This window comes from Oncorhynchus gorbuscha, linkage group LG08 (assembly GCF_021184085.1).
Source record: "Oncorhynchus gorbuscha isolate QuinsamMale2020 ecotype Even-year linkage group LG08, OgorEven_v1.0, whole genome shotgun sequence".
Lineage (NCBI taxonomy): Eukaryota > Metazoa > Chordata > Actinopteri > Salmoniformes > Salmonidae > Oncorhynchus > Oncorhynchus gorbuscha.
Window position 1 is genome coordinate 28,454,255 of NC_060180.1, and position 139,062 is coordinate 28,593,316.

The 139,062-nt window shown below is 43.2% G+C and overlaps 3 protein-coding genes across 12 annotated transcripts; 2 read left to right on the forward strand and 1 right to left on the reverse strand.

Annotated features, from left to right (window-relative positions):
• Positions 1-7,613: 7,613 nt before the first annotated feature.
• LOC124040634 (IQ motif and ankyrin repeat domain-containing protein 1-like) lies at positions 7,614-18,806 on the forward strand. The gene is made up of 15 exons (XM_046357720.1): positions 7,614-7,634; positions 7,780-7,837; positions 8,357-8,479; positions 13,772-13,911; positions 14,198-14,362; positions 14,452-14,643; positions 15,854-15,979; positions 16,275-16,414; positions 16,863-16,917; positions 17,010-17,105; positions 17,242-17,350; positions 17,491-17,587; positions 17,770-17,904; positions 18,182-18,310; positions 18,481-18,806. Exons 1-15 carry the CDS (start codon positions 7,614-7,616, stop codon positions 18,647-18,649), a joined length of 1,755 nt encoding a protein of 584 aa, XP_046213676.1. The 3' UTR covers positions 18,650-18,806.
• Positions 18,807-19,255: 449 nt separating this feature from the next.
• Positions 19,256-39,232, forward strand: mlh1 (mutL homolog 1, colon cancer, nonpolyposis type 2 (E. coli)). The gene is made up of 19 exons (XM_046359050.1): positions 19,256-19,678; positions 29,918-30,008; positions 30,163-30,261; positions 30,475-30,548; positions 30,662-30,734; positions 30,831-30,922; positions 31,030-31,072; positions 31,200-31,288; positions 31,665-31,777; positions 31,873-31,966; positions 32,046-32,199; positions 32,450-32,766; positions 33,099-33,229; positions 33,586-33,694; positions 35,192-35,255; positions 37,720-37,884; positions 38,033-38,125; positions 38,207-38,314; positions 38,655-39,232. The coding sequence occupies exons 1-19, from the start codon at positions 19,572-19,574 to the stop codon at positions 38,808-38,810; spliced, it is 2,172 nt and encodes a 723-aa protein (XP_046215006.1). The 5' UTR covers positions 19,256-19,571; the 3' UTR covers positions 38,811-39,232.
• A 1,029-nt stretch (positions 39,233-40,261) lies between these two features.
• Positions 40,262-100,773, reverse strand: lrrfip2 (leucine rich repeat (in FLII) interacting protein 2). 10 transcript variants are annotated; one of them, XM_046359052.1, is made up of 28 exons: positions 100,637-100,773; positions 98,449-98,606; positions 68,105-68,191; positions 67,740-67,802; positions 65,075-65,137; positions 64,941-64,982; positions 64,631-64,708; positions 63,859-63,942; positions 59,627-59,692; positions 59,197-59,286; positions 58,629-58,688; positions 58,194-58,250; positions 58,031-58,072; positions 57,218-57,289; positions 56,700-56,816; positions 56,181-56,222; positions 55,678-55,809; positions 54,749-54,820; positions 53,376-53,546; positions 48,289-48,381; positions 47,759-47,851; positions 43,047-43,148; positions 42,292-42,424; positions 42,094-42,143; positions 41,895-42,015; positions 41,562-41,641; positions 41,315-41,419; positions 40,262-41,227 (listed from the first exon to the last, which is right to left on the reverse strand). In XM_046359052.1, the coding sequence occupies exons 2-28, from the start codon at positions 98,530-98,532 to the stop codon at positions 41,117-41,119; spliced, it is 2,310 nt and encodes a 769-aa protein (XP_046215008.1). In that variant the 5' UTR covers positions 98,533-98,606; positions 100,637-100,773; the 3' UTR covers positions 40,262-41,116. The 10 variants fall into 10 exon arrangements, with proteins under 10 accessions (XP_046215008.1, XP_046215007.1, XP_046215009.1 ...); XM_046359051.1 differs by lacking the exon at positions 100,637-100,773 and adding an exon at positions 100,156-100,626; XM_046359053.1 differs by lacking the exons at positions 67,740-67,802; positions 100,637-100,773 and adding an exon at positions 100,156-100,626.
• Positions 100,774-139,062: the final 38,289 nt, after the last annotated feature.

Sequence of the window (139,062 nt, forward strand, 5' to 3'; positions counted from 1 at the left end):
CCACTTGACTACCTACCACCCCAATGGTTCCCCAAAATGTTTTCCTGTGAGGTTTTATTAACTTTCTGAGAACATAAAGTATATGTTATTTGAAAGTAAATATATAACATTCTGAGAACATGTTTCAAGAATACTTCGATTAACACAGCTAACTTAGGGTAACTGTTTTGAACTCCAAGCACAGATAGGATACATGGAAATGAATGTGCTTAGGCTTTAATCATGCAAACACATTTTAATATTGCAGATAGATTGTCGCTTTCGTCAATGTAAATGTCTGCATAATTTTGAATCTCCCATATATACACTACCGGCCAAAAGTTTTAGAACACCTACTCATTCAAGAATTTTTCTTTATTTTTAATATTTTCTACATTGTAGAATAATAGTGAAGACATCAAAACTATGAAATAACACATGGAATCATGTAGTAACCAAGAAAGTGTTAAACAAAACAGATTCTTCAAGTAGCTACCCTTTTCCTTGATGACAACTTTGCACACGGTTGACATTCTCTCAACCAGCTTCATGAGGTAGTCACCTGGAATGCATTTCAATTAACAGGTGTGCCATCTTAAAAGTTAATTTATGGAATTTCTTTCCTTCTTAATGCGTTTGAGCCAATCAGTTGTGTTGTAACAAGGTAGGGGGTATACAGAAGATAGCCCAATTTGGCAAAAGACCAAGTTCATGTTATGGTAAGAACAGCTTAAATAAGCAAAGAGAAACAACAGTCTATTATTACTTTAAGACATGAAGGTCAGTCAATCCAGAAAATGTCAAGAACTTTGAAAGTTTCTTAAATTGCAGTCACAAAAACCAGCAAGCGCTATGATGAAACTGGCTCTCATGAGGACCGCCACAGGAATTAAAGACCCAGAGTTACTTCTCCTGCAGAGGATAAGTTCATTAGAGTTAACTGCACCTCAGATTGCAGCGTAAATAAATGCTTCACAAATTTCAAGCAACAGACACATCTCAACATCAACTGTTCAGAGAAGACTGCGTGAATCAGGCCTTCATGGTCGAGTTGCTACAAGAGGAGTCAAACAAGGGTGTCTGCTGTCAGTATATTTATTTGTTATGGCCATCGAAGTGCTACTTGTAGCTATTAAAATCAGATCAAATAACAACATTAGAGGATTTTAAATGAAAGGCATAAAAACAAAGGTGTCCTTGTATGCTGATGACTCAAATGTTATATTAAGTCCGCAAGCTAGATCCCTGCAGTCTCATTGAAGATCTAGATAACTTTTCTGGCCACTCTGGACTAAAACATAATTAAAATATTACGTATTGGATCTTAAAAAAAACATTTTACATTACACTGCAGTTTACCTATGAAATGGTCTGACTTTGAAATAGACATACAGTGCATTCGGAAAGTATTCAGACCCCTTGTCTTTTTCCACATTTCGTTACATTACAGCCTTATTCTAAAATGGATGAAATATTTTTTTCCCCCACATCACACACAAATGACAAAGCAAAAACAGGTTTTTAGACATTTTTGCAAAATATTCAGTATTCAGACCCTTTCTTTGTTGAAGTACCTTTGGCACTAATTACATCCTTGAGTCTTCTTGGGAATGATGCTACCAGCTTGGCCTACCTGTATTTAGGGAGTTTTCCCATTCTTCTCTGCAGATCTTCTCAAGCTCTGTCAGGTTGGCTGAGGAGCGTCGCTGCAGTTATTTTCAGCTCTCTCCAGAGATGTTAGATCGGGTTCAAGTCTGGGCTCTGGCTGGGACACGCAAGGACATTCAGAGACTTGTCTTGAAGCCACCCCCTAATTGTCTTGGCTGTGTGCTTAGTGTCGTTGTCTTGTTGGAAGGTGAACCTTCACCCCAGTCTGAGGTCATGAGTGCTCTGGAGCAGGTTTTCATCAATAATCTTTCTGTACTTTGCTCCGTTCATCTTTCCCTTGGTCCTGAATAGTCTCCCAATCCCTGCTGCTGAGAAACATCCCCACAGCATTATGCTGCCACCACCATGCTCCACTGTGGGGATGGTGCCAGGTTCCACGCTTGGCATTCAATCCAAAGACCTCAGCCTTGATTTCATCAGAAAAAAATTACACAGATTAACTCCTTAGTCATATCTCAGTTTACTCACTTATTTATGGCACTGCCTACTCCAGATGGTTCATACTTTTTTGTTGTTGTTGCTTCGTCTGGGATGCTAAACCAGACAAGATGAAGCGTTCATATCTATATAATGAATATAAACTGGGTGGGCTGAGATGATTAAATATATAAGCACTAAAGCTCTCTCTAAAAGCTTCACTTATACAAAAGCTTTACTTGAATCCAAAATTGTTCCCAAGTAGATTACTAAGGAAAGCTCATCCCTGGTTTAAAAATGGCCTTTTTGCTTTGTGCAGATTGCCATTTCTCATTTTCAATGAATTGAAAATGAAACCCTGTTCAAAGTATCTCACTTTTCAAACAAGCAATGCAGAGATGGTTACAATTTCAAATTCATCCCCCAGAAAAGATAGAATAAATATTACAAAAAATATTATGATTGAACTCAAATGTGCTGGTTGATAAAATATTTGTATTTATGGAAAATTTGTTTGAGAAGGATATTCTGTTTTTAAATTATATTGTAAATTGGAGTGGTAGAATTATGTATTTCATGGAGCTACTGGAATTACATGGGAAGGTCTGGTCAGTCCAAGATTACAACCAATTGATTACAGCACTACCCCAAAAATGGAGAAGGCAGGTGGCAGTAGAAGGAGGTAGGGAACTGGTCTGTCTGCCTAATACAAAGGATCAAAACTGGGGGAGGAACAAGAATAGTATTAGGACCTGCGCCCGTTCCTGTAGGTTCATGCTCTACAACATCTGCAGAGTACGACCCTGCCTCACACAGGAAGCGGCGCAGGTCCTAATCCAGGCACTTGTCATCTCCCGTCTGGATTACTGCAACTCGCTGTTGGCTGGGCTCCCTGCCTGTGCCATTAAACCCCTACAACTCATCCAGAACGCCGCAGCCCGTCTGGTGTTCAACCTTCCCAAGTTCTCTCATGTCACCCCGCTCCTCCGCTCTCTCCACTGGCTTCCAGTTGAAGTTCGCATCCGCTACAAGACCATGGTGCTTGCCTACGGAGCTGTGAGGGGAACGGCACCTCAGTACCTCCAGGCTCTGATCAGGCCCTACACCCAAACAAGGGGACTGCGTTCATCCACCTCTGGCCTGCTCGCCTCCCTACCGCTGAGGAAGTACAGTTCCCGCTCAGCCCAGTCAAAACTGTTCGCTGCTCTGGCCCCCCAATGGTGGAACAAACTCCCTCACGACGCCAGGACAGCGGAGTCAATCACCACCTTCCGGAAACACCTGAAACCCCACCTCTTTAAGGAATACCTAGGATAGGATAAAGTAATCCTTCTCACCCCCCCCTTTAAGATTTAGATGCACTATTGTAAAGTGACTGTTCCACTGGATGTCATAAGGTGAATGCACCAATTTCTAAGTCGCTCTGGATAAGAGCGTCTGCTAAATGACTTAAATGTAAATGTAAATGTAGTATAAATAGGAAAATATACCAGTTTAATTTAAGAAACAGGATGTTGACAGCTGTGCCATACAGATTGCAAAATAGTTGGGAAGATATTTTTGATAATTTAAGTAAATGTAATCTTTACTTCAAGAAAGATGTTTATATGTTATGTATAAAATGCATATTTCTGCATGGTTTAATATTTAGATTTATTTAAAACAATGTGATTGTTGGAGTTCAGGTGTTTGACGGGATTGATGTGTGACTAGGTGCATTCTTGTCAAATAAATATGCTTATTCATTCATAATTATGGATACATTCTGCAATTAGTTAAATTGGGATTTGAATCCTCAACAGAACATGCCAACAAGTTAGTTTTGAATTGCTTTAATACAGCAGTGCCTTCTGATACCATGAATTAAAATAGATTTCACCTTGTTCATATAGTTGGCAGACATTCTATGGGATGAAATATAAACCTCCACTGGCTGACGGAGAAGAGGATTTGGTAAAATAAGGGTATGTTTCTAATATCATCTAGGTAGGTAAGTAGCTAGCAAGTTAGGTAGATTCTTGGCAAAATACTAGCCTTGTTTGTAAATATCTGACTGCTACTAGGATAGTATTCTATACAAGACAACAGTATACTGCAAATTGTAAATATCTGACTGCTACCAGGATAGTATTCTATACAAGACACCAGAACAAATGAATACATAAGACAACAGGTATTAGTTAAATAAAATATGGAACAGTAAATGAAAATGCAAAATATATAGTTTGTTTGGATCAAGGTAGCTAATGAATGGTTGACAATAGAGCCTCCCACAATGCAGGCGATGGCTGCAGGATGAAGTTGGTGAAGAGCCCTGACAGTATTTCTCAGTAAGACCAAAATAATGGTGTTCCAAAAAAGGTCCAGTCACCAGGACCACCAATACAAATTCCTTCTAGAAGTTGGTGAAGAGCCCTGACAGTATTTCTCAGTAAGACCAAAATAATGGTGTTCCAAAAAAGGTCCAGTCACCAGGACCACCAATACAAATTCCTTCTAGACACCGTTGCCCTAGAGCACACAAAAAACTATACATACCTTGGCCGAAGCATCAGCTCCACAGGTAACTTCCATAAAGCTGTGAACGATCTGCAAGACAAGGCAAGAAGGGCCTTCTATGCCATCAAAAGGAACATCAAATTCGACATACCAAATAGGATCTGGCTAAAAATACTTGAATCAGTTATAGAACCCTTTGCCCTTTATGGTTGTGAGGTCTGGGGTCTGCTCACCAACCAAGAATTCACAAAATGGGACAAACACCGAATTGAGACTGCATGCAGAATTCTGCAAAAATATCCTCTGTGTACAATGTAAAACACCAAATAATGCATGCAGAGCAGAATTAGGTTGATACTCGCTAATGATCAAAATCCAGAAAAGAGATGTTAAATTGTACAACCACCTAAAAGGAAGCGATTTCCAAACCTTCCATAACAAACCATCACCTACAGAGAGATGAACCTGGAGAAGAGTCCCCTAAGCAAGATGGTTCTGGGGCTGTTCACAAACACAAACAAACCCCACAGAGCCCCAGGACAGCAACAAAATTAGACCCAACCAAATTATGAGAAAACAAAAAGATAATTACTTGACACATTGGAAAGATTTAACAAAAAAACAGAGCAAACTAGAATGCTATCTGGCCCTAAACAGAGAGTACACAGTGGCAGAATACCTGACCACTGTGACTGACTGAAACTTAAGGAAAGCTTTGACTATGTACAGACTCAGTGAGCATAGCCTTGCTATTGAGAAAGGCCGCTGTAGGCAGACCTGGCTCTCAAGAGAAGACACGCTATTCGGAAACTGCCCACAAAATGTGGTGGAAACTGAGCAGCACTTCCTAACCTCATGCCAAATGTATGACCATATTAGAGACATATTTCCTTCAGATTACACAGATCCACAAAGAATTTGAAAACAAACCGATTTTGACAAACTCCCATATCTACTGGGTGAAATAACAGTGTGCCATCACATCAACACGATTTGTGACCTGTTACCACAAGAAAAGGGCAACCAGTGAAGAACCAACACCATTGTAAATACAACCCATATTTACGTTTATTTAATTTCCCTTTTGTATTTTGACCATTTGCCAATCGTTCAACACTATATATATATATATAATATGACATTTGTAATGTCTTTATTCTTTTGGAACTTCTGTGAGTGTTTACTGCTTACTGTTATTTTTTATTGTTTATTTCACTTTTATATATGACCTACTTCACTTGCTTTGGCAATGTTAACATATGTTTCCCATGCCAATAAAGCCCCTTGAATTGAATTGAAGAGCAACTGCAGAAACTTGCAGTTGACTGCAGTCAAAACTTCATGACCTTTGATCACATGATTTTTCTGAAGTTGATGCAGTCTACACGTTGGCGCCAGGGTTCAACCAAACACAAACAAACCCCACAGAGCCCCAGGACAGCAACAAAATTAGACAAAAATTATGAAAAGATTTAACAAAAAAACAGAGCAAACTAGAATGCTACTGTGACACAGTGACCTGACCACTGTGACTTAAGGAAAGCTTTGACTATGTACAGACTCAGTGAGCATAGCCTTGCTATTGAGAAAGGCCGCTGTAGGCAGACCTGGCTCTCAAGAGAAGACACGCTATTCGAAACTGAGAACGACTGACCCCTCTCAATGAAGCCATGGAAGTTCAAGGCCGATCGTGTTACGGCATTGTTAACAGAAAACAGAATCCCCCCATGATAGTGAATAGAAAAATCTCTTTGTAAAAAACAAAAAAAATTATTTGAGGACAATCATGATAGGAATAATTGCTTATAGTGCCCAATATGTATGTAATTCAACCGATTATTTTAAACTTGCACACAGAGGAAGTTATAAAGTTAAATTATATGACAGCCTGCAGTCCCCTGGTCACCCTTCAACTTTACTTACTCAACGAGAGGCTGCACAATAACCCCCCCCCCAGATTAGGAATATTGTTTGTGATACTACAATTCTTTTGGTCAAATATCTATGGTGATATAACATGGGGGGAAGCATGGAAAATTGCTAACAAATATTGTATCAGTAACAAGGTAAAGGAAGTTTCATTTAAAATGTTACATAGAATTTATCCAGTGAAACATGTTTTGGAAAGATTCAAGCTGAATATTCATTATAAATGTGATTTCTGTAAAATGGAGAAGGAAACCATTTTGCATTTGTTTTTTATAACCTATATTTATAGTATAATTTTTGGGATTGACATACAGAATTTTGTTACAAAAAAAATAAGACCGGTTGTACTATTTAATGGTTTTGATATAATGATTTATTTCAGAAATTCTGACATTGATAAAGATGTAGTATATTTAATTAAACTGCTAATAATATTAGGTATGTTTCATACTCACAAATGCAAATGGTCTAATTCAAACAAAAAATGCAATTAAAACTTGTTGTATTATTAATGAATATGATTTGTTTGTTTAGGATTCCTGGCTATGTAAATAGTTTGTATGTATGCTTATTTGCATGTGACTATTCCTCTTTTGTTTGTTGATATTTGTTAATAAGGTTTAAGTGCCTTTGAACGGGATGTGGTAGTAGGTGCCAGGCGCAACGGTTTGAGTGTGTCAAGAACTGCAATACTGCCGGGGTTTTCACGCTAAACAGTTTCCTGTGTGTTTGAATGGTCCACCACCCAAAGGACATTCATCAAACTTGACACAACTGTGGGAAGAATTGGGGTCAACATGGGCCAGCATCCCTGTGGAACGCTTTCGACATCTTGTAGAGTCCATGCCCGACGAATTGTGGCTGTTCTGAGGGCAAAAGGGGGGTGCAACTGAATATTAGGAAGGTGATCCTAATGTTTTGTACACTCAGTGTATACAGTAATTGGTAGGCGCAAGTCAGACAATGCAACACACTTTGAAAGGCGTTGACCAAGAATGGTTACGGAGTTGACAAAAGACATCCGCTGGAACGCGCCTATTGACTTGAACGTTGACAAATCCATTCTATTCATTCTATTTCTATTTTACCTTCGCGTGAGACCAAGCTGCGCAAGTGTTACCATGGTGACCAGTGAGAGTTCAGTAAGGGATTGTGAATCCAACAGCTAAATTGCGTAGGTTTGAAACCATAATCTATTTTTGGCTAATTGTACTAGAGTAATGGGCTTCTAGGCTGGTTCATCGAACTATTATTTGGAGAAAATATGAGTTCACGTAGTACTAAAAGCTCAGGAAAACTGGAGCCAAGGCACGGTCGAAGCGAGCAGTCCAATCATCAGAGGCAGGTATGCAAACCATGAAAAGCATTGGAATTCAACTTCAAGTCGAGGTGTCTAACGACGTTAGCCATTGGGGATCTGATTCCCGAATATGAAAGTATTTTAGGTCTAAGTAAAATGTTGTTGTCTGAAATGAAGATGCAAAACAATTGGAGGTTGAATCTGTTTAATAGGCTTTATATCAATTAAAGTTAACAAGTTACCAATATCTCCAGCCCATTTTAAACACAAAGTAACATTAAATTAGTGTAACGACCCTGGGTTTATGGAAATCGACACAGTCGATAGCTCGCCGGACCTCGGGCTAGAAGGTCGAGGGTTCGAGACCTGCTCCCTGCCTGTTTCATTACTTTATTTTGCTGTAAAAACATTTAAGTATGTACCTAAACTTGTGATGGTACATGTTTTGGTTCGTTGGTTTTGGTTACCATCACATTAAATGTGTCGTCCGTCTGTACATAGAGATGTGTTTCTCTTTCGCTTAATGTGTAGTCTAATTTCCCCTTTTTGTTTGTGCTCTGGAAGGTGCCTCCCCCCAGCGCAGACAGAGCACCGGTGTGACCCAGGGTGGTCAGTCCAAAGGCAAAGCTGCTGCTGCCAAGACAAGACGTAACACCTCTGCCAAGACAGTGCAACCACCAAAGAAAAGTACTGCTCTGCATTGCTCATTCTTATCATGCCAAATCAGACAATTTACCTTTAGCTTACTTCCATTGCAACAATGTAAAGAAATGCTGATTTGATTGTCCTCATATACCTAGGCCTTAGTCATCAGTTGAGATCTGTGTGCCTAATGCTTGTGTAGTAGAAGTGAAACTCGCCCGTAGTATGTTGGCTGAGGTACATTGGTGACAGGATACTTCCCTGAGATCTAAAAAGCTGCTGTCGCTCAGGGCATGATAGACTATATTGTGTTGCTTGATTTATGAGAAAGCCAGTTAAGCATGCTCATCTCAAGTTAGGACTCGACCAGAAGAGAATAGTAATTGCCTCCAGAGTGGTGCAGTGGTCTAAGGCACTGCATTGCAGTGCTAGCTGTGCCACTCGAGTCCGGACTCTGTTGCAGCCGTCCGCGACTGGGAGACCCATGGGACAGCGCACAATTGGCACAGCGTCATCCTAGTTAGGGGAGGGTTTGGCCCGGCAGGGATGTTCTTGTCCCATCTCGCACTAGTGACTCCTGTGGCTGACTGGGCGCTGACATGGTGTATGGTGTTTCCGTCAACACATTGGTGCGGATGGCTTCCGGGTTAAGTGGGCATTGTGTCAAGAAGCAGTGTGGCTTGGTTGTATTTCGGAGGATGCACGCCTCTCCCGAGTCCGTACGGGAGTTGCAGCGATGAGACAAGACTGTAACTACCAATTGGATACCATGAAAAAGGGGTGGGAAAAAAAGGAGAGAATAATAATTTTTCCCTAGGATCGGCTGTGTTCTTCTTACTGGGGACAGTGTGCAATCACACATTCATGAACCACCCTGGAGTTCAGAAGAATGAACACATTGCTTACATTACACAACTGTCTGTTACTCTTCATTACACCCAAGGGAGTCTGATGTGGTCAAAGGAAATTATGCAAGCTTGAAAACAATCCCTCATTGTTTCCTGCAGGCACCACCCAAGGCACACATAGGAGCAGTAGGAACTATAGAGAAGGGATCATCAACTACATTCAGCCGCAAGCAAATTTTTTCTTGAGCGGATGATTGGGGGCCGAAACATAATAAAAAATAAAACATTTAGACTGCAAATTTACAGCAAGAAGCCTAAACAGGTATAATATTTGACTAAAACTGTCACGCCCTGACTTTAGAGAGCCTTTTATTTCTCTATGTGGTTAGGTCGGGGTGTGATTTGGGTGGGCATTCTAGTTTTTCTATTTCTTTGTTGGCCGGGTATGGTTCCCAATCAGAGGCAGCTGTCTATCGTTGTCTCTGATTGGGGATCATACTTAGGCAGCCTTTTTCCACCTTTAGTTTGTGGGATCTTGTTTTTGTGTAGTTGCTTTCTGCACTGCATATAGCTTTACGTTCGTTTTCTATTTTGTTGTTTTTTCAGTGTCATTTAATAAAAGAAAGATGTACGCCTACCTCATTCCGTCAGTAAACGTGACAAAAACCTAGATTACATTTGGAAAATTTGACCTGTGCAGGGTGCCGTCTTTCGGATGGGACGTTAAAATCGGTGTCCTGACTTTCTGTGGTCATTCAAAATCCCAATGGGATTTATTGTAAGAGTAGGGGTGTACTCTCTGGTGTCATGGCAAAATTTCCAACCTGACCACATTCCATCATGGCCATCTAATCATCCCCCTCATTCCTAATTGGCGTATATCACTCCTCACCTCTACACCTGATAGTTGATGTGTGGTGAGAGTTCTGCCACAAAAATGGTCGCCGTGCATCACTGAGTTGGGTGCTACACATTGATGGTGGATGAGGTGAGTTTCCCCCTACTATGTAAAGCGCTTTTAGTACCTCAGTTTGTAGAAAAGTGCTATATAAATAAATTATTATTAATTCTTATGATTTGTATACGATCACATTTTTTATTTGTTATATATTTTTTTAACCTTTATTTATCTAGGCAAGTCAATTAAGAACAAATTCTTATTTACAATGACAGCCTATACCGGCCAAACCTGGACGACGCTGGGCCAATTGTGCACCGCCGTATGGGACTCCCAATCATGGCCGGTTTTGATACAACCTGGATTCAAACCAGGGTGTCTGTCGTGACGCCTCTAGCACTGAGATGCAATGCCTTAGACCACTGCGCCACTCGGGAGCCCAAAACGTCTCTCTGTTATCCGTGGGAATTTTGGGAACAGATTTTCAAAATTCAAATCCATTGGAGCTGATTTCCTGGTGTTTTTACGTTCTTTTATGTCCAACAATGAAAATGCCCCCCTCACCCCCACAAAAAATGATAAAATAACCTATTTTTTATTTTATACATTTTTTTTCTCATAAAACTTGTGGGGGGCAAATAAAACCACCGGCATGCCAAAATCACAGCGGGCCGCCATTTGGGGAACCCTGCTGTAGAGCATGTCAAATTAAGTTGTCTTCAGTACATAGATAATTGCCTCACTACATATCATAGAGCGGGATTCATAGCTTTGACAGCTGTTGCCGTACTCCTTTAGTTAACAAATGAGCAATTATGTTGAAAGCCTTTTCAGCTGTAGCTCTCAGATGGTATTCATGAGAAGGTATGAAATACTAGGCCTACATTCCTTTTATGTACAGTATATTATTATTTCCATTTAATACAAAATTTTTATTTAGATAAATGCAGCAAATCAACTTAAATAAACATTTATAAACCATATACAGTGCATTTGGAAAATATTCAGACCCCTTCATTTTTTCAACATTGTGTTACGTTACAGCCTTATTCTAAAATGGATTAAATAAATAAAAAATCCTCATCAATCTACACACAATACCTGATAATGAAAAATCGAAAACAGGATTTAGAAACAAATAACTTATTTACATAAGTATTCTGACCCTTTGCTATGAGACTCAAAATTGAGCTTAGGTGCATGTGTAATGTAGTTCGTCTGTTGTTTGTAGAGAGTCAGACCGAAATGCAGCGTGTAGGTTACTCATGACTTTTAATGAAGAATAATGCGGTACATGAAATAACTGAAAATACAAAAACAACAAACGAGTGAAACTAATACAGCCTATCTGGTGACTAACACTAAGACAGGTACAATCACCCACGAAATACAACGCGCACTCAGGCTGCCTAAATACGGTTCCCAATCCGAGACAACGAGAATCAGCTGACTCCAATTAGGAATCGCCTCAGGCAGCCAAGCCTAACTAGACACACCCCTAATAATACACACTCCCAATTAATACAAACCCCAATACGAAATACAACATAATAAACCCATGTCACACCCTGGCCTACCCAAACATATAACAAAAACACAAGATACAATGACCAAGGCGTGACAGCATGCCGTTTCCTTTGATGATTCTTGAGATGTTTCTAAACTTGATTGGAGTCCACTTGTGGTAAATTCAATTGATTTGAGATGATTTGGAAAGGCACACATCTGTCTATATGTAACAGTACAGACTTTACTTCCGTCCCCTCGCCCCGACATGTGCGCAAACCAGGGACACTCTGCACACGTCAACAGTCACCCTCGAAGCATCGTTACCCATCGCTCCACAAAAGCCACGGCCCTTTTGTTGAAACTAAGATAGAACTCTTTGGCCTGAGTGCCAAGCGTCACGTCACCTGGCCTATACCATTCCCACGGTGAAGCATGGTGGTGGCAGCATCATGCTCATGCTGTGGGGATGTTTTTCAGTGACAGGGACTGGGAGACTAGTCAGGATTGAGGGAATGATGAACTGCGCAAAGTACAGAGAAATCCTTGATAAAAACCTGCTCCAGAGCGCTCAGGACCTCAGACTGGGATGAAGGTTTGCCTTCCAATAGGACAACGACCCTAAGCACACAGCCAAGACAACACAGGAGTGGCTTCGGGACAAGTCTCTGAATATCCTTGAGTGGTCCAGCCAGAGCCTGGACTTGAACCCGATCGAACATCTCTGGAGAGGCCTGAAAATAGCTGTGCAGCGACGCTCACCATCCAACCTTCCAGAGCTTGAGAGGATCTGCAGAGAAGAATGAGAGAAACTCCCCAAATACAGCTGTGCCAAGCTTATAGTATCATAGCCAAGAAGACTCAAAGCTGTAATTGCTGCCAAAGATGCTTCAACAAAGTACTGAGTAAAGGGTCTGAATACTTATGCAAATGTAATATTTCAGTTTTTGTGTATTTTTTTATTTTTTTTACTTAAAAAATCTTAGTCATTATGGGGTATTGTGTGTAGATTGTTGAGGGATGTTGATCCATTTTTAGAATAAGGGTGTAACGTTACAAAATGTAGAAAAAGTGAAGGGCTCTCAATACTTTCCGAATGCGCTGTGTTTATTAAACATATAGGCCTATATTGGAAATTATAATAATAAAAACTAGAAATAGCTGTCGTCAAGTTCAACATACTGAGCAGCACAAAGAAACGGAATCCTCCAGGTTAAACAAATATTTGGGCTGTACAGATAGGATTAGGCGGTAAAGTCGACTGTACAATCTTATGTATACTGCATGGGTGTTGTTGTGTGAGTCTGTGGCTTTGCTTTGTTACTCTTGTCAGCTTGTTATTGTAAAAGAGAAATGTTCTCTAACTTATCTGGTTGAACAAAGGAAATGAACAAATAAACCTTGACGGACAAAGACAATTACAATGAATCTATACTGAGGCTAAACTATACTGAAACAATTAACTTTGATTCCAAAACGAAATGAAATAAAAACTATCATGAATTATGTTCAGTTTTTGTTATTTTCTCCAAACTTTGGGGGGAAATCGAATGGGGTCGAGTTGGGTTTTCAAGCTTTTGGGTTTATAAGCCACTGTATCTAGCGGGTAAATGCAGCCAGGAGAAGGCGATGTTTCAAATAGGCCTAGCTATCACTAGCTGATATGGAGAAAATTGTCTAGCTATCTAACTTGGTTCTTCTTACATGTACTACTACAGTTAAAAAGCATTGGATTGTTTCCTTCCAACATATTTTTTTGCACCAATCGCAACGCTATTCCTTTTAAATCCAAGTCATATTGAGCTTTACTTTATAATGGAAACCTGACCTAACCTTACCCATCATCTTATGTATTACTGCCCCCGAGTTGCAATAAGTGAAGTAAAAAACACAGACACAAATGGTTACAAGCCTACCACGCATGCTTTCTGCAGCTAACACTAAAACTGAAACTAAATAATATAAAAAGGAAATAGAAATATTTTTAGACAACTAAAACTAAATGAAAAATGTGCAAATCGAAACTAAACTGAAATAACAGGGACTTGTTTGTACTCACTGTATGCATGTTTATTGTTGTTGTAGATGTAGAGCTGACTCCAGAGGAGCTAGCTGCAGTGACCATCCAGCGGGCCACTCGAGGCCTGCTGGCCAGGCGAGAGCGGGTTCGGAGACAGAAGGAAAAACAGGACTATGAAGACCTTATGGATCGCTTGGAGAAAGAGGTTAGCTAATTATATGAAAATGACAGTGTATGAAAATGACATTATATGAAAATGACAGTGTTAGGTTTGGATTTATAAAGTATATCAACATATTGAAATTTGAAATCATGAAATAGAACTCTTGGCATTACAGGTTGACTCAGATCTCCTCCTTTGTTTGTTCTTATTTCAAATAGCATCCGTGAGTGTGCTTGAGTGTGTTGTAGTCTACAATCAATGTAATGTCATTGTTTCTGAAAATGAGAAGTGTGTGTACCCTGAAAGGTGTGTTTTGATTGGCCTGCAGGCTTTTGTGGCACTAGTACGAAGAGAACAGGAAGAGGCAGAGTGGAAAAGGAAGAAGGAGGAGGAGGAGAGAAAGGGGAAGAAGGAAGAGCAGCTTCTGCGAACTCGACTTCTGGAAGCAGCGTTCGATGGAGAGGCAGAGGAAGTGTTAGCAATTTTGAAGGAGGTGAGACTGATATGTGATATCTGTGAGATCTGTGTGGACAAGTAATGAAGACATGACAAAGATTAATAGATGCACTGGTCCTTGTCTAGGTGTCTGATAGGGACACAAAGCGTGGCCTTGGGTTGGATGAAGCAGGCAAACGCCAGCGGCTGCTAAACCAACTTTTCATGATTAACATCACAGATGCCAATGGTAACACAGCAGTGTCAGAAGCAGCAGGTGGGGGTCAGCCGGAAGTCATCACCTTATTGGTGGAAAGGGGTGCGGACATAAACACACGGGTGAGAGAATGCAGCACGAACAGAAATATTAGCTCTTGGTCAGATGAGAGTGAGTGTCTTCCCTCACCCACTCATTCCCACTGACACACACAAACATACAGTCGTGGCCAAAAGTTTTGAGAATGACACATATATAAATTTTCACAAAGTCTGCTGCCTCAGTTTGTATGATGGAAATGTGCATGTACTCCAGAATGTTATGAAGGGTGATCAGATGAATTGCAATTAATTGCAAAGTCCCTCTTTGCCATGCAAATTAACTGAATCCCCCCAAAAATGAATAAAGATGAATAAAGAATGGTACCAACACATCCTCCGAGAGCAACTTCTCCCAACCATCCAGGAACAGTTTGGTGACGAACAATGCATTTTCCAGCATGATGGAGCACCTTGCCATAAGGCAAAAGTGATAACTAAGTGGCTCGGGGAACTATATATTTTGGGTCCATGGCCAGGAAACTCCCCAGACCTTAATCCCATTGAGAACTTGTGGTCAATACTCAAGAGGTGGGTGGACAAACAAAAACACACACATTCTGATAAACTCCAAGCATTGATTAGGCAAGAATGGGCTGCCATCAGTTAGGATGTGGCCCAGAAGTTAATTCACATCATGCCTGGGTGGATTGCAGAGGTCTTGAAAAAGAAGGGTCAACACTGCAAATATTGACTCTTTGCATCAACTTCATGTAATTGTCAATAAAAGCCTTATGAAATGCTTGTAATTATACTTCAGTATTCCATAGTAATATCTGACAAAAATATCTAAAGACACTGAAGCAACAAACTTTGTGGAAATTAATATTTGTGTCATTCTCAAAACTTTTGGCCACGACTGTTCACATCTATTGATAGGCAGTTAGCCTAGTGGTTAGAGGGTTGGGCCAGTAACTGAAAAATTGCTAGATCAAATCTCTGAGCTGACAAGGTAAAAATCTGTCGTTCTGCCCCTGAACAAGGCAGTTAACCCACTGTTCCCTCCCCGTCATTGTAAATAAGAATTTGTTCATAACTGATTTGCCTGGTTAAATTAAAAAAACAAGCATGACTTGACTTAAACCCTTTCTTTGGAAGTGTTTGTCTTCCACAAACTTTCTCCAGCAGGCAAACAACTAAATATATATTTCTGAGTATTGGAGTTAAATGTCCATGCCTAAGGCCTAAGCAATTGCAGAAGTATGTCAGGAAGTGTTTTTTTGTTTGTTAATAGGGTGCATTTGGACGGACTCCAATCTACAGAGCTGCGTTTGGAGGCCATCTTGGGGCAGTGCAGACTCTTCTACAGCTTGGGGCAGACCCGAGGACCCATGCAGATGATGGTAGCACTCCAGAGCAGGTATGTGTGACTGTGTGTGCGCATAGACAATAATCAGGGTTCTTTATGTGTGTGTGTGTGTGTGTGTGTGTGTGTGTGTGTGTGTGTGTGTGTGTGTGTGTGTGTGTGTGTGTGTGTGTGTGTGTGTGTGTGTGTGTGTGTGTGTGTGTGTGTGTGTGTGTGTGTGTGTGTGTGTGTGTGTGTGTGTGTGTGTGTGTGTGTGTGTGTGAATGAGAGAGACAGATACAGAGGGCGGCTGTGTAATTGTGTTTTTACAAGCCATGTTTGGGCTTATGTGTTTGTGGACATGTTCCAGGTGGCTTCTGAAGAGGCTGTGGTTGCCACTTTACAGAACTGGGATCTGAGTGCCACTGACTCCATGCTGTCGAAGATGAAGGCAGAGGAACAGAGGAGGGCGGAGGAAGAGGGAAAGCAGAACGAGGCGGAGACTGACCGGTAAGAGTCACGCCCAAGTGTTCAACCCCTCCCACTCAAAACAGAAACCTTTTGTAGAGTATGACACTCTCAAAACCCAACCCTATGCTCCCAAACATAGTCTAATTAGGTCATGTCTCATGCATACAGCATAGACAACAGAGTAAGATACACAATTTAGCCAGAACAGTAAGAGAAACTGAATAGCTTGGCCAGAGATCAGATGTTGTGTGCACACATTATTTGTACTATTTGTAATATGTTTATATCTATCTACTTCCCCTCTCCTTCAACACAAAGGCACGTCAGTCCTGTTAAGTCACGTCATCAGGCCAGTCCTGCATAGTCACTTTTGCTGAGTTGAGGACAGATAGAGAGGATAGCTGACATGATTCCCCCACACATTGTTCACTGATAGGGGGAAACAGTGCAAACGTGCAAACCAAAAATGGCCTGTGTTTTCCCTCAGCCTGAAAGGGGAGGTGGATCAGCTCCAGAAAGAGCATGAGCGATGCCAAAGAGAGGTAAGACACATCCGGAATCAATAGTTCCAAGATGAACAGGGAAAATGTCCCTTTCATCACTCTGACGTCACTCGCCCTGTGTGTGTATATAGCTGCAGAAGGCCTTCGTTGAGCTGAATAAGAGGATCACAGAACATGATACATGTGTGAGGAAGGGAATGGTGGAGCAGGCTAAAGTCACCTTGCTGGTAGTCACTGTACTTTTTTAGCACACTGCTAAAGTTGTATTGTCTCAGTACTGAAGTAATGATGTATGCATTGTCTCAGTACTGGTGTGTGTGTGTGTGTGTGTGTGTGTGTGTGCGCGTGCGTGCGTGCATAAAGGTGGTTCATGAAGCTGAAGATGTTTTGGCGAAAGCTCAAATAGCAGCTCATGAGGCTGCAGGGAAACTATCCCTTGCCAAGCTGACACTGAGAGAGCAGTCTGGTGGTGGTATGTAATGTCACATGCACACACACATGCAGCCCCCCCACACACACACACATACACAGAGACAGAGACAAACAAACACACCTTTCCCTGGAGCAACACAAAATGTAATATTCTCACAGTGTGTGTTTATGTGAACTAAGATGCTGTCCTGGACCGTGGTGGGGTTCGTTGCCCGGTTCGCGACCTTGAGGAAGTTCTTATTAAAGATTTAGGCGGCAAGATCAAGCAGGATGGCAGGTCAAATAATTATAATAATGACTTACTCACTTTAGTATGACTTTTTGCCCTCAGGTTAGCTGCTCAAACAAAACGCAAACAGGTTGTTCATCTCTCTGTATTTAGCTAATCGCTCTGTTTACAATTTAACATTAGATTCAGTTAATTAAGTTTATCCACACTGGCTATGTATCTGATGTTAGGTGGCCCCTGCTTGTGGATACCTATGGTCAGGCTGCCACATTTCTACGCTACAGAGACACTAACTACCTGGACGCCTTGCATCCTGGAGACATGCAGCCTGACAAACTGAGACTCGCTCTACTGGGGCCCATCAGGTGTGAGAGAGAGATATTACAGAGGTGCCGGCAATGAGCAGCCTAAGCCTAAATTTGAGTTATGCACATCAACGACAGCAGCAGGTGTAAGAAGTGTTTTTAAGAGTTTGCTGTAAAACCTTAATGTATATCAAATCAGGGTCGGGCTGCTCATTTGAATTGCCAACAGTAAATATGTCACAAAAATATTGTTTTTGTATAAATAAAGGAGTGAATAAGGACACAGATAAATGTTTGCATGAATAGAAAGGCTGTTCTGATGTAATCCTGTCTGCAGGTTCGGAAAGCCCTTGGTTATTAACATGATGGAGGTGGACTTGTTTGAGAGTGTACAGAACCAGCTAGACCAGGTGAACCCAGGGCTGAGTGAACAGCTGATGAACAAGGAGCTCCTGCAAGAAGAGAGGTACAGTACCAAGCGCTTACTGCCAGCTCATAGATCATCTCAATATGAACCTTTCTCAGTTGTAGTTAGATTTTCTTTACATTTAAGTGGTGATGTAAGACATTTAAAAAAATGCAAGGCTGCGCCCTCTCATTGCGAGATTGATATCAAGGTATGTCGTCTCCCGGTAGGTACCTAAGCCTGGTGCGCTCCACTGATGGTCCTCAGTATGCCAGAACTGAGTTCATGCTGGACCGCATTGAGAAGTTCAGCCTGGTGACCAAACAGCGCCACCCTCCTGATGCACTGCTCACAGCATTCTATCCCATCCATGTCATGCTGCCGGAACCCAAAATATGACGTTGCTGTGGCTCAAAAGTGTAAATACTGTTGTTGTTGTTGTTTTACCACAAAACATGTTTTACTAATATAAAATATATGACACCAGAAAATAAGGATTTTATTTTTGGTATGATTATTATGTAAATGATTAGATGTTAATCTCCAGCAGATTGACAGCACTGTGGCAATTTTCATGGCAGCTAAATATAAAATATATTTTTTGATAATGCACACTAGTAGTAATCTAAACCAAAACAAAAAAGTAGCATTGTATCACAGGAAACACAGGCACTCGCGATTTGTTACAGCAATCCCTATCCCTATTGGCTGCTACAGTTGACTTGTTTTTAGGAACAGCCAATCATGGGGTTGTATAGAAGAGATTTGACACAGGGAGTTATTTTACACTGGCCCAGGTTGAACCTGGCAAAAATCCGGTCACATCATCGGGCGAAAGCAGTAAGTGACACCACTCCGTTATTTTGTCAACAAGGCAGTATTGGTGCATCGTCCAGAAACATACACATCTCTTTTCCATAAAATAAATGTGTGCTTTTTCCAACTAGTTTTTATTGTGAAGGCAGATGTCACTGTTGCATGGGAAAACAGAATCCTACGAATTACTTAATTATTGCTTAATAATTACTTCACTTTTGTTTTGAGGCGACCTCGGCCTCGGACAAAGCGGGTTACCTGGCTCACGTCCGGGAGGCAGCCCGGTTCCAAATCGAATGCAATCAACTTTCAGCCGGTGCAAAACACGGCTCAACGGGCGCACTGGCGAGATTAATCGAACCCCTCACTCTCCCCCGCGCTTTTAACATGTTGTGATGGTGGTAGGATGTTAAGATAGCTACCCTTATTAAGTAAGGGTGTCCCATTTAAGCAGCTATTTGTGTTACTTCTGATAATATTCACAATCTGAATCAAAGCTAACAGTATGTCCGGGGTGATTCGGAGACTCGATGAGACCGTTGTTAATCGGATTGCTGCTGGAGAAGTTATCCAACGTCCTGCAAATGCTATCAAAGAATTGCTTGAAAACTGGTAAGTTAACTAGCTAACTAGGATGAGTGCTAATTGTTAGCCGTATTGCTAACAAAAGTAGCTAGCTAGCGTTCAAGCTAAGAGTTTATAATTGTGTCTGATGGTGCTAACGTTATTTAACGAGTTAGCTGGCTAGCTCTATGGAGATAGAGTTCTATCAGTGTGTGTGTCAGTTGTGCAAATACAGAATGCAACTTTTAAAATGAGTCATTATCAAAAGCAAATTATGATTCTTTCCTCCTATCGTTCGTAGTTCCCTTTTCGCATTTACAATCAATCAGGGGGTGTGGTATATGACCAATATACCACGGCTAAAGGCGGTTCTTATCCACGGCGGAGTGCCTGGAGGTAGCCCTTAGCCGTGGTATATTTGCCATATACCACAAACCCCAGAGGTACAGTATTGCTATTATAAACAGGTTACCAATGTAATTAGAACAGTGAACAAGTATTTTGCCTCATACGTGGTATATTTAAGCAATAAGGGGGGTATATTGCCAATATACCACAGCTAAGAACTGTTCTTAAGTACAACGCAACGCGGAGTGGTATATTGGCCTTATACCACAAACCCTAGAGGTGCCTTATTGCTATTATAAACTGGTTACCAATGTAATTAGAGCAGTAAAAATGTATGTTTTGTCATACCTGTGATATAGGGTCTGATAAACACCGGCTGTCAGCCAATCAGCATTCAGGGCTTGAACCACCCAGTTTATGTCTCTTTTGCCACGTCATTGTTGAATACTTGTTTTGGATTGGTTTGAAGGTTATTTTAGAGCACACATTATTTCATTTACATTACATTTACATTTAAGTCATTTAGCAGACGCTCTTATCCAGAGCGACTTACAAATTGGTGCATTCACCTTATGACATCCAGTGGAACAGCCACTTTACAATAGTGCATCTACATATTTTAAGGGGGGGGGGGGGTGAGAAGGATTACTTTATCCTATCCTAGGTATTCCTTAAAGAGGTGGGGTTTCAGGTGTCTCCGGAAGGTGGTGATTGACTCCGCTGTCCTGGCGTCGTGAGGGAGTTTGTTCCACCATTGGGGAGCCAGAGCAGCGAACAGTTTTGACTGGGCTGAGCGGGAACTGTACTTCCTCAGTGGTAGGGAGGCGAGCAGGCCAGAGGTGGATGAACGCAGTGCCCTTATTTGGGTGTAGGGCCTGATCAGAGCCTGGAGGTACTGAGGTGCCGTTCCCCTCACAGCTCCGTAGGCAAGCACCATGGTCTTGTAGCGGATGCGAGCTTCAACTGGAAGCCAGTGGAGAGAGCGGAGGAGCGGGGTGACGTGAGAGAACTTGGGAAGGTTGAACACTAGACGGGCTGCGGCGTTCTGGATGAGTTGTAGGGGTTTAATGGCACAGGCAGGGAGCCCAGCCAACAGCGAGTTGCAGTAATCCAGACGGGAGATGACAAGTGCCTGGATTAGGACCTGCTCCGCTTCCTGTGTGAGGCAGGGTCGTACTCTGCGGATGTTGTAGAGCATGAACCTACAGGAACAGGCCACCGCCTTGATGTTAGTTGAGAACGACAGGGTGTTGGCGTGATCCTGGACAAGGTTCTTAGCTCTCTGGGAGGAGGACACAATGGAGTTGTCAACCGTGATGGCGAGATCATGGAACGGGCAGTCCTTCCCCGGGAGGAAGAGCAGCTCCGTCTTGCCGAAGTTCAGCTTGAGGTGGTGATCCGTCATCCACACTGATATGTCTGCCAGACATGCAGAGATGCGATTCGCCACCTGGTCATCAGAAGGGGGAAAGGAGAAGATTAATTGTGTGTCGTCTGCATAGCAATGATAGGAGAGACCATGTGAGGTTATGACAGAGCCAAGTGACTTGGTGTATAGCGAGAATAGGAGAGGGCCTAGAACAGAGCCCTGGGGGACACCAGTGGTGAGAGCGCATGGTGAGGAGACAGATTCTCGCCACGCCACCTGGTAGGAGCGACCTGTCAGGTAGGACGCAATCCAAGCGTGGGCCACGCCGGAGATGCCCAACTCGGAGAGGGTGGAGAGGAGGATCTGATGGTTCACAGTATCGAAGGCAGCCGATAGGTCTAGAAGGATGAGAGCAGAGGAGAGAGAGTTAGCTTTAGCGGTGCGGAGCGCCTCCGTGATACAGAGGAGCAGTCTCAGTTGAATGACTAGTCTTGAAACCTGACTGATTTGGATCAAGATGGTCATTCTGAGAGAGATAGCGGGAGAGCTGACCAAGGACGGCACGTTCAAGAGTTTTGGAGAGAAAAGAAAGAAGGGATACTGGTCTGTAGTTGTTGACATCGGAGGGATCGAGTGTAGGTTTTTTCAGAAGGGGTGCAACTCTCGCTCTCTTGAAGACGGAAGGGACGTAGCCAGCGGTCAGGGATAAGTTGATGAGCGAGGTGAGGTAAGGGAGAAGGTCTCCGGAAATGGTCTGGAGAAGAGAGGAGGGGATAGGGTCAAGCGGGCAGGTTGTTGGGCGGCCGGCCGTCACAAGACGCGAGATTTCATCTGGAGAGAGAGGGGAGAAAGAGGTCAGAGCACAGGGTAGGGCACTGTGAGCAGAACCAGCGGTGTCGTTTGACTTAGCAAACGAGGATCGGATGTCGTCGACCTTCTTTTCAAAATGGTTGACGAAGTCATCTGCAGAGAGGGAGGATGGGGGGGAGGGGGAGGAGGATTCAGGAGGGAGGAGAAGGTGGCAAAGAGCTTCCTAGGGTTAGAGGCAGATGCTTGGAATTTAGAGTGGTAGAAAGTGGCTTTAGCAGCAGAGACCGAGGAGGAAAATGTAGAGAGGAGGGAGTGAAAGGATGCCAGGTCCGCAGGGAGGCGAGTTTTCCTCCATTTCCGCTCGGCTGCCCGGAGCCCTGTTCTGTGAGCTCGCAATGAGTCGTCAAGCCACGGAGCGGGAGGGGAGGACCGAGCCGGCCTGGAAGATAGGGGACATAGAGAGTCAAAGGATGCAGAAAGGGAGGAGAGGAGGGTTGAGGAGGCAGAATCAGGAGATAGGTTGGAGAAGGTTTGAGCAGAGGGAAGAGATGATAGGATGGAAGAGGAGAGAGTAGCGGGGGAGAGAGAGCGAAGGTTGGGACGGCGCGATACCATCCGAGTAGGGGCAGTGTGGGAAGTGTTGGATGAGAGCGAGAGGGAAAAGGATACAAGGTAGTGGTCGGAGACTTGGAGGGGAGTTGCAATGAGGTTAGAGGAAAAACAGCATCTAGTAAAGATGAGGTCGAGCGTATTGCCTGCCTTGTGAGTAGGGGGGGAAGGTGAGAGGGTGAGGTCAAAAGAGGAGAGGAGTGGAAAGAAGGAGGCAGAGAGGAATGAGTCAAAGGTAGACGTGGGGAGGTTAAAGTCGCCCAGAACTGTGAGAGGTGAGCCGTCCTCAGGAAAGGAGCTTATCAAGGCATCAAGCTCATTGATGAACTCTCCGAGGGGACTTGGAGGGCGATAAATGATAAGGATGTTAAGCTTGAAAGGGCTGGTAACTGTGACAGCATGAAATTCAAAGGAGGCGATAGACAGATGGGTAAGGGGAGAAAGAGAGAATGACCACTTGGGAGAGATCAGGATCCCGGTGCCACCACCCCGCTGACCAGAAGCTCTCGGGGTGTGCGAGAACACGTGGGCGGACGAAGAGAGAGCAGTAGGAGTAGCAGTGTTATCTGTGGTGATCCATGTTTCTGTCAGTGCCAAGAAGTCGAGGGACTGGAGGGAGGCATAGGCTGAGATGAACTCTGCCTTGTTGGCTGCAGATCGGCAGTTCCAGAGGCTACCGGAGACCTGGAACTCCACGTGGGTCGTGCGTGCTGGGACCACCAGATTAGGGTGGCAGCGGCCACGCGGTGTGGAGCGTTTGTATGGTCTGTGCAGAGAGGAGAGAACAGGGATAGACAGACACATAGTTGACAGGCTACAGAAGAGGCTACGCTAATGCAAGGAGATTGGAATGACAAGTGGACTACACGTCTCAAATGTTCAGAAAGTTAAGCTTACATAGCAAGAATCTTATTGACTAAAATTATTAAAATGATACAGTACTGCTGAAGTAGGCTAGCTGGCAGTGGCTGCGTTGTTGACTTTGTAGGCTAGCTGGCAGTGGCTGCGTTGTTGACACTACACTAATCAAGTTGTTCCGTTGAGTGTAATAGTTTCTAGAGTGCTGCTATTCGGGGGCTAGCTGGCTAGCTAGCAGTGTTGATTACGTTACGTTGCGTTAAAAGAACGATAACAATTATCTTTGATACACAGACGGCTATGTAGCTAGCTATGTAGCTAGCTACGATCAAACAAATCAAACCGTTGTGCTGTAATGAAATGAAATGAAAAATGTGATACTACCTGTGGAGCGAAGCGGAATGCGACCGGGTTGTTGAGTGCGGAAGTTCTATTCAGTAGACGTTGGCTAGCTGTTGGCTAGCTAGCAGTGTCTCCTACGTTAAGGACGACAAATAGCTGGCTAGCTAACCTCAGTAAATTAAGATAATCACTCTAAGACTACACGCTCTAAACTACACAATTATCTTGGATACGAAGACAGCAAAGACAACTATGTAGCTAGCTAACACTACACTAATCAAGTCGTTCAGTTGAGTGTAATAGTTTCTACAGTGCTGCTATTCGGTAGACGGTGGACGTATGCTAGCTGGCTAGCTGCTGGGCAGATAGCAGTGTAGACTACGTTAGGACGACGAAATACAAGTTGCAATAGAAGTGCTGACTGTTTCACTATGTTGTCCTCTTTCTTTTCCTTTTTCTTCTGTCCTTCTTTTGTCCTTATTTTGTCTTCCTTTCTTCTGTTAACTAGATATTTTTTGTTGTTATTCTTTGTAAGCTAGCTAGCTTCTTCCAGGAGAGTCCATAGCAACTGCTTAGCATCAAGTAAACAATTCTGCTAGCAATTCAGCTAGCTAAGATAACTGTACAATTTTATGAAAAATAGTTAATTTTTCAAAAGCCTGTCTTTTTGGTTTGTTCCTTGTTTTGTCTTCTATTGAGTCTTGCAGTTTTCTCTTGATTTTTTTGATGTACTTCACTCTAAAAAACCATTTAAATCTCAATATATACAGGAGCTCATTTTTCAGCAGCTGCTCAATTTAGAACTCCGTGTTTTCATTTCCTTCTAATGCACTGTAGAATTCCTTTACTATATTTAGTTCTTACATGTTCTGTGTTTGAACTGCTTTTGACAGTAAAAGTCGAATTGAAAACATTATTGCCATTATTGAATTAGATTTTCATAATAGCAAGCTAGGACTGATGGTTTGTTTAGATAAACTAGCAAGTCTGTTTGTTTGGTAACCAAGGCAACTACTGTTGCGATCTAGTAAACTTGCTAGCTACTTCAGTGGATGTTGAGAAAATGTATAGCGGCAAATGTATTAAATTCTAGCCATGGCATAAATGGGATAATCAACTCGTGGCTATAGCTGTGGTATGTGTAAGAGATAATCAACGAGAGGCTATGCGTTAGTCAATGGAAGATTAGTTCAAGTCCGTGGAAGATTAGTTCTACTCCGCTAACGCATTGTGGAACACACCTTCCATGGTATTCCTTATTTTACATAGAACGCATAGCCTCTTGTTGATTATTCCTTACATACAGTGCATTCAATCTACACACAATATATATTTATATTTTAACTAGGCAAGTCAGTTAAGAACAAATTCTTATTTACAATGTAGGCCGTCATGGGACTTCCAATCACGGCTGGCTGTGATACAGCCTGGATTTAAACCAGGGTGTCTGTAGTGATGCCTCCAGCACTGAGATGCAGTTTCTTAGACTGCTGCGACATTGATCATTCTTGATTCTATAACTTGTTTGGAGTCCACCTGTGGTAAATTCAATTGATTGGACATGATTTGAAAAGTCACACACCTGTCTATGTAAAAACCAAGCCATGAGGTCGAAGGAATTGTCTGTAGAGCTCCAAGACAGGCAGAGGCAGAGATCTGGGTAAGGGTTCCAAAACATTTCTGCAGCATTGAAGGTCCCCAAGAACATAGTGGCCATCATTCTTAAATGGAAGAAGTTTGGAACCATCAAGACTCTTCCTAGAGGTGGCTGCCTGGCCGAACTGAGAAATCGGGGGAGAAGGGCTTTGGTCAAGGAGGTGACCAAGATCCCGATGTTCACTCTGACAGAGCTCCAGAGTTCCTTGCAGCACTCCACCAATCAGGCCTTTTATGGTGGCCAGACGGAAGCTGTTCCCCATCTAACTTGACAGAGCTTGGGAGGATCTGCAGAGAGGAATGAGAGAAACTCCCCAAATTCACATGTGCCAAGCTTGTAGCATCATACCCAAGAAGACTTGAGACTGTAATTGCTTCCAAAGGTGCTTCAACAAAGTACTGAGTAAAGTGTCTGAATACCTATATCTTTCAACAGACCACCATAGTCCCTGTGCCCAAGAAAGCGAAGGTAACCTACCGAAATTACTACTGCCCTGTATCACTCACGTCGGTAGCCATGAGTTGCTTTGAAAGGCTGGTCATGGCTCACACCAACACCATCATCCCGGAAATCCTAGACCCACTCCAATTCCCATATTGCCGCAACAGATCCACAGATGACGCAAGGGGCCCCTCGGGTGAGCACGATAAAGGAGATGATTGTGGACTACAGGAAAAGGAGGGACGAACACGCCCCCATTCACATCGACGGGGCTGTCGTGGTGTGGGTTGAGTTTCAAATTCATTGGTGTTTGCATGACCAATAAACTATCATGGTCCAAGCCCAACAACAAAGTGGAGAAGAGGGCCTGACAATGCCTTTTCCCCCTCAGGAGACAGAAAAGATGCTCAGTTCTACAGCAGCACCATTGAGAGCATCCTGACCGGTTGCATCACCGCCTGGTATGGAAACTGCTTGGCATCTGACCGTAAGGCGCTACAGAGGGTAGTGTGTACAGCCCAGTACCTATATAATAGGCGGTGCCAGATGGCCCAAACAAACTCCAGTCACCCAAGTCCTAGACTGCTCTCTCTGCTAACGCACAGCAAGGGGTACCGGTGCGTCAAGTCTAGGTCCCAAAGGCTCCTTAACAGCTTCTAACCCCAAGCTATAAGACTGCTGAACAATTAATCTAATGGCCCCCCCAGACTATTTACATTGACCCCCCCCCCCCAATTGTTTTTATACTGCTGCTACTCTCTGTTTATCTATGCATAATCACTTTACCTCTACCTACATGTACATATTACCTCTACTAACCTGTACCCCCGCACATTGACTCGGTACTGGTGCCCCCTACATAATTAAGAATTTGTTCTTGACTGACTTGTCTAGTTAAATACAGATTAAATAAAGAATAGACAGCTTCCTTTCCTTGATCCCTTTCCTCCCATCCTTTGCTCTGCTAGCTGTCTTTTCTCCTATCCTTTCCTAACGGTACACATTTTGCCATGAGGCTGAGCGAAACATTTAAAAAGTTTTAAAGATAATGTGTAGAATTGCTGGAAATTATCTAGGGGGGGAATAAGTTAAGAGCGCAAAGAAAAGGGCATCCCGAGTGGCGCAGCGGTCTAAGGTACTGCATCTCAGTGCTAGAGGTGTCACTAAAGACCCTGGTTCGATCCCTGGCTGTATCACAACTGGCCGTGATCGGGAGTCACATAGGGTGGTGCACAATTGACCCAGCATCGTCCGGGTTAGGCCGTCATTGTAAAATTAGAATTTGTTCATAGCTGACTTGCCTTGTTAAATAAAGGTTAAATTAAACACGTGTATACATAAACTCAGCAAAAAAAGAAACAACCCTTTTTCAGGACCCTGTCTCAAAGATAATTCGTAAAAATCCAAATTACCACCGATCTTCATTGTAAAGGGTTTTAACACTGTTTCCCATGCTTGTTCATGGTTCATTGAACCATGAACAATTAATGAACATGCACCTGTGGAATTTTTTTTAAGACACTAACAGCTTACAGACGGTAGGCAATTAAGGTCACAGTTATGAAAACTTAGGACACTAAAGAAGCCTTTTTCTACTGAAAAAAAAAACACCAAAAGAAAGATGCCCAGGGTCCCTGCTCATCTGCGTGAACGTGCCTTAGGCATGCTGCAAGGAGGCATGAGGACTGCAGATGTGGCCAGGGCAATAAATTGCAATGTCCGTAGTACTATGAGACGCCTAAGACAGCGCTACAGGGAGCGCTGTCAGCGCTACAGCGCTACATGACTGACAGCTGATTGTCCTCGCAGTGGCAGACTACGCGTAACAACACCTGCACAGGATCGGTACATCCGAACATCACACCTGTGGGACAGGTACTGGATGGCAACAACAACTGCCCGAGTTACACCAGGAACACAGGCTGGACTGAAGGCTTGTAGGCCTGTTGTAAGGCAGGTCCTCACCAGACAGCAACGGCAACAACGGCGCCTACGGCAACTAAGTCGCTCTGGATAAGAGCGTCTGCTAAATGACGTAAATGTAAACAGTCGTCCAACGATTGTGCTTTTTTTCGCAAATGCTCTTTTGTTAAATCATCCCCCAGCATTGCATCGATTATATGCAACGCAGGACACGCTAGATAAACTAGTAATATCATCAACCATGTGTAGTTATAACTAGTGATTTATGAATTATTGTTTTTTATAAGATATGTTTTATAATCTAGCTAGCAACTTACCTTTGCTTCTACTTCATTTGCGTATCAGGCAGGCTCCTCGTGGAGTGCAATAAGAGGCAGGTGGTTAGAGCGTTGGACTAGTTAACTGTAAGGTTGCAAGATTGGATCCCCCGAGCGGATAGGGTGAAAATATGTTGATCTGAACCTGAACAAGGCAGTTAACCCACTGTTCCTAGGCCGTCATTGAAAATAAGAATGTGTTCTTAACTGACTTGCCTATTTAAATAAAGGTATAAAATAAAATAAATCTGCGCCCAAAAATGCCATTTCCGATTGTTAAGAGAACTTGAAATCGGCCCTAATTAATCGGCCATTCTGATTAATCGGTCGACCTCTAGTCTCAAGAACTCACGGAACTACTAACCATTACATCTCTATCTATCTCTCTCTCGCACGCTCTCACACGCACACACATGCTTGATTGAAATTAGGCCAGGCCTCTTCAGTCTTGTTCAGACTTATCCTCCTCCTTGTCCTCAGTCTTCCTTGCTCCTCTCCGCTCCATAAAGTTTGGCCTTCTGGGCCAGACGCTGGCTTGAGCTGATCTCTACCAGCTGAAGAAGGTCAGGGCACAGTTGTTTGAACGTCCTGTGGACCTCGGGCCAGGATGTCTTCTTCACGCTGCTCTTTGGATCCTGGTAGGGCCTAGCTTTCAGGATGGTCCACTGGTCTGGGATCAGATCCACATCACAGACTGAAATTGCCTTGTTAGATCATCAACCTCTGAATCTCCAAAATCTGAAGATACACATACAATAAGGAAAATAATATTTAGTTAAATGCTTTTAACAAGTGTGGATTGTTAGTAAGATCAGGAGTGTTATTGTAAATGCTAAACTTCAGAGTTTTCTGCATCAGGCCAAGTTTGCAGTTCCACCAGTTTTGTGGATCCCAGAGCTAAAATCCCCAAATATCTTGCCCATGCTTTAGCACAGCCGGTCAATGAGTTTGGACATGGGATGATGTCACACGAACCAGGGTGCTGTCATCTCTGGGTGTCAGACTGACACCCTCATAGGTGTCTGTGTTGGCCAGACAAGTCTTCAGTTTGGGTCCAGGTCTGTATGTCAGAGAATACAACAGTGTAACAAAGTTTTAGACGTGAATGTATGAGTAACAACATTTTGTATGAATTATGAATAAAAAAATATTCATACCACCCACCAACACACACACACACACACACCTGCTCGTGTGTTTGTTCAACACTACCTGGGTGGTGGTCAGGCAGCTGTGGACCTCAGCCACTGTCACAGAGGTTCTCTACAGTGTCAAATACAGGCTGCTGAGGTGCGTGAGGAAGTCCTGCATGAAGCTGCTGGTCCCTACCACGTCTTTTTCTGTACTGTTGAAGCTGCGTGCCTGACTTTGCTGCACTGGACCCCCCCCCCCCCAGCATCTGGTGACTGAATCTGTAGCATAGCTAGCTTTGGCAATAACTCCAATGTCACATTGGAGTTATATCCATAGCTAACTGTAGCTGTGCAGCAGTTGCTATTCGCATGACAGCTGATTGTTTACATAGTTGCTGTACCAAGTCTTTGCAATTTGGTTTGTGAGAAGATATCAGTTTGGTTCACCATATGACATTTGCATTCACTGTAATGTTACAGTTTAGATGCCAAGTCCACCAACATACAGGTGACTGTGAAGGAGGGGGGTCTGAAACTTATCCAGATACAAGACAATGGCACTGGCATCAGGGTAAGGTGTGTGTGTGTGTGTGTGTGTGTGTGTGTGTGTGTGTGTGTGTGTGTGTGAGAGTGAGTCATGTAAGCAAAATAAACAACTTCCACCAAGTCCATATTTTGGTTCACTTCTCACTTTCCTTTCGACTGTTTTACTTTCTCTTTTGAAGAAAGAAGATATGGAGATAGTATGTGAACGGTTTACAACAAGCAAGCTCCAGACTTTTGAGGACCTCAACGCCATCTCGACCTATGGTTTCCGAGGAGAGGTGAAGCATTTCCGATTTGTTTGATCGTTTTGAGTAATTCAACCTTCCACATTTGTCAAGGTTACGTTGTAATGGGGATGTATTTTGGTGTAGGTTAATTCTTTATGTGGGCAAAGCTAGATGTTCAATTCTAGTGTTTCTGGACTATCCATGTGACGTGTGTGTGTGTGTGTGTGTGTGTGTGTGTGTGTGTGTGTTGTGTGTGTGTTTCAGGCACTTGCCAGTATAAGCCATGTTGCCCATGTGACCATAACAACCAAAACGGCTGACGCCAAGTGTGCTTACAGGTAGCCTGTTATTTAATTACACTTTGATTGACGAGGCCATCAGTCCTTTTGTCGAATTGCCCAGTAACGCGTTTGAATCCTCAGTCTGTAAGTGCTGCCCTCACCCTCCCCAGAGCCACCTACTGCGATGGGAAACTAAAGACCCAACCCAAACCCTGCGCTGGAAACCAGGGGACACAGATCACTGTGAGTTCATTAAATGGCCACTTACAACTGCAAAGGTATGTCGACTATAATGTGCGAAAAGAGACGACGACTTCAAGTATCTCTGAACATCCACAGGCGGAGGATCTGTTTTATAACGTGTCCACCAGGAGGAAAGCACTGAAGAGCCCCAGTGAGGAGTACTCCAGGATTGTGGAGGTGGTGAGCAGGTGTGTGTGTGGCCTCAAGCGTCACAAATATTTTGATTTATTTTGTGTGCTGGCAATGTGTTGTTGACTCATGCAAACTATCTTTTTTGATCTTTTTGTTTTGACAGGTATGCTATACACAACTCTGGGAAAAGCTTTGCTGTCAAAAAGGTGAGATTTTGATTTCCTTCACGTTTCCTACCCTTGATGTTTTCACCGGAGGTCATTGTCCCTGAAGGGATTAGACTTCGGTTGTTTGTCACAAATATTCTGTCTTTTTAAAATATTTTTTTCTCAGCAAGGTGAGACCATGGCTGACGTCAGGACCCTACCCAACGCCTCCATACTGGATAATATCCGTGTGGTGTTCGGCAATACAGTCAGCAGGTACGGGGGGGGGAAAAATACCCCTCCAAGATTACTCTCTCATGTTGGAATGTCAGTTCCTTGTTGAGTGAATAAAGGTTATGCCATCCATTTTGAATTGTATCTGCAGCCAGACAGAGTTCTATCTTGATCTGTTAGTGAATGCTTTGAGCTATAATCTGATACGTTCTGCATAGTTAAGTTAATTGGACTTCTGCTGGTTTTTCTTGTGCCCAGTGATCTTGACCTTCCCCAGTGGGCGAAGCTGGTTGAAATAACTTAATTACAACCAGAACGGGTTGAAATCTGGCTACATTGATGTCATCGATACCAGTTTTGCCATTGAGTCTGTGGTATGAAGAGTGAGCAGTGTGTTGCACGTTTTTTTTCTCCGTAGGGAGCTGATTGAAGTGGGCTGTGAGGATCAGAAGCTTGCCTATAAGCTGAAGGGCCACATCTCCAATGCCAACTACTCAGTGAAGAAGTGCATCCTCATCCTCTTCATCAATCGTATGTGCCACAGGAGCGCTATGTTAAAATAACTAGTTATTTGAATACGATATTCCTGTGAATTTTTTTACTAATAGTCTTGTTTTTCTCCTCAGATCGTCTGGTTGAATCGAGTGCCTTAAAAAAAGCCATTGAGACCGTTTATGCTGCATACCTTCCCAAGAACTCTCACCCATTTCTATATCTCAGGTAACTCCGGTTACTGTCACTTAACTGGATAGCAAATGATTTCTGGTTGTGTTTACTGTTCTTTGTTCTATTGCTTAAGCCTGGAGATTGCCCCTCATAACATCGACGTGAATGTCCACCCTACCAAACACGAGGTGCACTTCCTCCACGAAGACTGTATCATCGAGAGCGTTCAAAAACAGATAGAGAGCAAACTCCTGGGCTCCAACTCCTCACGCACGTACTTCACACAGGTGCTGTTAGCTCCGCAGTCCTCCATGCTGAATGTCTTCTCATTTGTATTGTTTTTAACAGGATATTATACTACTAGGTATTTAACACAACATACAGTATGTGCCAATAAGCTAAACTGGGTGTATGGAATTCTCTTTTCTTTAGTGGATTAGTTGGTGTGTAGAATCAGTAGTAGTAAAAAAGAGAAGCTGCATTCTTGGAATTGAGGTGAAAAATAAAAGGTTATCCGTTTGACCTAATTCTTTGTAGACATTGCTGCCTGGGCTGTCTGTCTCCACCAGCGAGGGGAAGTCTTCCTCCAACTCCACGGGGGACAGTGAGCGGGTCTACGCACATCAGATGGTCAGGACCGACAGTAGAGCCCAAAAGCTGGACTCCTTTCTCCAGCCGGCGTCCAAGCTGGCCCCTACTCCCACCGCCAACCCTAATGGGCAGAGCAGGGGGGAACCTGTGACCACCAATGACATGGAAGAGATGGACAACGCAGAGATCCTGGAGGAACAGGCGCCAGGTGCCACAGAGGATGGGGAGGGAACCAGCCGAAATACCCCAGCTGATCTCCCCAGGTGATCATGCCTTCTTAGTGGGCTTCAGGGATACATTCACTGAGTGCTTGTTTGAATAGTGGTTTATGGAGTGTGTCCGTGTATTTAGTGGTGCTTAGAATGTCTGTATATTTGGTGGTGCATGGAGTGTGTACTCACGCGTGTATTTGTTAGATGTGTGTGTGTGTGTGTGTGTGTGTGTGTGTGTGTGTGTGTGTGTGTGTGTGTGTGTGTGTGTGTGTGTGTGTGTGTGTGTGTGTGTGTGTGTGTTCGCACGTATTTAACTGAATATGGTGTGTGTTTAGTAAAAGCAGTTTTAATAGTAATGTGTGGGTGTTGTTGGGTCGGCCCAGGAAGCGTCCCCGTGCCGGTGAGGACGAGGAGCAGGAGAACCTGACTGCTGCAGCCACAACCAGGAGACGAGCCATCAAGCTGAGCAGTGTGAAGGAGCTGAGAGATGACATCACTGAGCACGCACACAAAGGTATACCCAACTCCATCCATCATCAAATACTGGACACGTACAGGAAGGAGTGTCTGCGGTGGTCTCAATTCTAACTACCATAGGTTAGAAGTAGTGTGTGTGAAAGGGGGAGAACTGAGGAAGGGGAAATGCGATTTGAACGAGCTAATCCACTATATACTGTAGATATTCCACTATACTCGTGATTGTGTCTTTGCTGACACCATCAGGTGAAGAAAGCTACTTCGCACACAGCTGTTGCAATACTGTACTTACTTCAGTACAGAAAAATTAGATTGTAGTAAACTAAGGATGGGCAAAAACACTTAGAAGATCTGGTTTGAGAGCCTGTCCAATGTATGTTTGGTCTTCCTCAGGTCTTCAAGAGATGCTTCAGAATCACTCGTTTGTGGGCTGTGTCAACCCCCAGTGGACTCTGATCCAGCACCATACCAAACTGTACCTTCTCAACACCACCAAACTCAGGTCAGAACCACATGCACTCCCCTACCTATTTATTTGGACAGTTAAGCTAAAATGTATAATTTAGCTTTTACCAGGGCAGCATTTTTGGATATGAAAGCACTTTATGCATCTTGTCCCCTCACTTGAAGGTGTCATAAAGTATTTGGAAGAATTCACACATACAGTGGCTTCAGAGAGTATTCACACCCCTTGACTTTCCACATTTTGTTGTGTAACAGCCTGCATTTGAAATGTTTTACATTGAGATTTTGTGTCAGTGGCCTCCACACAATACCCCATAATGTCAAAGTGGAATAAACAATAAAAGCTGAGATATCTTGAGTCAATAAGCATTCAGCCCATTTGTTATGGTAAGGATAAAGAAAGAAACGGAATGGAGCTCAGCACAGGCAAACTCCTAGAGGGAAACTTAGTTCAGTCTGCTTTCCACTAGACACTGGGAGATTAATTCACCTTTTAAGCAGGACAATAACCCGAAACATAAGGCCAAATCTACACTGGAGTTGTTTACTAAGAAGATAGTGAATGTTGCCAAGTTAGTCTTTGCCTTAAATCTGCTTGAAAATCTATGGCAAGACTTGAAGATGGTTATCTAACAATGATCAACAACCAAATTGACAGAGCTTGAAGAAATTTGAAAATAATAACGGGCAAATATTGTACAAATCTCTCTTAAGACTTACCCAGAAAGAGCAGCTGGGCGGCAGGGTAGCCTAGTGGTTAGAGCATTGGACTAGTAACCGGAAGGTTGCAAGGTCAAACCCCCGAGCTGACAAGGTACAAATCTGTCGTTCTGCCCCTGAACAGGCAGTTAACCCACTGCTAGGCCGTCATTGAAAATAAGAATTTGTTCTTAACTGACTTGCCTGGTAAAATAAAATAAATTAAAAAAAAAAAAAATCATTACCAAATGGGATTTTACAAAGTCAGTTAAATATTTGTGTGTTTCATTTTCAATACATTTGTAAATATAAAAAAAAACATATGTTCACTTTGTCATTATGGGATATTGTGTCTCGATGGGTGAGTAAATTAAAACTACCATCCATTTTGAATACATGCTGTAACAACACAATGTGTAATAAGTCGAGGGGTATGAATACTTTCTGAAGGCCTGTAATAAAGTAGTCAAAAGTATTTGGTCCCATATTCCTAGCACGCAATGACTACATCAAGCTTGTGTGACAGAGGCACAAAGGTCATACCCCCCAAGACATGCTAACCTCTCACCATTACCAATAACAGGGGAGGTTCACATTTTGGGGGGGGGGTATGATATTTATGCCTCAACTTTTTTACTCATCCATTATACTGCATCTGTAATCATAGTAGCATCCACATTAATGTAGAAGGGTTCAGAAAAACATTTGTTGTGCAGAGTTGCATGTAGAAGCTTTAAAAAATATACTTCGCTGCAAAATAAATATATAAATTAGAAGTATTCCTGTGCGGTTGCTCAAGGTGTTAAATATTTTGCTTTTTCTCTTCTTTTTTTAGCCAGGAGCTATTCTACCAAATTTTGATCTACGACTTCGGTAACTTTGGCATCTTGAGGTTATCTGTAAGTATGACACACATCAATGTGTAGCACGGTATACCGGTACCACGGTAATATCATGGTACCAACATTTTAGAATACCGTAGTACCGTCTCATATGATACTGCCAACATTTTTGACCATACCTATCTAAAGAACCAACTGGCACCTGTTTATAAAATGTTTTAGTCAGTTTTGTTTTATAAATTCAGTGAATTGTTTTTAAACAACAGTTACTCTATTATATGCGCCAGTCTATACCAGGCGGTGTCAGAGGAAGGCCCTAAAAATTGTCAAAGACTCCAGCCACCCTAGTTATAGACTGTTCTCCCTGATACCACACGGCAAGCGGTACCGGAGCGCCAAGTCTAGGTCCAAGAGGCTTCTAAACAGCTTCTACCCCCAAGCCATAAGACTCCTGAACATCTAGTCAAATGGCCACCCAGACTATTTGCATTGCCCCCCCCCCTCCTCACCACTGCCACTCTCTTGTCATCTATGCATAGTCACTTTAATTAACTCTGCCTACATGTACATACTACCTCAACTAACCGGTGCCCCCACACATTGACTCTGTACCGGTACCCCCTTGTATATATATATTTTTTTACTGCTGCAAGGTAAAATGTTGTATCCGTATTCGGCGCATGTGACTATTGAAATTTGATTGGATCTCACCCGCTTGTCGTCCTAAAAACCGGAAATGTTTAAAAAAATGTTTTATAACAAACAACGTTTTGCAGTCATGTTACCTAGCTTGCTAACAACCTGGTAACTTGACAGTAGGTCTAGGCCAATTTGATTGGCCCATGAAGAAAGGAGAAGCGTCTGCTTCTCATAAGATGTGCTTCAAAGGTAGGATTCATGTAGGCCTAATGTAAGCCTGAACTATATAAAATATATCTATTTCTGGTGCTCCTAAAATTCTATTTGGTGCCTAACATTTTTAAAGTTGGGAGCAGTTTGTACAATGCATTTGGAAAGTATTCAGACCCCTGGACTTTTTCCACATTTTTTTACGTTAAATAGCTTTTTACCCTAATCCATCTACACACAATACCGTGTAATAACAAAGCAAAAACGGGTTTTAAGAACATTTTGCAATTTAAAAAAAATAAAGAACTGAAATATCCAATTTACATAAGTAATTCAGACCATTTACTCAGTACTTTGTTGAAGCAGTGATTACAGCCTCGAGTCTTCTTGGGTATGACGCTACAAGCTTGGTACACCTATATTTGGGGAGTTTCTACAATTTTTCTCTGCAGATCCTCTCAAGCTCAGTCAGGTTGGATGGGGAGCGTCGCTGCACAGCTATTTCCGGTCTCTCCAGAGATGTTAGTCCAGGCTCTGGCTGGGCCACTCAAGGACATTGAGACTTGTCCCAAAGCCATTCCTGTGTTTTCCTGTTAGACTGGGGCGAAGGTTCCGAGGTCCTGAGTGCTCTGGAGCAGGTTATCAAGGATCTCTCTGTACTTTGCTCTGTTCATCTTTCCGTCGATCCTGGCTAGTCTCCCAGTCCCTGCCACTAAAAAACATCCCCACAGCATGATGCTGCCACCACCATGCTCCATTGTAGGGATGGTGCCAAGTTTCCTCCAAAAGTGATGCTTGGCATTCAGGCCAAAGATTTCATCAGACCAGAGAATCTTGTTTCTCATGGTCTGAGAGTCCTTTAGGCACCTATTGGGAAAACTCCAAGCGGGCTGTCATGCCTTTTCCTGAGGAGTGGCTTCCGTCTGGACACTACCATAAAGGCCTGATTGGTGGAGTGCTGCAGAGATGGTTGTCCTTCTGGAAGGTTCTCCCATCGCCATAGAGGAACTCTGGAGCTGTCAGAGTGACCATCGGGTTCTTGGTCACCTCCCTGACCAAGGCTCTTTCCCCCAATTGCTCAGTTTGGCCAGGCAAACTCTAGGAAGAGTCTTGGTGGTTCCAAACTTCTTCCATTTAAGAATGATGCAGGCCACTGTGTTCTTGGGGACCTTCAATGCTGCAGACATTTTTGGGTACCCTTGCCCAGATCTGCGCTTTGACATAATCCTATCTCTGAGCTCTACGGACAATTCCTTCGACCTGATGGCTTGTTTTTTTGCTCTGACATGCACTGTCAACTGTGTGACCTTAGACAGATGTGTGCCTTTTCAAATCATCTCCAATCAATTGAATTTACCACAGGTGGACTCCAATCAAGCTTTAGAAACATCTCAAGAATGATCAATGGCTCAATTTTGAGTCTCATATCAAAGGGTCTAAATAAAGGGTCTAAAGGGTCTAAATACTTATGTAAATAAGTTTATTTGTTTCTAAAATCCTGTTATCACATTACCAGAGGCTGTGATTCTGGGCCTGTTTTCACTAATTGTCTCAACAATTTAGCCTTTCAGATAAGATGGACAGGGAGGACCTAAACTTAGATTAGACGCATTGTGAATACGGGCCCAGATATTTGGCTCCGAGTTGGCTTGATGATGTTGTGTTGTTCCAGGAGCCTGCGCCACTCTATGACCTGGCCATGCTGGCTCTGGACTCCGAGGAGAGCGGCTGGTCGGAGGAGGACGGGCCCAAGGAGGGTCTGGCCCAATACATAGTCGACTTCTTGAAGAAGAAATCTGAGATGCTGGAGGACTACTTCTCCATGGAGATCGACCAGGTCTGTCTGCTGACCCTCTGTATCCTGTCTGTGCTGACAAAAACATTGAAATCATACCTGGTTGGACCATTAGCACTTGCTACCTAAATGTAATTGTCATGCATGAAATCAGGACAAAACTTAAGATCAGAATGTGTCTTGTTTGCAGGAAGGAAATCTCACCGGTTTGCCATTGCTGCTTGACAAGTACACCCCTCCTATGGAGGGTCTGCCCATGTTCATCCTACGTTTGGCTACTGAGGTGTGAACTATTCTTATCCATGACCATGTCTTATCAATAAGTTCTTATATACTAAACGGACTAATCGAAGGGGTTGTGTAGGTGAACTGGGACAATGAGAAGGACTGCTTCAGAGACTTCAGCAAGGAGTGCAGCCAGTTCTACTCTATCAGGAAACAGTATGTCCTGGAGCCGGGAGAGGAGGAGCAGGTATGTCATTCAGATGCGCCACCCTGGGTCGTTTTCATTAGGCATCAAACAGAAGGAAATGGAAGGACTACATGGAGTTGGCCTATTTTCATTTTCAGTTGCGTGCCTAATGAACACAGCCTTGTGTTTTTGTTGTTGTAGTGTGTCTCGCACTTGTCAATCTGATATAAGCAGATAGTTGATGACACCTAGGTCACATTTAGTAGAAACTAAGGATTCAGGAGCAAATCATTTTGAAATGGAAGATATACTGCCATGTCGTAGGAACACGCTCTTGTATTTTCAGTTTTGGTCCCATTTAGCACTTACTGAACAGACTATGGTTGTGAATGTGTTGCAGGATGCAGAGCTGAACTCGTGGCGTTGGAAGGTGGAGCATCTCCTGTTTAAATCCTTCCGGAGCCTCTTCAGTCCCCCTAAACACTTCAGTGAGGATGGCAGCGTACTCCAGATTGCTAATCTACCAGACCTCTACAAAGTATTTGAGCGATGCTAAGACATGAGAAACACTGTCCATGGGCTGCATGTCTGTTTCGAGAAACCATTTGATATACAGTCTACATACCTTAGCCAAATACATTTAAATTTAAAGTTTTTCACAGTTCCTGACATTTAATCCTAGTAAGAATCCCTGTTTTAGGTCAGTTAGGATTACCACTTTATTTTAAGAATGTGAAATTTCAGAATAAGTGTAGAGTGATTTACTTTTTCATCACATTCCCAGTGGGTCAGAAGTTTACATAAACAATTAAGGTAATTCTAATTGAGTGTAACTTGGTTCAAACGTTTCAGCTAGCCTTCCACAAGCTTCCCACAATAAATTGGATACATTTTGGGTTATTCCTCCTGACAGAGCTGGTGTTACTGAGTCAGGTTTGTAGGCCTCCTTGCTCGCACACCCTTTTTCAGTTCTGCCCACAAATCTATGGGATTGAGGTCAGGTCTTTGATGGCCACTCCCAATACCTTGACTTTGTTGTCCTTAAGCCATTTTGCCACAACTTTGGAAGTATGCTTGGGGTTATTGTCCATTTGCGACCAAGCTACAACTTCCTGACTGATGTCGCTTCAATATATCCACACAATTTTCCTACCTCATGATGCAATCTATTTTGTGAAGTGCACCAGTCCCTCCTGCAGCAAAGCACCCCCACAACATGTTGCCACCACCATGCTTCATGGTTCGAATGGTGTTCTTCGGCTTGCAAGCCTCCCCCTCCCTTTTTCCTCCAAACAGTTCCATTTTTGTTTCATCAGACCAGAGTCCTTTTTGGAGAATGTCCCATCCTTGTCCCCATGTGCAGTTGCAAACTGTAGTGTTTTTTTTTTATGGCGGTTTTGGAGCAGTGGGTTCTTCCTTGCTGAGCAGCCTTTCAATTAATGTGGATATAGATACTTTTGGACCCGTTTCCTCCAGCATCTTCACAAGGTCCTTTGCTGTTGTTCTGGTAATGATTCTCACAAAATTACGTTCATCTCTAGGAGACAGACCACTGCTGCGTGGTCTCATGGTGTTTGTACAGATTAAATTGCTCCCAAGGATGAACCAGACCTGTAGAGATCTACAAAATCTTGAGGTATTTTGATTTTCCCGTGATGTCAAGCAAGGAGGCACACCTCCAATTGATTCAAATGATGTCAATTAGCCTATCAGAAGCTTCTAAAGCCATGACCAAATTTTCTGGAATTTTCCAAGCTGTTTAAAGGCACAGGCAACTTAGTGTACGTAAACTTCTGACCCACTGGAATTGTGAATTAATGTCTGAAATGACTTGTCATGTGAAGTAGATGTTCTAACAGACTTGCCAAAACAACTCTAACCTATAACTATGTACTGTACAAACCCTCATCATTGACTTTTACAGAGTGGATTGAGGTGCTTGTGAATAATTCAAGCATTAACAACTTGTTCATGATTACTGGTAACAAAATGAAACAAAGGGCAGTGTAAATCTGTTAAGAGTTTATTCAATGCGATAGCTGCCCCAGACACAATCACTGTGTGGTCCTGAGACTTGACACTGCTTGGCTTTCAAAGCAGCGAACACTGTTTGAGAAGTGGTATGTAGTGCTGTCTTCTGATGTACCCCAAATAAAGAACCTCAAACCATCACTCTTACAAATGGAATTCAATGTGCCATAACCCATGCAAAAAATAACAAATCTACCTTGTATTTACAGTTCTGACATTTACACTTATTGCCAAGAAATCTTTAAATATTTGAGAAACCTCTGCAGACAATTGGTTCTATATATTTCATTAAATCATGACTGCACCTTTAAATACATAATTCTGTACCAGTTATTGTTTTGAATTGTTTGGTTAATGCAAAACCCTCAGTCTCCAGGTGTGAGAAGGCACTTCACTGTGTGAGGGATTATGGATAGGTGCACGGCCAGAGAGCAGCCGTAAGGGTTTAACAGTTAAAAAGCGCCATTATACTCATTCATGCAACTTATTTAAAAAAAAATATAATAGCCAAGCACCCAGCAGTAAAACCTTGTGAATAACATGTAGTACAAAGCTTTGAAAAATAAAGTAATGAGTCAAATCTTCCTTAGATTCACCACCTCCCCCTAGTAACTATGGTTGAGTCTCCCTCCGACGACACTGGTGCACAAACCAATGCTAATCATTTATTAAAAAAAAACACTAACTCTCGCCTCGGTGCTACCAGTGTTGCTTTTTTTCTGTAAGTGTTTTTGGTTTTGCTACACAACTTTAAGTGTTACAGGAAGAATGGAAATGTGCTCCAGACACTGAGGTGTGAGTTTAAGGGCTTCTGCGGCAATCCAGCAGACATCACTGCTGAGACAGAAGGGCGTTCCGATTGGCCTTCATCTTCTCAAGGCGCTTTACTAGGTGGTTGTTGGTCATCTCCATCTCCTCAGTCTTATCCAGAGCTGTACGCAGCTGTGGCAAAATGAGGGAACTGGTTAGAGAACATTTGATGTAAAATCAAACATTGACCACGGACTTGATTTTAGTTTGGTTTCTTACCTCCCTTTGAAGTTTCCTTTTTTCAATTTTAAGTTCATCTTCTATTTTCTCTGAGTTTTCCGCCGATGCCTTGTATCTGGACACTTGTCCTTCAAGTCTGTTGATCTGGATATGAGGATAATGAAACTAAGTCCTTCACATACGAATCACTTATTTTCCTTTTCTCATTCAAACACTAATGTATCCAGTTGGCATATGGTCAGCTAGGGTACATGTGGACGAGTATGTCAGTGTTTCCATGACTTACATTTTGTTCCATTGTGCCCATTTCCTGTTCTGCCTTCGAGAGCTTGAACTTGTATTCACTTATCTGTCTGTTGGCATCTCCTGCAGAGAGTAGAACATTTGAGTAAGTACAGTTACCTTACGCAGGACATTAGAATAAAGATATGAGCCTTGCTGTTAGTTCGTTCTTGGCACACAAGAAGAGATGGAACTGGCAGCTGCTAATAGGATATTTTGGACAAGTGGGGTTCTGTGTATGAATAATGTAACGAAAAAGTCTTTAGACTTAAGTGGTGACGTGTATGCCTCTGTGTTGTGATTTTTTTTTTTAGGTTTGGGCACGAATGAGACTTACTCTGCATCTCGATGACGTGCAGATCAGTGCCATTCTCCATTCTCTCTCCCTCTGTGAAGGCGTTCTCCATCTTCGAGTGCTTCTGCCTTTCATCCTCCAGCTGCATTTTCAACTTCCTGATCTGTGAAACGCCACACGCAGACAGTTCAAAAAGACTCATGAGAACGTGTCACTTGGGTCGAAGAGGAAAACTATGTACCTGAGCTAAGAGTTCATCCTTTTCATCCGCAAGCTTTCGTAGCCTAACATCTGCAAAGGAAAGAAAATATCATAAGAGGTTCCTTGCATCTATGGCCAAAGCAATGAAACTCTCCCCCTGGTATTATTGAATGATACAAGTTCATTTATCTGTCCCCATGCTCCCTTTAATAGAGCTGCTCCTGTCCCCTCCACTCACCCAGAGGCCCTTCTCCTGCTGACTCTAGCACCTGGGCAGCCTCCTGTGTGACCACAGTGATCCCTGTGGCTGGGTCGTCGTGGCTGATGTCCCCGTTAGGCATGCCCTCAGGGATTATGACCAGGCCGTGTTTCTAGGAGGAGTCAAAGGAAGACGGGAGAATCTCAATTGGTGTTGCTCGCCGCCTCTCCTCCACTTTGAAATAGGTCAAAAGGTCATCCTCGAAACAAATGTGCTTGTATGAAATGAGACTCCTCCACCTTGTGTGTCATGCAAATGAGTGACTGTTGGAATCGCCAAATAAATGTCTATAATTAAAACTAATGTAGCTGGTTGTGCAAGACATTTTATAGATAAAAGGATAAGTAGCATAATATCTTTGAGGAAACAGACAAAAAAAAAAATCTGCCATAGCTGCCGAAAGGTGGATATTGAGGAGTGGAGGAAAATGTTCAGTTCTACATTAAGCCACAGAGCAGACCACGTAGAACTGTTGAGCTTCACGTATTAAGTGACAGTGTACTAAAAGGTTTCCATTACTGGTGCGCAGGCTGACAGACACACCAAGTGTCCAACACATTTGACATTGGGAGAAACAATAGCAACAAACTGACGTACACAAGACAGTCGACCCCACAAGTTGCTTTTTTCCCCATCACTGTTTGGTTGCTAGCGCGCTTATTCCTGTAAACCAAATGTGTCTATACAATGGAAATATATAGTACTATTCCCAGCCCTCTGGTGGTGAGACCTACCTCTCCTGTTTTGGCCTTCGCCTTGATGTCAGCCAGCTCATCTCTGAGCTCATCCCTCTCATTCCTAATGCAATCAAAGTACTCTTTCTGCCTCTCTAAGGCCTGGTGGCCACACGCAGGAGGGAGAAAAGACAAGAAAGGAAAGAAAAGAGGCGAGGATAGGTTGGAAAGACTGACGCGTACATGAATGCACACAACAATGATATGTTTTTTGTACATGCACATATGTCTGTATGCACACACAAAAGGCACACCAAAATGGTAAGGTTGAGTTGGAAAGGCAAAGTGGCAGATGTTAAACACTATCACCACATGCTCACAGATCAGACAACACAAGACAGTGCTGTAAGGGAGCGCTAAAGGCCAATTAACAGACACAATTTGACACTAAACAGGCAAAGCTTTAGGTGTAGAACTACATTTGATTTTTTGCAAAGAAAGATGTCTTGACTCATGTCAAATGGATCTCATGCTGTCATTTCAGTGTAAATGTCCATCAATGAGGTGGCATATGGATCTTTCCATACACGACATATCAAATGCTTGCAGGTGCACATTTTCCCTTGCACTGACTAAACTTTGTGGATTGCATACGACACCTACATTTAAATCTAGAATGACCATAGCATCCAACTTAAAATGTCAATTAGTGAGCCAACAATCGTCAATTCACATGCACATTAAGGGAAAGTCCAAACTGTGAATTAGAATTGGTCAAGACTACAGGCTCCCTGTCATGCAACTATGAGAGAGGCAATAGACTGTTTAGGACCAGTCGATTATCTGATACAGATTTAATTGATTGGTGAATCAGCAGCAAGTTTCCTTCAGGCTGATATAGGTGGTCTGATTCTCGACCCTTCTGCTGAATTGTACACTTGTACACTCCCTCTCACGATTTAAAAGGAATTGGACTGGTGTAAGGAATGTGGTGGAAGCTTGCACCAAGCCAATGTTTTAAATACTTGAGGGGGGACTGCGGGTCTTTCTATAAACTAGGACAACTTGTTATAGCTGTTGATAAGTCATTGATAAATCTGCCAATTTTTGTTCATGTCATTACATGAAGATATAAGGGGGATCATAGTTCTATTCAATAAAATGCATGAGTCGATTTAAAACCGGTTTAATCCTTTATCATGGTTGGTGTCTTGACAGATTTGTCTAAAATCGGGTGACAAAACTACTTTTCTGTCCTTGGATTTATGGCCGTGTAAGTAGTCATTATATCATATATTAAGCATTAAATCAGTTAAATTAGACATTTAACTGGTTCCCTCTAAGAATCATGGATCTAGCAGTAGGGCAGTTGTCAGTATAGAGATCTCAGAAATTCAGTGTAACTACGTAATATTTAGTGTCTCCTTACGTTACGGGGGCAGGGGACAGTTTTGTTTTCATGGGCACACAAATCCAAAATAATGTATGCATTATGAAATCGAATGCTTCTAACCGAAAGAGTCACCTTACCTTGGTACTTAAAGACTAAAATGATACTGTCAACATGGTTCTTCAATAATTACGCATAATACTTGTTGGGATCTGCATTTCATGTCCTGCTGACTAGTTACGCCGTGAAATTTTCAGGAAGGAATTTTCCGAGTGACTGTGATGAACAGATGATGTTATAGCGCATGCGGTGCAACAGCAGCCCTACTGTTGGGAGAAAGGCTCAGAATATGTGTGTTGTCTCATTCGTTACACCGGTGAAGACAGTTGTGCCTGGATCCACGTTGGATCTAATATCCTAGCAACTTGATGTTGATCATCTGTTGTCGGCTTTATTTCCAGCAGGGTCTTGTTAGATTTAACAGAGAAAGCATCAAGGTAATGAGTTCATGTCTTCATGTGTTTTTGTGCCTCGGATTAGACAGTCTTTTGTGTAGGACAGGCTACACCCAACGCTATTCCTATTAATTTGTCTGGATATAATGACAACCATTTACACAGCCTAGCGGGCTTATTTTTTGATTTTGAAATTATGAGATTAATGCTATCGCTATTCATGGCTTTATTATGTGTGCCTGCGTTGGCCACATAGGCAACAGAAATATCGCCATGCATGCAATCAATCTATTTAGTCAGGCAATGGTCCACATTCTCACAGAGTCTTCGGAAAGTATTTCAGACTCCTGGACTTTTTCCACGTTACAGCCATATTGTAAAATTGATTAAATAAAAACATTTCCTCAGTAATCTACTCACAATACCCCATAATGACAAAGCGAAAACAAGTTCTTAGAAATGTTTGCTAATAATAAAAAAATAAAAAGTATTTACATAAGTATTCAGACCCTTCACTATGAGACTCGAAATTGATCTCAGGTGCATCTTGTTTCCATTGTTCACCCTTGAGATGTTTCTACAACTTGGGAATCCACCTGTGGTCAATTCAATTGATTGGACATGATTTGGAAAGGCACACACCTGTCTATATAAGGTCCCACAGTTGACAGTGCATGTCAGAGCAAAACCCAAGCCATGAGGTTGAAGAAATTTTCCATAGAGCCCCGAGACAGGATTGTGTCGAGGCACAGATCTGGGGAAGGGTCCAAAGAAATGTCTGCAGCATTGAAGGTCCCCAAGAACACAGTGGCCTCCATCATTCTTAAATGGAATAAGTTTGGAACCACCAAGACTCTTCCTAGAGCTGGCTGCCCGGCCAAACTGAGCAATCGGGGCAGAACGGCCTTGATTAGAGAGGTGACCAAGAACCCCATGGTCATTCTGATAGAGCTCTAGAGTCCATCTGTGGAAATGGGAGAAACCTCCAGAAGGACAACCATCTCTGCAGCACTCCACCAATCAGGCCTTCATGGTAGTGGCCAGATGGAAGCCACTCCACAGGAAAAGGCACCTAAAGACTGACCATGAGAAACAAGATTCTCTGCTCTGATGAAACCAAGATTGAATTCTTTAGCCTGAATGCCAAGCATCACGTCTGGTGGAAACCTGGCACCATCCCTACGGTGAAGCATGGTGGTGGCAGCATCATGCTGTGGGAATGTTTTTCATCAGCAGGGACGAAGTCAGGATCGAGGCAAAGATTAACGTAGCAAAGTACAGAGAGATCCTTGATGAAAACCTGTTCCAGAGTGCTCGACCTCTGACTGGGGTGAAGGTTCACTTTCCAACAGGATTATGACCCGAAGCACACAGCCAAGACAACGCAAGAGTGGCTTCGGAACAAGTCTCTGAATGCCCTTGAGTGGCCCAGCAAGAGCCTGGACTTTAACCCCATCGAATATCTCTGGAGAGACCTGAAAACAGCTGTGCAGCGATGCTCCCCATCCAACCTGACAGAGCTTGAGAGCATCTGCAGAGAAGAACGGGAGAAACTCCCCAAATACAGGTTTGCCAAGCTTGTAGCGTCATACCCAAGAAGACGAGGCTGTAATCACTGCCAAAGTTGCTTCAACAAAGTACTGAGGGAAGGGTCTGAATACTTATGTAAATGTGATATTTTTTATTAATAAATTAGCAAACATTTCTAAAAACATGATTTTGCTTTGTCATTGAGGGGTATTTTACGTAGATTAATGAGGGAAAAAAACAATTTAGTCAATTTTAGAATAAGGCTGTAGCCTAACAAAATGTGGAAAAAGTTAAAGGTTCTGAATACTTTCGGAAGGAACTGTATTTTAGAATGTAATAATAATTTAAACATTGGCAAGGTCTAAAAAGTGGTAGCTAATGGCCTACTTTTCCCCCCATGCTTTTTGGGGGAGGGGGGTTCTATATTAGGCCCTATATGTACAATTATATACAATTGTTTGTATAATTTATAACATTGATGTCCTTAAATTACAATTAGGTGCATGCCAATGTCTGTATGAACCCTCCTTAAAGGATGTATAGTCCTAGGCCTATGTTGTTGTATAGGTGGAGTTATGGGTTTTTCCACTTATCTTCTACTCATGTGGAACTGCATGAAATTCATTTTTATTTTTGTTCAAATCATTTTGTAATATTGATCCCAATGTCCCCATTATTTATAGAAATACCCATCTACACTTTTAGGCAGTGGTGGAAAAAGTACCCAAATGTCATACTTGAGTAAAAGTCACCCAGTAAAATACTACTTCAGTAGAAGTCTAAAAGTATTTGGTTTTAAATATACTTAAGTATAAAAAGTAAATGCATTCCAAAAATATACTTGAGTATCTAAAGGTATAAATAATTTAATATCTTATATGAAGCAAACCAGGCGGAACCATTTTCTTGTTTTTGAAATTCCCGGATAGCCAGGGGCACACTTCAACACACCATTTACAAACAAAGCATTTGTGTTTATTGCGTCCTCCAGATCAGAGGCAGTAGGGAAGACCAGGCATGTTGTCTTGACAAGTGCGTGAATTGGACCATTTTCCTGTCCTGCTAAGCATTCAAAATGTAAGAAGTATTTTTGGGTGTCAGGGAAAATGTATGGAATAAAAAGTACATTATTTTCATTTGGAACGTAGTGAAGTAAAATTTGCGAAAAAAATAAATAAATAGTAAGTACAGATACCCCCCAAAACAACTTAAGTAGTACTTTAAAAGTATTTTACTTTACACCAATGCTTTTGAGTGATGGGGATTGAATCTGAACACAACTTTTCAAATTCCATTTGGTCAGAGTCAGACATACAACAAAAACTAAGAAAGCTATATCTGTCTGTGCACATCTATTGCCTCTCACATCCTTCAGAGTCCCTAGCGTGACCTCCTACCCCAATCTTTTTGTCCTTCCAGTTTATCGTTTCCTGCAGGTCAAACACCTCTCTGGTGAGGGTATCTAAGTTAGTCTGGATTCGCTGGTTCTTCTGTAGTGGTATTGCATACAGACAGAGTAAATGGGGATACAGGGTAAAACAATGAAATAGATTAAAAGAAAGGAAAGAGACATGACAGGATAAATTAGAGGAAGAATAAAAAATGCAGATGCGACAAAAGCATTGAATAGAAATTGAGTGAGAGTGACGAAAGTTAAGAGACCGAAAAAGACCAGAGAAAAGACGGGAGGCCAGAAAATGATATGGAGAAGAGAGCATTTCAGTATAGAGAGACGAGGCAAAGAAACATGATAAAGTGCAGATGGAGAAAACGGTGAAACAGAGTGATGTCAGGAGACACTGGGATGAATGCGAGACAAGCACAGTCTCACACTCTTGGATCTTCATCAAGATACTGCAGTACCGTAGAGAATTGAACTGAAGAAACAGATTGCCACCAAATGTTTGTTTTCTTGGTGCAGACATACCTCTATGAGCTCATCTCTCTGGCGGATTCCCTCTTTTAACTCCACTTGTTTGTGCTGCAGGACAGTGCATGTGTGCTTTTGTCTTTCTAGTTCCTGAAATGAAAGATAAAGGACTGTTGTAAGACTCAATTAATGACAAAGGGAAAACTGCAAAACATTCATCAAACAAGTTTAAAATCTCAAACCCCCCCCCCCCCCCAAAAGAGTAGTCATGAGCAGAGAGCGATATTCCATATACCCTTTTACAGACTTCACAGTATGTTTTTATTTTGGACTCATACATTTTTACCACATTCTTGCAGAGATGAGCCTTTTACATCTCCCATGTGCTCCCCGGACATTGGCTAACTGGGCTATCTGCATTGTGTCCCACCATCCGCCAACCCCTCTTTTTACGCTACTGCTACTCTGTTCATCATATATGCATAGTTTCTTTAACCATATGTACATACTACCCCAATAAGCCTGACTAACAGGTGTCTGTATATAGCAGTGCTACTCTTATTTTCAAATGTCTTTTTACTGTCGTTTTATTTCTTTACTTACCTACACACACACCCACGCACTTTTTCCCCCCGCACTATTGGTTAGAGCCTGTAAGTAAGCATTTCACTGTAAGGTCTACACCTGTTGTATTCGGCGCACGTGACAAACTGATTCGATGCACATGGCGGCAAGGGTAGGAGTGGGAGTAGATGTGGGCCAATGTGGGCGGATGTCTATTTTAATAAACCCATTGAATATAAACCATCACAAAGATTTACATTATTAATTTGTTTGTTTTAGGCAGGTCCTAAGAAACATAAGACTAACACAATTTATTTTCAAAAGAATGGCATATTGTTTTGTTTAACTATGTTACTGGTCTGTGAGGCTGTGGCACGCACCTGAAATCTATAGTTATTTTGTTCATTAAACAAACAAGACACAGGCTATTCTGATCACAGTCAACACACATTTTACAGTAGGCTAAGAATAATGAAATAACAGAAAATCCAAGGAATATTTTCCCACAGAACATGTGGAACCTCTGTCATATAAAAATTCTAATAATATCATCTTTGAAACAGAGCCAGGGGCAAACGCATGATTTTTTGATTCACGTTTCATCTCTTTCCAACCCTCTCTCTGCTTTGTTACATTGAGAGTATTATCATCATTACACCAATTTATATTATTTTCCATCTATATTTAAAAAAACATTTGAGTCGTGTTCATATTTCACAACCTCCTCTGGCTTTTGACACTGCCTATACACGGTCGTGGACTTCAGGAAACAGCAGAGGGAGCACTCCCCTATCCACATCGAGGGGACAGCAGTGGAGAAGGTGGAACGTTTTAAGTTCCTCGGCATACACATCACGGACAATCTGAAATGGTCCACCCACACAGACAGTGTGGTGAGAAGGCGCACCAGCGCCTCTTCAACCTCAGGAGGCTTAAGAAATGTGTCTTGTCACCCAAAACCCTGACAAACGTTGACAGATGCACAATTGAGAGCATCCTGTCGGGCTGTATCGCCGCCTGGTACGGCAATTGCACCGCCCACAACGGCAAGGCTTTCCAGAGGCTTGTGCGGTCTGCACAACACATCACCGTGGGCAAACTACCTGCCTTCCAGGACACCTACAGCACCCGATGTCACAGAAAGGCCAAAAAGATCATCAAGGACAACAACCAACCAAGCCACTGCCTGTTCACACCGGTACCATACAGAAATCGAGGTCAGTACAGGTGCATCAAAGCTGGGACCGAGAGACTGAAAAACAGCTTCTATCTCAAGGCCATCAGACTGTGAAACAGCCATCACTAACACAGAGAGGCTGCTGCCTACATACAGACTTGAATTCATTGCCCACTTTAATAAATGGATCACTAGTCACTTTAATAATGTGTACTTATCTTGCATTACTTATCTCATATGTATATACTTGCTCATCCATATATTTATATGTATATTTTCTCTATTCCATTCCTTTACTTTGATGTGTGTGTATAAGGTAGTTGTGGAATTGTTCGATTACATGTTAGATGTTTCTGCACTGTCAGAACTAGAAGCACAAGCATTTCTCTACACTCGCAATAGCATCTGCTAACCATGTGTATGTGACCAATAAAATTGCATTTGAAGTAAAATAACAGGCCTAGACTTGATTTAGTCTAGACTTGATTTAGCATTTTGGTCAGGAGTAGGCTACTAAGTGTCAGCGAGTAAAAGAGAACAATAATCCACTCGTTAAGCTACATAACATGGTGGCTAAATGTTCTCATCAGTGCTCATAAATGAGCCAACTAGACGAGATGATCATGAACAGCACACACCTCAACTTAGCTGACATTTCCGAGGCCTAACAAATATTCAAACGGAGATTCAGTGAAAAGAAAAAAAAACGGACATTCATGAATTGATTTATCAAGACCCCACCCCACGCATGTCACAAAGCAGCGCGAAACAGTGCTGAAAGAGCTGACCACACGCGGTAGGCTATTGCTTCAATCAAATGCATTACAACAATTGGGTGACTTTGGGAGTTTCAGTAAGCAAGCTTATGCCTTCAATTGCATTCGCCTACTTTATTCCAATGTTTCATCATTCAGTGATAATTATTCCTACAGCCATTCTTTATGGATCCATCCAGTTGTGGTTAAAACAGTGGGCTGTGTGAAGAGATAGGTGAAGTGACATGCCTCGCAAAGTTCACAACAACTGCCAGGATGATAGTAAGCCGGACGCACAATTTTACCACGATCACGACTCCGCAAGAAAAGAAACATCGCTTTTTTCTTTCAAAGATAATTCGTAAAAATCCAAAATAACTTCACAGATCTTCATTGTAAAGGGTTTAAACACCGTTTCCCGTGCTTGTTCAATGAACCATAAACAATTCATGAACATGCACCTGTGGAACGGTCGTTAAGACACTAACAGCTTACAGACGGTAGGCAATTAAGGTCACAGTTATGAAAACTTAGGACACTAAAGAAGTCTTTCTACTGACTGAAAAACACCAAAAGAAAGATGCCCAGGGTCCCTGCTCAACTGCGTGAATGTGCTTTAGGCATGCTGCAAGGAGGCATGAGAACTGCAGATGTGGCCAGGGCAATAAATTGCAATGTCCGTACTGTGAGACGCCTAAGACTGCGCTACAGGGAGACAGGACGGACAGCTGATCATACTCGCAGTGGCAGACAATAATAAATAATAATATGCCATTTAGCAGACGCTTTTATCCAAAGCGACTTACAGTCATGTGTGCATACATTGTACGTATGGGTGGTCCCGGGAATCGAACCCACTACCCTGGCGTTACAAGCGCCATGCTCTACCAACTGAGCTACAGACCACGTGTAACACCTGCACATCCGAACATCACACCTGCGGGACAGGTAAAGGTTGGCAACAACAACTGCCTGAGTAACACCAGGAAAGCACAATCCCTCCATCAGTGCTCAAGGCTTGTAGGCCTGTTGTAAGGCAGGTCCTTACCAGACATCACCGGCAACAACCTCACCTATGGCCACATTACCAATCGTCGCTGGGCCAGACAGGACTGGCAAAAAGTGCCATGGTTTTGTCTCACCAGGGGTGATGGTACACCCATTGTCAGCAGAGAGCAGTAGATCCCATGGTCAGACTGACTATGATGCAATTTAACTTGGCTACTTTACTGATTGTAAGACCTGCACACATGAACTGCAAGTACAGTGCCCTCCACTAATATTGGCAACTTTGTTAAACCCTCTTGGGTGTTTCATCTAACCTAAGTAAAATAATTGAAAGAAAAAAAAATATTCTCATATATATATATATATATATATATATATATATATATATGTGCGTGCCACAATTATTGGCACCCAGTCAATAAATACTTTGTGCAACTTCCCTTTGCCAAGATAACAGGTCTGAGTCTTCTCCTATAATGCGTAATAAGTTTGGAGAACACATGTCAAGGGATCTGAAACCATTCCACCATCTCTCCAGATCCTTCAGATTCCAAGGTCCATGGAGTCCATGATACCATGTATCCTAACAAGTTGTCCAGGGCCTTTGGAAGAAAAACAGCACCACAACATCAAAGATCCACCTCCAGAGTTCACAGTGGGGATGAGGTACTTTTCTGCATGGCTATCTTTCTGTCTACGCCAAACCCACCTCTGGTGATTGTTTGCAAAAAGCTCTATGTTGGTCTCACCTGACCATAGAATCTGGTCCCAATGAAAGTTCCAGTAATGTTTGATGACCGCAAAGGCTTTTTTAAAATGGCAACCCTCCCAAACAACTTGTGGTTATGTAGGTGGCGTCTGCTCATAGTTTTGGAGACATTCTGACTAAGATACAAGTAACGTCTGCAATTCTCCAGCTGTGATCCTTGGAGATTTGTTGGCCACTAACCATCCTCCTCACTGTGCGTGGGGTCAATATAGACACACTTTCTCTTCCAGACCACATGTTAACATCTCCAGTTGCTTTAAATGTCTTAATTATATCCCTGATAGTGGAAATGGGCATTTTTAAACATTGAGCTATTTTCTTATAGCCATTTCCTGTTTTGTGCAGGTCCACAACCTTTTGTCGCACATCATTACTGTATTCTCGGGTCTTTCCCATAGTGAACAGGAGTCATGGCTTACCTCTTAAGTGTTCCTAATCACTCAGGTTAACTTAAAATGTAAAACATGAATGGGAATGCACTTCAGTTAGATTTTACTCATAAGAATTTCCAGAGGTGCCAATAATTGTGGCACACTTTTCTGAGAAAAATCATTATTTCATTTATTTTACCGTAATTTAAAAAAAATCATCTTACTTCAATTAAAAGGTTAGATTTTTATGAATATTTTGAATGATAGACCAAGAGGATAAACAGCAACAACAAAAAATGTATTCCCACAGCCCGTTTTTCTCATATTTACCAAGGGTGCCAATATTACTGGAGGGCACTGTGTATGGACAAGTTGATAGTGTGATTGGAGACTTTGCAGCAATTTGTATATTCTCGCCTCGGTCCGAGCCTGCATGTGTTACCACTAGATGATAAAGGTTATCTACGATGCTGTGTGTGTGTGTGTGTTTAACACTTCACCTTAGACTTGTCCTCGGTTTCCCTCCGCATCTCGGCCATCTGCTCTTCCATCTCCTCGATCACGTCCTTGAGTGTGTCCACGTTGTAGACGAGGTTGGTTTTGTCGTTGTCCAGCTGTGCGTTCGATACCATGGCTTTTTTATACTTCTCCTCCACCTCCGAGAGCGACTCCTACCAGAGACACACACACAGATGTTTACACACGTAACCCTTGGTGGGAACTACCGCAGAAAAATAATTACTATGGTAAATACATGTATTTATGGGAGATACAGATACACGACCACATGGATAATAGAACACTACATTTACTCTTACATTCCTTTAGTATCTCAACTAGGAAGCCGTGTTTGGGATGTTGGAAAAACACCGGCGACAGACAGACACTGCTATAGATGTTGGGTAGGGTGCAGTTCAATTAAATGTAACCTTTATTTTTCAGTCTCACCTTCAAATGAGTTCAATGCAATATGACGCATTTTAACAGTGACTAGAGCTCTTACGCTAAATGGACAATACTCATGTAAAAAAAAAAAAAAAACGTACAATTTATGTACACTAGTAATATCTTAAATAAGACCTAAAACAGAGGGAAGGCTCTAATCTCAAGGGTTCCACCCGTTGTCCAGCTCGGGTTTGATTGTGTTTAAGAATCTGGGGGGGGGGGTGCAAACGTCATCATAATGCTCCCCACCTTGGAATTGTCTCACATTGTAATTAATGACAAAACCCGAGATGGACAAGTGATGAAAACTGATACACTTGATATCCATTGTGGATTGATTCATTCGGAAGGAATGATTCAAGGCAGTGATGAAAAGGCATCTGAAAAAATAAAAAAAACACTTGAGGCCAAACAAAAAAAAATATATCAAAACATGAGCAAGTTCAGCTATTGTGTTAGTAAAGTACAAATATACTTCCTCAGACTCAGAGAAAAGTGAACTTTTTAGGGTGGCGACAGAAAAGGAGCCAGGAGACCATTCAGTGCTGTGTGAATGAAAGCTTGTCGTCTTTTTCTGGGTAGGACTACAAACCCTGAAACCCATCCAACAGGCAGAGGACTGCTGCAAGACAAGACAATACTTAGTCTTGCTCTTACCCCCACAAGCACTGTCAGGGTTCAAGGAAGGCTTTCCATCCTGTCCGTTACCAGTGAGTTTCAAACTGAGCAAGAAAGGTCATGCAGGGAACATGCCATCAGACAGGGGGCCAAGATAGAAATGAGTGCTTTTGGTGTTACAGTTAGCGGGTTAGTCAGTGGAGCCCTAGAGGGGGCGAGAGAGGGGGAGACGTAGGTACAGGGGGGTTAGAGATGCCATAAGGCTCCCAGAGGACAAGAGAAGGCATGCTGCGAGCTCAGGCCCCTCTACCTTCAGCTCTTTAAGCCCCTGCATGTACCGCCCCTCTACATCCTGAATCTGGTCCTTTAGATCATAGATATCCTGTAGAGCAGACGGGAGGAAGGGTTGGCTGGGGTGAATCGGGGGAAACCAGGGAGAACTAAGGACAGATTGACAGATTTAAGACAGAGCACCCGTGCTGTTGGCATCTGAAGACAGTCATTTACCCAACGGTATGCACAGACATACACAAGGACAGCTTTATAGGAAGTCGAAGAAATATGTAATTTCCAGTCTTCCCCGTGCATACATGGTGTCAATATGTAACATAAGGCGTTGAGAGCAGGGAGGTGTGGATGTTTCAGATCATCGCTGAACTCAAATAAAACAGTAGTGAGGAAAATAATAAACTACTACACATGGTTCACTGTAAAAAGTAACTTCTCTTGTATTTCAAATCGATTTGACATTTGAATGGTTTTAGTGTTTTAGATAACATTGGTATTGATACTGGTACTGACACACTTATCTAACCGTATAATAACAGGTTGTAATTAAACCTTGTAATCAATCAAATGTATTCACCGATGTTACAAAGTGCTGTACAGAAACCCAGCCTAAAACCCCAAAACAGCAAGCAATGGATGTAGAAGCACGGTGGCTAGGAAAAACTCCCTAGAAAGGCAGAGGAACCTAGGTAGAAACAGAAACAGGCTCTGAGGGGTGGCCAGTCCTCTTCTGGCTGTGCCGGGTGGAGATTATAACAGTACATGGCCAAGACGTTCAAACATTCATAGATGACCAGCAGTGTCAAATAATAATAATAATCACAGTGGTTGTAGAGGGTGCAACAGGTCAGCACCTCAGGAGTAAATGTCAGTTGGCTTTTCATAGCTGAGCATTCAGAGTTGTGTTTATGCAATGGTGTTTATGCGACTGGTGGTGGTGTGTGTGTGTACCCTCAATTCACTCAGACTGGTGTCAGGATCGACAATGCTGCCTGTGTCTGCACTGCCCCGTCTCGAGGAGGTCCCCCCCAGGGAGGCCAGGGTGGCCGGGGAGAGGCCGGGAGTGGTGCAGCGCGAGGATGGCTAGAAGAAAAATAAACAACACAAAGCACCTTAAGTCAAGAGCTCAAGTCAACACAGCACATAACGGACACACCCCAGGACTGTCATTCAACACCCACACTAATGGGCCCTGGCTTAACTGATCCTCCCATTCAGCTCCAACCAGGCCCACTAAGATGATATACATCACCCGGCATTACCACAGCTCTATGCGGAAGATATGAGGAAACTAACAATATGGACCTGAACGGCGTGGCGATGAACGTAGGTAAAAATATGGATTGGAAACCTATTTAATGATTTAGACCTACATTGGTCACGGTCGTCATTGATACAAATAAAATGGCCTGAAGACATGAACACTGGATATCGCTCCTGCTTGTTGTACTCACCCGGCTGTAGTCTACGAAGGTCTTATCACATTTTTCATCCAGCTGAAAGAGAAATAAGGAAACAATCATTTAAAACAGACATGCCAACGGCATCTGCAAGCATGAACGGATTTCGTATCCAAAGTGGCACGTGCTTGATGCCGAACCTGATCACACCCTGCAAATCAGTTAGTAGCTGGGGTATGAGTTAGGGACTGCTGCATGTTCATAGATCATACCAGGCATAGACACAGGTTATTCAGGGCAGAGAACTTTATTCAATTGTCTTTATTTGCAGCAAACATATGCTGTGAAGACACAAAACCAGCCATAATACTATTCCTAACTAGCTTAGTCCCAGATCTATTATGTGCTAAATAGCCAACACATTGACAATGACTATAGGAGTTGACTATACAGCAAGCACATATGAAAACACAGGCTGTGAGAAATCATCCCAAAACACTGCTTGTTACGTGTCCACAACCGCAATCCAGTGCATTCCATCACACGCCAGTGTGTTGACGGCGGATAACTTACAGCGTCCAGGTCGTCTGGGATACACAGGTCATCCAGGTCAGACACAACGCTGCCCCTGCGGTTGGAGCGGCTGAAATAGTCAGCGGCCGACTCACTGATGTCAGAGAAATCAGACGACTATTGAGCAGAGACAGACGGATGGTAGAGATAGTGAACGAGGGAGAGGAAGGAAATGAGGTCAGAGGAAAACATGGAAAGTCTAAAAGGGAGAGCCATAGGGCATAGGCCTACATTGGGTCAGTGTGTAATGAAATGTCAACTACAGGATAAAAAAAAAAAGTATAATTAAAAGGAACAGAATAGATACGTTGTCCGTTTTTCAACGGAAATTGAAAAGGATAGAATGAAGCCTACATATATCAGTGCTGCACACTAACACAGCAACAAGGCACACCCAAAAAAGGTCACCAAAAGGGGAGACATCCAAAGTAAATAACCCATATATAAACCCTAGAAACAACAGTGCCCGTTTCTATTAAATCCCCCCTCCAGAGCCTAACCTAACCCCAGGGTCTCACCACGCTGTCTCTCCTGCCGCGACTGTAGCGCTCCTGGGACACGGTGCTGGCAGTATCGTCATCAGAGGAGTTCTGTGAGGAGCATGAGCAGTCAGGATCCCCCTTTATCAGAGTACTGTATCCACATGCACTTGGCACACACCTCACTAACTGTGAAAAGGGAGTCTCCGTTCACACACTTCAAAATCAGATGCACTTCCAGCGTTTTCATTTGCTATTGAAGCTCTCGAGCTGTGAAGACCTTCACACGCTAATGAAGCCTACTGGCATTCTGTATCTGGACTATACAAAAAGACCCCACATTTTAGGTCCATCGGGTCATGTAATTAGGCTGATCTGATCAAGTAATACGGAGTAGAACTCGAACAAATTGACGAGAGTTGTCCCATCAGCCTACATCGTCTCGACCTGCACACCGCTGCGTGCAACACATGGCACCTTAAAAAAGCAATAAAGTGGAAGATACTATACACTTTGGCAATTAATTGTCTATCCAGTCACTGCTATATATTAAAATGTGCAAGGCACTTAACCCTAATTTGCCGCAGGGGCGCCATGCTACTATGGCTGACTGTAAAAACACTGCACTTCCCTGCACCTATCCAGTGTGTGACAACAAAACATATATTTATGTATGCCTAGGCATGACGTGAGGATGGCTAGGGAAGAGGGTGTGGGTAGGTAGCCTGTTATTAATGGCAGTGTGTGGGTTTAAGTATGGTGGAGAGTCTCAGTTCCAGGCTTGGGAGTATGGTAACGCCAGACTAGGTTAGTGTACACCATGCATGTGGTGTGACTGAATATTGGGCTCACCACAGGGCTGCTCCGGGTGGAGCACCAGCTGTACTCAGAGGGCTGTAGTGGGGACACACACACACACACAGCATTGACATGGTGGGGACACAGACAGGCCAGTATGCTGCTGGCCCTGGTGACATTATTAAACACTATAATTATAGACACACGGAACACTTACAGTATGCAATTGAGAACCAGTGTACGAGCCATACAGACCATCGTCATTTATAGAAGCCTGAAGGCACAAGGGAGAGAGCATCCAGAACTCAGCAACGCACAAGAGGGAGCAACGACCTCAGTCAGAGAATCTTACAGGCTGAGTAGCACGCCTTTCTCCATATTAACGAAATATAAACAGTGGGATATTTCCTGCATCAAACGATTGCTGTAGTTATTCTTAGTAGAAAGCACTGACCAGACAAAAAGCCATGTCTTATCAAATTTAGCCCACCAGACCGCATAACCTTGGCCCCACTAAGTGGCCACGGTGACCATTGGACCTAAATATAAATGACCTAGGGAGAACCCTGGCCACGGCTATCAGATGTTACAGAGAGGACTGAGGTCTGGTCTTCTTTTGAAGGTGATATGAAGGCATGAATGTGACACTGACCAGGCTGTAGCTGCGCGTCAGCCCCGAACCAGAGCCAGCGGTGGAGGCCACAGATGGGGCCTGTGAGGAGGGGAGAGGTAGAGGAGAAGGGGTGTGGGACAGTTAGAGGGACAGCCACAGAGAGCAGGGGTGGGGGTTGGTAGGAAAGTGTCCTCTGTGTGAGGAGAAACAAACGCCATTGCTCTGTCCCTGGGGCCCTGAGTGTAGAGCGCTGAGATGTGAATAAGACTACAGAGTGAGGTGACTGTCCCCGTCAATTGAAAATGGATGAGGTGTAGCATGTACTTTGCATGTACGTCATTGAGGTCCAACAGCAATTTCATGCAAATGAATAACTAACTACTGTAAACCTTAAGAGTGCAAACACACACTGATACTATAAAACCCCTCTGTGTGTAGTTAACTATTCACAAAGGGCCATCTCAACTGCCATTTATACGTCCCATAAACTTGAGTAGATAAACTCTATTCTTCTTTAAGTAGTTTCAGTTCAACTAACTAGCTTTCACCACTTAATCGAGACAGGGAAGGGCTTAGAAATAGGCCAAGACTGAAGAGAAAGACAAACCCGAGGCTGATAGGTGGAAGTAGTGGGAGGAGGAAGTTTGGAGGTGTTCTTTAAGCTGCTGTAGTTCCTCTGATCATGGTACAAGCCAGTCTGGAGGAGGAGAGGAATAGTATGATATGACCATAAACAGAGAGACAGGGGGAAATTAATAATGCACAACAACATGCCAAAGCTGTGACGTGCCTTTTCATCTATATTTTGCACTATCAAAAATTGAAAGCATCACAGGGCACCGTTTTGTCTATTATGGAACAATTATGTAATACATAAAGCATGCACAAAGAGAGAGAAAAACATCTTCCTCGGTAGATTTTCTCAGTTACATTGGCCACCAATGTAATAGGTCCAACTATCTGCTTCTAGTTAGTTGGACCAACGCGCCCAGAGAGGCTCACACGAGGAGAGACCACACACACACACACACACTGACCAGCAGGCCCTTCCTGGAGCTGCTGGACACGGGAGCCTTCTTATGCAGGTCGTTGTACACAGAGCTCTGGCAGGGAAGAAGGGACATGAATGGGGGAACACCAGAAGTTAAATCATGCTACCAAAGCAAATCTTACTTAGGGTCACAGTCACCCAAGACCCAAAGCCATGGAAAGTAGTGGTGCTGAAAAGCCTGCAGCACCCCCTGATAAATTGCAATAATGTTTCCAAAATTATACAATTACTCCTGTCTGAACACCGACTGAATTTGGGCAGCACACACGCCAAATATTGAACAGCTTGTTGCTTTGAGGCTATATAAATATAATCAATAGAACCCAGCTAGCACATAACATTCTAAGAACCATGTTTCATAGAGCTTGGTGAATGTGTTTGCCCTATCGTTATTTTGCATACAACCTTCCCATAAGGTTTCCTCATGGTTTTATTTAAAGTAATACTCTCAAATTGTTCAGAAAACGTTAACAAACAACGGTCTTCTATGGGAGTTCAGTACTTTAGCATAGCGTTTTCTGCAGGCTTCATGGTTCAATTTCAAGTCCAGTTCTCAGAACATTTAAGAAAACTTTCCATAAAAAAAACAGAAAACATCAGTAACGCTCAATGTTCTGAGAAGGTTATTTAAAATCATACATTCTGTTCGCAACATCAAAACTCTCTATCCTCCATCTTGTTAAGTGTGTTCAGGTGTGTATGCTGCACCCACTAATTGGCCACACCTTATTTTAATAAGTGCTTGTTTTCATTTGAAAATGGGGCCGTTTGAATAGACAAAAATGGACAGCTTTGTATGACAAAAAAAACATTGCATGCTAGCTCCATCATGGTGGCACAGTGGACTAGTTCCATGGATAGGGAGCAGAGCTCTACGGACAATTCCTTTGACCTCATGGCTTGTTTTTTTTGCTCAGCATGCACTGTTAACTGTGAGACCTTATAGACATGCGTGTGCCTTTCCAAATCATGTCCAATCAATTGAATTTACCACAGGTGAACTCCAATCAAGTTGTAGAAACATATTGATGTTCAATGGAAACAATTTCGAGTCTCATAGCAAATGGTCTGAATACTTATGTAAATAAGGTGTCTGCTTTATTATTATTTTTTAATCTAAAAACAGTTTTCACTTTGTCATTATGGGGTATTGTGTGTAGATTTGAGGAAAAAATATAATTAATACATTTTAGAATAAGGCTGTAACATAAAATGTGTGAAAAGTCAAGTGGTACAATACTTTCTAAATGCACTGTACAATATAAAATCCATGTGTATGTGTGTGTAGAGTGTGTGTCTTATGTGTGTCTTTTAACAGTCCCCGCTGTTCCATGAGGTGTATTTGTATCTGATTCTACTGCTTGCATCAGTTACCTGATGTGGAATAGAGTTCCATGTAGCCATGGCTCTATGTAGTACTGTGTGCCTCCCATTGTCTGTTCTAGACTCGGGGATTGGGTAGAGACCTTTGGTAGCATGTCTTGTGGGATATGCATGGGGGTGTCCGAGCTGTGTGCTAGTAGCTTAAACAGACACCTAGGTGCATTCAGCATGTCAACATTTATTGCAAAAAAAGCAGTGATGAAGTCAATCTCTCCTCCACTTTGAGCCATGAGAGATTTACATGCATATTATTAATGTTAGCTCTCCATGTACATTTAAGGGCCAGCTGTGCTTCCCTGTTCTGAGCCAATTGTAATTTTCTAAGGTCCCCCTGTGGCACATGACTGAAAAAAATAGTCCAGGTGCAACAAAACTAGAGCCTGTAGGACCAGCCTTGTTGATAGTGTTGTTAAAAAGGCAGAGGAGTATTTTATTATGGACATACTTCTCTCCATCTTAGCTTCTGTTGTATCAACATGTGTTGACCATGACAGTTTACAATCCAGTGTTACTCAAAGCAGTTTAGTCACCTTAACTTGCTCAATTTCCACATTATTCATTACAAGATTTAGTTGAGGTTTAGGGTTTAGTGAACGATTAGTCCCAAATACAATGCATTCAGATTTTGAAATATTTAGGACCTACTTATGCCTTGCCACCCATTCTGAAACTAACTGAAGCAGTGATTTCACTCGCTGTAGTAGCTGACGTGTATAGTGTTGAGTCATCTACATACATAGACACACTAGCATTAATCAAGGCCAGTAGCATGTCATTAGAAAGAATTGAAAAAAGTAAAGGGGCCTAGACAGCTGCCCTGCGGAATTCCTGATTCTACCTGGATTATGTTGGGAGAGGCTTCAATTAAATTACACCATCTGTCTTCTGTTAGACAGGTAACTCTTTATCCATTATATAGCAGGGGGAGAAAAGCCATACGTTTTTCCAGCAGCAGACTATGGTTGATAATGTCAAAATTCGCAATTAACAAAACAGCTCCCACAATCTTTTAATCAGACATTTTTTCTCAGCTAATCAGTCATTTGTGTAAGTGCCGTGCTTATTGAATGTCCTTCCCTATAGAGTGCTGAAAGTCTGTCAATTTGTTTCCAGTAAAATAGCATTATTTCGAGTCACACAATTTTTTTCAAAAGTTTACTAAGGGTTGGTAACAGGCTTATTGGTTGGCTATTGGAGCCAGTAAAAGGGGGCTTTACTATTCTTGTGTAGCGGAATTACTTTTGCTTCCCTCTAGGCCAGCACACACTTTAGATTGACGATATGGCAAACAGGTGTGGCAATATCGTCCACTATTATCCTCAGTCATTTTCCATCCAAGTTGTCATACCCCAGTGGCTTGTTATTGTTGATAGACAATATCTTCACCTCTCCCACACTCACTTTACGGAATTCAAAATTACAATGCTTGCATAATTTGATCAGTTATACAGTTAAATGTGCTGCCATTTGGATGGAAAATTAGCTAATGATGGTGAAAATCTGGAGTTAGGCAGTATAGTGTACAAATACATATGCATGTAAAAAGCACCTTTTCTGGTAAAGCATGCAATTAAAGCGATTAAATCAAGCTCTTCTTATCCCACTCACTATGCAAAAGCTCTCACACACACTATCACATCTGAAATCAGTGTGTAATGACATTCAAGTTTACAAAAGAGGAAAACTAAAATGAACACATGGCTGATTGAACTATACTGAACAAAAATATAAACGCAACGTCACATGTTGGTCCCATTTTTCATGAGCTGAAATAAAAGATTCATTAGCTGAAGTAAAATATTTCAGAAATGTTCCATATGCACAAAAAGCTTATTTCTCTCAAATGTGGTGCTAAAATTAGTTTACATCCCTATTAGTGAGCATTTCTCCTTTGACAAGATTATCTATCCACCTGACAGGTGTGGTATATCAAGAAGATGATTAAACAGCATGATCATTACACAGGTGCACCTTGTGCCGGGGACAATAAAAAGCCACTAAAATGTGCAGTTGTCTCACACGACACAATGCCACAGATGTCAAGTTTTGGAAGGCGCATGCAATTGGCATGCTGACTGCAGAATGTCCACCAGAGCGGTTGCCAGAGAACTGAATGTTAATTTCTCTACCATAAGCCACCTCCAATGTTGTTTTAGAGAATTTGCTGATACAACTGTGGGCTTGCACAACCAAGGAATTTATGAACAAGTTGTTGGAAAGTGTCTCAGAGAAGCTCAGCTACGTGCTCATCGTCCTCACCACGGTCTTGACTTGACTGCATTTCGGTGTCGTCACCGACTTCAGTGGGAAAAAGCTCACCTTCGATGGCCACTGGTACACTGGAGAACTGTGCCCTTCCCCGATGAAGCCTGGTTTCAATTGTACCGGGCAGATAGACAGTGTAGTGTGTATGGGGTCATGTGGGCGGTTAGCTGATGCCAACGTTGTGAACAGAGTTCCCGATGGTGGAGGTGGGGTTATGGTATGGCAGGCATAAACTACAGACAACAAACACAATTGCATTTTATTGATGGCTATTAAAATACACAGAGATACTGTGACGAGATCCTGAGGCTCATTGTCGTGCCAGTCGGTCATTTTCTTTAAGGTATCTGCGATCAACAGATGCCTATCTGTATACACAGTCATGTGAAATCCATAGATTAGAACCTAATGAAATGTATTTCCATTGACTGACTTCTTTATATGAACTGTAACTATTTGAAATTGTTGCATGTTGAATTTATATTTTTGTTCAGTGTATAACAAGACAGATGAAAGTCACTTTTACTGTGAATCAATCCCCTACAAGCTCAGCAAGAGACAAGTACATACAGTGGAGCGGGAGCTCTTCAGAGAGGAGCTACCCTTCACAGAGGAGCTACTCTTCAGGGCCGAGCTATTGGACAGGCCGTCAGACTGGGGAGAGAACAAGGTTCATGTGAAATATGACCACCACAAGATAAAAACAGCCAATAGGCGGCTCTTGGCAGAGATCTCAAACTGGCGGCCCGCAGGCCAGATGCGGCCCATGAGCTGATTTGATGTGTCCGGTTGTCTTAGTAAATACAGCCCTCGCGGGAAGACCGAATGTGGTCCCTCGGGATAAACGAGTTTGAGACCCCTGCTCTTAGGAGTGACAGACGGACATGCTGTGAGTGTGTTCGCACTGCAGATTACTAAAAAATTGTGAGAACGAACGGCACACCAAGTCATAGCTACATTTTGACAGTTGGTGCATGACACTGCAAAACTGTGAGGTTAAATGATAAGCTAAATGTCTTTTTCATTAGGAAAATGGGTTAGTAATGGACATTGAATTGTTTATTAAACACTATCACGCTGAGTCATTTGCGGTAGCCTGGTAATTTTGTCTTTTGAATGTCATTACAAGCCACAAAGATGTTAGCCTAGCCCATGACAACATAGAATATAGCCCTGCCTAATATAGCCCAGCTATCTTCCTCTGTACCCCAGCTGTAAATTCAACACTGGTCTTTTATGGGCCAGCAAACCCATCCCCATTTCCCTTCTTTACAATGTCATGCAATTCATCCCACCTTTACCAGGAAACACACACATGCACACACCCGCAACACAGACGCACCACCAGGTCTCTTCGATGAGAGGTGCAGGCCAGGCTTTTATAAGATGAGCTGCCCAGGTCTCGCAATGAGGAGGTTGACTTCAAAACCAGAACACACACACCACAACATAATTACTCAAGGAACATTGATGTATTCCAATTTGTAACAAATTCTAACAATTAATGAGACACATAAGCCAATGCTGTCTCGACAAGGTCAATGGTCTCACACATCAGTGTGGACTTTCCAACAGAAATCTACCTCCATATTAATAGTCAGACTAAAATAATGACATGACAACCGTCAATGAGAATACGGAAATGTACACACCCTGTAGCTTCCAGTGCTACGGACAGACATGACATCATCATCCTGTTGCAGAGAAACACGGGGACAGACAAATAGGACGTCAAGACAAGTCAGGAAATAAGATAAAGGTGAGAAAGAGATGAAAGTATACAGACCCGCCGATGATGGCTACTGGATCTAGTACTAGTTCCAGAGTGCCGGGCCTTCTCTGTGTCGGCCTGGAGATGGAGAACGTTGGAACTTAGAGAGGAGAGGGAGATGCAAAGGAAGGCTAATACTCTACATGCGATGACGTAACAACGCATAACACATCTTGATGTTAATGTTAGTCCAAACATCTCCAACAACCTGGGCAGCTCCTTTAATCCATCAAAAACACTGCAACAAGAGCTGTTCAACCACAGAAAAGATAAAGGAAACCTGTGTTTCCACACAGTAATTCAATTGAAAAGTTACTAGCTAGCTACAGTATTGCATACACAGTCCTAAGCACACATCTTTTCGTTGGGTCGTTTCACCTGAAAAAGGATCTCGATACCCACATTCTCAGATTGTTCTGGAATTGTTTGTTATTTTTTTTTTTTTAAATACAACTTGTGACTGTGTCAGCGTGCATGCGCCCGGCTAGCCACAGGAGTCACAAGAGCGTGATGAGACAAGGCCATTCCGGGCCGGCCAAACCCTCCCCTAACCCAGACGACGCTGGGCCAATGGTGTGCCGCCTCATGGGTCTCCCGGGGTGCTTATGTATGCCAGTTACGCTCTACACCCTTGTAAAGCAAATTAATGTGCTTAATTTTAAGAAGTTCATTTGGCAACTTTAGTTGTGCTACAATTAAGCTGGGCATCATATATAATTCACAAGTTACAGACTAATATTGTCACGCATCAGACTATTCTTGATGTAATCTTGTCTGTACATACAGTTGAAGCCGGAAGCTTACATACATCTTAACTCAGTTTTAACCCTGTTTTAGGATCACCACTTTATTTTCAGAATGTGAAATGTCAGAATAGAGAAATTGTTTTATTTCAGCTGTTATTCCTTTCATCACATTCCCAGTGGGTCAGAAGTTTACATACACTCAATTAGTATTTGATAGCATTGCCTTTAAATTGTTTAAATGGTGTCAAATGTTTCGGGTAGCCTTCCACAAGCTTCCCACAATAATTTGGGTGAATTTTGGCCCATTTCTCCTGGCAGAGCTGATGTAACGGAGTCAGGTTTGTAGTCCTCCTTGCTTGCACAGGCTTTTTCAGTTCTGCCCACACATTTTCTATAGGATTGAGGTCAGGGCTTTGTGATGGCCACTCCAATACCTTGACTTTGTTGTCCTTAAGCCATTTTGCCACAAATTTGGAAATATGCTTGGGGTCATTGTATAGATACTTTTGGACCTGTTTCCTCCAGCATCTTCACAAGGCCTTTTTCTGTTCTGGGACTGATTTGCACTTTTCGCACCAAAGTACATTCCTCTCTAGGAGACAGAACACGTCTCCTTCCTGAGCGGTATGACGGCTGCATGGTCCCATGATGTTTATACTTGCGTACTATTGTTTGTACAGATGAACGTGGTACCTTCAGGCGTTCGGAAATTGCTCCCAAGGATGAAGCAGGCTTGTGGAGCTGATTTCTTTTGATTTTCCCTTGATGTCAAGCAAAGAGACACCGAGTTTGAAGGTAGGCCTTAAATACATCCACAGGTACACCTCCAATTGACTCAAATATCAATTAGCATATCAGAAGCTTCTAAAGCCATGACAATTTTCTGAAATTTCCCAAGCTGTTCAAAGGCAGTCAATTTAGTGTATGTAAATTTATGACCCAGGGATTAAATGTAAACTTATGTTACAGCGAATTATAAGTGAAATAATCTGTCTGTAAACAATTATTGGGAAAATTACTTGTGCCGTGCACAAAATAGATGTCCTAACCGACTTAACTATAGTTTGTTTAACAATACATTTGTGGAGAGGTTGAAAAACGAGTTTTAAATTTGTTTTCATTTAGAACGGACCATTATCATGCACCTGTCTCGAAACATGTCATTTACGCTACCCTTATCCCGTGGATCATTTAAATGCCAGCCAGGGTAGCCTGATGTAAATGCCAGCCTGTTGTAAAGATAAGCAATGTGCTTAATATTAGGACAGTTGATAAATATAGTAGGCTTAGCCTATAGAAAGCTGATGGGATCCTCTTAGAGGCCATCACTATTTTCTCACACAACTGCGTATCCTATAGAAATGTTGCGCAACATGAGCTCTCATGAAGTGTTTGATGAGATTTTCCATTACATTTGCATTGATGTCAGAGTGATTAGAGGGACAATAGAGTGCTGAGTACCAGGCAGTTAGCAAGTTTGTTAGGCTACTAATGACCATCAGCAGCATCAGAGCTTAGAGAAACCTAATTACTGTCACGTGGAATTTGACTGCCTTTATGACTCGTGATTGCCGGTAATACGGTCACCGCAACTGCCCTAGGAACTCGCCTATTTCAGAAACGCTCACTCAACAGTGGTTAGAGAACAGAAAACAGGACCATAGTACCTAATTCAAAATGCATATCAACATTAGCCCCAAACTGCCTCATTGCATAGCATAAACGACCCAAATGAGGCCATAGCCAACTCTCAATGCACAGCCACAGATAAAGGTGTCTTCTACGCAAATACATTGCAGAACAACATTTATAATGTGATGCAAGGTTCTGTCATCAGAGGGCACCGTTTAGGGGGATAGAGGGCAGCTCCCATACACAACAGAGCAGGCTGTGTTAGTACAGAGAGAGGCCCATGCTCCCTGGCCTAACATTACCATCCATTGGTGGATCGAGCCCCAGCTTTTCCTGCTGCTGGATGAGGAGTGGCGAGAGGAGAGCTGGACAGAACAGGGGGAGGGAGGGAGTGCCATGGAGTTGAACACACAACTACCTTATTATATGATTTAGACTCAGTCACACAAGGTTCATCACTTACATACAAGGGAAAGTACATGTGAAAGATGGTTTATGTACAGATATCTGGATTTGATCTGTGAACATGCAGCACTCGTAAACCCCAACATCTTCTGGTTCAACAAGAGAAATGGCAGGATCTCTTTCTTGAATTAATCAGTGTTGAATCATTGACTGTACCTGTATCACTAAGTGTGTGTATGTGTGTGTGTGACAGAGTGTACACCTCTTTCTGTTGCCGTTCGAGTTCTCTCATTCGGATGTCCCTCGCTTCCGCCCTGGCCACTCTCTTTGCAGCCAACCTGGCCTCCGCCTGTGGGACAAAACATGAAAAAATGAATTAGTAGGGATGTGCATCTTCCCCTTTAAAGACGATTTGATATGTATATGGGCTCTGATATGATACAGCAACAATACGTTTTAGTTTGAAACGATTCCGTTTGATAAGAGGAACCGATCAATGCGATTCGGTGAATCACACTAACATTTGTTACATAAACACATTCAAATCTGCTGCTGATGGAGCTCATGATGTGTGCCTCTGATCTGTCTGAGCTGACTTCTGTTTGTTGGTGTGTGTGCAAATTATGTATTATCTAATTGTCTATGGTGTATGTAGGCACCTGAGCTGAGAAATTGGGCAATTGAGCATCCACCACCCCACTATCAGATAAGGGGGCCCATGTTAGCTTTTTGTACCCCCACTTTTGATGTGAAATCACCATCACCCACTAATTAATTGTTCATTTGAGCGTGTTTGAGCTAGTAATGTATCAATATTTATCTTTACATTTTGCTATGATATAGCCAATGAATATATAGCACAACTTTGGATTTCACCACCATCTCAAAAATCAAACGGTTTAGACTATTTGGAAGTTTTTACGAAGTGAACTTCTACTTTCCTCCCGCGAAGTGCTTGGTAGAAAAAGTGATTGTTATCCTCGTTATCAACTTAACCCTGTATTTCTAAAAATGAGCATATACAATGATTGTAAAGCAAAACTACCAAAACTGTTACTTATGGTGAACCTGAACAATCGAAACAAGGCAGCAGTAAACATGTTACCCCCACAGGAATGATGCAAGACTTCCCCGGGTTGTTTGGCATACAAAATGACTTATTGATCAATGACTGTCAAAATGGTTACATACTTAAGATTAGGCATTTTCGGAAGATAGAAAGTAATATGGACAACAAAAAATAAAAAGTGAAAAAAAATAAATAATTGTGAACCAACAGTTGTAATTTATTTTACCTTTATTTAACTAGGCAAGTCAGTTAATAACAAACTCTTATTTTCAATGACGACCTAGGGTTAACTGCCTTGTTCAGGGGCAGAACGACAGATTTTTACCTAGTCAGCTCGGGGATTCGATCTTTCAATCTTGCAACCTTTCGGTTACTAGTCCAACGCTCTAACCACTAGGCTATATATTTTCTGACCGATGCACTTGGATCGGTTTGGGGTCCCGCGTACCGATGCACTCACATCTTAACATGCTGACCACACCGCTCGTGCACAAAATAAGCACCAACGAGGTGCTCACATAGAAGTCAGTTATATTTGTGATGCTGAAAGCGGTGCAAGTCAAATACCCACGTGCCATTTCCTCATTGGTTATACTACCCATGTGGGTGATTGAAAGATGAACAGTTCTGCCGGTCGTTGTGGTAATACTATGAAAGTAAGATGCCAATCGCCATATAAAGTCCAAAGAAGAAAAAACCTGGAAGGAGGAGAGACGACTAGAAACGACTCAGTTGACCGTTTTATGTGTGGATTTATTGTCGGAGTAGAGGACCTTGTGCATTTCAAGTAAAATAACTTCACGTTTATTTCCCAGGACAAATTAGCTAGCAACAACAAGCTAGCTAAATAGGACAAATTAGCTAGCAATTGCAAGCTAGCTAGCTAAATTGCCATAAATGTTTCATGCTTTTTGACCTATCCCGAAATTAATATAATTGGTTCAGAGTGTTTTGATATTACAACCTGCGTGTCGTGATCGCGTTTGATGTGGGGGGACAAAATCAATTTACACGTACGTCCGGTTTGAGTACGGTGTTAAACATTTGAACCAATGCGTATCAGTGAATCGTTACATGCCTAGTCATTAGCGCCGACGACCTCCTGGCAGGGGCCCTTACTCTGGGGAAACACCCAATTATGTGAGAGGTACAAAAATATCCCCAAGGGACAATTCTATTTCACCAGGTAGGCCAGTTGTGAACAAGTTCTCATTTACAACTGTGACCTGGCCAAGCTAAAGCAAAGCAGTGCAACAAAAACAGCACAGAGTTACACATGGGATAAACAAACGTACAGTCAATAACAATAGAAAAATCTGTATACAGTGTACACAGCCAAAAAGGTGTTGACTTTGGGGATGACCAGTGAAATATACCTGCTGAAGCGTGTGCTACAGGTGGGTGTTGCTATGGTGACCAGTGAGCTGAGATAAGGCAGAGCTTTATCTAGCAAAGACTTATAGATGACCTAAAGCCAGTGGGTTTGGTGAGGAACATGCAGCGAGGACCAGCCAACGGGAGCATACAGGTCGCAGTGGTGGGTAATATATGGTGCTTTGGTGACGAAAAGGATGGCACTGTGATAGACGGCATCCAATTTGCTGAGTAGAGTGTTGGAGGCTATTTTGTAAATGACATCGCCGACGTCAAGAATCTCTAGGACAGTCAGTTTTACTAGGGTATGTTTGGCAGCATGAGTGAAGGAGGCAAGAACCCAATACTATGGAGAGCGCAACCCCACCACACAGCACTAATCACCACACACTGGGATATCTGTTTAGGAGGAAAAAGCTTAAAGGAATAGTTCACCCAAATTACAAAATGGCCAAATTGGTTGCCTTTCTTACTCTGTAAGCAGTTTATGGACAAGACAGCAATCCATGCTTTGGTTTACCTGGCCACAGTCTCCAAATGCTAACTTTTTAGAAATTATTAGCATTTTTTACGCTTCATGTCCAAATCATCTTAAAGTAGACTTATTGAGCTACAATCAATTCTAGAAACTCAAATAAAACTATTTGTCACATGCGCCGAATACAAGTGTAGACCTTACTGTGAAATGCTTACTTACAAGCCCTTAACCAACAGTGCAGTTCAAGAAGAGTTAAGAAAATATTTACCAAATAAACTAAAGTAAAAAACTATAAAAAGTAACAATAATGAGGCTATTTACAGGGGGTACCGGTACCGAGTCAGTGTGCTGGGGTACAGGTTAAAGGTAATTTGTACATGTAGGTAGGGGTGAAGTGACTATGCATAGATAATAAAGAGTGAGTAGCAGCAGTGCACATAACAAATGGGGGGTGGGGAGGCAATGTAAATAGTCCGGTGGCCATTTGATCAGCAGGCTTATTTATGGCTTGGGGGTAGAAGCTGTTAACTTCTTTGGGATAGGGGGTGGTATTTTGACGTCCGGATGAAAAGCGTGCCCAAAGTAAACTGCCTGCTACTCAGGCCAAGAAGCTAGGATATGCATATAATTGGTAGATTTGGATAGAAAACACTAACGTTTCTCTAAAACTGTTAAAATAATCTCTGTGAGTATAACAGAACTGAAATGGCAGGCAAAACCCAGAGGACAAACCATACCCCCCAAAAATGTGTTCATCCATACATGGATGTCAATGACTGGCACTTTTATAATAGGGCGAAATCGGGCCCAATTGCAGTTCCTAGGGCTTCCACTAGATGTCAACAGTCTTTAGAAAGAGTTCCAGGCTGTTTTTTGGGAAAAATTTGCCAGAAATTGCACGACCATCTGTAGTACGCACTACCCTCTGCTGCAGCAGCAGCATCTTGTGGTGCTTTCAAGACAACTGGGAACTCTGAAAAATGTGAGGTCAAATCAGGATGTCGGTGATATTCAGGACGGAAAGTCGGAGCTCTATTAAAGACCACAGTTTCCGAGTTGGAATTCCGAGGTGGATGACTTTTCAAAAACTATTTTTTCCAGTCTTCTTGAACTCACTTAAGTAGTAAGATTTCCGAGTTGTTTTGAATGCGGCGTCAAACGACAACGGAAGGCAGGCTTCATCAGCGCGTCACATAACACTTTCACTGAGCTAGAGGCAGTATGCATTTTGAAAACAGACATAATTGTTTGAAACTTTAACATTTTAATACATATGAGGCATGTCTTACCTTGCCTCAAAGTAGCCTATTAGATCTCCTCTCTTTCTAAATTTATAATGGCTATTTTCCATTAGATGAAACTGCTTGCATGTGCATTGCCTTTTTGGCAACTGTGTTTTCCCGTTAACTGCATTACTGAACAAACATTCACACGTAGCCTACTGCCTTGTACGCATTTCTGCACTTATGTGATTAAAAAGTTGATCACCATTTTAAGCTTACGATCTGGTGTGATCAACTTATTGATTAAAAATAGCTTTTTTAAATTTTTAAATGTAGCCTCGGCCTAATGGTTGTATGAATTTGGGATCTATCGTCCCACAACTGTCCCAGAATGGGCTATTTCTTTCTCGACAAGCTGACCAATCGAACAAGTAGCCTAAACTTTTCTACTATAGTAGATTGACATAGGCTAGTGATTTTGTGAAAAAGTAAATGTGGACAGTTATTCTAACATGTTCAAAGTGCACATCAGAATTCGGTAAAAAGAACCGCACGTCATTGCATCTACGACTTGCATGTTCTGTTAATATGAATGACCATATTCTAAATGTGACTTCTGTAATCCTCTGTATCACGGAGGCGCTCCGCACTGCTAAAGCTAACTCTCTCTCCACTGCTCTCATCCTTCTAGATCTATCGGCTGCCTTCGATACTGTGAACCATCAGATCCTCCTCTCCACCCTCTCCGAGTTGGGCATCTCCGGCGCGGCCCACGCTTGGATTGCGTCCTACCTGACAGGTCGCTCCTACCAGGTGGCGTGGCGAGAATCTGTCTCCTCACCACGCGCTCTCACCACTGGTGTCCCCCAGGGCTCTGTTCTTGGCCCTCTCCTATTCTCGCTATACACCAAGTCACTTGGCTCTGTCATAACCTCACATGGTCTCTCTTATCATTGCTATGCAGACGACACACAATTCATCTTCTCCTTTCCCCCTTCTGATGACCAGGTGGCGAATCGCATCTCTGCATGTCTGGCAGACATATCAGTGTGGATGACGGATCACCACCTCAAGCTGAACCTCGGCAAGACGGAGCTGCTCTTCCTCCCGGGGAAGGACTGCCCGTTCCATGATCTCGCCATCACGGTTGACAACTCCATTGTGTCCTCCTCCCAGAGCGCCAAGAACCTTGGCGTGATCCTGGACAACACCCTGTCGTTCTCAACCAACATCAAGGCGGTGGCCCGTTCCTGTAGGTTCATGCTCTACAACATCCGCAGAGTACGACCCTGCCTCACACAGGAAGCGGCGCAGGTCCTAATCCAGGCACTTGTCATCTCCCGTCTGGATTACTGCAACTCGCTGTTGGCTGGGCTCCCTGCCTGTGCCATTAAACCCCTTCAACTCATCCAGAACGCCGCAGCCCGTCTGGTGTTCAACCTTCCCAAGTTCTCTCACGTCACCCCGCTCCTCCGTTCTCTCCACTGGCTTCCAGTTGAAGCTCGCATCCGCTACAAGACCATGGTGCTTGCCTACGGAGCTGTGAGGGGAACGGGACCTCAGTACCTCCAGGCTCTGATCAGGCCCTACACCCAAACAAGGGCACTGCGTTCATCCACCTCTGGCCTGCTCGCCTCCCTACCACTGAGGAAGTACAGCTCCCGCTCAGCCCAGTCAAAACTGTTCGCTGCCCTGGCCCCCCCAATGGTGGAACAAACTCCCTCACGACGCCAGGACAGCGGAGTCAATCACCACCTTCCGGAGACACCTGAAACCCCACCTCTTTAAGGAATACCTAGGATAGGATAAGTAATCCCTCTCACCCCCCCCCCCCTAAGTTTTAGATGCACTATTGTTAAGTGACTGTCCCACTGGATGTCATAAGGTGAATGCACCAATTTGTAAGTCGCTCTGGATAAGAGCGTCTGCTAAATGACTTAAATGTAATGTAAATGTAATTCTGAGCACCGTGGGAGGACAACCTAATGAGGTTACGCACCCAAAACATATGGTCCAGTAAATTTCTCAAATGTCTGGTAAATTAAAATGTCAGGCGCCACATTTTCCTAACTGAAACCCTGACTCCAATGCTTCCCACAATAGTGTCAAGTTGGCTGGATGTCCGTTGGGTGGTGGACCAGTCTCGATGCACATGGGAAACTGTGGAGCATGAAAAACCCAGCAGTGATGCAGTTCTTGACAAACAGGTGCCACTACTATTAATACGCTGTTCAAAGGCACTCAAATCTTTAGTTTTTCCCATTCATCCACCGAGGGGCACACACAATCCATGTCTCAATTGTCTCAATGGCATATATATATATTATTATTATTATATATTATATTATTATTATATTATTATTATTATTATATCAAGGCTTAACACTCCTTTTACCAATCTCCTCCCCTTCATCTACACTGATTGAAGTGGATTTAACAAGTGACACCAATAAGGGATCATATCTTTCACATGGTCAGTCCATTTAATGGAAAGAACAGATGGTATGCAAGGTAGATGTGCATTTTTAATGGGTAGCTAGCTACCAATTCTTTGTGGCTAGTTAGCCGGTTATCCCTATTGACTTACTATGGACTTACCCATTCACTGAACTTTCTGCCAGCCAGAACGGCAATAGAGACGAACCAAGATATACACGAAGCAAAGTTGTACTTCATAACTATCAGCTAGCTTTATGTGAATCATAATAATTTTAAAATGACCTAAATCGAACATTATGCAAGGTAGATCTCAATTCTTCACAGGTAGCTACCTAACGATTCTTTGTAGCTACAGTTGAAGTCAGAAGTTTACATACACCTTAGGCAAATACATTTACTCAGTTTTTCACAATTCCTGACATTTAATCCTAGTAAAAATGTCCTGTCGTAGGTCAGTTGGGATCACCACTTTATATTAAGAATGTGAAATGTCATAATAAGAGGGAGAATGATTGATTTCAGCTTTCATTTCTTTCATCAGAAGTTTACAAACACTCAAATAGTATTTGGTAGCATTACCTTTTAAATAATTTACTTGGGTCAAACGTTTCAGGTAGCGTTCCACAGGCTTCCCACAATAAGTTGGGGGAATTTTGGCCCATTCCTCCTGACAGAGCTGGTGTAACTGAGTCAGGTTGGTAGGCCTCCTCCTATAGGATTGAGGTCAGGGCTTTGACTTTGTTGTCCTTAAGCCATTTTGCCACAACTTTGGAAGTATGCTTGGGGTCATTGTCCATTTGGAAGAGCAATTTGCAACCAAGCTTTAACTTCCTGACTGATGTCTTCAGATGTTGCTTCAACATATCCACATAATTTTCCTACCTCATGATGCCACCTATTTTGTGAAGTATACCAGTCCCTCCTGCAGCAAAGCACCCCCACAACATGAAGCTGCCACCCTCATGCTTCACGGTTGGAATGGTGTCCTTCGGCTTGCAAGCCTCCCCCTTTTTCCTCCAAACATAACGGTGGTCATTATGACCAAACAGTTCTATTTTTGTTTCATCAGACCAGAGGACATTTCTCCAAAAAGTACAACCTTCGTCCCCATGTGCAGTTGCAAACCGTAGTTTGGCTTTTTTTATGGCGGTTTTGAAGCACTGGCTTCTTCCTTGCTGAGCGGCCTTTCAGGTTATGTCGATATAGGACTTGTTTTACTGTGGATCTAGATACTTTTGTACCCGTTTCCGCCAGCATCTTCACAGGGTCCTTTGCTGTTGTTCTGGGATTGATTTGCACTTCTCGCACCAAAGTACATTAATCTCCAGGAGACAGAATGCGTCTACTTCCTGCGCGGTATGACAGTTGCGTGGTCCCATGGTGTTTATACGTGCGTACTATTGTTTGTACAGATGAATGTGGTACCTTCAAGTGTTTGGAAATTGCTCCCAAGGATGACACAGACTTGTGGAGGTCTACAGTTTCTTTTTCCTAAGGTCTTGGCTGATTTATTTTCCCTTGATGTCAAGCAAAAAGGCACAGAGTTTGAAGGTAGGACTTGAAATACATCCACAGGTGCACCTCCAATTGACTAAAATTATGTCAATTAATTTATCAGAAGCTTCTAAAGCCATGACATCATTTTCTGGAATTTTCCAAGCTTTTTAAAGGCACAGTCAACTTAGTGTGTATAAACTTCTGACCCCTGGAATTGTGATACAGTGAATAATCTGTCTGTAAACAATTGTTGGAAAAATGACTTGTGTCATGCACAAAGTAGATGTCCTAACCGACTTGCCAAAACTATAGTTTGTTAAATTTGTGGGGTGGTTGAAAAATGAGTTTTAATGACTGCAACCTAAGTGTATGTAAACTTCTGACTTCAACTGTATATGGTTAGCTAACAGTAATAGCTAACCAGTTAGCTCTATTGGCAGGTAAACATGTCTAAATTAACACAGCATGTATTTATTAACGTATCAAGATAACATATTGTAGTCAGGCTGTACATGTACTCAAGTAATGTCTGAAAGTACTACTTTTTTTATCTGTTACATTTGACCAAATCACTTTAGTTACATATATTTGTTGTCTTGACCAATGACATCTATTCAACATAGCTTGTCATCCATCAAAACATTGGCTCTCAAAGTTTAAATGAGTGAAATTCATTTAAATGAATGCTATTGAAATTATGAAATGATTCCAATGTCTTGAGTAACGTTGACCTTTTTATGAAATCGAGCACATTGATAAGATTAGTTCAACTTTGAATAAGATCGCAATTGAAACTGCACAGCCTACCTGTGCTGGAGGACATCTGCAAGATGGTACTGGCATACTTGAATAATAAATTAAAGTCAACTCAATTGCACTAAGTTGATCTTTTTGTTTTCTGTCACAATTTACCAGAAAGATGTAAAAAAAAAGTGTAACCGTTACTTAAGTAGTTTTCTGACCATATACTTTTTTTTATAAACTCTTAAGTAGTTTAGGAGGGTTACGCTGGCTTGAGTAAATGTCAATCTAAGCAACAGTACTTTTACTTAAGTACAGATTTTAATTACTCTACCCGCCTCTGTTCACAACACAGAATTCTGAAAGTTTCTAATTTCGTCTCCTCTGGTCAATGTAGGTAGTAAGATCTGAACCAGGCTTACTTTCACTGCTTTTGGGTCAAGTTTGTGGAACTTGAAAATTAAGTTGATTAAAACAGGTTTCTTTCTCAAATTAAATGTTCATGACTTTGATTATATTTTTTAGGATGGTCTTCCTCCATAATCATCAGTTACACGATTGTACAATTACCCCGCCAACCCTATTCATCTTATGATGTCTTAAAGTAATTCCAAGTGTTTTGTTTAGAAGTGCAATAAGCTACTGAGATGTTTCCTCTAACATGTTCAAGCTGGAATGCACAATTCAAGATATTTTGATGCAACCTAATCCAGTGATTGTCATGAATTTTGGATTGACAATTAGGCTACTGTTGATATATATATTACTGTAAAAATAAGGGTCCAGAATTTGTTTATTAATAGAGACTACTGCAATGCTCTACTCTGGCTACCTGGATAAAGCACTAAATACATTTCAGTTACTGCAAAAAACGGCTGCGAGAATCTTGACTAGAACAAAAAAAAGTGAAAATCTTACACCAGCGGCTTCCTGTTGAGGTTAGGGCTGATTAAGGTTTTACTGCTAACCTACAAAGCATTACATGGGCTTTGCGCCTACCTACTGTATCTCTCCGATTTGGTCCTGCCGTACATACCTACATGTACGCTACGGTCACGACGCAGGCCTCCTTATCGTCCCTAGAATTTTTAAGCAAACAGCTAAAAAGGCAGGGCTTTCTCCTATAGAGCTAGATTGTTATGGAATGGTCTGCCTATCCATGTGAGAGACGCAGACTCGGTCTCGACATTTAAGTCATTACTGACGACTCATCTCTTCTGGCCAAGGGGTGCGAAGGTGAACGGGCAAGGCATGGGAGGGACGAACCACCCTTGCTGTCTCTGTCTGGCCGGCTCCCCTCTCTACATCGGGATGCTCTGCCTCTGACCCTATTACGGGGGCTGAGTCACTGGCTTACTAGTGCTCTTCCATGCCATCCCTAGGAGTGGTGAGTCACTTGAGTGTGTTAAGTCACAGATGTGATCTTCCTGCCCGGTTTGGCGTCCTCTCGGGCTCGTGCAGTGGAGATCTTCGTGGGCCCCGTCTCAGGGTAGTAAATGGGTCTGTTGATATCCCTCTAGTGGTGTGGAGGCTGTGCTTTAGCAAAGTGGATGGGGTTATATCCTGCCTGGGTGGCCCTGTCAGGGGGGTATTGTCGGACGGGGCCACAATGTTCCCTGAACCGCCTTTCAGCCTCCAGTATCTATGCTGCAATAGACTATGTGCCGAGGGGCTAGAATCAGTCGGTTATATCTGGTGTAATTCTCCTGTCTTATCTGGTGTTATGTTGGAATGTAAGTGTTCTCCCTCTAATTCTCTCTCTCCCCTCCCAGAGGATCTGAGCCCTAGGACCATGCCTCAGGACTACCTGGCCTGATGACTCCTGGCTGTCCCCAGTCTACCTGCTGCCCCAGTTTCATCTATTCTGCCTGCGGTTATGGAACCCTCTCTCTCGGTTTTGATCACTAACCATAGTCAAATAGTTTGCCATGGTGTACTATCAATTTAGGTCCAAATAGCAATGCATTTGACTTTGTGCTGTGTTTCCCAATAAGTAATGTAGTTTTGACTCGGCTGTAATTTGGTTTACTCTGTTTGGATGTTCTGGTACTGAGGCTTCAGTGTGTTAGTAGAACACGGTTTGTAACTCAGCCCAGGACCAGCTGGATGAGGAGACTTTTCCAGTGGTGGAAAAAGTACCCAATTGTCATACTTGAGTAAAAGTATAGATACCTTAATAGAAAGTTACTCAGGTAAAAGTCACCTAGCAAAACACTACTTGAGTAAAAGTATTTGGTTTTAAACATACTTAAATATCAAAAGAAAATGCTAAAGTATTAATCCTTTCAAATTTCTTATATTAAGCAAAGCAGACGGCACCATTTTCTTGTTTTTAACATTTACAGAGGCACACTCCAACACAGACATTATTTACAAAAGATGCATTTACGTTTAGTGAGTCCGCCAGACCATAGGCAGACGGGATTACCACGTGTTCTTTTCTGCTAAGCATTCAAAATGTAATGAGTACTTTGGGTTGTCAGGGAAAATTTATGGAGTAAAAATAATATTGTATTTTAGAATGTAGTGAAGTAAAAGTATAGATACCCCAAAAAACTACTTAAGTACTACTTTAAAGTATTTTTAGTTAAGTACTTTACACCACTGCTTTTTTCTTTGCACAGCTCTTGGTATTGCAGGGCTTGGTAATGATGAGGGGCTCACTGTATTTGAGATGTTTTCAAAACGTAATTGTTATTTTTGAGTCTTTATTATTAGTGGATACTGGCCTAATTCTGCCCTGCATGCATTGTTTGTAGTTTTCCTCTGGACATGTAAGGAGAATCTTACAGAACTCTGCATGCAGGGTTTCAATGGGGTGTTTGTCCCATTGGGTGAAATCTTGTTTTGCAATTGGACCCCACACCTTGCTGCCATAAAGTGCAATTGGTTCAATGACACATTCAATTAGTTTCAGCCAATGTTTTTATAGGTATTTCAATTTGAATGTATTTTTAATGCCGTAGAACGCCTGTGCACTTTCTCAGTTCATTCACTTCCTTATTAAGTGATTTTTAAACCTAAATAATTGTAGTGTGTGCAGTACTCTATATAATATTGTACCAATTGAGAACTTGTCTAAATCCCTCAAATCTGGATCTTCTGGAAAATTATTATTTGTGTTTTGAGGATTTAAGTACTGCTCTAGCAGGTCCAGGCTCTGCTGTAGGCCATGTGCTATGAGTGACAGCAGGTACAGGTCATCTGCGAAGCGTAGGCATTTAACCTCTGAATTGTGGAGACTAACACCAGTGGCTGAGGATTTTCTAGAATAGTAGCCAATTCCTTGATGTAAATTTTGAATAGTGCAAGTCTCAGATTGCAACCCTGGTTAAAGAATGTTATTTTCTTGACAATTTTGATGCCGCACGTATTGACAGTATACATTTAATTATGTAATAATTACTCCTTAAACTACTTTGTAGAACAGTCCTGTATGCCAAATAAAATCAAATGCTTTTTGGTAGTCGATAAAGCAAGCATACATTTTGTTATTATTTTTGTGGACATGTTTATCTATCTGTGTAGGGTGTAAAAATGATTGGTCATGCGATGTTTGGGTATAAATCCAATTAGGCTTTTACTCAAGACGTGCTTATTAGGAAAGTTTAGAACGCATACATTTATAATACTACAAAAAACCTTCACCAGGTTACTATTCACATAATGCCTCTAATTGTTAGGGACATTTGTCTCAGTCCTTAAAGATTGGGGTTATGAGTCCTTGATTCCAGATGTCAGGGAAATAACCTACAATCAGGATCAAATTAAACAGCTTTAATATAGCCAATTGAAATGTTGCACTAGTGAATTTCAGCACGTCATTTAGGATGCCATCAGGTTAAGCATGTTTATTTTTATTTCTTTGAGGGCCTGAAGTTTCTTAGAGTTCCTGGTCAGTAATTGGAGAGTCAAATGGATTTTGATTGTCCTTTATAGCTTTTTCCAATCCATTCAACTTCATTAATTTGCCATTGTTCTGCTTTTGCATCAATTTGAACGGTGTTGTAGAGTGTTTTAAAATGGGTTGTCTATATGCCACCATTTTGTAATTGCAAATTCCTCTAGTTTTGATTGAACTTTTTCCAATTTTGCCAGAAGTTGTTTGTGTTTATGGACTCTTAGTGTCAGTTGCTTCTTGTTGTACTGTTCCTTTTTGGCGTAATTCACCATTATTTGGGTCTCTGTGCTTTTGGTTTGATAGTGTTCTATGTTAATTCCTCATAATTTTACGAATCGGCATTAAACCAGTTGTCTTCTCAAATCAAACGTTGTCACATGCGCCGAATACAACAAGTGTAGACTTTCCCGTGAAATGCTTACTTACAAGCCCTTAAATCTTCTTGAACTGCACTGTTGGTGAAGAAAATATTTACCAAGTAGACTAAAATAAAAAGTAATAAAAAAAGTAACAACAAGAATAACAATAACAAGGCTAGATACAGCGAGCACCGGTACCGAATCAGTGTGCAGGGGTACAGGTTAGTTGAGGTAAGTATTACATGTAGGTGGGGTGAAGTGACTATGCATAGATAATAAACAGCAAGTGGGCTGCAGTGTACAAAAGGCAGAGGGGGGGGGGGGTCAATGTAAATTGTCCAGTGGCGATTTTATTAATTGTTCAGCAGTCTTATGGCTTCAGGTAGCAGAGAAAACAGTCTATAACTTGAATGACTGGAGTATTTGGCGATTTTATGGGCTTTCCTCTGACACCGCCTACTATATAGATCCTGGATGGCAGGAAGCTCAGCCCCAGTGATGTACTGGGCTGTACACACTACCCTCTGTAGCGCCTTACGGTCAGATGCTGAGCAGTTGAGCATGCTCGGAGTACACGTTCTGGTAATCCATCTGGCGGCTTTGTGAATGTTGACCTGTTTAAAGGTTTTGTTCACATCGGCTACACATCTGCGTTATCACACAGTCATCCAGAACAGCTGGTGCTCTCGTGCATGCATTTAGCTCATCTGGTAGGCTCGCGTCATTGGGCAGCTCGTGTCTGGGTTCCCATTTGTAGTCTGTAGTTTTCAAGCCTTGCCACATCAGACGAGCGTCAAAGCCGGTATAGTAGGATTCAATCTTAATTCCGTATTGACGCTTTGCTTGTTTGATGGTTCGTCTGAGGGCATCGTGGGATTTCTTATAAGCGTCCGGTTTAGTCTCCCGCTTCTTGAAAGCAGCAGCTCTAGCCTTTAGCTCGATGCAGATGTTGCCTCGAGCTTCTGGTTGGGATATATACAGTCACTGTGGGGACGACGTCATCAATGCACTTATTGATGAAGCCGATAACTGAGGTGGTGTACTCTTCAATGCCATTGGATGAATCCCGGAACATATTCCAGTCTGTGCTAGCAAAACAGTCCTGTAATGTAGCATCCGCGTAATCTGACCACTTCCGTATTGATCGATGCACTGGTACTTCCTGCTTTAGTTTTTGCTTGTAAAGCAGGAATCAGGAGGATAGAATTATGGTCAGATTTAACAAATGGAGGGCGAGGGGAGAGCTTTGTATGCATCTCTGTGTGTGGAGTAAAAGTGGTCTAGGATTTTTTTATCTGGTTAAACATGTGACGTGCTGGTAAATTTTTTAAACTGATTGAAGTTTGCCTGCATTAAAGTCCCTGGCCACTAGGAACGCCGCTTTTAGGTGAGCATTTTCTTCTTTGCTTATGGCCTTATAGAGTTGGTTGCGAGCGGTCTTAGTGCCAGCTTCGTCCTGTGGTGGTAAATAGACGGCTACGAATAATATAGATAAGAACTCTTGGTAGATAGTGTGGTCTACAGCTTATCATAAGGTACTCTACCTCAGGTGAGCAATACCTCGGGACTTCTTTAATATTAAATATCGCGCACCAGCTGTTATTGACAAATAGACATCTCCATTCCTTGTCTTACCAGAGGTAGCATCTCTGTTCTGCAGGTGCATGGAAAATCCCGCTAGCTCTATATTGTCCGTATCGTCGTTCAGCCACGTCTTGGTGAAACATAAGATGTTAGTGTTTTTATTGTCCCGTTGGTAGGATCATCTTAATTGTAGGTCATCAATTTTATTTTCCAATGATTGCATGTTAGCAAGAAGAACGGATGACATTGGGCGTTTACTCGCTTGCCTACGGATTCTCAGAAGGCTGCCCGATCTGTGGCCCTTTCCCTGTGTCTTTCCTTCACACAAAAGGCGGGGGGTCTGGGCCTGTTCCAGTGAAAGCAGGATATCCTTCTCGTCGGACTCGTTAAAGGAAAAAGGTTCTTCCAGTCCGCGGTGAGTAATCGCTGTTCTAATGTCCAGAAGTTATTTTCGGTCATAGACGGTAACAGCAACATTTCGTACACAATAAGTTACACAAAAGGCATGAACAAAATAGCACAACTGGTTGAGAGAATGTAAAACAGCCATGTTCATCGGCGCCATCTTGTCTGTGGTCTTGTATTTTTTTTTTAAAATCAATTTCAGTTGTGCTTCATTTGCAGTTTGCCTGAATATACTGATGTTTTTTACTGCTAGATTGATGCCTTCTTTACTGTGAGTGGATGTGGTATACAGAATGTTATCTTAGAGTGTTTGGATTCTGGTTGCTTTCTGGTATTCTTCTGTGCTGTTTTGGGACAATCTGTATGAATTTCTGAATTTGTATAGCTTCCTTGGCTGTGAATGTATGGTTGCTTCCATGTCTGTTCTTTTGAGGAACAAGGTAATTTTGCCGTGATCAGAGGTGTTAGTGGCTTGACTGTGAATGAGCTGAGATAAATGGTCAATGTCTGTAATCATATAGTCTACTGTGCTGTGGCTCTCAACCCCCCCTCTCTCGAACCCCCCTCTCAAACTGCATTGCTTGCTGTTGGAAACCCAGTTTTAGGCTGGGTTTCTGTATCTGGGTTTCCGTATAGCACATCTGTTGATGTAAAAGGGGCCTTATAAATTTGATTCATTCATTCATTCAGGGCCAGTTCACCACCTGAGCAAGTGGAAAATTATAACACATTTGGTTGATGATCTCGAACTCTAAATATAATACCCACTGCTAGTAGCCATGTATTAATCTAACAGTAAATGTGAAGTCCTAAAAAAACTACATATGCACTCGCAATGGCCGATGTGCATTTCGCAAGCTCCATATCTCAAAAGCCATATCAGATATCTCGGTTATAAAACAGTGAGCTACTAGCTCAATATTGAGAGATGCAATAAAAGCTCTTCAACAGGGACAACAGTGGTCTCTAAAGGCCCCCCCCCCCCCCATAATTGCATTTTTAAATGTTAAAACAAACAAAGCATTTTTCGGGGGCGCACGTAAGGGGAGACAGATAGTGGTTCGCCCATCACAGCAGGGGGCCAAAGCAAAATAGGCATGGTCGCAAAATGTGACTCAATAATTTGTTGCAGTCTGGAGCCCTGTATACACAGTACACTGAACAAAAATATAAACTCAACATGCAACAATATAAGATTTGACTGAGATTCAGTTCATATAAGGCTCTCGGTCAATTGAAATAAACTCATTAGGCCCTACTCTATGGATTTCACATGACCGGGAATACAGATATGCATCTGTTGGTCACTGATACCTTAATAAAAAAGGTTATGAGCGTGGATCAGAAAACCAGTCAGTGTCTGGTGTGACCACCATTTGCCTCATGCAGCGCAAAACTTCTCCTCCGCACGGAGTTGATCAGGCTGTTGATCGTGGCCTATGGAATGTTGTCCCACTCCTCAATGGCTGTGTGAACTTGCTGGATGTTGGTGGGAACTGAAACACGCGGTCGAACATGTCGATCCAGAGCATCTCAAACATGGGTGACGTCTGGGGAGTATGCAGACCATAGAATAATCCCACCGCCACCATGGGGCACTCTATTCACAACATTGACATCAGCAAACTGCTCACCCACACGATCCCTTAAACGTGGTCTGCGGTTGTGAGGCCGGTTGAACGTACTGCCAAATTCTCTAAAAAGACATATGGTAGAGAAATTAACATTCAACCCTCTGGCAACAGCTCTGGTGGACATTCTGCAGTCAGCATGCCTATTGCATGCTCCTTCCAAAACATGAGACATCTGTGGCATTGTGTCGTGTGACAAAACTGCACATTTTAGAGTGGCCTTTTATTGTCCCCAGCACAAGCTGCACCTATGTAATGACTGTGCTGTTTAAACAGCTTCTTGATATGCCACACCGTTTAGGTGGATGGATTATCTTGGCAAATGAGAAATGCTCACTAACAGGGATGTAAACACATGTGCACACAACATTTGTAGAGAAATAAGCTTTTTGTACATTTGGAACATTTCTGGAATCTTTTATTTCAGTTCATGAAACATAGGAACACCAATCCCCCTCAATGAGCTCGTTTATGATAAGGCAATGCCATGTTAGGATAGGATCACGCTAAAAGAGGTGGTTGGCATTACAACGCACCCTTGCACGTTAGGCTACACAACAGCATACAATCTGCATCTCACTCTGCTGCAGGCTATAGAAGTGTGTACTAATCTGCAACACAATGGAGACCAACTCCAAACAAATCAACAGAACAAAATTGTGGAGACCAAATATAAATTATCCCGAGAGATCTGTGACAGAGAGCTACTGTACCACATGCAGTGGTTGACCAGTTTCCACATGAGTCACAGCTCTATAATACTGTCCTTAGTAGAGTGCTTGGGATGCCTCATCCCCAACAACATGTGCTAACCATCAGTTTAGAGAGGCTAATTTAAGGACCTCAAAAAGGGGAAACGACAGTGGACAAACACAGTGACAAAGAAAAATTTGGGAGGATAAACTAGGCCTTAAGGCTTTTAAACAAAGTTAGATGTGGTGTTGGTTCACCAGTCGCTAAATATGCAATCATTCAATGGCAGCCAATATTTTTTCAATCAACATGCATGCAGGAAGGCAGATGCATGTAAATCTACAAGCACAGCAATGGATTTGAAAGATGACATAGGTAGTCTACTCTGGAGGGGTGAAGGCATATCCCAATTTCACTTCATTTACCCCAGAGGTAGAGGGGGAACGGGGTTCATTTTGCAAAGCGCCTCAGCAGCAGTGGCTAATTTAAGTAGACCATGCTCCCGCCACCCCCCAAGGAGACCCATAATATGTGTGTGAGTGAGAGTGAGTGAGTGTGAGAGACACACACCAGCAACTGACTACTCTGCTATGACAACACCACCACCATCTACAAACACCATAGCAGAAAAACACTTATCTTCAACAAAAATATGCTGCATCAATGGTATGGTGTAGGCTACAGAGTATCTCCTTGCAAACAAACAGTCAACATTCCAGCCAGTGCTTATCTGTGGTGCTAGAATGGGCCACCAGTAGGTCTATTCCTGTTGAGTGGGGAAAAAAATAGCATTGGGGGGAAAAAAAAAAACATGCCTTTGTTGTGCAAACATGCAATGCCATGTGGGACGTTTTCCTTAATCAAATGTCTCTTCTGCCTCTCTTATGTTACAGCCGAGCGGTTCACCCACAGTGCATCTGTCAGAAGTCTTCAGCCATCTCTGGAGATTTCCACTCTCGATTAGGGTCGGTGAACTCACCCTTTGGTCATAAGCCTCTCGATATTTTCTATTGACTAATCATGCGGATGGTCTGTCTTTCTCTAAACAGCTGCTGTCTATGACAGCTTTGCGAGCAGAGTGGCACAACCATCACATTGAGGTTTATGTGACTATGAGCACCGCAAGCCAACTAAAATTGTTTCAATGCTTTGGCTTAAACTGTCAGATTCTAATTGGACCTTCCTCTAAGAAAAGAAAATGGTGGGATTCAAAGTAAAAATTAGGGCGTATTTTTGCACTGTTAAAATGGATTAGTGAGGCTAATAGACTAGTGTGTGTGTACCGTTTTCCACAAGCACATGGAGTTGCCAGCCAAATAGGAAAAGTAGCCAGACAGGCTCCCCTCGGGTTAAGACATTTTTGAAAAACAAATTCTATTTTGGTGGCCTTTTGGTACATTCTAATGCCTTGATTCCAATTAAGTTCTTGGTCCATACGTGTTAATAAAAGAGCTAGCACGACATCAGTTAATTTACTGAAATAATTAACAAGTGTTTGCAACACTTTGTGAATAGCAGTATGTAATTTACTCCCCCCAAAAATACTTGTTTAGCAACTGACCCACAGATGTCTTATTAATAACCCTATTCACTCATTGGAATTGTCCTATATAGGCCTAAATTGAATTGTTTCTTACAGCAGAAATACAAAAAGCATATTCTTAATAAGCATTGTAGCAATTGAAACAGTTTGGAGATGGGATCAGTTCACCTGACAAGACAATCCAGACAGTGTTGATTGTATGTGCATTTTACATTTACTGTACTTTTCACCGCATTTGTTAACAAAATCTGAATTCTCCAGATACATTCAGTAACAAGAATATTCCTGTAAAATGTGGTGTAGGCAAGACAAAATAAATGACAAGGTTTGAGCGAGGCGCCAAATTTCCTTTTTAGCTCTCCTAGCTGTGCCATTGAGGAACTAAAGCAACCACACGTGTAGTTTTTGTTTGGAACAACTCTGCATCCCCACCGTCACACAATTACTGTTTATGTTCATGCAATCCAAAAATCCCCGTTATAAACCGAAATCTGAGTCAGGTGGGCATAATTTGAAACCTTGTTCAATTGCCAATGTGACTCAAAGTTTAACACCTGTAACTGCCATTTCCTACAATTTAGAGCAAATAATACACATAGTACCATTCAAAAGTTTGGGGTCACTTAGACATTTACTTGTTTTTGAAAGAAAAGCACATTTGTCTATTAAAATAACATCAAATTGAAATACAGTGTAGACATTGTTAATGTTGTAAATTACTATTGTAGCTGAAAACAGCAGATTTTTTATGGAATAGCTACATAGGTGTACAGAGGCCCATTATCAGCAACCATCACTCTTGTGTTCCAATGGCACGTTGTGTTAGCTAATCCAAGTTTATCATTTTAAAAAGGCCAATGATCATTAGAAAATCATTTTGAAATTATGTTAGCATAACCAGCTGAAAAATGTGTTCTGATTAAAGAAAACTGTCCTTATTTAGGCTAGTTGAGTTTCTGGAGCATCAGCATTTGTGAGTTTGATAACAGGCTCAAAATGGCCAGAAACAAAGCACTTTCTTCTGAAACTCGTCAGTCTATTCTTGTTCTGAGAAATGAAGGCTATTCCATGCAAGAAATTGCCAAATAACTGAAGAGCTCATACAAGGCTGTGTACTACTCCCTTCACAGCTTCATTAAATAGTACCCGCAAAACACCAGTCTCAACGTCAACAGTGAAGAGGCGACTCCGGCATGCTGGCCATCTAGGCAGAGTTGCAAAGAAAAAGCCATATCTCAGACTGGCCAATAAAAAGAAAAGATTAAGATGGGCAAAAGAACACAGACACTGGACAAAGGAACTATGCCTAGAAGGCCAGCATCCCCGGAGTCGCCTCTTCTCTGTTGACGTCGAGACTGGTGTTTTGCGGGTACTATTTAATGAAGCTGCCAGTGGAGGACTTGTGAGGCGTCTGTCTCTCAAACTGGACACCCCAATGTACTTGTCCTCTTGCTCAGTTGTGCACCGGAGCCTCCCACTCTTTCTTTTCTGGTTAGAGCTGATAATGGGCCTCTGTAGATATTCCATTAAAAATCAGCCGTTTCCAGCTACAATAGTCATTTACAACATTAACAATGTCTACACTATTTCTGATCAATTTGATGTTATTTTAATAGACAAATGTGCTTTTCTTTCAAAAACAAGGACATTTCTAAGTGACCCCAAACTTTTGAACAGTACTGTGGCTTCCGGGTTAAGTGGGCATTGTGTCAAGAAGCAGTGTGGCTTGTTTGGATCGTGTGCACGGCTCTCGACCGTCGCCTCTCCTGAGTCCGTATGGGAATTGCAGCGATGAGACAAGACTAACTACCAATTGGATACCATGAAATTGGGGAGAATAAAAAGGGGTAAAAATAATAATAATAATAATAATAAAAAATAAAGAGTTGATCAGGCTGTTGATTATGGCTTGTGGAATGTTGTCCCACTCCTCTTCAATGGCTGTGCGAAGTTGCTGGATTTTGGCGGGAACTGGAACACACTGTTGTACACAGTGATCCAGAACATCCCAGACACCAAACATCAATGGATTACATGTCTGGTGAGTATGCAGGCCATTTAACAGCACATTTTATATTAAATAACCTAACCAACAAAATTGGTTGTCACTCAACTAATAAAGCCTAATAATGTGCAAGCCATTTTACAAACTTTTGAAGCTGGCTACGGATATTGCCTGGGGTTATTTGGTATGCAAAATGACTTGTAGATCTATGACTGTCAACATAATTACATGCTTAGTTCGACACTGAAGGAGAGGACGCAGTTGTCACAAAATATTAGGCATTTTTGGGAAGGTAGAAAAAGTCATTTGATCGGTTTGTGGACCCACCTACCGATGCACTCATATCTTAAACATTTGAACCTGGGCCCGATGCATACCGTGAAACGCTACATCCATACTGTACATGAAACAGTGACCATAAACATTGACACTGTAAATTACATGAGTTTTATGATATGGAAATGTGAAGTGTTTGTGAATTTGGAGTTCACCTGCGGTAAATTCAAATGATTGGACATGATTTGGAAAGGCACACACACCTGTCTATATAATGGTCCCACAGTTGACAGTGCATGCATATCTGAAGAAGGGTACCAAACAAAATTATACAGCATTAAAGATCCAAGAACACAGTGGCCTCCATCATTCTTAAATGGAAGAAGTTTGGAACCACCAAGACTCTTCCTAGAGCTGGCCGCTCAGTCAAACTGAGCAATCGGGGGAGAAGAGCCTTGGTCAGGGAGGTGACCAAGAACCCGATGAGCTCCAGAGTTACTCTGTGGAGATGGGAGAACCTTCCAGAAGGACAACCATCTCTGCAAAACTCCACCAATCAGGCCTTTATGGTAGAGTGGCCAGACGAAAGCCATTCCTAGATTCTCTGGTCTGATGAAACCAAGATGAAACTCTTTGGCCTGAATGCCAAATGTCACGTCTGGAAGAAACCTGGCACCATCCCTTTGGTAAAGCATGGTGGTGGCAGGATCATGTTGTGGGGATGTTTTTCAGCAACAGGGACTGGGGGACTAGTCAGGATCGAGGCAAAGACGAATGGAGCAAAGTAGAGAGATTCTTGATGAAAAGCTGCTCCATAGCACTTCGGGACAAGTCGCTGAATATCATTGAGATGCCCAGCCAGAGCCTGGACTTGAACCTAATCTAACATTTCTACAGAGACCTGAAAATAGCTGTGCAACGACACTCCCCATCCAACCTGACAAAGATTAAGAGGACCTGCTGAGAGGAATGGGAGAAACATCCCAAATACAGGTGTGCCAAGCTTGTAGCGTCATACCCAAGAAGAATCGAGACCAATCACTGCCAAAGGTGCTGCAACAAAGTACTGAGTAAAGGGTCTGAATACTTATGTAAATGTGATGACATTTGCAAAAAAAAAATCTAAAAACATGTTTTTGCTTTGTCATTATGGGGTATTGTGTATAGATTGATAAGAAAAAAAACAATTGAATCAATTTCAGAATAAGGCTGTAATGTAACAAAATGTGAAAAAAGGGGTCTAAATACTTTTCGAATGCAGTGTATTTAAACCCTTATTTTTGTCACAGGTCTCCATATATACTTCCATTCATTTTTTCAACTGGTACCGGGGGTCTTCAGACGAGTCGTGAGGCCTGTGGGCTACAGCAACAACTGACATGTACGTGTTTGTGAGAGTCTCACCTTTCCACAGTGGGGTCATATTAATGTGTAACCCAAACTGTGTGGACGCCACAGACAGAAGTTGGCAGATTGGCTGTACTGACTTTAGACAAGTCAAGACCCATACACACAGATACACCAGGGTTTGTGTTAAGAAAATGTGACGTAGGATATTTGACCGGCAACATTTTAAATTTACCAGGCATTTGACAAATTTGTCAGGCCCATATGCATTGGGTACGTAACTGCCTCCAGCTCATTGCAAAGTGGTTTGTGACGTGCTGATGAAGCCTGCCTTCTGTTGCCGTTTGATGCCGCGTTCAAAACAAACCTGGGAACTCTGAAATCTCTGGTAGATCGCTAGAAAATGCATATCGTTCATTCTCGCGGGAGGGGGCTTGGCTGACTTTCTGACTAGCAAATTGAAAAGTAGCCTCGTTAATTTAGGTGGAAAAAGTAATGGGCTTAAAAGGAATCTAATCATCTGTTTAGCCGACAGCCGGCTCGAGTGGAAAACACTGTGTGTGTGTCTGAGAAAAGAGGGAGAGGATATGGCTGGCTCCTCTGCACTGCACCTGTCGAGCTGTCTGACAGTATGACCTGAGCTCTGTGTCGCTCTGTCCTATCTATAGCCATGCCCATCCGGCCTGGCCCCAGCATTCCCTCCCCCTGCACCCACATTATGGGACTGCAGAGGAGTAATCTGAGCAGCAGCCGCACAAATGCACAATCATACACACCTCCAAAACCCTAAGCGTCAAGGGGTAGATCAGACCCTCTGCTCACACTAGACTACATCATCTAGGGCTCCATGAAGTTGGCACACCCTGGATGTTATGTCAAAGTTGACGTTGTTTATCTTCAGTAAAATAGTGTTTATAGTTGCCATGGAAACAAACATTAGGCTAATCGTTCAAAACCCTCCCCTTATCAGACCAGACAGAATGTTAGGCGGACCCCTTCAACACACGTTGCTAAATTATATGCTGCTACGTGTGATAACACCCAATCATAAAATAGCCCAAGCATAGGTAGATACATTTTTTGACAGCCAACAAGTTTCAATCAGGCATTTTGCACAACAGAAAACTTGTTCTACCTTTCTAATCTAAAAAAAGAGGATGTGAAATTTGAAATACGTATTTGCAGATAGTTGCAAAAATAGGCCTGCCTACCATTATCCTGAACTACATACAGGGTTCGACATTCAGGTACATTTTCTAGTGGCACACCGGGCCAGTTCCAATAAAAGCTACTGGCCTGAATGAAAAACAAATACTCCTCGGGGTAAGACAGCAAAGCGAAAGATGCATGGGTAATTTTAGGCCTTAATTTTCCATTGGGGCTGAAAAAGTATCCAATTCAGGGTTCATACAGACATTGGCAAGTCAAATTCAAGGACTTTCAAGCACTTCATTTTTTATTTAAGGACTTAGATGTTATTTTTAATTGTAATAGCCTACAGAAGAAAAACAAATCCCCCAAAATGAACGCAAAAAAGTATGCATTACCACAATGCATTTTTTTATTGACCTTTCCAACTGCATTATGCATTGACATTCACATTACTTGTACATTCTAGGGATCCTTGGGACTAGAGGTCAACCGATTATGATTTTTCAACGCCAATACCGATTATTGGAGGACCAAAAAAAAAATGTAATACCGATTATTCAGCCAATTTTTTATTTATTTATTTGTAATAATGACAATTACAACAATACTGAATGAACACTTATTTTAACTTAATATAATACAACAATAAAATCTATTTAGCCTCAAATAAATAATGAAACATGTTCAATTTGGTTTAAATAATGCAAAAACAAAGTGTTGGAGAAGAAAGTAAAAGTGCAATATGTGCCATGTAAGAAAGCTAACGTTTAAGTTCCTTGCTCAGAACATGAGAACATATGAAAGCTGGTGGTTGTTTTTAATATGAGTCTTCAATATTCCCAGGTAAGTTTTAGGTTGTAGTTATTATTGGAATTATAGGACTATTTCTCTCTATACGATTTGTAGCAACTTACCGTGGCTTCTTACTGCATTCACCTAACAGGCAGGTTCCTCGTGAGGCAGGAGGTTAGAGCGTTGGAGGTTAGAGCGTTGGACCATAAGGTTGCAGGATTGAATCCCTGAACTGACAAGGTAAAAATCTGTCGTTCTGCCCCTGAACAAGGCAGTTAACCCACAGTTCCTAGGCCGTCATTGAAAATAAGCATGTGTTCTTAACTGACTTGCCTAGTCAAATAAAGGTGTAAAATATATATATATATATATTTTATCGGCATCCAAAAATACCGATTGTTATGAAAACTTGAAATCGGCCCTAATTAATTGGCCATTCCAATTAATCGGTCGACCTCTACTTGGGACATCCGTAAACCCTACCCATAACCATTTTAACTTCCATGGGTTTAGGGACCTCTCAAAAACCCCAGATCACAAGGACCATACACATGTGAAACTGTTTTTTTTTTTTTTTTAAATCAACACTGAACAAAAATATAAACACAACATGTAACGTGTGGGTCCGATGTTTTATGAGCTCAAATAAAATATCCCAGAAATATTCCATAAGCAAAAAAAAATGGTTCCCTTTCAAATTATGTGCACTTATTTGTTTACATCCCTGTTAGTGAGCATTTCTCCTTTACCAAGATAATCCATCCACCGGACAGGAGAAGCATTTCAAGAAGCTGATTAAACAGCATCAATGGCACCAGAGGAGAAGGCTGCCGTTTTACGGTCCCTTACCAATAGTGCTATTGTGTGTTTTTCCCCCCGAGTTATTTGTATCTTATTTTGTACATAATGTCTCTGCCACCGTCTCTTATGACCTAAAAGAGCTTCTAGATATAAAGAAAGAGATTACTCACCCAGTACTGGAAGATTTTTTTTTTATGAATCGGACGCAAAGGATTTACTCCAGACAAGGCCCTCATGACCGTCATTCGCAGGAGAAAGAGACTTAGATATCGGGGACAGAGGTCTGGGTGCCTTTGTAAGGATCTGACAGCGAGTGGGAAATGTGCGTTTACCGTCGGTCCTATTAGTCAACGTACAAGGATTGGATAATAAAATAGACAAACTACGAGCATGTATATCCTACCAAGGGGACATTAAAAACTGTAATATCTTATTTTTCACGAGTCGTGGCTGAAAGACGACATGAATAACATACAGTTAGAGGGTTTTACGCTTTTCGGCAGGATAGAACAGCTACCTCTGGTAAGACAAGGGGTGACAGTCTATGTATATTTGCAAACAACAGCTGGTGCACGAAAGCTAAGGAAGTCTTGAGGTTTTGCTCGCCTGAAGTAGAGTATCTCATAATAAGTTGTAGACCACACTAATTACCAAGAGAGTTTCCATCTATACTCTTCGTAGCGGTCTATTTACCATCACAAACTGATTCTGGCACTAAGACCACACTCAATGAGCTGTATACAGCCATAAGCAAACTGGATAGCGCTAATCCAGAGGCAGTGCTCCTAGTGTACGGGGACTTTAATGCAGGGAAACTTAAAATCAGTTTTACCAGGATGTTAAATGTGCAACCAGAGGAGAAAAAAATAAATTAAAAAAATAAAATAAAAACTCTAGACCACCTTTACTCCACACAGAGACACATTCCAAGCGCTCCCTCCATTTGGCAAATCTGACCATAATTATATCCTCCCGATTCCTGCTTACAAGCAAAAACTAAAGCAGAAAGCACCAGTGTCAATAAAATAAGTGGTCAGATGAAGCAGATACAAAGCTGCAGGATCGTTTTGCTAGCACAGACTGGAATATGTTCCGTGATTCTTCCAATGGCATTAAGGAGTACACCACATCAGTCACTGGCTTCAATTAAGTGCATCGATGATGTCGTTCCCACAGTTACAGTACACCAAAAGCCATGGCAACATCCGCACTGAGCTAAAAGGGTAGAGCTGCTGCTTTCAAGGAGCTGGAAGCTTATAAGAAATCAAGCTATACCTCCGACGAACCATCAAATAGGCAAAGCATCAATACAGGACTAAGATTGAATCATACTACACTGGCTCCGACGCTTGTCGGATGTGGCAGGGCTTGCAAACTATTACAGACTACAAAGGGAAGCAGAGACACGAGCCTACCAGGCGAGCTAAATTATTTCTATGCTCACTTCGAGGCAAGCATCACTGAAACTTGCATGAGATCATCAACTGTTCCTGACGAATATGTGATCACACTCTCCGTAGCCGATGCGAGAAAGATCATTAAAACAGGTCAACATTCACAAGGACAGACGGATTACCAGGACGTATACTCCGAGCATGCGCTGACCAAGTGGAAGTGTCTTCACTGACATTTTCAACCTGTCCCTGAATGAGGGACAAACACCATAGTACCCTCAAAGCTGATCAATAAGCTAAGGACTCTGGGACTAAACACCTCCCTCTGCAACTGGATTCTGGACTTCCTGACGGGGTGCCCCAGGTGGTAAGGGTAGGTAACACATCCACCATGCTGATCCTCAACACGGGGGCCCCTCAGGGGTGTGTGCTCAGCCCCCTCCTGTAATCCCTGTTCACTCATGACTGCATGGCCAGGCATGACTCCAACACCATCAATAAGTTTGCCGATGATACAGTGGTAGGCCTGACCACCGACAAGGATGAGACAGCCTATAGGGAGGTGGTCAGAGACCTGGCCGTGTGGTGCCAGGACAACAACCTCTCCCTCAAAAGTGATCAAGACAAAGCAGATGATTGTGGACTACAGGAAAAGGAGGACCGAGCACACCCCCATTCTCATTGACGGGGCAGCAGTGGAGCAGGTTGAGAGCTTCAAGTTCCTTGGAACCCACATCACTAACAAACTAACATGGTCCAGGCACACCAAGAGTCGTGAAGAGGGCAAGACAAAGCCTATTCCCCCTCAGGAGACTGAAAAGATTTGGCATGGGTCCTCAGATCCTCAAAAAGTTCCTACAACTGCACCATCGAGAGCATCCTGACTGGTTACATCACTGCTCGGCCTCCGACCGCAAGGCACTACAGAGGGTTGTTGGACTAGTAACCGGAAGGTTGCAAGTTCAAACCCCCGAGCTGACAAGGTACAAATCTGTCATTCTGCCCCTGAAAAAACAGTTAACCCACTGTTCCTAGGCCATTGAAAATAAGAACTTGTTTTTAACTGACTTGCCTAGTTAAATAAAAAAGAAATTATCATGCTGGTTAAAACAGCTTCTTGATATGCCACACCTTTCAGGTGGGTGAATTATCTTGGCAAAGGAGAAATGCTCACTAACAGGGATTTAGTTAGTGTGCACAACATTTTAGAGAAATAACCTTTCTCCTTTACCAAAATCAAACATTTTTGGGATACTTTATTTCAGCTATTGAAACATGGGACTAACACTTCACATGTCACATTTATATTTTTGTTTAGTATACATCAAGTCCTCTTAATTCACAGCATTTCCCTCACTCAGTCAACAAAACATTTGCAAAAGTTTCCCAATTAGTAGGTGAGAGGGGGGCCACTTGTCATGTGAGGTACCTTAGCCATCGCCCTGTTGCACTCAACTAAATGACTATTGCCCCGTTTCACTCACTTCAGTCATCATGAAGTGCTTTGAGAGACTAGTCAAGGATCATATCACCTCCACCTTACCCGTTACCCTAGATTCACTCCAATTTTCTAACCGCCCCAATAGGTCCACTGATGATGCAATCGCCATCACACTGCACTATCCCATCTGGACAAGAAGAATACCTATGTAAGAATGCTGTTCATTGACTACAGCTCAGCATTTAACACCATAGTACCCTCCAAACTCATCATTAAGCTGGAGACCCTGGGTCTCGACCCCGCCCTGTGCAAGCCTGTTCTACTCAGTGTGACACTGTGCCATTCTCTTCAGTAGTCATCTGCATGGCTTACAGCTATCATTACCCAGGATAGCACTGAAACTGTAATACGGACTATGAACTATGACTCACTCAACTCCTACACATTCACTTACAATCAATGGCACAGTAAGTGACTGTCTGATCATCTCTCTAACATTATGATCCTTACGAGGAAAACCTGATAGGCCTACAGTACATGTGGTGAATCCTCCTACTTGGCTGATGGTTTTGCAAGCAAGCTGCTGATATTTTAAGTGACTGACAGCCCAGCAATGTAAGTGGCCTCCAATATGGGGTGGTGATAGCGCAGGCTCAAATTCACAGTCCTTCTCAGCAGGACAGTGATCCGTGTCCAGCACAGGCCGACCAGGCAAGCACTCAAAGCCTAAGAGAGGATGACTGACCTCATGCAATTACATACTTCCCAACTCCAGCCATTTTAATAATGGGAATTGATGGGAAATGATGTAAATATATCACTAACCACTTTAAACAATGCTACCTTATATAATGTTACTTACCCTACATTACCCTACATACCCTTACCCTACATTATTCATCTCATATGCATATGTATATACTGTACTCTACATCATCGACTGCATCCTTATGTAACACATGTATCACTAGCCACTTTAACTATGCCACTTTGTTTACTTTGTCTACACACTCATCTCATATGTATATACTGTACTCGATACCATCTACTGTATGCTGCTCTGTACCATCACTCATTCATATATCCTTATGTACATGTTCCTTATCCCCTTACACTGTGTATAAGACAGTAGTTTTGGAATTGTTAGTTAGATTACTTGTTGGTTATCACTGCATTGTCGGAACTAGAAGCACAAGCATTTCGCTACACTCGCATTAACATCTGCTAACCATGTGTATGTGACAAATAAAATTTGATTTGATTTGATCTGATTTTTTTTTCTGGTGCTTTGTTTGGAGGGGAGTGGTGGTGTGTGACAGGTTGGAGAGAGGTTGGCCTTATGGACCCACTGCACACACTCACTTGGCCTCACTGTTCTGTGCACATCTAGTTCTCTCCACGAAGAAACCCTGATTCATTCAGGACAGGACCTGGCTGGGTGGGTCAGATGATTCTGATATAAACAGGCTTGTATGGTTAAAGACGGAAAATGTAACCTTGTTTTCTGTGCCAAAGTATGAGGCACTACCAAGAAGTTCCCAAGTATGAGGCAATTCACAAGAGCTCAGACAACATTCACTTCCAGTCTATGTGAGATCCTGTGTTCTGTTCATCTGTAAGTTAAGCAAGGCAGTCAATCACATGGACTCAAAAATCTACTCTGCTGATTCTTTAGGCTTTTCCCACACTGTGGCATAGTTTCATCTAGCCACATAATTATGCAAATACAGCACAATCGTTCTCAAAATAGTAATGAACAATAACAATTACACAACAAATGCATGGGCCTACTATGTACGCTGAGAACAGTTGCACAGCCTCTACGAAAAGGCCAGGAATGACAGCCGGGTAGTTGAGGAACATGGAATAATCCTGGGACAAGTCATTACAGGCCATCCCACCTTGCTTGCCCCTGCCCTCCATTTTCCCTAAATCTCTTCAAATCAATCCTACTACACCATTGCAAACCAGCTGTCTGCACTCGCCAGAGCTGAGACAACTTGAAGGAACCTGAATATCCACATTACAAGCACATCTCAGACTAAGCAGAGCTATGTGTGAACATGTGTCAGGATATGCTTCAGGGGGCTGTTTGCTGCATTCACCTCAGTTGGTGTTGTTGGGTATGGGTTGAGAAGCCTACATTTACATTTACATTTACATTTAAGTCATTTAGCAGACGCTCTTATCCAGAGCGACTTACATCCAAGACGGCTTGCCATGCATTCTTTTATAAATCATCAAATTCAAACTTGTCTTTGACCGCATTTGGGGAAATACATTGAGTGTCACCACAAACAACATCCAATGTGACTTATGTACTAAATCGCTTTTGCACTACACATAGGCCTACAATGTGAGGGAAGCTCAGCTAATAACACCAGTTAAAGATCTTAAACTAAGAAAGAATCACAGAAATTAACTAAAAGCAGGGAGGCTCTGAAATGGATGGTTAACTTACCTCCCGGGCAATGCTACTAAGGGCTTCATCCTCAGCTGAAAACCGGTCCTTGATAGGGGCACGCTTTCTACCTGGTGTCCCCATGGCTTCTGTGCAACTGCAGCTCCACCAACACGTTCAGGGCCAAATTAGAGCAACACAGTGTGGGGGGGAAAAATCTGAAAAACATGAATGATAGGGCTGTCAGATCCACCTCTATCACCTTACATGAAGACACTAATATTTGACTGAAATTAGATGATCTGATGCCTTGTTTACATTAATAAATCACAATTTCAAGATTAATTGAAGACCACACCATGATGAAGCGCTGGGAATCGCAGTATTGAACTAAGTCCTTGGACATAGTACAATGTAATGAATAGCATATTATCAAGACGTAGCTGAAACTCAATCAAATAACCCTGAATTGAGGGATGTGCAAACTTCCCTGCAAGCACCCGCATGCATGTTGTGTGCACACAGAGGAACACACTCAGTGCATTCCTACAAAATAGTCTGCCATGGCCAGAGTGCATTCCTACAAAATATCCTGCCATGGTCACGAATGTCTGGGTCCTATAAGAGTGTAACACTTGTGGCTGACATTGGCCAGATGCTGACGAACAAGCCATACACACTGACAAACCTGCAAAATATTACAAGTATGAAGTTGTAGAAAGCTCAAGTTGTTCTGTGCGGAATGCAAAGAAAGAGTCAAGATTCTTTCCAAGTTGCCTTGTAAGGTAGCATAAGTTTACATGAGGTCCACAAACTGCTCAACTCTCACCTTGAGGCATGTTTATTGTGTACCCCCCACCATTGTAAAGGCCAATTGATACTTGGCCTAAATGCACAATGACAAGTGAAGATGCTAGCCATCTATTTTCTTAAACATTGACTAGCTACAGTTGACATTGTTTTGGGGAAATTATTACATAGTTGAAGTTAGCTGGTTACACGTAGGTAAAAGTTCCAGCTAAGCACAGGGCTTGGAGGCTTTACCCATACATCTTGATATGGTTTGCTATAAATTAATATTTTATTTTATTGTTAGAGCTGTCAAAGTTACCTTACAAATATTTAGCTAGTGTGTGTTCTGACAAAAGTTTAACGTTACCAGCGTCACGTAACGTTAATGGTTAGCACAGGCAAGTTACAAGAAGAAAACGCCCAGATAAGGAATCAGCTAACGTTAGCTAACTAACTCGGCGGTTATAAAGTCAGACGGTGGCCATAAACCTCCACGATGACACAATTAGGAATGCTAGCTAGCTCAACTTAATAATTATCCATCATTGTGAACTATGTCCCTTTGCATGGGTAACGGTAAAATATATATATATATTTAGAACTCATTGTTCTGACTTAAACTCTTGTAGCGAAGATACCTAGCTAGCTCAATAATTAAAACGCAGAGGAAGCTAACGTTAGTTACCGTTACAGATGGAGACGTTAGCTAGATCATTCCTAACGTTAGCTACAGTAGCTAGTTAACTACCCGGGCGGGGATAACGTTAATTTAGTTATTGTATAGTTAACACGTTTTCCAAGCTAGAAAGTTAGCTACCTTCCTGGGCTGGCTAGCTAGCTAGCTAACATAAACACATTGTCATTGGGAAAGTGTTTGCCTTGGTTTGGTAGCTACCTAGCTAGCGCTAGCTTAGTAGCAAGATAACCCCATGCCATGTTCCCTCGACATGAAAAGCTATGACCCTGGGCTCTTACCCTTCCTTGGGACCCAAAACATAAAAATGAGGTTTAATTGAATCCTGAGATGTTCTTTCCGGTGTAATGACCCCAATGCAAAAGAGAAGGCCAATCCCTTTGAGCAGTATAAACTTAGCTGGCTAGCTGGTTAGCCAGCTACTAGCTAGCCAACCCCAATTTCTAATGTGTGACAGAGCAAACTGACACTGCTCTTCACGTCACGCCTTTTCAAAGAGATTCGCCTGGCTCGTAGAAGCTTCTAAACGACGTTGATGTTTCCAGGATTTGCTCTTTCTTCGTCTTGGTTGTTAAAATACTGTACAGTGGTTCCTCCCAAAGATTGACAGTGTTTTTTCCTCCAACTGACAGCTGTGAATCAGTGGGAGTGGGGGGTTTCTTTTTACGAGATTCCCTATAAACACGCCACTTCGACACAGCTACGACCGGAAGTGAGTTTTTCGTGAGGTTAGGATAATTCAATTAGGAAACGGTCTCCTACCTGCTACGAAAAGTCTCTTCCGGTCGTAGCGGAATCGAAGTGGCGTGTTTTAGGGAGTCGTCTTTTTCCTCCACTCTCTCCCCCCATGTCCTCTTTTACCAGAGAGGAAGAGACGAAGCGAGAGGTTTTACTCAGCCCAAAATCTGTCATAGAAAATAAGCCCACGAAGTATAATGAAGTGAGGAATTTTGCATGGAGGTCAGAGTGGAATTTGGTCAACAAAACATGTAATTGCTAATTTGCTACGTGACTTTAGTTGAAACCCATTTACTGAATTTCTATACAATTTAAAAACTAAATGCTATTTGGAGAATATAAAAAGAAGCAAACATTTGCCCAGCCGTTATCACATTGGATGCTGTGGCTTTTATTCACCTCAGTCGAGCTAAGAACACATAGCCTATACAATTAGCTGCTACACATTAACTGAGCACCGGGATTAAAAACTATAATTTAATATGTACAGGGGAACTGTTTGCAGAAAAAGTATTTTAATAACAAACGGTAAACATATATGTTTGCTTTACAGATGTTTTTGTATGTGCAGTTTTAAAGCTAATTGCCTGCAAATCTTAATAGGTAATTTAGATAGGACATCCAAACTTTTTTCCAACAGATATTATCAATAAATCCATTCCAATAAAGCAACATCCTGCTGAAACAAGGTTCGTATCGCTCTGTTGTTGAATGGACCAAAAGAGAAACAAATCTTCCCTACTGACGCGTCAACAGGGTCAACGGAAGCTAGGCTCTGAAGGTCAGGTCTTGACACGTTCCTGAATAATAAAGCAACACCTGAGGGAATGGCATCTAAAACAATAGCTAAATCTTTAGGTGTTACAGGGACCTTGTAAAGTGATAAGAATTCCTTATAACTGAGTAAACGACCCTCTGCATTTACCAATTGGCTAACCAATAGGATATTATTTCGGAACCAATATTCTAAAAACAAAGAAGTATTTTTATACAATATATATATTCCATATATAGTAACTGTGTGGAGAAAACGTATGCTTATAAATGAAGAACCATGACAAGAAAACCTGCCGATGAACAGCAGAAAGTTTCACTGGAACTTTGTCAATATTATAATTGCAAACCAAGTTTAGGAAGTTAAGGCCACCAAAAGTAGAGAAGACATGATGAGGAATAAAATTCCACATAGAAGTGGTTCTTCTTAGGAATTGTGTTATCCAATTCATCTTAAAAGTATTATTTAAGGTAGTAAAGTCCAGAAAATTCAGCCCACCATTCTCATAATTGTTCATTACAACAGTTTTCCTAATGTAATGGGTACGGTTTCTCCACAGAAAGTTGAAAAGCATCTGGTCTATCTCCTTGCTTATTTTACTGTCAAGATGTAAAGATAGAGCGCCATATGTTAGTCTAGAGATACCTTCAGCCTTGGTTATTTGGACTCTTCCTTTTAAAGATAAGTCCCTCTGTAGCCGTTGATTTAGATACTTCTGTTTTTTTTTAATAAGAGGGTTAAAAATGTAGTAAGCCCCTAGACTTCTGATCCTTTGTAATGGTTATACCTAAATATGTAAGTTCTTCTTTTACTGGAATACCATAATATGAAGGTGTCACACAATCTTTGAAAGCCATGAGTTCACATTTATTAATGTTAAGATATAGACCCTTTGGGAAAGGATTGTATCACATTGATCGATATGGAATTTGGTTAGCATCTTTCAGAAAAAGTGTAGTATCATCAGCCAGCTGGCTTATAATAATTTCTTTACCAGATATGGAAATACCTTGTACAGGACTAGTATTTAAAGAATTTGTAAGAAGTTGGGTAATTAATAAAAACAGGTATGGAGAGATAGGACAACCTTGCCTAATTCCTCTCTTTAACTCAAATCTAGGTGAGGTGTCATATTTGATAGAGCTGTTCCCATTTGTATAGAGAATCTTAATAGCCTTACAGAAAAAATCCCCAAAGCCAAGTCTCTCAAGGGAGTAGAAGAGGAACTGATGCTCTACTATGTCAAATGCTTATAAGAATCCAAAAATAATATGAAACTATCCTCAGTTATTAGGTCTGAGTAGTCAAGTATGTCTAATACTTGTCTGACATTGTTTGCAATATGTCTGTTCCTCATAAAGCCAGAGTGTGTTTCATCAATGATTACATCCAGGACTTCTTTAATTCATTTTGCAAGTAATAAGGCTAGTAATAATTTTGCAAGTAATAATCTTATAGTCATTAAGAAGACAAATCGGACACCAGTTATCGATGAGCAGCACTTCTTTTTTAGGCTTAGGTATCAGTGTTATTAACCCCTGACTCATTGTAGGAGGGAGAACATTGTTTTTGATACTCTCTAAAAAGACTTCAAACAGGAAGGGAGCTAATTGTTCAGAAAGCAATTTGTAAAATTCTGATGTAATTCCGTCATCACCTGGTGATTTATTGTTCTTTAGATGTTTGATAGACTCTTCAACTTTGAAGGGTTCATCACACTGTTTAGATTCTATATCAGCGATAGAGTGAACATTATTCAGTGAGTCAAAAAACATATCTGTGGATTCCTGACAGTACATAGAGCTATACAATTGTCTGTAAAAAATTGCTACAGTATTTAGCGATTCATTTTTGGTAATCTAATAACACCATCAATGTTTAACTTTTGTATAGTGTTATTTTGAGAGTGAAATTTCTGAAATCTTACATTTACATTTAAGTCATTTAGCAGACGCTCTTATCCAGAGCGACTTACAAATTGGTGCATTCACCTTATGACATCCAGTGGAACAGCCACTTTACAATAGTGCATCTAAATCTTTTAAGGGGGGTGAGAAGGATTACTTGATCCTATCCTAGGTATTCCTTAAAGAGGTGGGGTTTCAGGTGTCTCCGGAAGGTGGTGATTGACTCCTCTGTCCTGGCGTCGTGAGGTAGTTTGTTCCACCATTGGGGGGCCAGAGCAGCGAACAGTTTTGACTGGGCTGAGCGGGAACTGTACTTCCTCAGTGGTAGGCAGGCGAGCAGGCCAGAGGTGGATGAACGCAGTGCCCTTGTTTGGGTGTAGGGCCTGATCAGAGCCTGGAGGTACTGAGGTGCCGTTCCCCTCACAGCTCCGTAGGCAAGCACCATGGTCTTGTAGCGGATGCGAGCTTCAACTGGAAGCCAGTGGAGAGAGCGGAGGAGCGGGGTGACGTGAGAGAACTTGGGAAGGTTGAACACCAGACGGGCTGCGGCGTTCTGGATGAGTTGTAGGGGTTTAATGGCACAGGCAGGGAGCCCAGCCAACAGCGAGTTGCAGTAATCCAGACGGGAGATGACAAGTGCCTGGATTAGGACCTGCGCCGCTTCCTGTGTGAGGCAGGGTCGTACTCTGCGGATGTTGTAGAGCATGAACCTACAGGAACGGGCCACCGCCTTGATGTTAGTTGAGAACGACAGGGTGTTGTCCAGGATCACGCCAAGGTTCTTAGCGCTCTGGGAGGAGGACACAATGGAGTTGTCAACCGTGATGGAGAGATTGTGGAACGGGCAGTCCTTCCCCGGGAGGAAGAGCAGCTCCGTCTTGCAGAGGTTCAGCTTGAGGTGGTGATCCGTCATCCACACTGATATGTCTGCCAGACATGCAGAGATGCGATTCGCCACCTGGTCATCAGAAGGGGGAAAGGAGAAGATTAATTGTGTGTCGTCTGCATAGCAATGATAGGAGAGACCATGTGAGGTTATGACAGAGCCAAGTGACTTGGTGTATAGCGAGAATAGGAGAGTGCCTAGAACAGAGCCCTGGGGGACACCAGTGGTGAGAGCGCGTGGTGAGGAGACAGATTCTCGCCACGCCACCTGGTAGGAGCGACCTGTCAGGTAGGACGCAATCCAAGCGTGGGCCGCGCCGGAGATGCCCAACTCGGAGAGGGTGGAGAGGAGGATCTGATGGTTCACAGTATCGAAGGCAGCCGATAGGTCTAGAAGGATGAGAGCAGAGGAGAGAGAGTTGGGTTTAGCAGTGCGGAGCGCCTCCGTGATACAGAGAAGAGCAGTCTCAGTTGAATGACTAGTCTTGAAACCTGACTGATTTGGATCAAGAAGGTCATTCTGAGAGAGATAGCGGGAGAGCTGGCCAAGGACGGCACGTTCAAGAGTTTGAGAGAAAAGAAAGAAGGGATACTGGTCTGTAGTTGTTGACATCAGAGGGATCGAGTGTAGGTTTTTTCAGAAGGGGTGCAACTCTCGCTCTCTTGAAGACGGAAGGGACGTAGCCAGCGGTCAGGGATGAGTTGATGAGCGAGGTGAGGTAAGGGAGAAGGTCTACGGAAATGGTCTGGAGAAGAGAGGAGGGGATAGGGTCAAGCGGGCAGTTTGTTGGGCGGCCGGCCGTCACAAGACGCGAGATTTCATCTGGAGAGAGAGGGGAGAAAGAGGTCAGAGCACAGGGTAGGGCAGTGTGAGCAGAACCAGCGGTGTCGTTTGACTTAGCAAACGAGGATCGGATGTCGTCGACCTTCTTTTCAAAATGGTTGACGAAGTCATCTGCAGAGAGGGAGGAGGGGGGGGGGAGGATTCAGGAGGGAGGAGAAGGTGGCAAAGAGCTTCATAGGGTTAGAGGCAGATGCTTGGAATTTAGAGTGGTAGAAAGTGGCTTTAGCAGCAGAGACAGAGGAGGAAAATGTAGAGAGGAGGGAGTGAAAGGATGCCAGGTCTGCAGGGAGGAGAGTTTTCCTCCATTTCCGCTCGGCTGCCCGGAGCCCTGTTCTGTGAGCTCGCAATGAGTCGTCGAGCCACGGAGCGGGAGGGGAGGACCGAGCCGGCCTGGAGGATAGGGGACATAGAGAGTCAAAGGATGCAGAGAGGGAGGAGAAGAGGGTTGAGGAGGCAGAATCAGGAGATAGGTTGGAGAAGGTTTGAGCAGAGGGAAGAGATGATAGGATGGAAGAGGAGAGTGTAGCGGGGGAGAGAGAGCGAAGGTTGGGACGGCGCGATACCATCCGAGTAGGGGCAGTGTGGGAAGTGTTGGATGAGAGCGAGAGGGAAAAGGATACAAGGTAGTGGTCGGAGACTTGGAGGGGAGTTGCAATGAGGTTAGTGGAAGAACAGCATCTAGTAAAGATGAGGTCGAGCGTATTGCCTGCCTTGTGAGTAGGGGGGGAAGGTGAGAGGGTGAGGTCAAAAGAGGAGAGGAGTGGAAAGAAGGAGGCAGAGAGAAATGAGTCAAAGGTAGACGTGGGGAGGTTAAAGTCGCCCAGAACTGTGAGAGGTGAGCCGTCCTCAGGAAAGGAGCTTATCAAGGCATCAAGCTCATTGATGAACTCACCGAGGGAACCTGGAGGGCGATAAATGATAAGGATGTTAAGCTTGAAAGGGCTGGTAACTGTGACAGCATGGAATTCAAAGGAGGCGATAGACCGATGGGTAAGGGGAGAAAGAGAATGATCACTTGGGAGAGATGAGGATCCCGGTGCCACCACCCCGCTGACCAGAAGCTCTCGGGGTGTGCGAGAACACGTGGGCGGACGAAGAGAGAGCAGTAGGAGTAGCAGTGTTGTCTGTGGTGATCCATGTTTCCGTCAGTGCCAAGAAGTCGGGGGACTGGAGGGAGGCATAGGCTGAGATGAACTCTGCCTTGTTGGCCGCAGAGCGGCAGTTCCAGAGGCTACCGGAGACCTGGAACTCCACGTGGGTCGTGCGCGCTGGGACCACCAGATTAGGGTGGTCACGCGGTGTGGAGCGTTTGTATGGTCTGTGCAGAGAGGAGAGAACAGGGATAGACAGACACATAGTTGACAGGCTACAGAAGAGGCTACGCTAATGCAAAGGAATCTAAAGAAATAGGATGAATTCTGTTATCTCTCCTCAATCCATTTTTTCCTAGATCTAATAAAGGCTCCTTCTGCTTTTAATCTATATATATTATCCAGTTTATTTTGTAACTCAATTAGTTCCATCTTCTCCTCCCCCGGGAGGCCGGCTGGGGACCTCTGAGAAAGGGAAGTCATCTTATTAATGATTACATTTTCCTCCTCAGCTCTTCTGGTCTTAGCAAGATTACTACCATATTTTCTAAGGTATTTGGACACCTAAATTTAAAGAGCTCCCAGTTCTTGCAATAAGATTTTTCTTCACAAGCCCTTTCCCAAAAGTGTGAAAGCAGATATTTAACCTCAAACTTAACTACACTGCTCAAAAAAAAAACACATCCTAGATCTGAATGAATGAAATATTCTTATTAAATATTTTTTTCTTTACATAGTTGAATGTGCTGAACACAAAATCACACAAATTATCAATGGAAATCAAATGTATCAACCCATGGAGGTCTAGCTTTGGAGTCACACTCAAAATTAAAGTGGAAAACCACACTACAGGCTGATCCAACTTTGATGTAATGTCCTTAAAGCAAGTCAAAATGAGGCTCAGTAGTGTGTGTGGCCTCCACGTGCCTGTATGACCTCCCTACAACGCCTGGGCATGCTCCTGATGAGGTGGCAGATGGTCTCCTGAGGGATCTCCTCCCAGACCTGGACTAAAGCATCCGCCAACTCCTGGACAGTCTGTGGAGCAACGTGGCGTTGGTGGATGGAGCGAGACATGATGTCCCAGATGTGCCATCCTGGATGAGCTGCACTACCTGAGCCACTTGTGTGGGTTGTAGACTCCGTCTCATGCTACCACTAGAGTGAAAGCACCACCAGCATTCAAAAGTGACCAAAACATCAGCCAGGAAGCATAGGAACTGAGAAGTGGTCTGTGGTCACCACCTGCAGAACCACTCCTTTATTGGGTGTGTCTTGCTAATTGCCTATAATTTCCACCTGTTGTCTATTCCATTTGCACAACAGCATGTGAAATGTATTGTCAATCAGTGTTGCTTCCTAAGTGGACAGTTTGATTTCACAGAAGTGTGATTGACTTGGAGTTACATTGCGTTGTTTAATTAAGTGTTCCCTTTATTTTTTTGAGCAGTGTATATCATTATTTAATAATGAGCTATTTAGCTTCCAGTAGGATGCTCTACTGGGCATTTAACTGACATTGGCTAATTGAGTGGCTGTGGCATATAACACAAGGAAAACTGCTGAAACACAGACAAGTTTTAACACCATGTGAATTTATTCTAATTCTCAACAGTAAGTTGAGACACCGACTGAGTAGAAATAGGAAATAAATTACTGAGGTCTGGACCTCATTGTCCTCATATGTAGCTATGGCCTTGGAGAGCTTCCACCATTTTAAAGTAGTGAACTGGGTGGAGATTCCTATGAGTTGGGCACAATCATCCAATTAAGAAGAAGACATTTGACTACTTTAAAATGTAGCTAGCCTCAATGTCACTGCCATGATGTCACAGATGCTATAATAGCACAAATACAAAGATTAGTTCTCTATCTAACTCTATGGCCTGTTGTTCGCACACATAGCTGCCCTCTCATTGGATAGAACGGTCCAGTCTGATCTGGCCTCTGCCGACCTGCCTTCCATCTTTGATGTGTTTTTACTCCGTTTGCAGATTCTCTGAGAAGCCAGTCTGTGACTGATGGGTGAAATCCCTGGATGTAAAGGAAATTGTGTGATGCTTTTTTATGAATTAATGCCACGTACATTTGCTAGTCGGAACTCTGACATTTCTGACTTGCTAACTGGTTGAATGCTGCACGTATATAACTACAAAAGTGGAGGCTGCTGAAGGGAGGATGGCTCATAATAATGGCTGGAACAGTGCAAATGGAACGGCATCAAACACATAGAAAGCATGTATTTGATACCATTCCACAAATTCCGCTCCAGCCATTACCACAAGCCTGTCCTCCCCAATTAAAGTGTCACCAATCTCCTGTGAACTCTAACCAGTTAGCAAGTCAGAAATGTCAGAGTTTCCTAGTTCCGACTAGCATGTGAACGCGGATTTTTTTATACTTTCAAGTTAATATTAGCACACAAAAAAACAGTGTTTTGGTCATCAAATCTGACTGACAGCTCAGAAATGCATGTTTGTTCACCCAATATGTTTTAATGTAATTTGTACATATTACCACATTTGTCTGCACTGATAAAATAAGCATGAATAAAATATAATTTTCTGAAAGGACACAGTCTCTTATTTATTTTGTTCATTTTCATGTGAATTTACCTGATTTGAACATTTGATTTGATTCCAAAAAGTGGCATGTGTCTGGACTATCCTCTTTTTGTCCACCAAATGGCAGTATTGGACAGCATTTGAATAATTCAATTTGAGAAATTGGGCCATGTCTGAATGAATTAAATATTTCTCTCATTTAGAAATTCACAGTTTTACTAATTAGACTTCAAATTGGTTGGGTGTATTTGGTCATTTTGTGACTCCTGGATAAGATAATGATAACTTTAATGTCCCCAATTGAACATTTTAAAACGCAGATGATGAGCGATTCAATGAATCATCTGTACACTATATACACTCTACACATCAGTACGCTGTCAACTACAATGTCAATTGTAGGCCAGCCAACTGGTCTTATTTAGGTTATATATTTATTTATTGTCTGTTATAAACATTTGCTTTACATACAAGAAAATGCACTGCGATAGACCTAAACAAAATCCTAAAAAAGGAAATCTAATTTGTCACATGCTTCGCAAACAACAGATGTAGATTACCAGTGAAATGCTTACTTACAGCTCTTCCCAACAATGCATAATACAATACAAATATAAAATAACAATACAAATAATAATAATGGCAAAAAAAAAACAGTAACACAAGGAATAAATACACAATGCGCAATGATAGCTTGGCTATTTATATGGGGTACCAGAATTGAAGTGCAGGGGTACGAGGAAATTGAGTGAGATATGTACATATAGGTAGGGTTAATGTGACTAGGCAACAGTAGAGATAATAGATGGTAGCAGCAGCGAATGTGATGAGTGGGGAAGTGTGTGGGTGGCGACAGTATGCCTGTGTGTGCGCATTGTGTGAGTGAGTTTGTGCGTATGTGTTGGAGTGTCGGTGTAAGAATGTGTGAGTGTGTGGATAGAGTCCAGTGTGTGTGCATAGAGTCAAAAAGAGTTAGTGGAAAAAGGGTTGATGCAAATAGTCCATGTGGTCAACTGAACAAAAATATAAAAGCAACATGTCAAGTGTTGGTCCCATGTTTCACGAGCTATAATAAAATATCCCAGAAACGTTCCATACACACAATCCATCCACCTGACAGGTGTGGCATATCAAGAAGCTGATTGAACAGCATGATCTTGTGCTGGGGATGATTAAATGCCACTCTAAAATGTGCACTTTTGTCACACAGCACAATGCCACAGATGTCTCAAGTTGAGGGAGCATGCAGTTGGCATGCTGACTGCAGAAATGTCCACCAGAGCTAATGCCAGATAATTGACTGTTAATTTCTCTACCATAAGCCGCATCAAACTTCGTTTTGGAGAATTTCGGATATGGCCAATTTTGGAGTACGTCCAACCGGTCACACTGGCAGACTACGTGTAACCACACTAGCCTAGGACCTCCACATCCGGCTTCTTCACCTGTGAGATTGCCTGAGACCAGCCACCCGGACAGCTGATGAAACTGTGGGTTTGCACAACCCGAAGAATTTCTTCACAAACTGTCAGAAACCGTCTCAGGGAAGCGCATCTGGGTAATCATTGTCCTCACCAGGGTCTTGCCCTGACTGCAGTTCCGCATGGTAAACGACTTCAATTGGCAAATGTTCACCTTCGATGGCGTCTGGCACGCTGGAGAATTGTTCTCTTCACAGATGAATCCCGGTTTCAACTGTACCGGGCAGATGGCAGACAGCGTGTGCCGAGCGGTTTGCTGATGTCAACTTTGTGAACAGAGTGCCCCATGGTGGCGGTGGGGTTATGGTATGGGCAGACATATGCTACGGACAACGAACACAATCGCATTTTGTCGATTGGGATTTGAATGCATAGAGATAACGTGGCGAGATCCTGGGGCCATTGTCATGCCATTCATCCGCTGTGTCGTGGTGCATGATGCAGATGGTGGTCACACCAGATACTGACAGGTTTTCTGATCCACGCCCCTACCTTTTTTCCCCCACTCATGTGAAATCTATAGATTAGGGCCCAATTTATTTATTTCAATTGACTGATTTCCTTCTATGAACTGTAACTAAGTAAAATCTTAGAGATTGTTGCATGTTGAGTTTATATTTTTGTTCATTACATATATGGGGCCGCCGAGTGCCGAAGCTCGTAGCTCTAAAAATCGTCTGACCTTGGTTGCAACACTCACTACCGAGTTCTAAACTGCCTCTGGAAGCAACATAAGTACAAGAACTGTTCGGAGGGACAACTCGTAGGCATACAGATAGTTCAGCCATCCACATGGACTGTTGTCCTCCCCAATTCCATTGAACTTTTCTAAGACTCTCTTCAGCGGACAGAGACTGCAAAGAAACCTTTAAATTAAACCAGATTTTTCTGGTGCTTTCCAAAGACAACTGGGAAAAATGAGCTAAAATCATGACCTGATCTGCAGGTGGGAAGGTTAGAGCTCTAGAAAGATGCCTGAGTTTCGGACTTTGAAATCCGAGTTGGATGACCGTAAAAAATATAAAAAATCCCAGTTGGAGCACATTTTTAGCAGAGTTCCCAGTTGTCTTGAACACACTGATGTTGAAAGTCAGAGATTTCCGAAAACCCAGTTGTTTTGAATTGTGGCATTTCTACTGTTGAGCGCTAGCTCCCTACATCATCATTACAAGCACTATTTTATTCGCCTGACACTCTACACGGCCACGTTCTGGATACGCCAAGCACAAAGAGAGACTGATTAAAATGCCCACCCAGCCGGGCTCAGTGAGGAGAATGAAAGAGAAAGAGCAGGGTTTTACACCAAAGTTACACAGTCGAATTCAATACTTAATTCCAAAATTCGGACAAATACTGACATGTAAATGATTAGAAATTACATGACCCTCCCCTGGTCTAAATACAAAATACTAAACCCTCCCCCTGACTGAAATTGAAAAAGCATGACCCTCCCCCATTTTCCACCAGGTAACAATTCTGTACATTTCGATTACTCCCGTATGGAAGGCCTACAAAATTGTAATAGATGGTTTTAAAGAGGTAGCGAGGTACAATACCACAATCAACACTTGCTTAAGTAAAATAAAAATGACTGACTTAAAAAGAAGAAGATACAAGTACTCAGAAAAGCTACTCAATTACAGTAATGAGACTATTTGTAATTCATTACTTCCACATTTGCCCCTTACAGAAAATTAGCAGAGCAATTCCCCTATGGACTCGGGAGAGGTGAAGGTCGAGAGCCATGCGTCCTCCAAAACACGACCTAGCCAAGCTGCACTGCTCGGTTAACAAAGAAGCCAGCCGCACCAATGTGTCGGATGAAACACCTGCCAGCTCTCCACCAATGTCAGCTTGCAGGCTCCTGGCCCACTGCAAGGAGTCACTAGAACGCGATGGGACAAGGAAATCCCTGCCAGCCAAACCCTCCCCTAACCCAGACGACGCTATGCAAATTGTGCGCTGCCTCATGGGTCTTCCACTTTGACATTATGGGTTATTGTGTGTAGGCCAGTGACACAAAATCTCAATGGAATCCATTTTAAATTCAGACTGTGACACAACAAAAAGTGGAAAAAGTGTGAATACTTTCTGAAGGCACGGTATACCCGACTAGGCACAAACTGGTTGAATCAAAATAATTTCATTGTATTTTGTCAACATATTGTGACTTGCAATCTTTATCAACGTCTATTGTTGTTTTGAGGGTGGAATTTTAACCACAGGAGTATGTCATCATTGCAACCAATTGACAAAACTTTGTATAAAATATGTTGATATTTGAAACAAAGTCAGATCTTCAGCGTTAAACTAACCCAAAACACTAAAACTAACCCAAATCTATAGAGCAGCACCTCCTACTAGAGAGTTAATATATCTGTAGCTATTCATTTGGTTTCCCATCCAGGGTTTTATCAAGCTCTGCTTAGCTTTGATAAGGTCAACAAAATGAAGGAGCTGATCCTGGACTTCAGGAAACAGCAGAGGGAGCACACCCCTAACCACATCGATTGGACCGCAGTGGAGAAGGTGAAAAACCTTCCTCGGCGTACACATCACTGACAATCTGAAATGGTCCACCCACACAGACAGTGTGGTGAAAAAGGCGCAACAGTGTCACCAGCAAAGCACCTCCACATCATCACACCTCCTCCTCCATGCTTCACAGTGGGAACCACACACGCAGAGATAATCCGTTCACCTACTCTGCGTCTCACAAAGACATGTAGGTTGGAGCCAAAAATCTTAAATTTGGACTCATCAGACCAAAGGACAGATTTGACCGGTGTAATGTCCATTGCTCGTGTTTCTTGGCCCAAGCAAGTCTCTTATTCTAATTGATGACCTTTAGTCGTGGTATCTTTGAAGCAATTCGACTATGATGGCCTGATCCCTCTGAACAGCTGATGTTGAGATGTGTCTGTTACTTGAGATGTGTCTGTGAAGCATTTATTTGGGCTGCAGTCTGAGGTGCAGTTAACTCTAATGAACTTTTCCTCTGCAGCAGAGGTAACTCTGGGTCTTCCTTTCCTGTGACGGTCCTCATGAGACCCAGTTTCATCATTGAGCTTGATGGTTTTTGCGACTGCACTTGAAGAAACTTTCAAAGTTCTTGAAATATTCAAGATTTGCTGACCTTCATTTCTCAAAGTAATTTCTCTTTGCTTATTTGAGATGTTCTTTTAAAAAATATGTCTATCTTCTGAATACCAACTCTAACTTGTCACAACACAACTGATTGGCTCATACCCATTAAGAAGGAAATCAATTCTACAAATGAACTTTTAACAAGTTGTTAAAAGTAACAAGTTGCACACCTGTTAATTGAAATGCATTCCAAGTGACTACCTCATGAAGTTGGTTGAGAGAATGCCAAGAGTGTGCAAAGCTGTCCTCAAGGCAAAGGCTGCAACTTTGAAGAATCTCACATATAAAATACATTTTGATTTGTTTAACACTTTTTTGGTTACTACAGTACACAATTCCATATGTGTTATTTCATATGTTTGATGTCTTCACTATTATTCTACAATGTTTAAAATAGAAAAAATAAAGAAAAACCCTGGAATGAGTTGGTGTGTCCAACCTTTTGACTGGTACTATATGAGAATAAGGTATTTCTGTTTTTAATTTTTAATATATTGGCCACAAAAAATGTAACCTGTTTTTGCTTTGTCATTATGGGGTATTGTGTGTAGATTGATGATTGTGTGTAGATTTTATTTAATACATTTTAGCATAAGGCTGTAACGTAACAAAATGTGGAAAAAGTGAAGGGGTTGAATACTTTCTGAATGCACTGTATGTTGGATTCACGTCTCCAGCTAAACCAAAAGTAAAAGTTCAAGAACAGGATTAAGCCAGGGCTTCCGATGAAACTATCCAAGCATTAGATATCCTGTAAATGTTGGTATTTGGTTTTGTTGCCAACCAAACATAATTCAATGTTATTTTAGTAATACAGTAAATATACTAAAGTAAAGGCTATCTTACATGCTAATGTAACAGTATTTATTCAACATTAAAATGATTAACACATCCATGGCAACATTTTGAGGTTAGCTTACATTAATAATACATGTCAGTTACTGTGTTCTTATGTAATCATAGAAAGCGTGCATGTTCAAAATGGCCCGCAAAAGTCACAGGTCTGTGGAGATCTTCACAGTTGCTATACTAATCTGTGCAGAATCTCGAACAGCATTGATCACTTGCAATATGTACTTGTAGCCCTTTCCTGCAGTCAAATTACGAAACTGGCATCATAGCTGTAATGTTATTAATATATTTAATAATTTCATTACATATCCAAATTATTAAAAAATTTAAAAAATGAAAATCCGGTGTTTCAATGTCAAATGGTTCTGTTATATTTCAGTCTTATGTGATATACAGTTGTAGTCGGAAGTTTACATACACCGTAGCCAAATACATTTGAACTCAGTTTTTCACAATTCCTGACATTTAATCCCAGTAAATTTGAGGTAATCTAATATTTACTAAGATTTAGGTAATCTTAGGTCAGTTAGGATCACGACTTTATTTGTAGGCCTCCTTGCTCGCGCACACGTTTTCAGTTCTGCCCGCACATTTTCTATGGGATTGAGGTCAGGGCTTTGTGATGGCCACTCCAATAGCTTGACTTTGTTGTCCTTAAGCCATTTTGCCACAACATTGGAAGTATGCTTTGAGTCATTGTCCATTTGGAAGACACATTTGCGACCAAGCTTTAACTTCCTGTCACGCCTTGGTCATTGTATCTTGTGTTTTTGTTATATGTTTGGGTAGGCCAGGGTGTGACATGGGTTTATATGTTGTATTTCGTATTAGGGTTTGTATTAATTGGGAGTGTGTATTATTAGGGGTGTGTCTAGTTAGGCTTGGCTGCCTGAGGCGATTCCTAATTGGAGTCAGCTGATTCTAGTTGTCTCGGATTGGGAACCGTATTTAGGTAGCCTGAGTGCGCGTTGTATTTCGTGGGTGATTGTACCTGTCTTAGTGTTAGTCACCAGATAGGCTGTATTAGTTTCATTCGTTTGTTGTTTTCTTCTTCCGTTATTTCATGTACCGTATTAGCTTCATTAAAAGTCATGAGTAACCTACACACTGCATTTCGGTCTGACTCTCTTCAAACAACAGACAAAGCTCATTACACTTCCTGACTGATGTCTTGAGATGTTGCTTCAATACATCCACATAATTTCCCCTCCTCATGATGCCATCTTGCTTGTGAATTGCACCAGTCCCTCCTGCAGCAAAGCACCCCCACAACATGATGCTGCCACCCCCATGCTTCACGGTTGGGATGTGTTCTTCGGCTTGCAAGCCTCCCCCTTTTCCCTCCAAACACAATGATGGTCATTATGGCCAAACAGTTTTATTTTTTTTCATCAGACATTTCTCCAAAAAGTACGATCTTTGTCCCCATGTGCAGTTGCAAACCGTAGTCTGGCTTTTTCATGGCGGTTTTGGAGCAGTGTCTTCTTCCTTGCTGAGCGGCCTTTCAGGTTATGTTGATATAGGACTCGTTTTACTGTGGATATAGATGCCTTTGTTCCTGTTTCCTCCAGCATCTTCGCAGGGTCCTTTGCTGTTGTACTGGGATTGATTTGCACTTCTCGCACCAAAGTACATTCATCTCTAGGAGACAGAATGTGTCTCCTTCCTGGGCGGTATGATGGCGGTGTGGTCGTTTATACTTCCTTACTATTGTTTGTACAGATGAACGTGGTACCTTCAGCCGTTTGGAAATTGCTCCCAAGGATGAACCAGACTTGCGGAGGTCTACAATTGTTTCTGAGGTCTTGGCTGATTTCTTTTGATTTTCCATGATGTCAATCAAAGATGCACTGAGTTTGAAGGTAGGCCTTGAAATACATCCACAGGTAGACCTCCAATTGACTCAATTGTAGATTAGCCTATCAGAAGCAATTAGCCTATCAATTCGCCTATCAGAAACTTCTAAAGTCATGTCGTCATTTTCTGGAATTTTCCAAGCTGTTGAAAAGCACAGTCAACTTAGTGTGTATGTAAACTTCTGACCCACTGGAATTGTGATACAGTGAGTTATAAGTTAAATAATCTGTCTGTGAACAATTGTTGCAAAAATGACTTGTGTCATGTTCCAAGTAGATGTCCTAACCAACTTGCCAAAACTATAGTTTGTTAACAAGAAATGTGTGCAGTGGTTGAAAAATTACTTTTAATGACTCCAACCTAAGTGTATGTAAACTTCCGACTTCAAATGTACATAAAGTGCAATATTGGGATGCAAATAAAAATGGAATACATTTCAACTGTATATCTGACATGGAAAAGGTGTCTTCTTTTTCTTCTTCTTTTTAAGCACATAACAATGTGCGTGAGGTGTATACTTTTGTTTCAAAGTAGATTTGTTTAAGACTACCAAGAAACACTCCGTGTGACCCTGATTTAGCCCACTGTATTAAACTGATATTATTCATGTAATCTCAACTGCAATCTAGGTCATCTGGATGTGCTATTCGATGAAGCACATGATAACATATTAAATTGTATAAATACAAAATATCTGATATTGTGTTCACATTTTAACTTTGTTGTGCTTTAAAAATAGTTGAAAGCGCAGTAATAATGTCAGAGTCTATCTAGAGGATAGCGAAGGAGTCAGGCGCAGGACACAGGTAAGAGTAAAACCACTGTATTTACTCTATCCGAGAACGGAACAAAAATCCCGTTATAAAACAAATACAAAACAGGATACGAACTCCAACACAGGAAAGACAATCACGCACAAAACAGAAAGGGAAACCAGAGGGTTAAATAAGGAACATAATCATGAGATGGGAACCAGGTGTGTAAAACAGACAAAACAAAAGGAAAAATTAAACATGGATCGGTGGCAGCTAGAAAGCCGGTGACGTTGACCGCCCGAACACCGCCCGAACAAGGAGAGGGAACTACTTTGGAACGACCCGGGGGGACTAGATGCATGGCGATCCGGATGGAGTCGGTGAAATTCCTGGAGTAACGATGGGTCCAGGAATTCCCCCCACCGGTAACCAGCATCTCTCCTCCGGGCCGTACCCCTCCCACTCCACGAGGTACTGAAAGCCTCTCGTCCGACGTCTTGAGTCCATGATGGCTCGTACTGTATACGCCGGGGCCTCCTCGATGTCCAGAGGGGGCGGAGGAACCTCCTGCACCTCAGACTGCTGGAGTGGACCAGCCACCGCCAGCCTGAGGACCGACACATGGAACGAGGGGTTAATATGATAATCAGGGGGGAGCTGTAACCTATAGCAAACCTCGTTCAGTCTCCTCAGGACTTTGAATGGCCCCACAAACCATGGACCCAGCTTCCGGCAGGGCAGGTGAAGGGGCAGGTTTCAGGTCGAGAGCCAGACCCGATCCCCCGGTGCATACACCGGGGCCTCACTGCGGTGGCGGTCGGCACTCATCTTCTGCCGCCTGATGGCCCTTTGCAGACGCACATGGGCAGCGTCCCATGTCTCCTCCAAGTGCCGAAACTACTCATCCACCGCAGGAGCCTCGATCTGGCTCTGATGACATGGTGCCAGGACCGGCTGGTAACCTAGTACACACTGAAAAGGTGACAGGATAGTGGAGGAGTGGCGGTGGGAGTTTTGAGCCATCTCTGCCCAGGGGAGAAACACCGCCCACTCACCTGGCCGGTCCTAGCAATAGGACTGCAGAAACCTAACCACCTCCTGGTTGACTCTCTCCACCTGCCCGTTGCTCTTGGAGTGAAAACCTGAGGTAAGACTGACCATGACCCCCAGGCGCTCCATAAATGCCCTCAAGACTTTAGACGTGAATTGGGGACCCTGATCAGAAACTATATCCTCAGGCACCCCGTAGTGCTGGAATACATGGGTGAACAGGGCCTCCGCAGTCTGTAGGGCCGTAGGGAGACCGGGCAAAGGAAGGAGACGGCAGGACTTAGAAAACCGATCCACAACGACTAGGATCGTGGTGTTACCCCGCGAGGGTGGAAGATCCGTCAGGAAATCCACCGAGAGGTGTGACCACGATCATTGTGGAACGAGAAGGGGTTGTAATTTCCCTCTGGGCAGGGGTCTAGGTGCCTTACACTGTACTCACACCAAACAGGAGGACACATAAACCCTCACGCCACCAGTACTTCCCAGCAAGACAGCGCACTGTCCGACCGATGCCAGGATGACCAGAGGAGGGTGAAGTGTGGGCCCAACAGATCAAGCGATCGCGGACATCGACCGGAACATACTTACGCCCAACCGGACACTGGGTAGGAGTGGGCTCTGAATGTGACGTCCGTTCAATGTCTGCGTCCACCTCCCACACCACTGGTGCCACCAGGCAAGAAGGTGGAATAATGGGAGCGGGATCTGCGGACCACTCCTCTGTGTCATACATCCGGGTCAGTGCATCTGCCTTAACATTCTGGGAACCTGGTCTGTAGGAGAGGGTGAAAGAAAAGCGGGTGAAAAACATGGCCCACCTTGAGGGGCGAGGGTTAAGTCTCCTCACTGCTCGAATGTACCCCAGATTGCGGTGGTCAGTCAAAATGAGAAAAGGGTGCCTGGCCCCCTCAAGCCAATGTCTCCATGCTTTCAGAGCCTTGACAACCGCCAACAACTCCCGGTCCCCCACATCATAGTTTCGCTCCACCGGGCTGAGCCTCTTCGAAAAAGAATGCACAGGGGCGGAGCTTTAGTGGCGTACCTGAGTGCTGAGACAGCACAGCCCCTATCGCTGCCGCGGATGCATCCACCTCAGCTATGAATGCTAAGGAGGGATCAGGATCAGCCAGCACAGGAGCCGAGGTAAATAGAGCCTTCAGGTGACCCAAAGCCCTGTCCGCCCCAGCTGACCACTGCAGTCGCACCGGTCCCCCCTTCAGCAGTGAGGTAATGGGAGCTGCTACCTGACCAAAACCCTGGATAAACCTCCGGTAGTAGTTGGCAAACTCTAAAAACCGCTGCACCTCCTTTATCGTGATTGGAGTCGGCCAATTACGCACGGCTGAAATGCGGTCATTCTCCATCTCCACCCCTGACGCGGAAAGGCAGTACCCTAGGAAGGAGACGGACTGTTGGAAGAACAGACATTTCTCAGCCTTGACGTACAGGTCATGTTCCAACAGTCGACCAAGCACCCTGCGTACCAGGGACACATGCTTGGCGTGTGTAGGGGAGTATATTAGAATGTCATCTACAGTATATACACCACTACATCCTGCCCATGCAGGTCCCTGAAAATCTCATCTACAAAGGATTGGAAGACTGATGGAGCATTCATTAACCCGTATGGCATGACGAGGTACTCAAAATGCCCAGAAGTGGTGCTAAATGCTGTCTTCCACTCATCTCCCGCCCGGATACGCACCAGGTTGTAAGCGCTCCTGAGGTCCAATTTTGTGAAGAAGCGCACTCCGTGTAATGACTCGGTCATACTGGCTATGAGCGGTAGCAGGTATTTTACCGTGATCTTATTTAAACTTTGATAATCAATACACGGGCGCAAACCTCCATCCGTCTTCTTCACAAAAAAGAAACTTGAGGAGACAGGTGAGATGGAAGGCCGAATGTATCCCTGTCCCAGAGATTCGGTGACATATGTCTCCATAGCCGCCGTCTCCTCCTGTGACAGAGGATACACGTGACTCCTGGGAAGTGTAGCTTCTACCAAGAGATCTATTGCACAATCCCCCTGTCGATGGGGTGGTAATTGAGTCGCCTTCATTTTACAGAAGCCTAGTGACAAATTGGCATATTCGGGGGAAATGTGCATGGTGGACAACCACATGTGTGCAAAAGGGAGCTCTGAGTGAGTGGTGTGCCTACTCACCTGGGATGACCCAGCAGCACTCCGCCTGCTATCCCTACCTCCTGAGGAATCCCCCCAGCACCGACCAGCAGTGTGCCCTCTGCGGTCACAGTTGATGCAGGGAATGATCCCCCCTCCGGTCCCCCTTGTTGCAGCGCCTCCTAACTCCATAGGCGTTTGATCAGGAGCGCTGCAGGATGGAACTGACGGACCCCGATCAGGACGACTGCGGGAGGCCAACAGGTTGTCCAACCGGATCGATAAATCCACCAGCTGGTCCAGTGTAAGGGTGGTGTTCCTGCAGGCTAGCTCCCAACGAACATCCTCTCGTAAGCTACACCTGTAGTGATCGATCAGGGCCCGCTCATTCCATCCCGCGCCGGCCGGCAGAGTTCTAAAGTCCAGCGCAAAATCTTGAGCGCTCCTCATCCCCTGACGTAGATGAAATAGGCGTTCCCCCGCCGCTCTCCCCTCCGGGGGATGATCGAATACCGCCCGAAAACGGCAGACAAACTCCTCATAGTCATCCAACGTCTGACCTTAACTGCCCCAGATGGTGTTGGCCCATTCCAGGGCCTTACCGGTCAGACAGGAGATAAGGGCGCTCACTCTCTGGCGTCCCGAAGGAGCTGGCCGGACAGATGCCAGGTAGAGCTCCAGCTGGAGTAGGAACCCCTGACACCCGGCAGCTGTCCCATCATACGCCCTCTGAGGAGACGGCACAGGGTTCACAGGAAAAATCCCTCTCTCCCATCGGTCCATGGTTTGCAGCACGCGATCCATGGCTGTACCCAGACTCTGCAACATGGTCGGATGCTGCTGAATGCGCTCCTCCAGTTGAAGCAGAGGGCTGGCTGCACCTGCTGACTCCATGTATTTTGGTGCGTGATTCTGTCAGAGTCTATCTAGAGGATAGTGAAGGAGTCAGGCGCAGGACACAGGTAAGAGTAAAACCACTGTATTTACTCCATCTGAGATCGGAACAAAAATCCCGTTATAAAACAAATACAAAACAGGATACGAACTCCAACACACGAAAGACAATCACGCACAAAACAGAAAGGGAAACCAGAGGGTTAAATAAGGAACATAATCATGAGATGGGAACCAGGTGTGTAAAACAGACCAAACAAAAGGAAAAATGAAACATGGATCGGTGGCAGCTAGAAAGCCGTTGACGTAGACCGCCAAAAACCCCGGAACAAGGAGAGGGAACTTCTTCGGTAGAAGTCGTGGCAGATAACACATTTAGATGATAACTAAACCAAAAATCTGACATTGTTTTCCAATGGAATTTGTTGGGATTTTAGATGGTTACAACCAGTGATAACACATCAGAAATTCAACAAACTTCTGGCTTTTTGAGGGTCTTTTTGAGTGGGTGGTTGAAAGGTTGAAATCTCATTGATCAACGTCTCAACCAAATATTATCCACATTTCCACTTTGAAATGACGTGGTGTGCCCAGTTGGACAGTATGGTTACTATTTACAAGGATTCACCACATCGTACTTCTGAAAAAGTAAGGACTTTTCGAGTGAGGTCTTTGTCATGTGTTCAGCCTTCAGTGGATTGCTGAGTCACCTCTCCTATGAGTCGTCTGTCAGAGGCTATGGATCTGACAGCGAGAAAGTAATGCGCGTAAAAGTTCCATAGCTTATTGCAGATATTTTACTATCAGAATCCTCCTCTGATTTTACTCCTCCAATCTGATGTGATAGTTTTTGTGTTTTCTAACTAGTTGTGTCCTCTTAATTGTACATCTTTTCAGTTACACAACTGCTAACTTTAGTGTGAGCGAGCGAGCGAGCATGAGTGTGTGTGTGTGTGTGTGAGCGAGCGAGAGAGAGATAGAGATAGAGAGAGCGAGATATATCCTGTGACCTGTGCCTTATACAAGAGAAACAGAGAGAGAGTGTGTGTGTGTGTGTGTGTGTGGGGGGGGGGGGGGGGGGGTGCGGTGTGTCCCTTGTACCCAGTTAGAGTGAGGTGGGTGGAGGGGAGTGGGTGTATGGGAGTATCTTATCCAAGAGAAGATGTAACTGATTTGTCTCTTCACTCCTAGCCACTCCCTCTGCCAGTCAGATAGGCCCAATTTTGTGGTGTGTGCATGCATACAAAATGTGTGTGTACTTGTGTATGTGTGTGTATGTGTGACTGACTTACTGAGAGTGTGACTAGGGGTAATGTGATGTTGTTAAACACACTGTAATCATTAACCATCATGCACTGCTTCTGGGGAGAGGGTCATGTATGGGTAGATTGTCAGTCAGTCTCTATAAGTATGACTTACAGTTGAAGTCGGAAGTTTACACACACCTTAGCCAAATACGTTTAAACTATAGGTTTTGCGGCCAGAGTCCACACCTTTGGGGGAAGGGGGTGATTCTCAATCAGAGGCAGCTGTCTATCGTTGTCTCTGATTGAGAACCATACTTAGGTAGCCTTTTACCACCTGTGTCTTGTGGGTAGTTTTCTGTTTTGTGTCTTTCTGCACATGACAGAACTGTTTTGGTTTTCGTTCGTTCTCTTTGTTATTTCAGTGTTCAGTTCAAATAAAAGTATGAACACTTATCACGCTGTACCTTGGTCATCTCCTTCCAACAGCCGTTACAGTAAGACCCAGGTGAAGACCGTGTCGAAGTAACAATGTTTATTACAGCAACAGAGGCTCAGGGTCAGGTCAGGCAGAGGTCAGAAATCCAGATAGGGGCAAAGGTACAGGATGGCAGGCAGGTCCAGGGTCAGGGGCAGGCAGAGTGGTCAGGCAGGTGGGTACAAGGTCAGGACAGGCAAGGGTCAAAAACCATAGGGTGAGAAAAAGAGAGGCTGGGAAAAGACAGCTCCTTATGAGCTGACAGGACAAACACTGGTAAGCTTGACAAACAAGCAACAGGCAAACAGAAAACACAGGTAGTACACAGGGGATAATGGGGAAGATGGGTGACACCTGGAGGGGATGGAGACAAGCACAAAGGCAGGTGAAACAGATCAGTGTGTGACAATTCTTGAAAATAATGATCTTAATTCTAAGATAGTGAAACCCTTGTCTTAAACTCAGGGCAGTGAGAGAAAAAGCTCATGAAAGCAATTGAACATGTTTTATTCACTCACAAAGTTAATCTGAAAGTTTCTGTTTCAATTATTGTAAACCCAAGAACATGTCTTAGAACCGTAATTTCAGTAAGAAATATACTAAAATCATTGCCATTGCTAGCTAGATAGCTAGCTAAAACGATTGCCTAGCAATAAACATCTTAAGAAAAATATTTGAGAAGTTCGCAAGAAAATAATTCAATGTTAAGATATTGCTGAGGAATTGCACTTACGAACTGTTTTATGAACTTATTATTTTGCGTAAGAAGTGTTTTGTGAATCTGGGCCCCGATGACAGATGGCAATGGCACATAGTTTACTTTGTTTTCATGCTCATCAAACCATAGCGTGACCGCTTGTGCCCTGTGGATGGGGCATTATCATCCCATGGGGGCATAGCCATGGTAGCCAAAATATTGACCTGCCCAGCATTTTTATACATGACCCAAAGAATGATGGGACGTTATTTGCTTAATTAACTCAGGAACCACACTTGTGTGGAAGCAGCTGCTTTCACTACACTGTGTATCTCTTAGTGGTCTGTTTGTGTGTGTGTGTGTGTGTGTGTGTGTGTGTGTGTGTGTGTGTGTGTGTGTGTGTGTGTGTGTGTGTGTGGTGGTGGTGGTGGTGGTGGTGGCCATTGTGTTTACTCTGTGCTGATGGCCATGTAAGCATCGGGGGTTAGGCTGCACAGGGGTTGTCCCTGTGCAGCCTAAGAGAGTCAGATCAGATTAAATATGAACTGTTAGAGACATATACTGTAGCAACTATACTAGACCTGGCTTAAATACATACTCAAATACTCTAATATACAGTGCCTTGCGAAAGTATTCGGCCCCCTTGAACTTTGCGACCTTTTGCCACATTTCAGGCTTCAAACATAAAGATATAAAACAGTATTTTTTTGTGAAGAATCAACAACAAGTGGGACACAATCATGAAGTGGAACAACATTTATTGGATATTTCAAACTTTTTTAACAAATCAAAAACTGAAAAATTGGGCGTGCAAAATTATTCAGACCCTTTACTTTCAGTGCAGCAAACTCTCTCCAGAAGTTCAGTGAGGATCTCTGAGGGATCCAATGTTGACCTAAATGACTAATGATGGTAAATACAATCCACCTGTGTGTAATCAAGTCTCCGTATAAATGCACCTGCACTGTGATAGTCTCAGAGGTCCATTAAAAGCGCAGAGAGCATCATGAAGAACAAGGAACACACCAGGCAGGTCCGAGATACTGTTGTGAAGAAGTTTAAAGCCGGATTTGGATACAAAAAGATTTCCCAAGCTTTAAAAATCCCAAGGAGCACTGTGCAAGTGATAATATTGAAATGGAAGGGGTATCAGACCACTGCAAATCTACCAAGACCTGGCCGTCCCTCTAAACTTTCAGCTCATACAAGGAGAAGACACCTACACCACCCGTTGTTACAGGAAGGCCATAAAGATCATCAAGGACATCAACCACCCGAACCATTGCCTGTTCACCCCGCTATCATCCAGAAGGCGAGGTCAGTACAGGTGCATCAAAGCTGGGACCGAGAGACTGAAAAACAGCTTCTATCTCAAGGCCATCAGACTGTTAAATAGCCACCACTAACATTGAGTGGCTGCTGCCAACACACTGTCATTGACACTGACCCAACTCCAGCCATTTTAATAATGGGAATTGATGGGAAATGATGTAAATATATCACTAGCCACTTTAAACAATGCTACCTTATATAATGTTACTTACCCTACATTATTCATCTCATATGCATATGTATATACTGTACTCTACAACATCGACTGCATCCTTATGTAACACATGTATCACTAGCCACTTTAACTATGCCACTTTGTTTACTTTGTCTACACGCTCATCTCATGTGTATATACTGTACTCGATACCATCTACTGTATGCTGCTCTGTACCATCACTCATTCATATATCCTTATGTACATGTTCCTTATCCCCTTACACTGTGTATAAGACAGTAGTTTTGGAATTGTTAGTTAGATTACTTGTTGGTTATCACTGCATTGTCGGAACTAGAAGCACAAGCATTTCGCTCCACTCGCATTAACATCTGCTAACCATGTGTATGTGACAAATAAAATTTGATTTGATTTGATTTATTTGACTGATCACAGATGCAGCCAAGAGGCCCATGATTACTCTGGATGAACTGCAGAGATCTACAGCTGAGGTGGGAGACTCTGTCCATAGGACAACAATCAGTCGTATATTGCACAAATCTGGCCCTTATGGAAGATTGGCAAGAAGAAAGCCATTTCTTAAAGATATCCATAAAAAGTGTCGTTTAAAGTTTGCCACAAGCCACCCGGGAGACACACCAAACATGTGGAAGAAGGTGCTCTGGTCAGATAAAACCAAACTTGAACTTTTTGGCAACAATGCAAAACGTTATGTTTGGCGTAAAAGCAACACAGCTCATCACCCTGAACACACCATCCCCACTGTCAAACATGGTGGTGGCAGCATCATGGTTTGGGCCTGCTTTTCTTCAGCAGGGACAGGGAAGATGGTTAAAATTGATGGGAAGATGGATGGAGCCAAATACAGGACCATTCTGGAAGAAAACCTGATGGAGTCTGCAAAAGACCTGAGACTGGAATGGAGATTTGTCTTCCAACAAGACAATGATCCAAAACATAAAGCAAAATCTACAATGGAATGGTTCAAAAATAAACATATCCAGGTGTTAGAATGGCCAAATCAAAGTCCAGACCTGAATCCAATCGATAATCTGTGGAAAGAACTGAAAACTGCTGTTCACAAATGCTCTCCATCCAACCTCACTGAGCTCGAGCTGTTTTGCAAGGAGGAATGGGAAATAATTTCAGTCTCTCGATGTGCAAAACTGATAGAGACATACCCCAAGCGACTTACAGCTGTAATCGCAGCAAAAGGTGGCGTTACAAAGTATTAACTTAAGGGGGCTGAATAATTTTGCACACCCAATTTTTCAGTTTTTGATTTGTTAAAAAAGTTTGAAATATCCAATAAATGTCGTTCCACTTCATGATTGTGTCCCACGTGTTGATTCTTCACAAAAAAATACAGTTTTATATATTTATGTTTGAAGCCTGAAATGTGGCAAAAGGTCGCAAAGTTCAAGGGGGCCGAATACTTTCGCAAGGCACTGTGCTTGAACATTTATCAGATGCTCTTGAATTAAGACTTTTCCATTGGTTCCATTGAACCGAATATAGTAAATGAAGCACAGCTCAAGTATTTGAAAATATTTGACATATTTAAACCAGGTCTGACACACACCTACTCTTACCTTACACACATATTTAAACACACACAGCCATGTTTACTATCCATCAAAGCTCACTGCTCACCAAAGAAACCCTCACTGTTGACTATCCATCCATGTCAGATCAATGATTATTCACGAAGGAAAAAAGGAAGGGAAGGAAGGATTTTAGAGTATTTGAACAGGCCACAGTGTAATCTCATGTGAGTGGAGTCCACCCCAGGAGGAGGCGGTCAGAATGGAAAACAGATGTAGCCTGTGCATGTCTGTGCATGTATTCATGTTTCAAATCAATTCAAATAAAATGTTATTGGTCACATACACATGGTTAGCAGATGTTAATGAGGGTGTTGTGAAATGCTTGTGTTTCTAGTTCCGACAGTGCAGTAATATCTAACAAGTAATCTAACATTTTCCGAACAACTACCTAATACACACAAATCTAAAGGAGTGAATGAGAATATGTACATATAAATATATGTATGAGCGATGGCCGAGCGGCATAGGCAAGGTGCAATAGATGGTATAAAATAGAGTATATACATACAGTGGGGCAAAAAAAGTATTTAGTCAGCCACCAATTGTGCAAGTTCTCCCACTTAAAAAGATGAGAGAGGCCTGTAATTTTCATCATAGGTAAACTTAAACTATGACAGACAAAATGAGAAAAAAAATCCAGAAAATCACATTGTAGGATTTTTAATGAATTTATTTGCAAATTATGGTACACGCCGCTCTATGTCCAGAGGGGATGAAGGAACCTCCCGCACCTCAGACTGCTGAAGCGGACCAGCCACCACCGGCTTGAGGAGAGACACATGGAATGAGGGGTTAATACGATAATCAGGGGGGAAGCTGTAACCTATAACATACCTGGTTCAGTCTACTCAGGACTTTAAATGGCCCCATAAACCGCGGACCCAGCTCCCGGCAGGGCAGGCGAAGGGGCAGGTTTCGGGTTGAGAGCCAGACTCGTTCTCCTGGTGCATACACCGGGGCCCCACTGCGGTGGCACTCGGTTCTCGCCTTCTGTTGCCTGATGGCCCGTTGCAGTGTCCCAGGTCTCCTCCGAGCGCCCGGTACCATTCATCCACCGCAGGTACCTCGATCTGGCTCTGATGCTACGGTGCCAGAACCGGCTGATAACCTAGTACACACTGAAATGGAGACAGGTTAGTGGAGGAGTGGCGGAGGGAGTTTTGGGCCATCTCTGCCCAGGGGATGAAAGCCGACCACTCCCCCTGACAGTCCTGGCAATAAGACCACAGAAACCTACCCACATCCTGGTTAACTCTCTCCACCTGACCATTACTTTCGGGGTGAAAACCTCAGTTCAGGCTGACCGAGACCCCCAGACCTTCCATGAACGCCCTCCAGACCCTTGACGTGAACTGGGGACCCCGATCAGACACTATATCCTCAGGCACCACGTAGTGCCGGAAGACGTGTGTAAACAGGGCCTCTGCAGTCTGTAGGGCCGTAGGGAGACCGGGCAAAAGAATGAGACGGCAGGACTTAGAAAACCGATCCACAACGACCAGAATCGTGGTGTTTCCTTGTAACGGAGGAAGATCTGTCACGGAATCCACCGATAGGTGTGACCACGGCCATTGTGGAATGGGTAGGGGTTGTAATTTCCCTCTGGGCAGGTGTCTAGGTGCCTTGCACTGGGCGCACACCGAGCAGGAGGAAACATACACACTCACGTCCTTAGCTAAAGTGGGCCACCAGTACTTCCCACTAAGACAGCACACTGTCCGGCCGATGCCAGGATGACCAGAGGAGGGTGATGTGTGAGCCCAACAGATCAATCGATAACAAACATCAGACGGAACGTACTTACGTCCAACTGGACACTGGGTGGGAGTGGGCTCCGCATGTAACGCCCGCTCTATGTCCACGTCAACCTCCCATACCACCGGTGCCATCAGGCATTAAGCCGGAAGTATGGGAGTGGGATCCGTGGACCGCTCCTCTGTGTCATACATCCGGGACAGTGCGTCTGCCTTAGCGTTCTGGGAACCTGGTCGGTAGGATAGAGTGAACACAAAACGGGTGAAAAACATGGCCCACCTTGCCTGGAGAGGATTCATTCTCCTCCAGATTGCAGTGGTCAGTCCAAATGAGAAAAGGGTGTTTAGCTCCCGCAAGCCTCCACATTTTTAGAGCCCCGAAAACAGCCAACAGCTCCCGGTCCCTCACATCATAGTTTCGCTCCACCGGGCTGAGCCTCTTCGAAAAGAACGCATAGGAGCAGAGCTTTGGTGGCGTACCAGAACGCTGAGCACAGCTCCTATCTCAGCCTCGGATGCGTCCACCTCTACTATGAACGCTAAGGAGGGATCAGGATGAGCCAACACAGGAGCCGAGGCAAACAGAGCCTTCAGGTGACCAAAAGCCCTGTCCGCCCCAGCTGACCACTGCAGTCGCACCGGTCCCCCCTTCAGCCAAGAGGTAATGGGAGCCGCTACCTGACAAAAGCCCCGGATAAACCTCCGTTAGTAGTTGGAAAACCCTATGAACCGCTGCACCTCCTTTACCGTGGTTGGAGTTGGCCAATTACGCACGGCTGAAATGCGGTCATTCTCCATCTCCACCCCTGACTCGGACAGGTGGTACCCTAGGAAGGAGACGGACTGTTGGAAGAACAGACATTTCTCAGCCTTAATGTGCAGGTCATGCTCCAAGAGTCGACCAAGCACCTTGCGCAACAGAGACACATGCTCGGTGCGTGTAGCGGAGTATATTAGAATGTAATCTATATACACCACTACACCCTGCCCATGCAGGTCCCTGAAAATCTCATCTACAAAGGATTGGAAGATGGATGGAGCATTCATCAACCCATACGGCATGACGAGGTACTCATAGTGCCCAGAGGTGGTACCTAATGCCGTCTTCCACTCATCCCCCTCCCGGATAGGCACCAGGTTGTAAGCACTCCTGAGATCCAATTTGGTGAAGAAGCGTTCCCCATGCAATGACTCAGTCACACTGGCTATGAGAGGCTATACTGTAACTATACTTCACCGTGATCTGATTTAAACCTCTATAGTCAATGCATGGGCGTAAACCTCCATCCTTCTTCTTCAAAAAAAGAAACTTGAGGAGGCAGGTGAAGTGGAAGGCCGCATGTATCCCTGTCCCAGAGATTCGGTGACATATGTTTCCATAGCCGCCGTTTCCTCCTGTGACAGAGGATACACTTGACTCCTGGGAAGTACTGCATCTACCAGGAGATTTATCGCACAATCCCCCCGTCGATGGGGTGGTAGTTGTGTTGCCTTCAAAAGAAGGCGAGAGCCAAATCGTCATATTCAGGGGGGATGTGCATGGTGGATACCTGGTTTGGACTCTCCACCGTAGTTGCACCTATGGAAACACCTATACACCTCCCTGAACACTGGCGTGACCACCCCTTAAGAGCCCTCTGTTGCCACGAAATATGATAGGCCAACCAGGGAAGCCCCAACACCACAGGAAACACAGGAGAATCGATCAGGAAGAGACTAATTCCCTCTTCATGACCCTCCTGCGTTATCATACATTGTGGAGCTGTGACCTCACTATTCAGGCCCGACCATAAAGGACGACTATCTAACCTCTCCAACACCGACCAGCAGTGTGTCCTCTGCGGCCACAAGTATTGCAGGAAACGGCCCCCCTCGGGCTCCATAGGTGTAGGATCGGAGGTGCTGGGGGATAGAATGGACGGACCCTAACCCGGAGGTCCGCGGGTGACCTTCAGGTTATCCAGCCGGATGGATAAATCCACCAGCTGATCGAGGGTAAGGGTGGTGTCCCTGCAGGCCAGCTCCCAACGAAGTCCTCACATAGAATACACTGGTAATGGTCGATGCGGGCGCTCTCATTCCATCCCGCGCTGGCAGCCAGGGTCCTGAAGTCCAGTGCGAATTCCTGTGTGCTCCTCATCCCCTGTCTGAGATGGAACAAGCGTTCCCCCGCCGCTCTCCCCTCAGGTGGATGATCGAAGACCGTCCGGAAGCGGTGGGTGAAATACTCATAGCGGATACTATACTTCCTTATTCAGCATTGGCCCACTCAAGCACTTTCCCTGACAGACAGGAGATGAGGGTCGGACACGCTCTCGTATCCCGAGGTCGCCAGGTAGAGCTCCAACTGGCACCCGGAAGCCGTCCCATCATAAGCCGAATCCCACTGGGTCCAGGTGACGGAGGGGTGGACAGCGGTGTTGGTTGTGGTGTTGGTAGGGGTGAAGTTGATGGGGGTGTGGGAAAACCCCTCTCTCCCATCGCCCCATGGTGAGCAGCACGTGATCCATGGCTGTGCCAAGATGTTGGAGCATTGTCGCATGCTGCTGGACGCGTTCCTCCACTGGTACCGGAGGACTGTGTGCACCTGCTGCCTCCATTGGAGGTGCGTGTTTCTGTCATGTATCAGTATGCAGAGGTAAGGATGGAGTCAGGCGCAGGACACAGAACTGAGTAAAATAACATACTTTACTCCAAAAAATAATCAACCATAAATTCCACGCAGGGAAATCACACCATCACACAGAAGAATAATAACATTAGACAAGGAACAAACATGGGAACCAGAGGGTTAAATAGGGAAATGATATTAACGTAATGGGAACCAGGTGTGTACAATAAATGGAAAAAGAAACATAGATTGGTGGTAGCTAGAAAGCCGGTGACGACGACTGCCGAAAGCCGCCCGAACAAGGAGAGGCACCAACTTCGGCAGAAGTCGTGACAGTACGTCCCGTGTCTGAGCCGTTGAATTGCGACTCTCGTTTTGTCTCTGTACCGACATTTTGTTTGTTTGATTGCCATGCGGAGGGAATAACTAGACTATCTATATTCAGCCATATTCCTAGACCTCTTTCCATGGTTAAATGCAGTGGTTTGCGCTTTCTGTTTTGCGCGAATGCCACCATCCCATCCATGGTTTCTGATTAGGGTAGGTTTAATAGTCACAGTGGGTACAACATCTCCAATGCACTTCTTCATAGACTCGCTCATTGAGTCAGCGTAAACATCAATGTGGTTCTCTGAGCCTGACCTGAACATATGCCAGTCCGCGGGATCAAAACAATCTTGAAGTGTTGATTCCGATTGGTCAGACCAGTGTTGAATAGTTCTAGTCACTGGTACATTGTGTGTGAGTTTCTGCCTATAAGACGGCAGGAGCAAGATGGCGTTGTGATCGGATTTGCTGAAGGGAGGGCGGGGGAGGGATTTGTATGCCTCACGGAAGTTAGAGTAGCAGTGAAAGAATGTATTACCCCCGCGTGTAGTGCAATCAATATGCTGATAGAATTTAGGTAGCCTTGTTCTCAAATTTGCTTTGTTAAAATCCCCAGATACAATAAACGCAGCCTCAGGATATATGGTTTCCAGTTTACATAGTGAAGTTACTTGAGGGCCGTCTTAGTGTCTGCTTGAGAGGGAATGTACACAGCTGTGACGAGAACTAAAGAGAATTCTCTTGTGAGTTAATATGATTGTAAGGAATTCTAGGTCGGGTGAGCAGAAGGTCTTGAGTTCCTGTATGTTGTTATGATTACACCATGAGTCGTTAATCATGAAGAATACACCCCGTCCTTCCTCTTCCCAGAAAGGTGTTTATCTCTGTCGGCGCGGTGCATGGAGAAGCCCGGTGGCTGAACCAATTCTGACAACATATCCCAAGAGAAGCATGTTTCCGTGAAACAGAGAATGTTACAATCTCTCTGGAAGGCAACCCTTGCTCAAATTTCATCTACCTTGTTGTCAAGAGACTGGACATTGGCGAGTAGTATACTCGGGAGCAGTGGGCGATGTGCACGTCTACGGAGCCTGACCAGGAGGCCGCTCCGTCTGCCCCTTCTGCGGCACCGTTTTTTGGGGTCAGCTTCTGGGATTAGATCCATTGTCCTGGATGGTGGTCCAAACAGAGGATCCACTTTGGGAAAGTCGTATTCCTGGTCGTAATGTTGGCAAGTTGACGTCTCTCTAATATCCAATAGTTCTTCCTGGCTGTATGTAATAAGACTTAAGATTTCTTGGGGTAACAATGTAAGAAATAATACATAAAAAAAGTTTCCTAAGGACTTGAAGCGGGGTGACCATCTCTGTCGGCGCCATCTTGTGTGTTCGTATGTGTGTATGTGTGTTCATATGGGTGTATGTGTATGTGTGTGTGATAGTATGCGTGTGTGTTGGGTTTATGGGTGTGTGTCTCACTGGGTTTGACTGGGCACAATGGTACCCAGTTGGACAACACTCAAGCTCTTCACAGTTCTCCCCATCCCTCCCTCTCTTTGGCTTTCGTTCAGCCACAGACTATCAAAGCAAATTGTGTCTGACAAATGTTTTTCAGGCTACACTCAGTTAGCTCCCCTCCCATCTAATGATGCAAATCACTTATCCTGTGACGTTTATCGGACATTACATAAACACGGAGGAATAGGTCTGAGCAGAAGGAAAGTAAGTAAAACAGGGGAGAAAAGAAGAGAGCGAGGGGCCATGTTTGGCAGAGGAGAAAATAAGAGACTTAAAGAGGCCCATCCTCTCCTCTTTTGTCATGTTTTGTCTTATATTGTCTTGTCATTTTGCTTTCCCTTCTGTTCATTTTCCCCCTGCTGGTCTTATTAGGTTCGTTCCCTTTTTTCTCTCTCCCTCCCTCTCTCTCTTCTCTCTATCGTTCCGTTCCTGCTCCCAGCTGTTCCTATTCCCCTAATCAATCATCTAATCTTTTCACACCTGTTCCGTATCTTGCCCTCTGATTAGAGTCCCTATTTCTCCCCTTGTCTTCCGTTTCTGTCCTGTCGGATCCTTGTATATTGTTCACCGTGCTGTGTCTTTGTATCGCCCTGTCGTGTCGTGTTTCCCTCAGATGCTGCGTGGTGAGCAGGTGTCTGAGTCTGCTACGGTCAAGTGCCTTCCCGAGGCAACCTACAGTTTATGATCGAGTCTCCAGTCTGTTCTCGTCATTACGAGTGGAATTGTTTTTTATGCTTTATTTACCGCTCCGATTTGTCTAGGAGTATTGCATATTTCCTTTACTGGATTAAAGACTCTGTTTTCGCCAAGTCGCTTTTGGGTCCTCATTCACCTGCATAACAGAAGGATCCGACCAAGAATGGACCCAGCGACTATGGATTCTCTCTACTCTACTCTCGAGTTCCAGGGAGCGATGCTCGGCAGACACGAGCAGGAATTGTCTGCTGCTCGGCATGCCGTTGAGACCCTGGCCGCTCAGGTCTCCGACCTCTCAGGACAGTATCAGAGTCTTCGTCTCGTGCCACCAGCTACTTCCGGGTCTTCCGAGCCTCCGGAACCTAGGGTTAATAACCCACCATGTTATTCTGGGCAGCCCACTGAGTGCCGCTCCTTTCTCACCCAGTGTGATATAGTGTTCTCTCTCCAACCCAACACATACTCAAGAGAGAGAGCTCGGATTGCCTACGTCATATCACTCCTTACTGGTCGGGCTCGGCAGTGGGGCACAGCTATCTGGGAGGCAAGCGCTGAGTGTACTAACAATTATCTGAACTTTAAAGAGGAGATGATAAGGGTTTTTGATCGCTCAGTTTTTGGGAAAGAAGCTTCCTGGTCCCTGTCTTCCCTATGTCAAGGTAATCGATCCATAACGGATTACTCTATAGAGTTTCGCACTCTTCCTGCCTCCAGTAACTGGAACGAGCCGGCGTTGCTCGCTCGTTTTCTGGAGGGACTCCACGCTAAGGTTAAGGATGAGATTCTCTCTCGGGAGGTTCCATCCAGCGTGGATTCTTTGATTGAACTCGCTATTCGAATTGAACAACGGGTAGATCTTCGTCACCGAGCTCATAGAAGAGAGCTCGCGTTAACTGTGTCTCCCCTCTCTCCGACACTACCATCTTTCCCCACTGACTCTGGCGTTGAGCCCATGCAGCTGGGGGGTATTCGCATTTCGACTAAGGAGAGGGAACGGAGAATCACCAACCGCCTCTGTCTCTATTGCGGTTCCGCTGGTCATTTTGTCATTTCATGTCCAGTTAAAGGCCAGAGCTCATCAGTAGGCGGAGGGCGACTGATAAGCGCTACTAGACGGTCCTCTCCGTCAAGTACCTGTACTACCTTACCGGTCCATCTACGCTGGACCGGATCGGCAGCTTCCTGCAGTGCATTAATAGACTCTGGGGCGGAGGGCTGTTTTATGGACGAAGCCTGGGCTCGGGAACATGACATTCCTCTCAGACAGTTAGGGGAGCCCACGGTCATGTTCGCCTTGGATGGTAGTCCTCTCCCCAGTATATTATGTGAAACACTACCTTTAACCCTCACTGTATCTGGTAACCATAGTGAGACCATTTCTTTTTTGATTTTTCGTTCACCTTTTACACCTGTTGTTTTGGGTCATCCCTGGCTAGTGTGTCCTAATCCTTCTTTTGATTGGTCTAGTAATTCTATCCTTTCCTGGAACGTTTCTTGTCATGTGAAGTGTTTAATGTCTGCTATTCCTCCTGTTTGTTCTGCTCCCTCTTCACAGGAGGAACCTGGTGATTTGACAGGAGTGCCGGAGGAATATCATGGTCTGCGCACGGTCTTCAGTCGGTCCAGAACCAACTCCCTTCCTCCTCACCGGTCGTATGATTGTTGTTCTGATCTCCTCAAGAAGCGTTTTGCATCCGCTCCTATCCTTGTTGCACCTGACGTCACTAAACAGTTTATTGTCGAGGTTGACGCGTCGGGGGTGGGAGTGGGAGCCATTCTGTCCCAGCGCTCCGATACTGACGATGGGGTCCACCCTTGCGCATATTTTTCTCATCGCCTGTCACCGTCGGAACGTAACTATGATGTGGCTAACCGTGAACTGCTCGCCATCCGTTTAGCCCTAGGCAAATGGCGACAGTGGTTGGAGGGGGCGACCGTTCCTTTTTTCGTTTGGACCAACCAAAGGAACCTTGAGTACATCCGTTCTGCCAAACGACTGAATGCGCGTCATGCTCGTTGGGCGTTGTTTTTCGCTCGTTTCGAGTTCGTTATTTCTTATTGCCCGGGTACTAAGAACACCAAGCCTCATGCTTTATCCCGTCTCTTTAGTTCTTCTGTGGCTTCTACCGATCCCGAGGGGATCCTTCCTGTTGGGCGTGTTGTCGGGTTGACAGTCTGGGGAATTGAAAGACAGGTTAAGCAAGCACTCACGCACACTGCGTCGCCGCGCGCTTGTCCTAGTAACCTTCTTTTCGTTCCTGTTTCTACTCGTCTGGCTGTTCTTCAGTGGGCTCACTCTGCCAAGTTAGCTGGCCATCCCGGCGTTCGAGGTACTCTTGCTTCTATTCGCCAGCGCTTTTGGTGGCCTACTCAGGAGCGTGACACGCGCCGTTTCGTGGCTGCGTGTTCGGACTGCGCGCAGAATAAGTCTGGTAATTTTTTTTTCTGCTTCTGCTCCTGGTCTTGCTGGGTCTCAGTCTGTTCCCTGCCACCGCATCTCTCCTGTTCTTGTTCCTGCCCTTGCTGTGTCTCAGTCTGTCCCTAGTTGTTACTCTCCTGGCCTGTTTGGTCCTGTTTGCTCTAAAGCTTTCAGTTCTCTACCCGTGTCTCATTTTTTTAGTGTAGTACCCTAGTTTCCCTTTTTATCGTTTTCCGTTACGGTCCTGAGGAGAGGAGTTGGGTTCTTTCTCGGGACGTGCTGGACCGTTTGTGATTTATGATTTCCTCCGTTGCCGCCAGTGTTCCTCCTCGAGTGCGCCAGGAGGCGCTCGGTGAGTGGGGGGGTACTGTCATGTTTTGTCTTATATTGTCTTGTCATTTTGCTTTCCCTTCTGTTCGTTTTCCCCCTGCTGGTCTTATTAGGTTCGTTCCCTTTTTTCTCTCTCCCTCCCTCTCTCTCTTCTCTCTATCGTTCCGTTCCTGCTCCCAGCTGTTCCTATTCCCCTAATCAATCATCTAATCTTTTCACACCTGTTCCATATCTTGCCCTCTGATTAGAGTCCCTATTTCTCCCCTTGTCTTCCGTTTCTGTCCTGTCGGATCCTTGTATATTGTTCACCGTGCTGTGTCTTTGTATCGCCCTGTCGTGTCGTGTTTCCCTCAGATGCTGCGTGGTGAGCAGGTGTCTGAGTCTGCTACGGTCAAGTGCCTTCCCGAGGCAACCTACAGTTTATGATCGAGTCTCCAGTCTGTTCTCGTCATTACGAGTGGAATTGTTTTTTATGCTTTATTTACCGCTCCGATTTGTCTAGGAGTATTGCATATTTCCTTTACTGGATTAAAGACTCTGTTTTCGCCAAGTCGCTTTTGGGTCCTCATTCACCTGCATAACATCTTTACCCTCCCTCCCTCCCTCCCCACTACCTCTTCTGAGGGAACATTTCTGGTGTATACAAAACTCAGCCCCAAACACTCACAATGGAATGAGAAAGGAAGGGTGGGAGGTCTTTATACAAGCTTGGGTCTTCTCTCTCTCTCTCTCTCTCTCCCGTTCTCTCTCTCTCTCTCTCTCTCATCGGAGTGCATGCTGGGAGTGCATGCTGGGAGTGAGTCGTCAAGCAGGAGTGATTGTGAGAGCGAATGGTTTTTCTTTTTCACTCTATCGGGTTGTTGTATGTATATATATATATTGATTAGGTTAGTTGTTTTAAGGGTATCTTGTTTAAACTATCACTAAGCACGTATAGGGGTGGTGGGATCTTTGAGGTTGGTTTTTCGCGAGGGCACAACCAGCGGGTGGGGCTGGTTGTTATGGCCACTCGTGGAAATGGAGAGTTTGAAAAACTTAGTCGGAGGCATGGAGTAAAGATTCCTGCTGCGACAGGGTGTTCAGTGGAAGAATGTAGCTTGGCTGTGGGTGCTATCATTGGGTATGATAGCATCAAATCAGCCTCAAGGATGAATAGCGCTGTAGTGATATTCTTAGATTCAATTGAAAAGGTGAATAGAATAGTTGAGATGGGTGTCGTGTTGAGAGAAACACAGACGTCGGTATTTCCGCTTATGAATCCGGCGAAGAAAGTCATGCTTTCTAACGTGCCACCATTTGTTAGAGATGAAGTGTTATGGCGAGAGTTATCGCGCCATGGTCAAATAGTGTCTACAATAAAGAAAGTTCCTTTTGGATGCAAATCTCCGTTGTTGAAACATGTCGTGTCTCATAGGAGACAAGTGCATATGATTTTAAAAAGGAAGGAGATGAACTGGATTTAGCGTTTAGCTTTAAGATTGATGGATTTGATTATGTCTTCTATGCATCTACTGAATCAATGAAATGCTTTGGCTGTGGAAGAGAGGGGCATTTGGTGCGTAATTGTCCCGAAAATGAGCGCGCTGAGCCTGGTAGTAGTTTTAGTGCGAGTACAACTAACGCACCACCGCGAAGGGATGAACATGCTAAGGGTACAGGAGAAGAGAGAAGGTGGGCAGATGTGGTTGGAAAAGCAGGAGAGGAAGGCAGTGTGGATACGGGGGCAATTGTGGTAGATCAGAACAAAGAGGGAGGGGAAACAGTAGGCGAGATTGCGACTGCCGTCGCTGAGGTGGTGCTGGAAAATGAAATTGGAGGTCAAGAGGAGATTGAAATAACGGAAAAGGAAGCGGATGTTTTCAAAATACCGAGGAGTAAAAGGAAGAATGTAAGGGGTGGTGAAGGGTCTAATTCTAAGAGAAAGGTAGAGTTTAATAAATCAATTGAAGATGAACAAGGTGTAGAGATGGTGGAGTATTCTTCTGGGGAGGATAGTGAGAGTGAGTCATCTGACGCGTCACAACAATATAGTGAGATAAATGGGGTGGAAGGGAGGTATGGGATCGAGAGGATACGTCAATTTTTGAAGTTGACAAAAGGGAAGAAATATATGCAAGATTACAATGTAACTGATTTTTTCCCTGAACGTGAATTGTTTATTGAATCAGCAAAATTTCTGATGTCAAAAATTACAGGCGGAAGTTTGAAAACCCCTGAAATTGCTAGACTCAAGAAAGTGGTCACAAGAGTGATAAGTGATGTAAATTCTAAAGAAAATGAAAGAGTTCAGTTGCAGTCTTAACTCTGTAAAGAGATGTGGTGGCTGGATCGTCCTCTGTATATATATTTTTTTATCCATGAGCAGTTTTAAGATTTCTTCTTTAAACGTAAATGGGGCAAGAGATGTAAAAAAAAGAGCCATGGTGTATGAGTTAATTAGGGAAAGGGAAGTGACATAATTTTTTTACAAGAAACGCATAGTAATTTGGAAAATGAAGTTATGTGGCAACAGGAGTGGGGGGACAGTGGTGTGTAGTCATAAAAACTCAAAAAGTGGGGGTGTGGTTATCTTGTTCTCAAAAGGGTTTTTGCCGTTGTCATATGAGGTTGAAGAGGTAGTTGAGGGGAGGTTATTAAAAGTTAGAGCAAGGTATGAAAACATCACTATGTGTCTGATAAATGTATATGCCCCAGTGATGACAGTTGAGAGGGTATGTTTTTTAGAGACACTATCAAATACCATTGAGAAATGTAACAAAGAAGATTATTTGTTTATTGCTGGGGATTTTAACTGCACAGTTAGTGATTTAGATAGAAATCACCAAGAACCTCATATAGCCTCAAGGATGTTTTTAAAACGCCTCATTGTAACAAATGAATTGTGTGATATTTGGCGGAGTCAACATGGAGGAACAAGGCAGTACACCTGGGCGCATGTGAGAGAGAACATCATCTCTATGGCCAGGTTAGATAGGTTTTATGTTTTTGAGCATCAATCTCAGGTCTGTAAATCAAGTGTGATAACTCCAGTGG

Excerpts from the sequence above, each read along its gene's own strand:
- lrrfip2 (XM_046359052.1), bottom strand. The coding sequence starts at position 98,532 with ATGGGGACACCAGGTAGAAAGCGTGCCCCTATCAAGGACCGGTTTTCA. Across the intron at positions 63,943-64,630 it reads CTCATCGAAGAGACCTGGTG|TCTGACGGCCTGTCCAATAG; the intron begins GTGCGTCTGTGT and ends TTCTCTCCCCAG. Across the intron at positions 42,016-42,093 it reads AGGATGAACTCTTAGCTCAG|ATCAGGAAGTTGAAAATGCA; the intron begins GTACATAGTTTT and ends GGCGTTTCACAG.
- LOC124040634 (XM_046357720.1), top strand. The coding sequence starts at position 7,614 with ATGGTGACCAGTGAGAGTTCA. Across the intron at positions 8,480-13,771 it reads AGTGCAACCACCAAAGAAAA|ATGTAGAGCTGACTCCAGAG; the intron begins GTACTGCTCTGC and ends TTGTTGTTGTAG. Across the intron at positions 14,363-14,451 it reads TGTTAGCAATTTTGAAGGAG|GTGTCTGATAGGGACACAAA; the intron begins GTGAGACTGATA and ends GTCCTTGTCTAG.
- mlh1 (XM_046359050.1), top strand. The coding sequence starts at position 19,572 with ATGTCCGGGGTGATTCGGAGACTCGATGAGACCGTTGTTAATCGGATT. Across the intron at positions 30,009-30,162 it reads ACAATGGCACTGGCATCAGG|AAAGAAGATATGGAGATAGT; the intron begins GTAAGGTGTGTG and ends TCTCTTTTGAAG. Across the intron at positions 38,126-38,206 it reads TCCTACGTTTGGCTACTGAG|GTGAACTGGGACAATGAGAA; the intron begins GTGTGAACTATT and ends GGGGTTGTGTAG.